We start from the raw sequence: 144,179 nt of genomic DNA, 5'->3' as shown, positions 1-144,179 counted from the left end.
ATTCATTTCAGGGCCTCAAACACAGCGAGGATTGACCACATTATATATCTGGAGTGTTTTTTTTACATTAGTGACCAGCGATATTGGGGCACCCAATTGCTTCATTTAAAGCAGGGGTCTCAAACATGCGGCCCGCGGGCCAAATGTGGCCCGCAGGACACTAGTTTGAGGCCCCTGCCTTGATATGAAAGTTTAATGTTAGTGCGGCCCGCGCAAGTTTGATATGGATGCTGTATGGTATCATGTACCCAGAAAAATTATTATGTTTGATTAATGTTCATGTTAAAGGTTAAATAACTGTTAATAGCTATCCTCCCTATCCGTGTGGAAGTGGTAAGTTTTTGGCTATTTAAGTTGAAAGGATATAACTTGAAGGCTACCGTTTAGGTCGCTAGCTCTCTAGTTTGCGAGTTAGCATGTGTCTCAAGACCCTGCAGTTGCGCAATATGTTGTAAATAAAAAGAGTATAAATGTGACTATAGTCGTGTTTTGTCATGTCTACAGGGCTCTAATAATGCTTTGTTCATTTTAATCTGAAAAAATTATTTGTCTACCCACCAACTATATGTGGTTTCTTACGTTTTTATTATTTGCCGTTTTATTATTATTATTATTATATTTATTTATTACTGATTGATTGATTTTCTTTATTCTTGATTTGTTTATTTATTTTTCATCTAATTTTGTGTAGAAAAATAAAAATTAAGATATTTGAGAACAGTGCAATGTTTTATCAGAGCTTTTATTGTAGAAAATCAGAACCAAAGCTTTTTTTTTTTTAATTTTTTTGTTTTTAATAAATGCGTTTTTTTTTTTTTTTTGGAAAACCTGATGCTGCCCAGTCTCACCCAGACCCTAGCTCCAGTGGCCCCCAAGTAAATTGAGTTTGAGACCCCTGATTTAAAGGTTATTTAATGTTCCCAAAAAAGTAGGCACATTTGGATGAAAGTGGTACCACCGCACTCGACTACAACACTTAAAGCACACCCACATACCCTGGAATGAGGTGTGTCTCACCTTAAATTGGGAGTGTGCATCGGCTGCAGAAGAAGAAGCTTCAGGTGTTGGTGGAAAAGGACCAGGCCATTAGTATCTAAAGTGTTGGAAAAAGAAACATTAAATATGGCAAATGTGTCAAATTAAAATATACATACATATAGCCCCTTTTTGAACAAAAAATATTTTTGAGAAGTTGTAATATTGTGAGGAAAAAATATTTTTTTAATTAGAATTAAGCTGTAATATTAAGAGGGAAAAAAAGTATTTTTTTAGAAAAAAAAGAAATATTTTCAGAATTAAGAAAAAATATTTTAGAATAAAAACATATGAAAAAAAACATTTTTTTCAGAGTAATGTTGAATGCTAAAACTAAAATAACATGACAAAAAATATTTTTTTTTGAATTATGATATGGGCGCCAGTGGCTCAGGAGGTCGAGCAGGTCGTTCAGAAAGCAGAAGGTTGGCGGTTTGATCCTCGCTCCCTCCATCTTGTCCCCTGGGCAAGACACTCACCCACCTGCCGGAAAGGCCGTAGGCATGAATTGGTAGCCATGTTTCCGTCAGAATACCGCAGGGCAGCTGTCGCCACGCATGTAGAGTACCACCACCAGGTTATTACTGAGGAGTGAGAAAATAATGGGTATTATTGAATGAAATAATAAGGATTTTTTTTTTTACAATAAAAATGAAAAATATGATAATTCAGTTTTAATGTTAGAAGAAAAACCTTCACTGAGGTAAATGAAACAAATACTGATTTCAGGGTGACATAGGTAAAAAAAAAGAGCTAAGAAAATAATACTAAGATGATACAAACGAATTATTTCCTTGCTTTCTCCGGTTTTAAGATGGTTATGTCTTATTAAATTCTATCTTTTCTCACAGGTTTGGTTTCCAAAAAAATGAAACAGTGTCATAAAACATTTTCATCTTGGGTGTTCCCCTTCATTTCCACTTCACATATTTCTGAGGGAAAAACCCCACGAGTGTCAACATGACTTTTCTATAATTAAGCAGATATCAATGAAAAGGCAACAAGAGTGACAGTTTTGTGCATTAAAAACGCTTCTTGTCAGTTTTTCGGAGACGAGCCGGAGCTGCCACCCACGGTCTCACACAAGATTAATTATGATAATGTATTTCTTTAGCTCCTTTTGTCAGCGTAATGAATGGTTGCTTTTCTGGGGGCAAAAACACACAAAACACAGAGCGCGACACAGACACACACTTTTCTTTAAGTCTTTGTTTGTGTCCTTGTAACGGAGGTATTGTCAGAGGAGCTGAGCAGGTGGTGACGCCAACCCAGACCTGGGCTCTTTAAAAAGGCTCAACAGAACCTCATGTGTGTGTGTGTGTGTGTAAACATGTCTGATTAGGACCGCTGCAGTGATTAAAATGCTTTAAAGATGATATCCTTCCACAACTCCATCATCTCTGGTTACATTTCTTACCATTAGCGAGTTGAGAACAGACCTCCGCCAAGGCCAAGCAATCCAAAATGAGCACATAAACTCAGGAAGGAACATATTGAAAAATGATTGGTATTGCAGTACCTTCACATAAAAAAATGTACATTACTGGCTTCTTCCAATATTTTTCATCATCTTCTGTTGTCCTGTAAAAACAGACACACAAGTGATGATGACATTACATCTTAATTTGATCAAAAACAAAATGTTGCAAACTTATTAGATGAAGTAAATTGGAATTCACGAGAGGGAAGAAGGTGAATTTTACAAGAAGAAAATGTTTTCTTTTTATGTGAATAAAGTCCTAATTTTTTACCAAGAATAAAGTTGTCATTGTACAACAAAGTCAACATATCTTCCTTACACCAGAATCATCATTTGATAGGAATTTGTTTTTTTTTGTTTATTTGGAATTTGTATTTGGAATAATGTCATACTATGAAATTCTACATGAATAAAGTCATAACATTAAAAATTCAATTCAATTAAAAACTCTACATTTCACAAGAATGACGCTGAAAAATCACCCAAATTAACTAATTCCAAGAAAAAATATATAATTTTCTTAGAAAAAAAGATATCATTTTATGAGAATACAATTAGAATTTTTCATTATTTCTTGTAAATTATGTTATGATATAATGAGAAAATATTACAAGAATGTTCTGATTGTGATAAATAAATTTAAAAAAATTCTACGATATTACATTTTTTTTATTTCACAAGAATTAAGTCATTTAATTACCAAAAAAATATTATTTTACTAGAATAAAAGATATCATTTTATGAGAATACAATTTGAATTTTTCATTATTTCTTGTAAATGATGTTATGATTATAATGAGAAAATATGACAAGAATGTCCCGATTGTGATAAATAAAAAACAAAACAAAATTCTACGATATTAAAAAAAATTGAAATTTCACAAAAATCAAGTCATTTAATTACCAAAAAAATATTATTTTACTAGAATAAAAGATATCATTTTATGAGAATACAATTTTAATTTTTCATTTTTTCTTGTAAATTATGTTATGATTATAAGGAGAAAATATTACAAGAATGTCCTGATTGTGATCAATAATAAAAAAACAAAATTCTATGATATTAAAACATTTTGAAATTTCACAAGAATTAAGTCATTTAATTACCAAAAAAAAGATTATTTTACTAGAATAAAAGATATCATTTTATGAGAATAACATTTGAATTTTTCATTGTTTCTTGTAAATTATGTTATGATTATAATGAGAAAATATGACAAGAATGTCCTGATTGTGATAAATAAAAAACAAAACAAAATTCTACGATATTAAAAAAAATTGAAATTTCACAAGAATTAAGTCATTTAATTACCAAAAAAATTATTTTACAAGAATAAAAGATACCATTTTATGAGAATACAATTGGAATTTTTCATTTTTTCTTGTAAATTATGTTATATTATAATGAGAAAAATATTACAAGAATGTCCTGATTGTGATAAATAAATTTAAAAAAATTCTACGATATTAAAAATTTTTGAAATTTCACAAAAATTAAGTCATTTAATTACCAAAAAAATATTATTTTACTAGAATAAAAGATAAAATTTTATGAGAATACAATTTGAATTTTTCATTTTTTCTTGTAAATTATATTATGATTATAATGAGAAAATATTACAAGAATGTCCTGATTGTGATAATAAATTAAAAAAAAATTATACGATATTAAAAAAATTCGAAATTTCACAAAAATTAAGTCATTTAATTACCAAAAAAAGATTATTTTACTAGAATAAAAGATATCATTTTATGAGAATATAATTGGAATAATGTCATGATATAATGAGAAAATATTACAAGAACATCAGAATTTTGAGGAAAAAACGTTGTAAGTAAAAAAATTACCATTTTGCAAAATGAAGTTGTAATATTCACAAAATAAAGTTAAATTAAAAAAAAAAGAAGAAATTTGTGTGTCTGTGTTGTGAAATAAGTTGCAATAGAGTTGAAAAGTGAGAAATCAGGTCAATGGTGCGTTTCTTCCTGTCACTTTATCAGGAAAGACATTTAAGATGTGATCCCAATCAACCACTCGTCCAATGTTTAGCTAATTAGCTTGGGGGGGGGTGCACTGTGACAGGCAGGGCTGTCTGGCTTTGTTTGTGTGTGTGTGTGTGTGTGTGTGTCATGCCATACATGCCATCTTTGTCTCCACACACACTCACACTAGTAACAGCTAGTAACATAAGCGAGTATTGCAAGTACAAAGCCAGTAAAAAAAGGCGACATGTATTGAGATGTTGACGTTGGAGACATAGCGGGCATGGTCGGGCTGGTGTTGCTATGTGTTGCTTTGGTGGCGTGTCATCTTGAAAGGTAGGGTGTGGAAGAGAGGGGAAAAAAAGTGGGAGGGAGGAAAAGAACACAGAAGACAAATTGAGGAAGTGTTGTGCTAATATGTCAGGGTCAGCAGCACACACAGGTTTTTCTGACTGACTGCCACTTGGGTGGCCCGGCTCCTTCGCTCTCTCTCTCTCTCTCTCCTTGCTCACCCACGGTCAGGCCTCAAGCCATGAAGCCACCCAGCTACTCCACCAACCCCCATCGGCACCACCTCCACCCTCCTGCTCTGTGTCTGCATTTGTCACCACCTTACATCCTGTTCTTATCTGCCCAAATGCTTTTCCACGCTTCAGTTTCATTCTCCTCACCATTGCATGAACATCTACAGTGAGACCTCGAAAGTCCATCGCAAAACACATTTTCCAACAGGAAGTAGCGGAAATACTGTAGAAATAACACAAAATGCTTCCGTAAAACAGAAGTAGTGAATTGGCTATTATTTCCAAGATACAGAATTGGGCCAACATTTATGCAAAATATGGCAAAAACGGTAATTTATCAGTAAGGTACTGTGTGTCTACAACAGGGGTCTCAAACACGCGGCCCTAGTTTGAGGCCCCCGCCTTGATATGAAAGTTTAATGTTAGTGCGGCCCGTGCAAGTTTGATATGGATGCTGTATGGTATCATGTACCCAGAAAAAATTATTACGTTTGATTAATGTTCATGTTAAAGGTTAAATAACTGTTAATAGTTATCCTCCCTATCCGTGTGGAAGTGGTAAGTTTTTGGCTATTTAAGTTGAAAGGAAATAACTTGAAGGCTACCGCTTAGGTTGCTAGCTCTCTAGTTTGCGAGTTAGCATGTGTCTCAAGACCCTGCAGTTGCGCAATATGTTGTAAATAAAAAAAGTATAAATGTGATTATAGTCGTGTTTTGTCCTGTCTACAGGGCTCTAAGGCCAAGCCTTGCCCAGACCCTAGCTCCAGTGGCCCCCCAGGTAAATTGAGTTTGAGACCCCTGGTCTATCTGAAAGCCTGTCTGCACATTTGAATACATTCAATTGAATATATCTACAGTTTTGACGTCAAATGTCCAAATTGGATGAAGTACTTGCATGTAGAGACATTTCATGAACGCAATCAGAAATTGACTTTTATATCAGAGTGGTTTTGGAAAAAACATGACAGATAATTATAAGCAGCTGGTAGCAAACCTCCTGCAAGACTTCTTTCCACTGAACTGTGGAGAAGTAAGTGATGAGCACAGCTATGAAGAAAAGATATCAGGGAAAGGGACCAGCTGTCTTCAGGCGAGAGGTGGGGTACACTCTGGACTGGTCACCAGCCAATCACAGGGCACATATAGACAAACAACCATTCACACTCACATTCATACCTATGGACAATTTGGAGTCGCTAATTAACCTAGCATGTTTTTTTGGAATGTGGGAGGAAACCAGAGTACCCGGAGAAAACCCACGCATGCACGGGGAGAACGTGCAAACACACAGAGATGACCGAGGGTGGAATTGAACCCTGGTCTCCTAGCTGTGAGGTCTGTGCGCTAACCACTGGACTGCCGTGCCGCCCCATTGCTAGGTTTCAGAAGTTTAAAAACAAAGTAAAACATCCCTATTACAAATTCTCCAAAATGTAACCGTTTTATATACTTGCTTCCTTCACGGTTCACATCTCACCTCAGGAATCGGACAAGAGGAAGGTCATACGCTTCCTTTGTGTCGTAATAAAAAGTTTTGGACAGATTCATGGCAACGTTTGTCTTTAAAACAAAAACAGAATGGCTGATCTGTCAAGAGTCAGGCTTACAAATCTCGCCCCTTAAAATCTTCTGTATCTTGGGATGTCCCACAAGGCTTTGAAGGACAAAAAAAAAACAACAGCAAAACAGCTGCATTTTATTTTGGAGGGTCATGTGAGACACGAGAGGGTGTCAACATCCCTATTCAACAATCAACTGTCAACAGTCGTTTGGAACTTTGAGGCGGCCGCACCACATCGAAAACAAGCTGATGTGAACATTCCTGGTGAAATGTCACCACACTGATGCCAGATGATTGCCAGGGCGCCGCCACGTGACACAGAACGTGCACTGACACTTTTTGGAATTACAAATCCTGTCAAAGCACCTCTGTAAATTTGCATATATGTTATTAATTCACATGTGCTGGAGCCTATCCCAGCTGTCTTCGAGCGAGAGGCGGGGTACACCCTGGACTGGTCGCCAGCCAATCACAGGGCACATATAGACAAACAACCATTCACACTCACATTCATACCTATGGACAATTTGGAGTCGCCAATTAACCTAGCATGTTTTTGGAATGTGGGAGGAAACCGGAGTACCTGGAGAAAACCCACACATGCATGGGGAGAACATGCAAACTCCACACAGAGATGGCCGAGATTGAACCCTGGTCTCCTAGCTGTGAGGTCTGTGCGCTAACCACTCGACCACGGTGCCGCGAAAAAGTCATCAATTCCAAAAAAATGTAATTGTGATCAATCAAGTTTATCCAGATTAGAGATGCCTGTCTAAGACCTGCAGTGGAAACGTGCACACGTACACATGCACACAACCAGTGAAGGGAAACAGTTCTGATTAGTTTACGTGATGGCGGCTTAACAATGGCCACACACACACGCAGGTAAATACACACATTAATGTGCGAACACACACGCGAGCAAACACGCGAATGAACTACTGGGCGGTCTCAGCCATGGTGGCGTTGTCTTGAGGGGACTCCGGGGGTCTTTGTATAAATACACAAAGCTTTAGACAAACACTGGCAGCTGCCACATCTCATCTTGGGCTGGGAAAGGAAGGTCGGAGTGGGAGATGGAGGATGGAGGATGGATGAAAAATGTTGACAGAGACACAGAAAAGGAGTGCATCATGTAGTGCACCTTTAAATATACACACTACTTTACGGGTTCGATGTGAATGTATACTATTTAGTGTATTTTGTACACTATTTAGCATTGAAGGTGACATATACACTGTATAAAACATGGAATTAGGTGTGTGACACTCGTTCATTCATTCATTCGTTTTCTACCGCTTTTTCCTCACGAGGGTCGCGGGGGTGCTGGAGCCTATCCCAGCTGTTTTCGGCCGAGAGGCGGGGTACACCCTGGACTGGTGTCTAGCCAATCACAGGGCACATATAGACAAACAACCATTCACACTCACATTCATACCTATGGACAATTTGGAGTGGCCAATTAACCTAGCATGTTTTTGGAATGTGGGAGGAAACCGGAGTACCCGGAGAAAACCCACGCATGCACGGGGAGAGTGTGACACTTGTGCTCATTATTATTACTATGTAATTACATGTATTACTATTATATCCTGGTTAACATTTATATACTGTATACAGTGACATAAAATCCACACTGAAGACCCCCCAAAACATGCTCAGTAACGCCCCCTATAGACTAATGAAACAATAACATACATCACCAATCATTAACATAAAATTGGGTATACGTTCATCATGACAGAATGTACAATACCAAGTACCTTCATCAACATGTACACAGCTGTAAATAGTGTATATATGTTTTACCTTGTTTTTGTACTTTGCTCGTGTCCTTTTTGTATTCCGCTGGCTGCTATTCATCTGGAATTTCCACCTGAAGGACTAATAAAGGAATATGTTATCTTTAAATTGTAAAATCATCTTATCAGCATCTAAAATATTACCTTAACCAATTATGAACACATACACAGTAATGTCCCCAAACACACCATATTTACCACACGTCATGGCTACATACTGTAAGTAAGGTTCATTTCTTTTTACACTTACCGGTGCATGATTGTACCTTTTCCTGATTGTCATGGGAAAAGGTGTGGGAGTTGACCGCTGTACAGTCGTCCCTTGTCACACTGCGGCCCTAATTTCATGGCTTCACTCTTATCAAAAATCAATTTAAAATCAAACCATGTTGTTTCCTAGTTGAATATGGTCCAGAACAAAAATAGCTATATGCTCTAAAATACAAATACAGTACAAGGTATGAAGAGTAATGCTATTTAAAACATGTTTGACGAGACAAGCACCAGTCTTGATTGTCTGAACAGGCTTGAATTTTCTCATAACAGTCACAATAACAACAACATAATAATCATAAACAATAACATGGGCTACTGTTCTCATGGCCGTGACCCATACCAAGCTAAAACTCAACATCACTTCCTGTCTTCCACACATACAGAACATTTACTGCAACACACAAGCAGGGGTTTCACTTATTTATTTCTGGATTTCTCTGATTTTATCAAAGATATTGTGTACACAGTGACTATAGGGCTGTTATTTTTTGGTCTATAGGGCTCTAATGTTAAATACTGTATTTAGACCAGGGGTCTCAAACTCAATTTACCTGGGGGCCAGCAGAGCTAGGTTCTGGGTGAAGCCGGGCCGCATCAGGTTTTCAAAAAAAACCTAAAACGCACTTATTAAAAACTGGAAAAAAAAAAACAATAAAAAAACTATCTTCAATGCTTTTGCTTCTGCTATACCCTACACTTTTTCAGTACTTTGGTTCCGGTTTTCCACACCAAAATATCTGATAAAACATTCCATTGTTCCCAAATATTTTAATTTGTATTTTTCTATACACAAAATAAGAAAAAGACAAAAACAAATTAAGACTAAAGATAATAAATGAATCAATCAGTAATAAATAAGTAAAATAATAATAAAACAGCAAATAAGAAAAACATACGAAACCACATACAGTTGGTAGAAAAATACTTTTTTCAGATTCAAATGTACAGTATTAACAGTTATTTAACCTTTAACATGAACATTCATGAAACTTAATAATTTGACCCAATTAGCAAGTTAGCATCGTACTCAGTTCCATCTGGGAGCAGCGTGGTAACTTTAACAACATGTTTGATGAGATGCTTTATCTTGACGTGTATTTTCCCTTTTATTCCAAATCATTTCCTGCATTTATTTGTACCCAGCGTCATAAGCCTTTAGCTTCATTGCTAATCCAAAGCAAAACAGGGCGGGGTAACAGGGTAGGGTAACAGTATGGGCGGGGCAAAATCATGTTAATGTGTCCGGTGTGCACACAGCTTTAAGCTGTCATTTCAACATTAAACTTTGGTATCAAGGTGGGGGCCTCAAACTAGCGTCTCGCGGGCCACATTTGGCCCGCGGGTTGCGAGTTTGAGACCCCTGATTTAGATGGTTGTAAATGTTTTTCTGTGCTCTCTATGAATCTATTACAGTTATAAAGGAATCCTACTTTGTGGGAATACACTTATATAGTTGAACAAGCTGCAGTTTAGTGCTGAAAGAGGTTGACAGTGGCAAAAAAAAAACAAAACGAAATTAAAACTGCAAGCAGTGATGAGCGGGCTCGAGCACCCCGACGCGCTCGGGGGTACGCGCGGGTCGGGGGTACGCGCGGGTCGGGGTCGCGCGCGCGACCGGACGGGCGCGCGGACGCGCCGTACGAAAAACCGCGGCGAGCGGATAAGCGATAAGGGAGTCACGGCACTTGCAATTTTCCGCCAGGAGGGGGCGACAGCGGCGGCGAGGCGGGTGCGCGGTCACGTCCCGTCCGACGCCGCGAACCGCCATAAAAAAATTCACGACGATCGGACCACGCGGTAGGTCCTTGCGGCGGATATACGTTTCCGCCTGTGGGTGGCGCTATAGAGTGGTTGGCCCACACGGTAACGGACCAGAGGGTACCCCGAACCAACAGAAGAAATTAGGGGCCGATCCGACCGTGCGTAAGGAAGTTACGGCAGATATACATTTCCACCAGTTGGTGGCGCTATAGCGTATGTACACACACAGTCATAGACCAGAGGGTACCCCAGACCACCAGAAAAAATTTGGGCCTGATCCGACCATGTGGAAGGAAGTTACGGCTATATACATTTCCACCAGTTGGTGGCGCTATACAGTCTATGTACACACACAGTCATAGACCAGAGGGTACCCCAAACCACCAGAAAAAATTTGGGCTTGATCCGACCATGTGGAAGGAAGTTACGGCTATATACATTTCCACCAGTTGGTGGCGCTATACTGTCTATGTACACACACAGACATAGACCAGAGGGTACCCCAGACCACCAGAAAATTTTGTGGCCTGATCCGACCATGTGGAAGGAAGTTACGGCTATATACATTTCCACCAGTTGGTGGCGCTATAGAGTCTATGTACACACACAGTCATAGACCAGAGGGTACCCCAAACCACCAGAAAAAATTTGGGCTTGATCCGACCATGTGGAAGTAAGTTACGGCTATATACATTTCCACCAGTTGGTGGCGCTATACTGTCTATGTACACACACAGACATAGACCAGAGGGTACCCCAGACCACCAGAAAATTTTGTGGCCTGATCCGACCATGTGGAAGGAAGTTACGGCTATATACATTTCCACCAGTTGGTGGCGCTATACAGTCTATGTACACACACAGTCATAGACCAGAGGGTACCCCAAACCACCAGAAAAAATTTGGGCTTGATCCGACCATGTGGAAGGAAGTTACGGCTATATACATTTCCACCAGTTGGTGGCGCTATACAGTGTATGTACACACACAGTCATAGACCAGAGGGTACCCCAAACCACCAGAAAAAATTTGGGCTTGATCCGACCATGTGGAAGGAAGTTACGGCTATATACATTTCCACCAGTTGGTGGCGCTATACAGTGTATGTACGAACACAGTCATAGACCAGAGGGTACCCCAAACCACCAGAAAAAATTTGGGCTTGATCCGACCATGTGGAAGGAAGTTACGGCTATATACATTTCCACCAGTTGGTGGCGCTATACAGTGTATGTACACACACAGTCATAGACCAGAGGGTACCCCAAACCACCAGAAAAAATTTGGGCTTGATCCGACCATGTGGAAGGAAGTTACGGCTATATACATTTCCACCAGTTGGTGGCGCTATAGAGTCTATGTACACACAGTATAACAAACCAGAGATTGACCCAACACACCAAAAAAAATTTCAAGACAATCTGACCATGAATCAGGAAGTTACGGCAGATATACATTTCCACCAGTTGGTGGCGCTATAGAGTCTATGTACACACAGTATAACAAACCAGAGATTGACCCAACACACCAAAAAAAATTTCAAGACAATCTGACCATGAATCAGGAAGTTACGGCAGATATACATTTCCACCAGTTGGTGGCGCTGTGTTTTGAACATGGCTTCTGGAGCGTTAGGTGCGTCCTGTCATGATAGACGTCTCCACCGAAAATCATAGTGATACGTGTAACGGGTGGCGAGGGATAATGAATTGAAACTTCTAGGTGGCGCTAGTGTGTCAATTTAGATTGGTGTCACATGGGAGCACCACCAGGGCGCTCAGGCCTGGATTAAGGCCTGACGTGTAAGATTTCAGCAGCATGTGACCTTCTGCGGGCAAAATATGAGCCTTCGATGGTCAATGGCGAAGGATGACCATTCGCCGTGGCCACGCCCCCACATGTGCTTTCCACACATCACAGTCCATCGACTGACATCATCAGTCTGTCAGTCAAACTGTGTATTGACTTTGATGTACATTGCTTCAAGGCAAGGCCAGACACCAGGCAGGGCCAGATATGAAATGGTCAAAGTTTGGTGGCGTGCCACGCCCACATCCTAAGGAGCAGCCCAAAATCCTTCGCAATTTAACGTGGGCCATCCGTCTAGTGTTCGTTGATGCTACAACGGACTCATTCGGTCAAACCCCCTAGGAGGAGTTCGTCGAGATACGACCCCTACATCCTCCCCCAAATGGCCGCCGCCACCTAAAATGGCCGACTTCCTGTTGGTTTTTGAACATGGGTTCTTGAGACTTTTTTGTGCGTCCTGTCACGAGTGATGTCTCCTCCGAAAATCATGCCGATACGTGCAACGGGAGGCGAGGGATAATTATTTTAAAACTTCTAGGTGGCGCTAGTGAGTCAATTTGGCTTGGTTTCATATGGGGGCCACACCAGGCCGCTCAGGCCTGGATTCTGACCCCCCCTATGAGCTTTCAAGCCCATGCGACCTTTTGCGGGCGAATGATGACCTTTTCTATGTAAATGGCGAGGCCTGAGCATTCGCCGCCAGGCCACGCCCACCACGTTCGCTTTTCCTGCATCATGGTCCATCAACAGGCTTCACCAGGCTGTCAGGCAGTGACCTTGTGACCCTGATGTTCATCTGATGAATCTCCTGGCAGAAAAGGCCTCATGTAGATGACACGCCTTTAGCCTGTCGCCAATAGGTGGCGCTGCGACGAAATCAGGAAGTGACCTACGGGGACCTTCGGGGCGGGGCCATGATCACATGTACCAAGTATGATGAAGATCTGACCACGTGGAGCCAAGTTATTCACGTCTACAGTTACGCTCAGCGTGCAAGGCCCGGACATATGAAAATGGGCAAAATTTGGGGGCGTGCCACGCCCACATCGTATGGAATATCCCAAAATCCTTCGCAATTTAACGTCGGCCATCCGTCTAGTGTCCGTTGATGCAACAACGGACTCATTTGGTCAAACCCCCTAGGAGGAGTTCGTCGAGATACGACCCCAACTTCTGGCACGAAAAAGGCCGCCGCCATCCAAAATGGCCGACTTCCTGTTCGTTTTCCAATATGGGTTCTTGAGACTTTTTGGTCCGTCCTGTCACGATAGACGTCTCCACCAAGTTTCGTGACGATAGGTGAAACTGGTGGCGGGGGCCAATTTTTTTTAAATTTCAAGGTGGCGCTAGAGAGCCAATTTTCGAACATGATATTTGAAACCCATAAAATATCAAATTTTTCGCCAGACCTGATGCGCTCGCCAAATTTGGTGAGTTTTCGGGCATGTTAAGGCCCTCAAAATGGCGCTCATTTTGGGAGAAGAAGAATAATTAAAACTGCAAGCAGTGATGAGCGGGCTCGAGCACCCCGACGCGCTCGGGGGTACGCGCGGGTCGGGGGTACGCGCGGGTCGGGGTCGCGCGCGCGACCGGACGGGCGCGCGGACGCGCCGTACGAAAAACCGCGGCGAGCGGATAAGCGGTAAGGGAGTCACGGCACTTGCAATTTTCCGCCAGGAGGGGGCGACAGCGGCGGCGAGGCGGGTGCGCGGTCACGTCCCGTCCGACACCGCGAACCGCCATAAAAAAATTCACGACGATCGGACCACGCGGTAGGTCCTTGCGGCGGATATACGTTTCCGCCTGTGGGTGGCGCTATAGAGTGGTTGGCCCACACGGTAACGGACCGGAGGGTACCCCGAACCAACAGAAAAAATTAGGGGCCGATCCGACCGTGCGTAAGGAAGTTACGGCAGATATACATTTCCACCAGTTGGTGGCGCTATAGCGTATGTACACACACAGTCATAGACCAGAGGCTACCCCAGACCACCAGAAAAAATTTGGGCCTGATCCGACCATGTGGAAGGAAGTTACGGCTATATACATTTCCACCAGTTGGTGGCGCTATACAGTCGATGTACACACACAGTCATAGACCAGAGGGTACCCCAGACCACCAGAAAAAATTTGGGCCTGATCCGACCATGTGGAAGGAAGTTACGGCTATATATATTTCCACCAGTTGGTGGCGCTATACAGTCTATGTACACACACAGTCATAGACCAGAGGGTACCCCAAACCACCAGAAAAAATTTGGGCTTGATCCGACCATGTGGATGGAAGTTACGGCTATATACATTTCCACCAGTTGGTGGCGCTATACAGTGTATGTACACACACAGTCATAGACCAGAGGGTACCCCAGACCACCAGAAAAAATTTGGGCCTGATCCGACCATGTGGAAGGAAGTTACGGCTATATACATTTCCACCAGTTGGTGGCGCTATACAGTCTATGTACACACACAGTCATAGACCAGAGGGTACCCCAAACCACCAGAAAAAATTTGGGCTTGATCCGACCATGTGGAAGGAAGTTACGGCTATATACATTTCCACCAGTTGGTGGCGCTATACTGTCTATGAACACACACAGACATAGACCAGAGGGTACCCCAGACCACCAGAAAAATTTGTGGCCCGATCCGACCATGTGGAAGGAAGTTACGGCTATATACATTTCCACCAGTTGGTGGCGCTATAGAGTCTATGTACACACAGTATAACAAACCAGAGATTGACCCAACACACCAAAAAAATTTCAAGACAATCTGACCATGAATCAGGAAGTTACGGCAGATATACATTTCCACCAGTTGGTGGCGCTGTGTTTTGAACATGGCTTCTGGAGCGTTAAGTGCGTCCTGTCTTGATAGACGTCTCCACCGAAAATCATAGTGATACGTGTAACGGGTGGCGAGGGATAATGAATTGAAACTTCTAGGTGGCGCTAGTGTGTCAATTTAGATTGGTGTCACATGGGAGCACCACCAGGGCGCTCAGGCCTGGATTAAGGCCTCACGTTTAAGATTTCAGCAGCCTGTGACCTTCTGCAGGCAAATGATGACCTTTTGATGGTCAATGGCGAAGGCTGACCATTCGCCGTGGCCACGCCCCCCACATGTGCTTTACACACATCACAGTCCATCGACTGACATCATCAGTCTGTCAGTCAAACTGTGTATTGACTTTGATGTACATTGCTTCAAGGCAAGGCCAGACACCAGGCAGGGCCAGATATGAAATGGTCAAAGTTTGGTGGCGTGCCACGCCCACATCCTATGGAGCAGGCCAAAATCCTTCGCAATTTAACGTGGGCCATCCGTCTAGTGTCCGTTGATGCTACAACGGACTCATTCGGTCAAACCCCCTAGGAGGAGTTCGTCGAGATACGACCCATACATCCGCCCCCAAATGGCCGCCGCCACCTAAAATGGCCGACTTCCTGTTGGTTTTAGAACATGGGTTATTGAGACTTTTTTGTGCGTCCTGTCACGAGTGATGTCTCCTCCGAAAATCATGCCGATACGTGCAACGGGAGGCGAGGGATAATTATTTTAAAACTTCTAGGTGGCGCTAGTGAGTCAATTTGGCTTGGTTTCATATGGGGGCCACACCAGGCCGCTCAGGCCTGGATTCTGCCCCCCCCTATGAGTTTTCAAGCCCATGCGACCTTTTGCGGGCGAATGATGAGCTTTTCTATGTAAATGGCGAGGCCTGAGCATTCGCCGCCAGGCCACGCCCACCACGTGCGCTTTTCCTGCATCATGGTCCATCAACAGGCTTCACCAGGCTGTCAGGCAGTGACCTTGTGACCCCGATGTTCATCTGATGAATCTCCTGGCAGAAAAGGCCTCATGTAGATGACACGCCTTTAGCCTGTCGCCAATAGGTGGCGCTGCGACGAAATCAGGAAGTGACCTACGGGGACCTTCGGGGCGGGGCCATGATCACATGTACCAAGTATGATGAAGATCTGACCACGTGGAGCCAAGTTATTCACGTCTACAGTTACGCTCAGCGTGCAAGGCCCGGACATATGAAAATGGGCAAAATTTGGGGGCGTGCCACGCCCACATCGTGTGGAATATCCCAAAATCCTTCGCAATTTAACGTCGGCCATCCGTCTAGTGTCCGTTGATGCAACAACGGACTCATTCGGTCAAACCCCCTAGGAGGAGTTCGTCGAGATACGACCCCAACTTCTGGCACGAAAAAGGCCGCCGCCATCCAAAATGGCCGACTTCCTGTTCGTTTTCCAATATGGGTTCTTGAGACTTTTTGGTCCGTCCTGTCACGATAGACGTCTCCACCAAGTTTCGTGACGATAGGTGAAACTGGTGTCGGGGGCTAATTTTTTTTAAAATTCAAGGTGGCGCTAGAGAGCCAATTTTGGAACATTATATTTGAAACCCATAAAATATAAAATTTTTCGCCAGACCTGATGCGCTCGCCAAATTTGGTGAGTTTTCGGGCATGTTAAGGCCCTCAAAAAGGCCGACGGTTGGCAGAATAATAATAATTAAAACTGCAAGCAGTGATGAGCGGGCTCGAGCACCCCGACGCGCTCGGGGGTACGCGCGGGTCGGGGGTACGCGCGGGTCGGGGTCGCGCGCGCGACCGGACGGGCGCGCGGACGCGCCGTACGAAAAACCGCGGCGAGCGGATAAGCGGTAAGGGAGTCACGGCACTTGCAATTTTCCGCCAGGAGGGGGCGACAGCGGCGGCGAGGCGGGTGCGCGGTCACGTCCCGTCCGACGCCGCGAACCGCCATAAAAAAATTTACGACGATCGGACCGCGCGGTAGGTCCTTGCGGCGGATATACGTTTCCGCCTGTGGGTGGCGCTATAGAGTGGTTGGCCCACACGGTAACGGACCGGAGGGTACCCCGAACCAACAGAAAAAATTAGGGGCCGATCCGACCGTGCGTAAGGAAGTTACGGCAGATATACATTTCCACCAGTTGGTGGCGCTATAGCATATGTACACACACAGTCATAGACCAGAGGGTACCCCAGACCACCAGAAAAAATTTGGGCCTGATCCGACCATGTGGAAGGAAGTTACGGCTATATACATTTCCACCAGTTGGTGGCGCTATACAGTCTATGTACACACACAGTCATAGACCAGAGGGTACCCCAAACCACCAGAAAAAATTTGGGCTTGATCCGACCATGTGGATGGAAGTTACGGCTATATACATTTCCACCAGTTGGTGGCGCTATACAGTGTATGTACACACACAGTCATAGACCAGAGGGTACCCCAGACCACCAGAAAAAATTTGGGCCTGATCCGACCATGTGGAAAGGAAGTTACGGCTATATACATTTCCACCAGTTGGTGGCGCTATAGAGTCTATGTACACACACAGTCATAGACCAGAGGGTACCCCAAACCACCAGAAAAAATTTGGGCTTGATCCGACCATGTGGAAGGAAGTTACGGCTATATACATTTCCACCAGTTGGTGGCGCTATAGAGTCTATGTACACACACAGTCATAGACCAGAGGGTACCCCAAACCACCAGAAAAAATTTGGGCTTGATCCGACCATGTGGAAGGAAGTTACGGCTATATACATTTCCACCAGTTGGTGGCGCTATACTGTCTATGTACACACACAGACATAGACCAGAGGGTACCCCAGACCACCAGAAAATTTTGTGGGCTGATCCGACCATGTGGAAGGAAGTTACGGCTATATACACTTCCACCAGTTGGTGGCGCTATAGAGTCTATGTACACACACAGTCATAGACCAGAGGGTACCCCAAACCACCAGAAAAAATTTGGGCTTGATCCGACCATGTGGAAGGAAGTTACGGCTATATACATTTCCGCCAGTTGGTGGCGCTATAGAGTCTATGTACACACACAGTCATAGACCAGAGGGTACCCCAAACCACCAGAAAAAATTTGGGCTTGATCCGACCATGTGGAAGGAAGTTATGGCTATATAAATTTCCACCAGTTGGTGGCGCTATAGAGTCTATGTACACCCAGTATAACAAACCAGAGATTGACCCAACACACCAAAAAAAATTTCAAGACAATCTGACCATGAATCAGGAAGTTACGGCAGATATACATTTCCACCAGTTGGTGGCGCTGTGTTTTGAACATGGCTTCTGGAGCGTTAAGTGCGTCCTGTCATGATAGACGTCTCCACCGAAAATCATAGTGATACGTGTAACGGGTGGCGAGGGATAATGAATTGAAACTTCTAGGTGGCGCTAGTGTGTCAATTTAGATTGGTGTCACATGGGAGCACCACCAGGGTGCTCAGGCCTGGATTAAGGCCTCACGTTTAAGATTTCAGCAGCCTGTGACCTTCTGCAGGCAAATGATGACCTTTTGATGGTCAATGGCGAAGGCTGACCATTCGCCGTGGCCACGCCCCCCACATGTGCTTTACACACATCATAGTCCATCAACTGACTTCAGCAGTCTGTCAGTCAAACTGTGTATTGACTTTGATGTACATTGCTTCAAGGCAAGGCCAGACACCAGGCAGGGCCAGATATGAAATGGTCAAAGTTTGGTGGCGTGCCACGCCCACATCCTATGGAGCGGCCCAAAATCCTTCGCAATTTAACGTGGGCCATCCGTCTAGTGTCTGTTGATGCAACAACGGACTCATTCAGTCAAACCCCCTAGGAGGAGTTCGTCGAGATACGACCCCTACATCCTCCCCCAAATGGCCGCCGCCACCTAAAATGGCCGACTTCCTGTTGGTTTTTGAACATGGGTTCTTGAGACTTTTTTGTGCGTCCTGTCACGAGTGATGTCTCCTCCGAAAATCATGCCGATACGTGCAACGGGAGGCGAGGGATAATTATTTTAAAACTTCTAGGTGGCGCTAGTGAGTCAATTTGGCTTGGTTTCATATGGGGGCCACACCAGGCCGCTCAGGCCTGGATTCTGACCCCCCCTATGAGTTTTCAAGCCCATGCGACCTTTTGCGGGCGAATGATGACCTTTTCTATGTAAATGGCGAGGCCTGAGCATTCGCCGCCAGGCCACGCCCACCACGTTCGCTTTTCCTGCATCATGGTCCATCAACAGGCTTCACCAGGCTGTCAGGCAGTGACCTTGTGACCCCGATGTTCATCTGATGAATCTCCTGGCAGAAAAGGCCTCATGTAGATGACACGCCTTTAGCCTGTCGCCAATAGGTGGCGCTGCGACGAAATCAGGAAGTGACCTACGGGGACCTTCGGGGCGGGGCCATGATCACATGTACCAAGTATGATGAAGATCTGACCACGTGGAGCCAAGTTATTCACGTCTACAGTTACGCTCAGCGTGCAAGGCCCGGACATATGAAAATGGGCAAAATTTGGGGGCGTGCCACGCCCACATCGTATGGAATATCCCAAAATCCTTCGCAATTTAACGTCGGCCATCCGTCTAGTGTCCGTTGATGCAACAACGGACTCATTTGGTCAAACCCCCTAGGAGGAGTTCGTCGAGATACGACCCCAACTTCTGGCACGAAAAAGGCCGCCGCCATCCAAAATGGCCGACTTCCTGTTCGTTTTCCAATATGGGTTCTTGAGACTTTTTGGTCCGTCCTGTCACGATAGACGTCTCCACCAAGTTTCGTGACGATAGGTGAAACTGGTGGCGGGGGCCAATTTTTTCAAAAATTAAAGGTGGCGCTAGAGAGTCAATTTTGGAACATTGTTTTCGGGACCCCCACCAGATCGAAATTTTCGCCAGACCTGACGCGCTTGCAAAATTTGGTGAGTTTTCGGGCATGTTAAGGCCCTCAAAATGGCCGTCCTTTCGTCAGAATAATAATAAAAAAAAAAATAATAATAAAAAACGGAACGATTACAATAGGGCTTTCGCACTGGTCAGTGCTCGAGCCCTAATTAAAACTGCAAGCAGTGATGAGCGGGCTCGAGCACCCCGACGCGCTCGGGGGTACGCGCGGGTCGGGGGTACGCGCGGGTCGGGGTCGCGCGCGCGACCGGACGGGCGCGCGGACGCGCCGTACGAAAAACCGCGGCGAGCGGATAAGCGGTAAGGGAGTCACGGCACTTGCAATTTTCCGCCAGGAGGGGGCGACAGCGGCGGCGAGGCGGGTGCGCGGTCACGTCCCGTCCGACACCGCGAACCGCCATAAAAAAATTCACGACGATCGGACCACGCGGTAGGTCCTTGCGGCGGATATACGTTTCCGCCTGTGGGTGGCGCTATAGAGTGGTTGGCCCACACGGTAACGGACCGGAGGGTACCCCGAACCAACAGAAAAAATTAGGGGCCGATCCGACCGTGCGTAAGGAAGTTATGGCAGATATACATTTCCACCAGTTGGTGGCGCTATAGCGTATGTACACACACAGTCATAGACCAGAGGGTACCCCAGACCACCAGAAAAAATTTGGGCCTGATCCGACCATGTGGAAGGAAGTTACGGCTATATACATTTCCACCAGTTGGTGGCGCTATACAGTCGATGTACACACACAGTCATAGACCAGAGGGTACCCCAGACCACCAGAAAAAATTTGGGCCTGATCCGACCATGTGGAAGGAAGTTACGGCTATATACATTTCCACCAGTTGGTGGCGCTATACAGTCTATGTACACACACAGTCATAGACCAGAGGGTACCCCAAACCACCAGAAAAAATTTGGGCTTGATCCGACCATGTGGAAGGAAGTTACGGCTATATACATTTCCACCAGTTGGTGGCGCTATAGAGTCTATGTACACACAGTATAACAGACCAGAGATTGACCCAACACACCAAAAAAAATTTCAAGACAATCTGACCATGAATCAGGAAGTTACGGCAGATATACATTTCCACCAGTTGGTGGCGCTGTGTTTAGAACATGGCTTCTGGAGCATTAGGTGCGTCCTGTCATGATAGACGTCTCCACCGAAAATCATAGTGATACGTGTAACCGGTGGCGAGGGATAATGAATTGAAACTTCTAGGTGGCGCTAGTGTGTCAATTTAGATTGGTGTCACATGGGAGCACCACCAGGGCGCTCAGGCCTGGATTAAGGCCTCACGTTTAAGATTTCAGCAGCCTGTGACCTTCTGCAGGCAAATGATGACCTTTTGATGGTCAATGGCGAAGGCTGACCATTCGCCGTGGCCACGCCCCCCACATGTGCTTTACACACATCATAGTCCATCAACTGACATCATCAGTCTGTCAGTCAAAAAGTGTATTGACTTTGATGTACATTGCTTCAAGGCAAGGCCAGACACCAGGCAGGGCCAGATATGAAATGGTCAAAGTTTGGTGGCGTGCCACGCCCACATCCTATGGAGCGGCCCAAAATCCTTCGCAATTTAACGTGGGCCATCCGTCTAGTGTCCGTTGATGCAACAACGGACTCATTCGGTCAAACCCCCTAGGAGGAGTTCGTCAAGATACGACCCATACATCCGCCCCCAAATGGCCGCCGCCACCTAAAATGGCCGACTTCCTGTTGGTTTTAGAACATGGGTTATTGAGACTTTTTTGTGCGTCCTGTCACGAGTGATGTCTCCTCCGAAAATCATGCCGATACGTGCAACGGGAGGCGAGGGATAATTATTTTAAAACTTCTAGGTGGCGCTAGTGAGTCAATTTGGCTTGGTTTCATATGGGGGCCACACCAGGCCGCTCAGGCCTGGATTCTGACCCCCCCTATGAGTTTTCAAGCCCATGCGACCTTTTGCGGGCGAATGATGACCTTTTCTATGTAAATGGCGAGGCCTGAGCATTCGCCGCCAGGCCACGCCCACCACGTGCGCTTTTCCTGCATCATGGTCCATCAACAGGCTTCACCAGGCTGTCAGGCAGTGACCTTGTGACCCCGATGTTCATCTGATGAATCTCCTGGCAGAAAAGGCCTCATGTAGATGACACGCCTTTAGCCTGTCGCCAAAAGGTGGCGCTGCGACGAAATCAGGAAGTGACCTACGGGGACCTTCGGGGCGGGGCCATGATCACATGTACCAAGTATGATGAAGATCTGACCACGTGGAGCCAAGTTATTCACGTCTACAGTTACGCTCAGCGTGCAAGGCCCGGACATATGAAAATGGGCAAAATTTGGGGGCGTGCCACGCCCACATCGTATGGAATATCCCAAAATCCTTCGCAATTTAACGTCGGCCATCCGTCTAGTGTCCGTTGATGCAACAACGGACTCATTTGGTCAAACCCCCTAGGAGGAGTTCGTCGAGATACGACCCCAACTTCTGGCACGAAAAAGGCCGCCGCCATCCAAAATGGCCGACTTCCTGTTCGTTTTCCAATATGGGTTCTTGAGACTTTTTGGTCCGTCCTGTCACGATAGACGTCTCCACCAAGTTTCGTGACGATAGGTGAAACTGGTGGCGGGGGCCAATTTTTTCAAAAATTAAAGGTGGCGCTAGAGAGTCAATTTTGGAACATTGTTTTCGGGACCCCCACCAGATCGAAATTTTCGCCAGACCTGACGCGCTTGCAAAATTTGGTGAGTTTTCGGGCATGTTAAGGCCCTCAAAATGGCCGTCCTTTCGTCAGAATAAAAAACGGAACGATTACAATAGGGCTTTCGCACTGGTCAGTGCTCGAGCCCTAAAAATTAAAACTGCAAGCAGTGATGAGCGGGCTCGAGCACCCCGACGCGCTCGGGGGTACGCGCGGGTCGGGGGTACGCGCGGGTCGGGGTCGCGCGCGCGACCGGACGGGCGCGCGGACGCGCCGTACGAAAAACCGCGGCGAGCGGATAAGCGGTAAGGGAGTCACGGCACTTGCAATTTTCCGCCAGGAGGGGGCGACAGCGGCGGCGAGGCGGGTGCGCGGTCACGTCCCGTCCGACACCGCGAACCGCCATAAAAAAATTCACGACGATCGGACCACGCGGTAGGTCCTTGCGGCGGATATACGTTTCCGCCTGTGGGTGGCGCTATAGAGTGGTTGGCCCACACGGTAACGGACCGGAGGGTACCCCGAACCAACAGAAAAAATTAGGGGCCGATCCGACCGTGCGTAAGGAAGTTACGGCAGATATACATTTCCACCAGTTGGTGGCGCTATAGCGTATGTACACACACAGTCATAGACCAGAGGGTACCCCAGACCACCAGAAAAAATTTGGGCCTGATCCGACCATGTGGAAGGAAGTTACGGCTATATACATTTCCACCAGTTGGTGGCGCTATACAGTCGATGTACACACACAGTCATAGACCAGAGGGTACCCCAGACCACCAGAAAAAATTTTGGCCTGATCCGACCATGTGGAAGGAAGTTACGGCTATATACATTTCCACCAGTTGGTGGCGCTATACAGTCTATGTACACACACAGTCATAGACCAGAGGGTACCCCAAACCACCAGAAAAAATTTGGGCTTGATCCGACCATGTGGATGGAAGTTACGGCTATATACATTTCCACCAGTTGGTGGCGCTATACAGTGTATGTACACACACAGTCATAGACCAGAGGGTACCCCAGACCACCAGAAAAAATTTGGGCCTGATCCGACCATGTGCAAGGAAGTTACGGCTATATACATTTCCACCAGTTGGTGGCGCTATACAGTCTATGTACACACACAGTCATAGACCAGAGGGTACCCCAAACCACCAGTAAAAATTTGGGCTTGATCCGACCATGTGGAAGGAAGTTACGGCTATATACATTTCCACCAGTTGGTGGCGCTATACTGTCTATGTACACACACAGACATAGACCAGAGGGTACCCCAGACCAGCAGAAAATTTTGTGGCCTGATCCGACCATGTGGAAGGAAGTTACGGCTATATACATTTCCACCAGTTGGTGGCGCTAAAGAGTCTATGTACACACACAGTCATAGACCAGAGGGTACCCCAAACCACCAGAAAAAATTTGGGCTTGATCCGACCATGTGGAAGGAAGTTACGGCTATATACATTTCCACCAGTTGGTGGCGCTATAGAGTCTATGTACACACACAGTCATAGACCAGAGGGTACCCCAAACCACCAGAAAAAATTTGGGCTTGATCCGACCATGTGGAAGGAAGTTACGGCTATATACATTTCCACCAGTTGGTGGCGCTATAGAGTCTATGTACACACACAGTCATAGACCAGAGGGTACCCCAAACCACCAGAAAAAATTTGGGCTTGATCCGACCATGTGGAAGGAAGTTACGGCTATATACATTTCCACCACTTGGTGGCGCTATAGAGTCTATGTACACCCAGTATAACAAACCAGAGATTGACCCAACACACCAAAAAAAATTTCAAGACAATCTGACCATGAATCAGGAAGTTACGGCAGATATACATTTCCACCAGTTGGTGGCGCTGTGTTTTGAACATGGCTTCTGGAGCGTTAAGTGCGTCCTGTCATGATAGACGTCTCCACCGAAAATCATAGTGATACGTGTAACGGGTGGCGAGGGATAATGAATTGAAACTTCTAGGTGGCGCTAGTGTGTCAATTTAGATTGGTGTCACATGGGAGCACCACCAGGGCGCTCAGGCCTGGATTAAGGCCTCACGTTTAAGATTTCAGCAGCCTGTGACCTTCTGCAGGCAAATGATGACCTTTTGATGGTCAATGGCGAAGGCTGACCATTCGCCGTGGCCACGCCCCCCACATGTGCTTTACACACATCATAGTCCATCAACTGACTTCAGCAGTCTGTCAGTCAAACTGTGTATTGACTTTGATGTACATTGCTTCAAGGCAAGGCCAGACACCAGGCAGGGCCAGATATGAAATGGTCAAAGTTTGGTGGCGTGCCACGCCCACATCCTATGGAGCGGCCCAAAATCCTTCGCAATTTAACGTGGGCCATCCGTCTAGTGTCCGTTGATGCAACAACGGACTCATTCAGTCAAACCCCCTAGGAGGAGTTCGTCGAGATACGACCCCTACATCCTCCCCCAAATGGCCGCCGCCACCTAAAATGGCCGACTTCCTGTTGGTTTTTGAACATGGGTTCTTGAGACTTTTTTGTGCGTCCTGTCACGAGTGATGTCTCCTCCGAAAATCATGCCGATACGTGCAACGGGAGGCGAGGGATAATTATTTTAAAACTTCTAGGTGGCGCTAGTGAGTCAATTTGGCTTGGTTTCATATGGGGGCCACACCAGGCCGCTCAGGCCTGGATTCTGACCCCCCCTATGAGCTTTCAAGCCCATGCGACCTTTTGCGGGCGAATGATGACCTTTTCTATGTAAATGGCGAGGTCTGAGCATTCGCCGCCAGGCCACGCCCACCACGTTCGCTTTTCCTGCATCATGGTCCATCAACAGGCTTCACCAGGCTGTCAGGCAGTGACCTTGTGACCCTGATGTTCATCTGATGAATCTCCTGGCAGAAAAGGCCTCATGTAGATGACACGCCTTTAGCCTGTCGCCAATAGGTGGCGCTGCGACGAAATCAGGAAGTGACCTACGGGGACCTTCGGGGCGGGGCCATGATCACATGTACCAAGTATGATGAAGATCTGACCACGTGGAGCCAAGTTATTCACGTCTACAGTTACGCTCAGCGTGCAAGGCCCGGACATATGAAAATGGGCAAAATTTGGGGGCGTGCCACGCCCACATCGTATGGAATATCCCAAAATCCTTCGCAATTTAACGTCGGCCATCCGTCTAGTGTCCGTTGATGCAACAACGGACTCATTCGGTCAAACCCCCTAGGAGGAGTTCGTCGAGATACGACCCATACTTCCGCCCCCAAATGGCCGCCGCCACCTAAAATGGCCGACTTCCTGTTGGTTTTAGAACATGGGTTCTTGAGACTTTTTTGTGCGTCCTGTCACGAGTGATGTCTCCTCCGAAAATCATGCCGATACGTGCAACGGGAGGCGAGGGATAATTATTTTAAAACTTGTAGGTGGCGCTAGTGAGTCAATTTGGCTTAGTTTCATATGGGGGCCACACCAGGCCGCTCAGGCCTGGATTCTGACCCCCTCTATGAGCTTTCAAGCCCATGCGACCTTTTGCGGGCGAATGATGACCTTTTCTATGTAAATGGCGAGGTCTGAGCATTCGCCGCCAGGCCACGCCCACCACGTTCGCTTTTCCTGCATCATGGTCCATCAACAGGCTTCACCAGGCTGTCAGGCAGTGACCTTGTGACCCTGATGTTCATCTGATGAATCTCCTGGCAGAAAAGGCCTCATGTAGATGACACGCCTTTAGCCTGTCGCCAATAGGTGGCGCTGCGACGAAATCAGGAAGTGACCTACGGGGACCTTCGGGGCGGGGCCATGATCACATGTACCAAGTATGATGAAGATCTGACCACGTGGAGCCAAGTTATTCACGTCTACAGTTACGCTCAGCGTGCAAGGCCGGGGCAGATGAACAAGGGGAAAATTTGGGGGCGTGCCACGCCCACATCGTATGGAATATCCCAAAATCCTTCGCAATTTAACGTCGGCCATCCGTCTAGTGTCCGTTGATGCAACAACGGACTCATTTGGTCAAACCCCCTAGGAGGAGTTCGTCGAGATACGACCCCAACTTCTGGCCCAAAAACGGCCGCCGCCATCCAAAATGGCTGACTTCCTGTTCGTTTTCCAATATGGGTTCTTGAGACTTTTTGGTCCGTCCTGTCACGATAGACGTCTCCACCGAGTTTCGTGACGATAGGTGAAACTGGTGTCGGGGGCTAATTTTTTTTCAAATCCAAGGTGGCGCTAGAGAGTCAATTTTGGAACATTGTTTTCGGGACCCCCACCAGATCGAAATTTTCGCCAGACCTGACGCGCTTGCAAAATTTGGTGAGTTTTCGGGCATGTTGAGGCCCTCAAAATGGCCGTCCTTTCGTCGGAATAATAATAATAATAATAATAATAATAATAAACATTACGATTACAATAGGGCTTTCGCACTGGTCAGTGCTCGAGCCCTAATAAAAAACGGAACGATTACAATAGGGCTTTCGCACTGTCAGTGCTCGAGCCCTAATTAAAACTGCAAGCAGTGATGAGCGGGCTCGAGCACCCCGACGCGCTCGGGGGTATGCGCGGGTCGGGGGTACGCGCGGGTCGGGGTCGCGCGCGCGACCGGACGGGCGCGCGGACGCGCCGTACGAAAAACCGCGGCGAGCGGATAAGCGGTAAGGGAGTCACGGCACTTGCAATTTTCCGCCAGGAGGGGGCGACAGCGGCGGCGAGGCGGGTGCGCGGTCACGTCCCGTCCGACACCGCGAACCGCCATAAAAAAATTCACGACGATCGGACCACGCGGTAGGTCCTTGCGGCGGATATACATTTCCGCCTGTGGGTGGCGCTATAGAGTGGTTGGCCCACACGGTAACGGACCGGAGGGTACCCCGAACCAACAGAAAAAATTAGGGGCCGATCCGACCGTGCGTAAGGAAGTTACGGCAGATATACATTTCCACCAGTTGGTGGCGCTATAGCGTATGTACACACACAGTCATAGACCAGAGGGTACCCCAGACCACCAGAAAAAATTTGGGCCTGATCCGACCATGTGGAAGGAAGTTACGGCTATATACATTTCCACCAGTTGGTGGCGCTATACAGTCTATGTACACACACAGTCATAGACCAGAGGGTACCCCAAACCACCAGAAAAAATTTGGGCTTGATCCGACCATGTGGATGGAAGTTACGGCTATATACATTTCCACCAGTTGGTGGCGCTATACAGTGTATGTACACACACAGTCATAGACCAGAGGGTACCCCAGACCACCAGAAAAAATTTGGGCTTGATCCGACCATGTGGAAGGAAGTTACGGCTATATACATTTCCACCAGTTGGTGGCGCTATAGAGTCTATGTACACACACAGTCATAGACCAGAGGGTACCCCAAACCACCAGAAAAAATTTGGGCTTGATCCGACCATGTGGAAGGAAGTTACGGCTATATACATTTCCACCAGTTGGTGGCGCTATAGAGTCTATGTACACACAGTATAACAGACCAGAGATTGACCCAACACACCAAAAAATTTTTCAAGACAATCTGACCATGAATCAGGAAGTTACGGCAGATATACATGTCCACCAGTTGGTGGCGCTGTGTTTAGAACATGGCTTCTGGAGCATTAGGTGCGTCCTGTCATGATAGACGTCTGCACCGAAAATCATAGTGATACGTGTAACGGGTGGCGAGGGATAATGAATTGAAACTTCTAGGTGGCGCTAGTGTGTCAATTTAGATTGGTGTCACATGGGAGCACCACCAGGGCGCTCAGGCCTGGATTAAGGCCTCACGTTTAAGATTTCAGCAGCCTGTGACCTTCTGCAGGCAAATGATGACCTTTTGATGGTCAATGGCGAAGGCTGACCATTCGCCGTGGCCACGCCCCCCACATGTGCTTTACACACATCATAGTCCATCGACTGACATCATCAGTCTGTCAGTCAAACTGTGTATTGACTTTGATGTACTTTGCTTCAAGGCAAGGCCAGACACCAGGCAGGGCCAGATATGAAATGGTCAAAGTTTGGTGGCGTGCCACGCCCACATCCTATGGAGCGGCCCAAAATCCTTCGCAATTTAACGTGGGCCATCCGTCTAGTGTCCGTTGATGCAACAACGGACTCATTCGGTCAAACCCCCTAGGAGGAGTTCGTCAAGATACGACCCATACATCCGCCCCCAAATGGCCGCCGCCACCTAAAATGGCCGACTTCCTGTTGGTTTTAGAACATGGGTTATTGAGACTTTTTTGTGCGTCCTGTCACGAGTGATGTCTCCTCCAAAAATCATGCCGATACGTGCAACGGGAGGCGAGGGATAATTATTTTAAAACTTCTAGGTGGCGCTAGTGAGTCAATTTGGCTTGGTTTCATATGGGGGCCACACCAGGCCGCTCAGGCCTGGATTCTGACCCCCCCTATGAGTTTTCAAGCCCATGCGACCTTTTGCGGGCGAATGATGACCTTTTCTATGTAAATGGCGAGGCCTGAGCATTCGCCGCCAGGCCACGCCCACCACGTGCGCTTTTCCTGCATCATGGTCCATCAACAGGCTTCACCAGGCTGTCAGGCAGTGACCTTGTGACCCCGATGTTCATCTGATGAATCTCCTGGCAGAAAAGGCCTCATGTAGATGACACGCCTTTAGCCTGTCGCCAAAAGGTGGCGCTGCGACGAAATCAGGAAGTGACCTACGGGGACCTTCGGGGCGGGGCCATGATCACATGTACCAAGTATGATGAAGATCTGACCACGTGGAGCCAAGTTATTCACGTCTACAGTTACGCTCAGCGTGCAAGGCCCGGACATATGAAAATGGGCAAAATTTGGGGGCGTGCCACGCCCACATCGTATGGAATATCCCAAAATCCTTCGCAATTTAACGTCGGCCATCCGTCTAGTGTCCGTTGATGCAACAACGGACTCATTTGGTCAAACCCCCTAGGAGGAGTTCGTCGAGATACGACCCCAACTTCTGGCACGAAAAAGGCCGCCGCCATCCAAAATGGCCGACTTCCTGTTCGTTTTCCAATATGGGTTCTTGAGACTTTTTGGTCCGTCCTGTCACGATAGACGTCTCCACCAAGTTTCGTGACGATAGGTGAAACTGGTGGCGGGGGCCAATTTTTTCAAAAATTAAAGGTGGCGCTAGAGAGTCAATTTTGGAACATTGTTTTCGGGACCCCCACCAGATCGAAATTTTCGCCAGACCTGACGCGCTTGCAAAATTTGGTGAGTTTTCGGGCATGTTAAGGCCCTCAAAATGGCCGTCCTTTCGTCAGAATAAAAAACGGAACGATTACAATAGGGCTTTCGCACTGGTCAGTGCTCGAGCCCTAATAATAAGAAACGGAACGATTACAATAGGGCTTTCGCACTGGTCAGTGCTCGAGCCCTAATAATAATTAAAACTGCAAGCAGTGATGAGCGGGCTCGAGCACCCCGACGCGCTCGGGGGTACGCGCGGGTCGGGGGTACGCGCGGGTCGGGGTCGCGCGCGCGACCGGACGGGCGCGCGGACGCGCCGTACGAAAAACCGCGGCGAGCGGATAAGCGATAAGGGAGTCACGGCACTTGCAATTTTCCGCCAGGAGGGGGCGACGGCGAGGCGGGTGCGCGGTCACGTCCCGTCCGACGCCGCGAACCGCCATAAAAAAATTCACGACGATCGGACCGCGCGGTAGGTCCTTGCGGTGGATATACGTTTCCGCCTGTGGGTGGCGCTATAGAGTGTATGCGCCCACACGGTAACGGACCGGAGGGTACCCCGAACCAACAGAAAAAATTAGGGGCCGATCCGACCGTGCGTAAGGAAGTTACGGCAGATATACATTTCCACCAGTTGGTGGCGCTATACAGTCTATGTACACACACAGTCATAGACCAGAGGGTACCCCAAACCACCAGAAAAAATTTGGGCTTGATCCGACCATGTGGAAGGAAGTTACGGCTATATACATTTCCACCAGTTGGTGGCGCTATACTGTCTATGTACACACACAGACATAGACCAGAGGGTACCCCAGACCACCAGAAAAATTTGTGGCCTGATCCGACCATGTGGAAGGAAGTTACGGCTATATACATTTCCACCAGTTGGTGGCGCTATACAGTGTATGTACACACACAGTCATAGACCAGAGGGTACCCCAAACCACCAGAAAAAATTTGGGCTTGATCCGACCATGTGGAAGGAAGTTACGGCTATATACATTTCCACCAGTTGGTGGCGCTATACTGTCTATGTACACACACAGACATAGACCAGAGGGTACCCCAGACCACCAGAAAAATTTGTAGCCTGATCCGACCATGTGGAAGGAAGTTACGGCTATATACATTTCCACCAGTTGGTGGCGCTATACTGTCTATGTACACACACAGACATAGACCAGAGGGTACCCCAGACCACCAGAAAAATTTGTGGCCTGATCCGACAATGTGGAAGGAAGTTACGGCTATATACATTTCCACCAGTTGGTGGCGCTATAGAGTCTATGTACACACACAGACATAGACCAGAGGGTACCCCAAACCACCAGAAAAAATTTGGGCTTGATCCGACCATGTGGAAGGAAGTTACGGCTATATACATTTCCACCAGTTGGTGGCGCTATAGAGTCTATGTACACACAGTATAACAGACCAGAGATTGACCCAACACACCAAAAAAAATTTCAAGACAATCTGACCATGAATCAGGAAGTTACGGCAGATATACATTTCCACCAGTTGGTGGCGCTGTGTTTTGAACATGGCTTCTGGAGCGTTAGGTGCGTCCTGTCATGATAGACGTCTCCACCGAAAATCATAGTGATACGTGTAATGGGTGGCGAGGGATAATGAATTGAAACTTCTAGGTGGCGCTAGTGTGTCAATTTAGATTGGTGTCACATGGGAGCACCACCAGGGCGCTCAGGCCTGGATTAAGGCCTGACGTGTAAGATTTCAGCAGCATGTGACCTTCTGCAGGCAAAATATGAGCCTTCGATGGTCAATGGCGAAGGATGACCATTCGCCGTGGCCACGCCCCCCACATGTGCTTTACACACATCATAGTCCATCGACTGACATCATCAGTCTGTCAGTCAAACTGTGTATTGACTTTGATGTACATTGCTTCAAGGCAAGGCCAGACACCAGGCAGGGCCAGATATGAAATGGTCAAAGTTTGGTGGCGTGCCACGCCCACATCCTAAGGAGCAGCCCAAAATCCTTCGCAATTTAACGTGGGCCATCCGTCTAGTGTTCTTTGATGCTACAACGGACTCATTCGGTCAAACCCCCTAGGAGGAGTTCGTCGAGATACGACCCCTACATCTTCCCCCAAATGGCCGCCGCCACCTAAAATGGCCGACTTCCTGTTGGTTTTTGAACATGGGTTCTTGAGACTTTTTTGTGCGTCCTGTCACGAGTGATGTCTCCTCCGAAAATCATGCCCATACGTGCAACGGGAGGCGAGGGATAATTATTTTAAAACTTCTAGGTGGCGCTAGTGAGTCAATTTGGCTTGGTTTCATATGGGGGCCACACCAGGCCGCTCAGGCCTGGATTCTGACCCCCCCTATGAGTTTTCAAGCCCATGCGACCTTTTGCGGGCGAATGATGACCTTTTCTATGTAAATGGCGAGGCCTGAGCATTCGCCGCCAGGCCACGCCCACCACGTGCGCTTTTCCTGCATCATGGTCCATCAACAGGCTTCACCAGGCTGTCAGGCAGTGACCTTGTGACCCTGATGTTCATCTGATGAATCTCCTGGCAGAAAAGGCCTCATGTAGATGACACGCCTTTAGCCTGTCGCCAATAGGTGGCGCTGCGACGAAATCAGGAAGTGACCTACGGGGACCTTCGGGGCGGGGCCATGATCACATGTACCAAGTATGATGAAGATCTGACCACGTGGAGCCAAGTTATTCACGTCTACAGTTACGCTCAGCGTGCAAGGCCCGGACATATGAAAATGGGCAAAATTTGGGGGCGTGCCACGCCCACATCGTATGGAATATCCCAAAATCCTTCGCAATTTAACGTCGGCCATCCGTCTAGTGTCCGTTGATGCAACAACGGACTCATTTGGTCAAACCCCCTAGGAGGAGTTCGTCGAGATACGACCCCAACTTCTGGCACGAAAAAGGCCGCCGCCATCCAAAATGGCCGACTTCCTGTTCGTTTTCCAATATGGGTTCTTGAGACTTTTTGGTCCGTCCTGTCACGATAGACGTCTCCACCAAGTTTCGTGACGATAGGTGAAACTGGTGTCGGGGGCTAATTTTTTTTAAAATTCAAGGTGGCGCTAGAGAGCCAATTTTGGAACATTATATTTGAAACCCATAAAATATAAAATTTTTCGCCAGACCTGATGCGCTCGCCAAATTTGGTGAGTTTTCGGGCATGTTAAGGCCCTCAAAAAGGCCGACGGTTGGCAGAATAATAATAATTAAAACTGCAAGCAGTGATGAGCGGGCTCGAGCACCCCGACGCGCTCGGGGGTACGCGGGGGTCGGGGGTACGCGCGGGTCGGGGTCGCGCGCGCGACCGGACGGGCGCGCGGACGCGCCGCACGAAAAACCGCGGCGAGCGGATAAGCGGTAAGGGAGTCACGGCACTTGCAATTTTCCGCCAGGAGGGGGCGACAGCGGCGGCGAGGCGGGTGCGCGGTCACGTCCCGTCCGACGCCGCGAACCGCCATAAAAAAATTCACGACGATCGGACCGCGCGGTAGGTCCTTGCGGCGGATATACATTTCCGCCTGTGGGTGGCGCTATAGAGTGGTTGGCCCACACGGTAACGGACCGGAGGGTACCCCGAACCAACAGAAAAAATTAGGGGCCGATCCGACCGTGCGTAAGGAAGTTACGGCAGATATACCTTTCCACCAGTTGGTGGCGCTATAGCGTATGTACACACACTGTCATAGACCAGAGGGTACCCCAGACCACCAGAAAAAATTTGGGCCTGATCCGACCATGTGGAAGGAAGTTACGGCTATATACATTTCCACCAGTTGGTGGCGCTATACAGTCGATGTACACACACAGTCATAGACCAGAGGGTACCCCAGACCACCCGAAAAAATTTGGGCCTGATCCGACCATGTGGAAGGAAGTTACGGCTATATACATTTCCACCAGTTGGTGGCGCTATACAGTCTATGTACACACACAGTCATAGACCAGAGGGTACCCCAAACCACTAGAAAAAATTTGGGCTTGATCCGACCATGTGGAAGGAAGTTACGGCTATATACATTTCCACCAGTTGGTGGCGCTATAGAGTCTATGTACACACACAGTCATAGACCAGAGGGTACCCCAGACCACCAGAAAAATTTGTGGCCTGATCCGACCATGTGGAAGGAAGTTACGGCTATATACATTTCCACCAGTTGGTGGCGCTATACAGTGTATGTACACACACAGTCATAGACCAGAGGGTACCCCAAACCACCAGAAAAAAATTGGGCTTGATCCGACCATGTGGAAGGAAGTTACGGCTATATACATTTCCACCAGTTGGTGGCGCTATACAGTCTATGTACACACAGCATAACAGACCAGAGATTGACCCAACACACCAAAAAAAAATTTCAAGACAATCTGACCATGAATCAGGAAGTTACGGCAGATATACATTTCCACCAGTTGGTGGCGCTGTGTTTTGAACATGGCTTCTGGAGCGTTAGGTGCGTCCTGTCATGATAGACGTCTCCACCGAAAATCATAGTGATACGTGTAACGGGTGGCGAGGGATAATGAATTGAAACTTCTAGGTGGCGCTAGTGTGTCAATTTAGATTGGTGTCACATGGGAGCACCACCAGGGCGCTCAGGCCTGGATTAAGGCCTGACGTTTAAGATTTCAGCAGCATGTGACCTTCTGCGGGCAAAATATGAGCCTTCGATGGTCAATGGCGAAGGATGACCATTCGCCGTGGCCACGCCCCCACATGTGCTTTCCACACATCATAGTCCATCAACTGACTTCAGCAGTCTGTCAGTCAAACTGTGTATTGACTTTGATGTACATTGCTTCAAGGCAAGGCCAGACACCAGGCAGGGCCAGATATGAAAAAGGTAAAAGTTTGATGGCGTGCCACGCCCACATCCTAAGGAGCAGCCCAAAATCCTTCGCAATTTAACGTGGGCCATCCGTCTAGTGTTCGTTGATGCAACAACGGACTCATTCGGTCAAACCCCCTAGGAGGAGTTCGTCGAGATACGACCCCTACATCCTCCCCCAAATGGCCGCCGCCACCTAAAATGGCCGACTTCCTGTTGGTTTTTGAACATGGGTTCTTGAGACTTTTTTGTGCGTCCTGTCACGAGTGATGTCTCCTCCGAAAATCATGCCGATACGTGCAACGGGAGGCGAGGGATAATTATTTTAAAACTTCTAGGTGGCGCTAGTGAGTCAATTTGGCTTGGTTTCATATGGGGGCCACACCAGGCCGCTCAGGCCTGGATTCTGACCCCCCCTATGAGTTTTCAAGCCCATGCGACCTTTTGCGGGCGAATGATGACCTTTTCTATGTAAATGGCGAGGCCTGAGCATTCGCCGCCAGGCCACGCCCACCACGTGCGCTTTTCCTGCATCATGGTCCATCAACAGGCTTCACCAGGCTGTCAGGCAGTGACCTTGTGACCCTGATGTTCATCTGATGAATCTCCTGGCAGAAAAGGCCTCATGTAGATGACACGCCTTTAGCCTGTCGCCAATAGGTGGCGCTGCGACGAAATCAGGAAGTGACCTACGGGGACCTTCGGGGCGGGGCCATGATCACATGTACCAAGTATGATGAAGATCTGACCACGTGGAGCCAAGTTATTCACGTCTACAGTTACGCTCAGCGTGCAAGGCCGGGGCAGATGAACAAGGGCAAAATTTGGGGGCGTGCCACGCCCACATCGTATGGAATATCCCAAAATCCTTCGCAATTTAACGTCGGCCATCCGTCTAGTGTCCGTTGATGCAACAACGGACTCATTTGGTCAAACCCCCTAGGAGGAGTTCGTCGAGATACGACCCCAACTTCTGGCCCAAAAACGGCCGCCGCCATCCAAAATGGCTGACTTCCTGTTCGTTTTCCAATATGGGTTCTTGAGACTTTTTGGTCCGTCCTGTCACGATAGACGTCTCCACCAAGTTTCGTGACGATAGGTGAAACTGGTGGCGGGGGCCAATTTTTTCAAAAATTAAAGGTGGCGCTAGAGAGTCAATTTTGGAACATTGTTTTCGGGACCCCCACCAGATCGAAATTTTCGGCAGACCTGACGCGCTTGGAAAATTTGGTGAGTTTTCGGGCATGTTCAGGCCCTCAAAATGGCCGTCCTTTCGTCAGAATAATAATAATAATAATAATTAAAACTGCAAGCAGTGATGAGCGGGCTCGAGCACCCCGACGCGGTCGGGGGTACGCGCGGGTCGGGGGTATGCGCGGGTCGGGGGTACGCACGGGTCGGGGGTGCGCGCGCGACCGGATGGGCGCGCGGACGCGCCGTACAAAAAATCGCGGCGATGGGATAAGCGATAAGGGAGTCACGGCACTTGCAATTTTCCGCCAGGAGGGGGCGACACCGGCGGCGAGGCGGGTGCGCGGTCACGTCCCGTCCGACGCCCCGAACCGCCGTAAAAAAATTCACGACGATCAGACCGCGCGGTAGGTACTTGCGGTGGATATACGTTTCCACCAGTTGGTGGCGCTATACAGTCTATGTACACAGACAGTCATAGACCAGAGGGTACCCCGAACCACCAGAAAAAAATTCGAGCAGATCCGACCATGTGGGAGGAAGTTACGGCAGATATACATTTCCACCAGTTGGTGGCGCTATAGAGTGTATGTACACACACAGTCATAGACCAGAGGGTACCCCAAACCACCAGAAAAAATTTGGGCCCGATCCGACCATGTGGAAGGAAGTTACGGCTATATACATTTCCACCAGTTGGTGGCGCTATAGAGTCTATGTACACACAGCATAACAGACCAGAGATTGACCCAACACACTAAAAAAAATTTCAAGACAATCTGACCATGAATCAGGAAGTTACGGCAGATATACATTTCCACCAGTTGGTGGCGCTAGAGCGTATGTACACACACAGTCATAGACCAGAGGGTACCCCAGACCACCAGAAAAAATTTGGGGCCGATCCGACCATGTGGAAGGAAGTTACGGCTATATACATTTTCACCAGTTGGTGGCGCTATAGAGACTATGTACACACACAGTCATAGACCAGAGGGTACCCCAAACCACCAGAAAAAAGTTGGGGCCGATCCGACCATGTGGAAGGAAGTTACGGCTATATACATTTTCACCAGTTGGTGGCGCTATAGAGTCTATGTACACACACAGTCATAGACCAGAGGGTACCCCAAACCACCAGAAAAAATTTGGGCTTGATCCGACCATGTGGAAGGAAGTTACGGCTATATACATTTCCACCAGTTGGTGGCGCTATACTGTCTATGTACACACACAGACATAGACCAGAGGGCACCCCAGACCACAAGAAAAATTTGTGGCCTGATCCGACCATGTGGAAGGAAGTTACGGCTATATACATTTCCACCAGTTGGTGGCGCTATACAGTGTATGTACACACACAGTCATAGACCAGAGGGTACCCCAAACCACCAGAAAAAATTTGGGCTTGATCCGACCATGTGGAAGGAAGTTACGGCTATATACATTTCCACCAGTTGGTGGCGCTATACAGTGTATGTACACACACAGTCATAGACCAGAGGGTACCCCAAACCACCAGAAAAAATTTGGGCTTGATCCGACCATGTGGAAGGAAGTTACGGCTATATACATTTCCACCAGTTGGTGGCGCTATACAGTCTATGTACACACACAGAGATAGACCAGAGGGTACCCCAGACCACCAGAAAAATTTGTGGCCTGATCCGACCATGTGGAAGGAAGTTACGGCTATATACATTTCCACCAGTTGGTGGCGCTATAGAGTCTATGTACACACAGTATAACAGACCAGAGATTGACCCAACACACCAAAAAAAATTTCAAGACAATCTGACCATGAATCAGGAAGTTACGGCAGATATACATTTCCACCAGTTGGTGGCGCTGTGTTTTGAACATGGCTTCTGGAGCGTTAGGTGCGTCCTGTCATGATAGACGTCTCCACCGAAAATCATAGTGATACGTGTAACGGGTGGCGAGGGATAATGAATTGAAACTTCTAGGTGGCGCTAGTGTGTCAATTTAGATTGGTGTCACATGGGAGCACCACCAGGGCGCTCAGGCCTGGATTAAGGCCTCACGTTTAAGATTTCAGCAGCATGTGACCTTCTGCGGGCAAAATATGAGCCTTCGATGGTCAATGGCGAAGGATGACCATTCGCCGTGGCCACGCCCCCACATGTGCTTTCCACACATCACAGTCCATCAACTGACATCATCAGTCTGTCAGTCAAACTGTGTATTGACTTTGATGTACATTGCTTCAAGGCAAGGCCAGACACCAGGCAGGGCCAGATATGAAAAAGGTAAAAGTTTGATGGCGTGCCACGCCCACATCCTAAGGAGCAGCCCAAAATCCTTCGCAATTTAACGTGGGCCATCCGTCTAGTGTTCGTTGATGCTACAACGGACTCATTCGGTCAAACCCCCTAGGAGGAGTTCGTCGAGATACGACCCCTACATCCTCCCCCAAATGGCCGCCGCCACCTAAAATGGCCGACTTCCTGTTGGTTTTTGAACATGGGTTCTTGAGACTTTTTTGTGCGTCCTGTCACGAGTGATGTCTCCTCCGAAAATCATGCCGATACGTGCAACGGGAGGCGAGGGATAATTATTTTAAAACTTCTAGGTGGCGCTAGTGAGTCAATTTGGCTTGGTTTCATATGGGGGCCACACCAGGCCGCTCAGGCCTGGATTCTGACCCCCCCTATGAGCTTTCAAGCCCATGCGACCTTTTGCGGGCGAATGATGACCTTTTCTATGTAAATGGCGAGGCCTGAGCATTCGCCGCCAGGCCACGCCCACCACGTGCGCTTTTCCTGCATCATGGTCCATCAACAGGCTTCACCAGGCTGTCAGGCAGTGACCTTGTGACCCTGATGTTCATCTGATGAATCTCCTGGCAGAAAAGGCCTCATGTAGATGACACGCCTTTAGCCTGTCGCCAATAGGTGGCGCTGCGACGAAATCAGGAAGTGACCTACGGGGACCTTCGGGGCGGGGCCATGATCACATGTACCAAGTATGATGAAGATCTGACCACGTGGAGCCAAGTTATTCACGTCTACAGTTACGCTCAGCGTGCAAGGCCCGGACATATGAAAATGGGCAAAATTTGGGGGCGTGCCACGCCCACATCGTATGGAATATCCCAAAATCCTTCGCAATTTAACGTCGGCCATCCGTCTAGTGTCCGTTGATGCAACAACGGACTCATTTGGTCAAACCCCCTAGGAGGAGTTCGTCGAGATACGACCCCAACTTCTGGCACGAAAAAGGCCGCCGCCATCCAAAATGGCCGACTTCCTGTTCGTTTTCCAATATGGGTTCTTGAGACTTTTTGGTCCGTCCTGTCACGATAGACGTCTCCACCAAGTTTCGTGACGATAGGTGAAACTGGTGTCGGGGGCTAATTTTTTTTAAAATTCAAGGTGGCGCTAGAGAGCCAATTTTGGAACATTATATTTGAAACCCATAAAATATAAAATTTTTCGCCAGACCTGATGCGCTCGGCAAATTTGGTGAGTTTTCGGGCATGTTAAGGCCCTCAAAAAGGCCGACGGTTGGCAGAATAATAATAATAATAAGAAACGGAACGATTACAATAGGGCTTTCGCACTGGTCAGTGCTCGAGCCCTAATAATAAGAAACGGAACGATTACAATAGGGCTTTCGCACTGGTCAGTGCTCGAGCCCTAATAAACGGAACGATTACAATAGGGCTTTCGCACTGGTCAGTGCTCGAGCCCTAATAATGGCCTTTCTAAAACTGTTTAGTAAAAATGCATGGTATTTTCCGTCAACTAACGGACCCATCAAGTTATATTTCTCCTCTTGTAACTGGACAATAAAAAAATGGCGCATAAAAGTAGGTTGGTAGTAGATGCATGTGTACTCGAGATGTTGTGTTTTTATGCCGCTGATGACATCATCACAATTCTTATTCTTAAAGCAGCTCATTCACCAGAGTGATTTTACATGAGTGTTTTGAAAGTACACATCATGTAAAAACTTTTATCACTTTCTCGCCATCAAGGCTTTCCCTCTGACACATCAAATCGCATTTGCAAGCTAAATCTATATGACTCGTGCGAAGCCTCAAACACAAAAGGAAAAGCGAGGACATCGTAAATCACGCGCCAACACAAAGCTTCCACACAGACAACTCTGTCCGCGTCGTCTCCCCTCGTGACTAAAGAACTTCCAACCTGTAATTTAAGAAACGCTGTGCCGAAGGGGTGTCATAAATCTTGTCACAGCAAAGAGAACAGAAAGGGAAAGAAGATGGAAGAAAGGCGTCGGCCTGCGAGTATCCTTCCTCTTCTGAGTGTGTGAATGTGTGCTCGGGTGGGGCGTTGGTGTTAACTGATACAGGATCAGGCTGGGTGGTCCACAACTGACACATACACCATTTTTGTGTACAAATAAACGTAACCCCCCCACTCCATTGTGGTCACCACTCCCACTGCTTTTGCTCTACATCTCTGGCTTTCACAGCTGCACAGTGTGCAATTGTGAACACACACACACAGGAAGGGACCACATAGGAGTGGGTCCTCCTTCTCCATCAGTGGAACTCAATAATTGAGTATGGCATTTACATGTCGGTAGCAATCAGAACCCAGTGAAAGTCCATACTTACCTACAGTAATGACAACACAAAACAGGGGTGAGTTGAGTTTTTATTCCAACACAATTTACAAGGATTGCAAAAGTGTCTAAAAGGTGATGCCGCTTCTTCGCAGTTGAACCTAGATCTCCATCAGCTGATCTGTGCCAACAATCACCTCATTGGTCCTCTCAGCTGGAGACAAAGCAGAAAACAATCAAGTCAAACAGACAAATAGTTTGACTTTACATGATTAAAAAAGATTATTGGGGGTTATTTAGTGGGGTTGGATAGCAATGCCACAATACACAACACACACACACACACACACACACAAAGATCACTTTAAAGCAGCACTACTAATGATTTACTACCACCAGTAAATGCATCCTTTTTGTTACTTTCACCTCACTGGTCAGTCAAGATAATATGACAGTTGTGCTTTGCTAAGATAACTAGCCGAATATATTGGATTTTTATTGGACATTGGAGTTTGGAATAAAGTGGGAGCGTCATCACATAATCCCATAATCCCATAATTCCAAGTAAGTGACATAGTCCATGCGGTGGTGATGCCACCATTTTGAGATGTGTAAAACGTGGCTGGACTATTTCTTTTTGGACAAAAGTCATGTTTATGTGTTTCTTTCTTTTGGTGGTTAGGACCTACCACTGTTGTTGAATGTCTTACATCAGGGGTCTCAAACACACGGCCCGCGGGCCAAATGTGGCCCGCAGGACACTAGTTTGAGGCCCCCGCCTTGATATGAAAGTTTAATGTTAGTGCGGCCCACGCAAGTTTGATATGGATGCTGTATGGTATCATGTACCCAGAAAAAATTATTATGTTTGATTAATGTTCATGTTAAAGGTTAAATAACTGTTAATAGTTATCCTCCCTATCCATGTGGAAGTGGTAAGTTTTTGGCTATTTAAGTTTAAAGGAAATAACTTGAAGGCTACCGTTTAGGTCGCTAGCTCTCTAGTTTGTGAGTTAGCATGTGTCTCAAGACCCTGCAGTTGCGCAATATGTTGTAAATAAAAAGAGTATAAATGTGACTATAGTCGTGTTTTGTCATGTCTACAGGGCTCTAATAATGCTTTGTTCATTTTAATCTGAAAAAAATAATTTGTCTACCCACCAACTATATGTGGTTTCCTAAGTTTTTATTATTTGCCGTTTTATTATTATTATTATATTTATTTTAGTGATTGGTTTTCTTTATTCTTGATTTGTTTATTTATTTTTCATCTTATTTTGTGCAGAAAAATAAAAATTAAGATATTTGAGAACAGTGGAATGTTTTATCAGAGCTTTTATTGTAGAAAATCGGAACCAAAGCACTGAAAAAGTTTGTATATTTTTTTGTTTTTAATAAATGCGTTTTTTTTTTTTTTTTTAAAACCTGATGCGGCCCAGCCTTGCCCAGACCCTAGCTTCAGTGGCCCCCAGGTAAATTGAGTTTGAGACCCCTGTCTTACATTGTATTATATATAACTGTGTGAGCTAGCTTGTTGTTGACTTCCATAATAACTACCATTTTTCACCCTGTTGTAAACAGAAAAAATGCATTTTCTAATTTCAGGGTTACATTTTGTTTAAAATGAGTGTTTATTAATGAGTGTTAATAAGTGTTTATTCTCCCTATAGTGCTGTCAAGATGATTTTAAGGTGAAAAAACTACCCTTTTCCATATCATATTGACATACATGTAAAACAAAGCCTATTGTTTACTTTATGAAACTTTAAACTCATCTGCATCCCACCAGCAGATCCACAGTGGTAAGACTGAGCTCATGCTGCCTGCTACCTGAACCTCACAAAGGCAACACATGATGCTTGAAAGGACACCCCACGCTCCTCCAAGCCTGAACATCTGGAGCCATCCAAAGCAAACGGTGGAAGAGAATAATGTTCCATTTACGCCAAAGGGTTTTAGTGTGAAGGAATCTGTTCAAACGTGTTTTTCCTCGGCTGTGTGGATGGGAAGACAAATGGGGCGTGGGGCACAGAGCGAGAAACACTGTGGTTGCTCAATTATTATTGGAATGACTTGTCAGTGACAAAGTCATCTGACATCTTGACTTCATGTGTCTGCATATTAATATCCCTTCACGTCGCTCTTGGGATTACTGTCGTTCTATATTTGTGTTCTTCTAACTAGATCAGTGCATTTTTCAACTTGGATCTTTAGCTTATTGTTGCCTTTTGCACCTGAGGCTCACACACACACACACACACACACACACGGTGCAGGTGGATGCCATGAGAACACAAAGACAGACCGTCTTGACAGCTCACTGATGGACATCAGAGGCAACATAGAATTATACAAGAAACACACACACTGTAGCATGTGTATGTTTTCAAAGCACACAGCACAGAGGTACAGTGTGTATGCACTAATAGCAACACCTGACACCAGTGTGTGTGTGTGTGTGTGGTGGACTGTCAGGGTGGTCCTTCCCTCCCCTCGACTTTGTAGCAGCAGATAGTGTAATGTCTTTAGCAGTTTCCAGCTACAGGTTCCCATTAGAACACATGAGACACATTGATACTAGACATCGACTGATATGGGTCCCCCCGCCCCCGCGACTCCAAGGGCCGATACCGATTTTTAGCAGTCAAGGACGCAGATAACCGATATTTGGAGGAGGAAGCCGATCACAGATGGTCATTCATTAAAATAGCACATCTATTTTCCGAATAAGGCAATTTGTTTACATTGAGTGCAAGCATATAGAATTTCATGTGATGAGTTACGTGATGTAAAGCAGGGGTCTCAAACACGCGGCCCACGGGCCAACTGTGGCCCGCAGGACACTAGTTTGAGGCCCCCGCCTTGATATGAAAGTTTAATGTTAGTGCGGCCCGTGCAAGTTTGATATGGATGCTGTATGGTATCATGTACCCAGAAAAAATTATTACGTTTGATTAATGTTCATGTTAAAGGTTAAATAACTGTTAATAGTTATCCTCCCTATCCGTGTGGAAGTGGTAAGTTTTTGGCTGTTTACATTTAAAGGAAATAACTTGAAGGCTACCGTTTAGGTCGCTAGCTCTCTAGTTTGCGAGTTAGCATGTGTCTCAAGACCCTGCAGTTGCGCAATATGTTGTAAATACAAAAAGTATAAATGTGACTATAGTTGTGTTTTGTCATGTCTACAGGGCTCTAATAATGCTTTGTTCATTTTAATCTGAAAAAAATAATTTGTCTACCCACCAACTATATATGGTTTCTTAAGTTTTTATTATTTGCAGTTTTATTATTATTATATTATTTATTTATTACTGATTGATTGATTTTCTTTATTCTTGGCAGGGCTCGACAATAACGATGTACCGATGGCCCGGGGAAAGTTAAAACAAAATTGGGGCAAGTAAATCTAATCAGTGATATTCCCATCGGGCAAGTGCACTTTGGCATGCCATACTGCCAAGAGTTTTTTTTAAAGCGGTTCTTATTGGGTGTTGGTAAAACACGGACTGCGTAATTCCGGTGGTAATTTGCAAAGCAATCCGTGCAAATCTTGAAATGGACCAATCAGAATCGTTTATTTAGACCGCGGTCCGTAATCCACAGTCCGCGTTTTACCCACACCCGTTGTTCGCGATCAACCAATCAGCGATCGTTTGAAAACATCCATCATGGCGTCCCTGCCAACATCGTCTAATTCTGAAGGAAACAGCAAAAAGTGATGAACCAGTGCCTCCTAAACAAGTATTTTATTAGCGGCAGCAAATCAAATGATGGCACAGGTGAGTGAATCACATTGCTGTGACAATTTGAAGTGGTCACAATGAAACACCACCGATTAGATCCAATACCAAGTGCTGATTTTGCACAAGCTACAAAATCTAGCGCTTCCATTTCTCTGTGGATTTTTATCACCTTTGCTTCACAAATTATTGTTTGACCATTTAGCTTTTTTTTCTGGATTAAAAACACTTTACTAGTACACAAATGTGTCTATTCAATAATGTTTCATTGTGGTGCACAACTTATAAATATCACTGCTTACTACGACTACGATTTGTAAGGTATTATTTATTTTATTATTTTATTTATTTGAGATTCTCATGTGATGCCACTTTTCATTTTACATGGGGCAAGTTCGGGCAAGTAGTTCTCACCTTAAGGATTCCCTATGGGCAAGTCATTTTGGTTTTTAATGTAGAGCCCTGCTTGGTTTGTTTTATTTATTTTTAATCTTATTTTGTGTAGAAAAATAAAAAAGTGGGATATTTCAGAACAGTGGAATGTTTTATCAGAGCTTTTATTGTAGAAAATCGAAACCAAAGCAAAGTTTATTCATTTTTCTGTTTTTAATAAATGTGTGGTTTTTTTTTTGGAAAACCTGATGCGGCCCAGTCTCACCCAGACCCTAGCTCCAGTGGCCCCCAAGTAAATTGAGTTTGAGACCTCTGATGTAAAGGATATTCAAAAGGCGTCACCGATGTGCAGATATGCGGACTCTGATGGGCTATTTCAAGTTGGCTATGTTTTCTGTTCATTTTACATAAATAAAAATAATAGCAGTGTCATGTTTTGCAGCAACAGACCGTTTTACTTCACTGGAAGAGGAGGCAAGATGGCTCCTTTGATGCTGACTCTTGGTCTAGGGCAGGAGTTGTCATTATTCTAAATATGTATGCATTATGTCACCACATCCTTTCCATCACACCTAATATTCTGCTCCTATATACATGTAATATTCCCATCTCTCCTCTAAAAGTGCTGGTCCATCATTTCTTTCCACTTGCTACCCATCAACATGCAGTATTGTCTTACTCGCCACTTCCCATAACTATTGTCTCTCCTTGTCTCTTCTTACTTCCTACCAACCAAACTTGCACTTTCAGTCTGTCACATACCAGAGTGACCTGCCAGCTGCCCACCTTGCCTTCCCTCCAACTGTCCTTCCATCCACTTAACCATCTCTCCCTGTCTTCCTAATTGCTAACATTCCTTCCTGAAACTACCATCCCCCCTTCCTTCCCTCTAAAAGACACCTTTCCATGTTCTTTTCCTCCAATCTCTCCTACACTTCAGTTTCTGAGCCTTCTTTCTTTGCCAAGTTCCACTCATCAACCTTTTCTTCCCAATGACCTTCCATCCTGCTTTTCCTTCATTAACCTTCCCTACAACCTGAAGTCCTTCTTCCTTCCTTTCTGCTAATCTACTATACTATGCAACCTTGCTTCCCACCTTTTCTTTCCCATTGAGCTTCTACTACCTCCTATTCTTATGAATACGCCATGCTAAAAGGTTCTCTGTAAATCAAAAATACACTTTTTTTGTTTGCCTTCACAAATACAGGTGACCAACCCCAAAGTTGCTCTATTTAGCAGTCTTGGCTAAAAACAATAGTGTAAAATGACAAGGTTATACTCCTGCGCCCGTCTTGTTATAATAAAAACAAATATTTCTTAAACTTGAGAGAGACTTTCAGTCCATTAAAGAGACAAATGTTGGCGATTTTGTTTTCGTGTGACAGACTTTTGGCCTACACAGCTTACGCACCACAATTTTGCATGCAGGTTGCTAGCGTTGGATGATATCATGTTAGAAACAATCTGCTCGCCAGTAGTCACAACTTTGCCAAAACATACAACATCTGATTTGTTACACTTTGCAGATACACTAAAAAGACCCAATGGGTAACACACCGTTATAGTCTCAAATAAAGCTAGACATAAAAAGGTGTATTTTTTCAGCCAAAAGTATAGCTTTATAATATATCTATAACATATATAGATAAATATATAGATATCTATATCTAAATAAATCTTTTTATGAAAAATAATATGAACAAGCTCAAATGAAAGCATCAACCATTTGACTTCAATTTCATTTGTGGTGTAGCTGGCCTACCAAGATGGGTATAAAACAGAAACAACTAATTATGGAGTCATGAATATTAACCGCGGCAAGTGAGGCCTGCCGTTTTTGTGGGGCCTTTTGTGACCTCTTGGCTGAGTTGTTGACACGTTCTTGGGGTGATTTTGGTTGGCCCGCCACTCGTGTGAAGGTTCACCACTGTTCCACGTTTTCCACACAAGACCATTTAAGTATTTCTCCCTTAAAAGTTTCATTTAAAAACTGCATTTTGTGTAGAGTGGTTTTGAGCGTTTCATTTTTGACTGACAAGTGCTGTGAAAATGACAGTTAACGGTATGTATTGTGATATTCATAGTTAACAAAACACTGAAAAATGCTTAGCCTTTACACTCTGAAGCCTGAAAAATTGCAATTGCTCATTTGGAGATTTAATATATTCGGAATTAAAAAGGTAAAAAAAGTAGTGGAAGGGAGATCATATGGATGTGGGTGGGAATCCACGCCATTAAACTAATATATTCTTATATTCTACATGTGTTATTTATATCAAACAATTTAGATGGCGGCTAAAACTTGAGCAGAGGAGTTAACGTGCCGTTTCTTTAAGCGCTCTATTGTTGACTCAATTAGGCGGCTCGGAGGTCTGGTGGCCCGAGCGTCTGCGTCTCTAAACACGCATATGTGTTCTGGACGTGGCTGGAGGGTGCTGCTGTTGAATTCCGGGTGGTCCTGTTCTGGCCCTGCTCTCTAACCTCTCCATCAATGTGACACACACACAAAAACACAGTCACTGACACTCGTGCACGCACACACATACACACTCATACTAACATATAGCTTTGGCTGTAAGCGGATTAAAGAAATACAAAACATTCTTGATACGTACAAACTAATCTTGATTCACATTTAGCAGCAGAAATACGGTAATGCTGTTTCCCGATATAAAATGCATGACATGTATGTGTTGTAAACATCTTTTGGGCTCACCTCCGGGTTCGATCCGTTGTCCATTTCCCACCAGGCAGTATTTGAGGTCCGATCCCCGGCCGATGACAGCATTGCTGCAAATCACACTGCCCTGGATGTTGCACCTGTGAAACAATATTTAACAAGTTTATCCAATATTATAAACGTCTTAACTTTGGCATAATGGATTTTGGCTACATAGGGATGTTTGCCTTAGAGAGCTATAAAAAGCTTAATGTTCACATTTGTGCATATGAGTGTTGTTTGTTCAGTAGTGTTTATGCCTTTGCTTAATTGTCATCAATAACCATTCTATTGGTCCTGTTCTTGATTGGATTTGCAAAGAGAGGCACTTTTAATTTTTGTATCATTTGTTTCTTTAATTCGGAGAATAGATCTTTCAGGTATTCTCCATTTGTAAAACGGCTTCCCCTCCTTCCCATCACACGTGCAGTCCAGTGTTGCCAACTTGGTCATTTTGTCGCTAATGCTATCGATACTTTGCTATACATAATTTTACGGCGCAGTAACTTGCTTAAGGCTCAACTCAAAACTCTCAAACTGCTCATCCAATCAGCAGTCGAGATGCATTCACAGACTTGTGGCATATTCAGTTCGAAAATGCACATTCCCCCTATTTCTATGTTGAAAAATAATTCCGAGCTCAGCAAAGGGAGCCGCACCATGGAGGCTAAGAGCTGCATGTGGCCCCAGAACCACAAGTTGTTGACCCCTGGCCTAAGAGATGAAAATAGCATTCAGGCTTCAGCATGTTTGAGCAGGGGTCTATGAAAGTTTAATGTTAGTGTGGCCTGCGCAAGTTTGATATGGATGCTGTATGGTATCATGTACCCAGAAAAAATTATTACGTTTGATTAATGTTAAACGTAATAATTAATGTAATAATTTATCATGTTAAAGGTTAAATAACTGTTAATAGTTATCCTCCCTGTCCGTGTGGAAGTGGTAAGTTTTTGGCTATTTAAGTTTAAAGGAAATAACGGTTACCGTTTAGGTCGCTAGCTCTCTAGTTTGCGAGTTAGCATGTGTCTCAAGACCCTGCAGTTGCGCAATATGTTGTAAATAAAAAGAGTATAAATGTGACTATAGTCGTGTTTTGTCATGTCTACAGGGCTCTAATAATGCTTTGTTAATTTTAATCTGAAAAAAATAATTTGTCTACCCACCAACTATATGTGGTTTCTTAAGTTTTTATTATTTGCCATTTTATTATTATTATATTTTTTTATTACTGATTGATTGATTTTCTTTATTCTTGATTTGTTTGTTTATTTTTCATCTTATTTTGTGCAGAAAAATAAAAATTAAGATATTTGAGAACAGTGGAATGTTTTATCAGAGCTTTTATTGTAGAAAATCGGAACCAAAGCACTGAAAAAGTTTGTATATTTTTCTGTTTTTAATAAATGCGTTTTTTTTGGGGGGGGAAACCTGATGCGGCCCAGCCTTGCCCAGACCCTAGCTCCAGTGTCCCCCAGGTAAATTGAGTTTGAGACCCCTGTGTTTGAGTATGCCACAACAAGTCACAATCACCTTAATTATACCACACCCCTTGGGTGGGAGCTTCAGTGTCTGCTCGTGCATGAGCAAGTGTACAAGCCCTGGCTACCCTCTTTCAATTATGGGGGTGCGGGGGGGCATTTGGCACCTGTTACAAATCGCTCGGTGTGAGCATGCCCTAAATAAACAATCAATGTTTTACTACTGTAAAATTGTGTCAAACACATTAGTTTCCATCTTTGCTCTAACGCTGCCTGCAAGAGGTTTGATCCTGTTCATTCCTTAAAACGTGTGTACGTATGTGCCCAAATATACAACGTTACAAGCATACTGGGAGCAGCCCAGTGCAACCACAGTTTTCCGCCTCAACGCTACTACTGATGTGGTGCCATTGCTGGAGGTGAGAGTTAATGGCTGTTTCCACCGTTGACCTGCTCGGAAACCTTCAATATGAAATATTCCTACTGAGACTAATGACATAAAATTTGCATTTATATTAAAGAACAGCGTGCATGTTTGAGGACATTGTTGGCTTGGCGATTAAGTCCCAAGTGAAGTGGCACTGCCAACCCACGGTGCACGCTCGCGTTCAGCCAAACCATAGCCATAACATTTTTTGGAGAGGACACACAGACAGGCTTGTGTTGGCTGAACATGGAGGCTGTGTGTGAAATGTGTGGGATGGAGAATGTGTGCACGCGCTTCACTAGCTCGGGGAGACCAGTGGTGAACACATGTTCGTCTTGCCGGGGTAGTGACGCACACACACTTGGCCCCCGTGTAGCTCCCAAACAGACAGGTTTGTGTTGGCCCATTTTATTCAGGTGGCTAAGCCAGGAAAGCGTGCAAGATGGTGTGTGGGTGTGGGTGTGTTTAAATGACCGCCACGGAGGTAGGTAGGTGGTGGTGGTGGTAGCTGGTGATGGGAGATTACAAGAATCCCAGTTTTGTAACACTAGCGAGAGAAGGCGAGCGAGAGACCACCAAAGAAGTTTCAAAGCTGAAACACCACTAATTACTAACACCAGGGCTCCTCCTTGCCATGACCACCCCATCCTCTCTCTCCCTCAAACACACACACACATACTATCAACCCCCACCTCCTGCTCCAATCCCCCCCCCATAAAGTTGACCCCTACTTTGCCCCTTCCCAAACACACCGCGCTTTGTCAACAAGCTGTGGTCAGCTCCAAACAAAGAAACCAGAAATGCAAGGGGTTTCGGCGACATGGTCGGGGTTTGCTAATCCGCTCAAACTAGCTCTTTCTTTCCCTCTTTCTCCTTCCTTTTTATGTCTCCAACGAAAGAAAGGAAAGAATTGCAATTTTCTCTTCGGAGTCGAGCTTGCTTTGCCCACTTTCTTTCTTCCCCTCTCGCATCTCTTTCTCTCTCCTTTTCTTTCATGCCTTTGTGCGTGCGCCTACATGGCCACGATGAGGGTCCCCATGCTAGTTGGCTGGGGTCCTCGAGAGGTTTAAAGAAGAGCTGTCGAGAGATGGAGGGATAGAGGGGAGATGGCGTTGAGGCCACAGTTGAGAGAAAAGGGAGCGTAAGAAAAGAAGTGGACCCTTTGAATTAGACCAGGGGTCTCAAACTAGTTTGAGGCCCCCACCTTGATACCAAAGTTTAATGTTGAAATGACAGCTTAAAGCTGTGTGCACACCGGACACAATTAACATGATTTTGCCCCGCCCATACTGTTACCCTACCCTGTTACCCCGCCCTGTTTTGCTTTGGATTAGCAATGAAGCTAAAGGCTTATGACGCTGGGTACAAATAAATGCAGGAAATGATTTGGAATAAAAGGGAAAATACACGTCAAGATAAAGCATCTCATCAAACATGTTGTTAAAGTTACCACGCTGCTCCCAGATGGAACTGAGTACGATGCTAACTTGCTAATTGGGTCAAATTATTAAGTTTAATTCATGTTCATGTTAAACGTCAAATAACTGTTAATACTGTACATTTGAATCTGAAAAAAGTATTTTTCTACCAACTGTATGTGGTTTCGTATGTTTTTCTTATTTGCTGTTTTATTATTATTTTACTTATTTATTACTGATTGATTGATTTATTGTCTTTATTCTTAATTTGTTTATTTTATGTATTATTTTGTGTATTGAAAAAGAAAAATAAAAATTAAGATATTTGAGAACAGTGGAATGTTTTATCAGATATTTTGGTGTGGAAAACCGGAACCAAAGTACTGAAAAAGTGTAGGGTATAGCAGAAGCAAAAGCATTGAAGATAGTTTTTTTATTGATTTTTTTTCCAGTTTTTAATAAATGCATTTTGGGGCTTCACCCAGAACCTAGCTCCGGTGGCCCCCAGGTAAATTGAGTTTGAGACCCCTGAATTAGACCATTAAAGATTCGGACTCCAGGCCAAGATGAATCTTCTTCCACCACAGCTGATTAAGCTACATGTTAATTCTACAGTAACTTCTCATTGCAGCTGAGCAACGGCTGCACACGAGGAGTCGCTGATCAGCACGTCAAAGCACAAGTGAGTGACTTTGCGTCATGATGACATAAAATATGTGCAGCATCACAGATGAGCGCAGCATAATCTTATTCACTCATTACCTCTGCAAAGAAGGTATTGTTTTGCTTGCATATTTGTGATGAGGATTATGGAAAAACTACTGAACCGAAACTTTGAGGCACGGCAGGATATGGGCCAAAACATAATCATGTTTCTGATGATTTCAGGAATTTCAAAAAACAAAAATATATCTATGCAGAAAAATATTATATCACTAAGGCCAATGTGTTTTTCAGATGTGCTTGGCAGACTTTCAGTCCCTTACTTCCTAAAGAGCCCAGCATTTTACTGTGTGGAGTAACAAGGCTTCATAGTGTTCTGCAAATTCCATAACCAGTGGGAATCCTGGTGTGGGCAAGTAAATTAGCGGTCAAATGAGATATTGGGATGTTGTGTGCTTCACTTCAGCAGCTCTCTGTTTGTTTGGAGCTGGCCTCTGGCTGGTCGCACACCAATAGGCACATTGTAGGCCAAGTGCGCCTTGTTCGACCCCGCAAGAGCGTAGAAAACAAAACCTGTGACACCTCCCGTTTACAAAGCATCTGACTTAACACACATAACTTGCGCATAGTTGAATCCTCACCATTCAATTGTAAAATATTTAGCATTTTACATACGGAGAGATACTGCAAGAATGAAGTAGCATTACTCCAAGAAAAAAAGTCAGAACATGAGAAGAAGAAAGTAGTAATGTGACTTGAATAAAGTCTTAACTTGACAGATCTTCAACAAACAACTTATAACATTCTTGAAACTTTTTTCTGGTAACATTACAACACTAATCCCATATAATTCTGTCTTTATTCAACATATAGTAGCTCTGTTTTTGTTATTAATAATTTCTAAAAGGTCCCATCAAAACTTACAAAAAACAATGCTATTTTTCCCGTAGGAAATGATCTAAACCCAATTAATCAGTTCCCAAAATAAGGGGACCTATTATGCTTTTTCCACTTTTCTGACCCATAAATGTAGTTAGAATGTTGCATTCTCATGTTAAATGTTATGAGGTTTGAGCATTTGGAAGTGAGCCCTAAAAGACGTCTCGAGTTTCAGAAGGCGTGGTAAAACTGCCCCTTGTGATGTCACAGAGGAGGAGACTTCCTTATATGGGCATGGCTGTAAGCCAGTTTAACCCTCTGCCCTTCCCCAAGCTCTGCTCCTCCATTTACGAAACAAGCTCAGGCAGAAGTGATTGTATTTGGTGATTCCCAGCAAGAGTAAAATATTTTCATGTGTCAACGACATTTCACATAGGTTTTTGTGAACATGAACCTAAAATATCTGCCAAACTGTCGCTGAAGCCAGAAGCAGCACGCTCACTTCGGGAAAGTTGGATTAATTTCGGACACGCTGTGCCTTCGTGTGTGACCAATCACAGTGGAGTGGGCGTGCCCAGAGGCAGGCCATAGGTGGAATAAATTAAGCACAAATCCAAGGAAATGAGGCTGGAATAGGTACAGATTTTCTGTGTGGATTATTGTGTGTAGCTGCTTTTATTGAAGACTGTTTGGCGGTGATGGCCAAGAGTGGCGATGGAGAGGAGGAAGGGGGATAGAAGACTGGATCCCCACACACAACTTTTCCCCTTTTAAAAACCGAGATTTGACTGTAGTACTATATTTTTCTATTTTTAATCTGACCCCAATATTGCTTTGTAGTTGGGGGTTTGACACAACGAATCAAGTTACGACTCTAGATAAAGGTTTGTGGTGTTATTAGTTTCGTGGCAAAAAACGTTTTGAAATCCCCATTTAGCCAGGTAAGCATGTACCAACTGAATCTTTAACAAACACTGAGGTTACAATTAAAGCCTAAACCATAAGCATGCCTTGAAGGCAGAATTCTTTCTCAATGTGTATTTGTGTTTTCATTACAACACAGCATGTTCATGTACGTGTGTGTGTGTATTCTCACCCCTCCTCAATGGTAACCCCATACATGATGATGGAGTTGGTCACTTTAACCTTCTCTTTAATCGTGGTGGAGCTTCCTATAGTGGACCTCTTTATCGAAGTCTTATCCGCAATCTGACACAGGGCCCCGATCATGCTGTCGGATCCAATCTGAGTGATGATAGAGCACAGAAACATTACTCAGAAACACATACTTCCATGTAAACTTCTCATCAATGAGTAATATAAACGCTGAGATCATCTGACCATCTGAGGACAATTAGCAGAAACTCAACAGACCAGGGAACACAAGGTAAAACGTCCAAATGAGCAGACACAAACCTGACATCTTTCTGAAATGACAGCGGAAGGGTGGACCGCTGGCTCGTCAAACAAAAGTTTGGGAACCTAGCAAGCAGATACAAAAGTAAAAAGGAACAATTCAGAATGTGAAATTTGCATACGCTATTAAAGCTGCGGTGTGCTGCATGGGGGGTGGACTTCCGCCACTGTGTAGTACTATTGCTGTATCGTTGTGGCGGCAATGACACAACATGGCTACTACCTTCACGATTGCCTGATGTAGCATATGTTCATTCATACAAATGTATTACTTAACATTGTTTACATTTCAACAGAAAAACCCTCCTTTAAAAAGGTGCGGCAGCTTGTATTTTGCCATTGACGGCGCACCACAATGAATTCCATGTAGTGGTATCCTGCCATTGTAGTGCTTGAAACTCACCAGGCGGTTTGCCTCAATGTAGGCAGCAAGTGTGTTGACGCGGTAGCAAAGACCCTGATCCATGATGTGAACATAGCATCGAAGTTTTCCTCCGTGGTACGCCTCACTCATGTCGCCCCGATGGTCATTCCAACAGGAGCGCTCCTGAGCCAGCTGGAGGAGAGGATCGTCACGTGATGAGATGAGCAGCTCTGGGAAGAGGGAAGTGCCCGTTATTATTGACTACTGACTTGGGGTGGATGGATAAAACAACACATTAGTTTTTTTTAAATAAAAATGTAATTTACATTTAGTCAAACTCGCACTGGTGTGAACAAGGCTCTGTTGAGAAGATGCTACGACTTGCGGCAGAGTATAGTTAATCCTGCAACAATTGGTTTCCTGCCCAAGTAGACCATAGTAATACCTCGTTTTTTAGTTAATTGGTTCTAGATCGTCTGTGATGAGCAAAGGATTCCTTATTAGCATAGAAAACCTGCTTAAGACCTTCTTCATGCGTTTTTTTCAACATTATTAGTCCACTGGAGCACCCCTATAGTCACCTTTACACTTGGATTACCCAATATAGGAGACATAATAAGACACAATAAGACAGTTAAGACATAAATATGACTCGTGCTTGTGTGTGTTTATATAAATGGAACACATTTATATCAACACCTCAAGGAGTGGTGGCTCAGAGTTGAATTTCAGCTAGCAGTGGGTTATGGCCACAACTGTAGCCTCCGTTTTTATTTGGAATTATTGTGCTATTACTGTGTTATAATAACATATAATCAATAATATAATAAAAGCCTGTTGGTCTAGCCCGGTCTTTATTTGTCTCACTGAACATTAGAGTTAACATTCCTGGCACCGAGTGACTAGTGTAGAATACTACATCAATGTCTTTGAATGCATCTTTTGAATGCTTAATTTAATGCATGAAAATGGCTTAATTTAGTTAAAAAAAAAGTAACATTTGCTTAAATATGCCTCTGTTTCCTGAAGTGGCAAAGGATGACTGTACTCTACAAATGAAAACAATAAAAGCAAACTTTGGCATTCTTAACCGAACTACTGTGATACTCTATACAACCCACACTGATGGAAAGTGAATGGAGTGAGGTTCCCTGGATTTGTTAAGCTAACAATATGTTTGTATGTAGTTTAAAAAAAAGTAGACTGTTTACATGATTAAATATATTTACAGGACTAATCTGTTTGGGGGCTGTCTCTCTGTGGGCCCAGAAATTAGACATCATGTTTGTATTCCATATTCCATCTATGGAGCTGCATTAATGGGTTCCAGTGCTCTTTGGTTATGCTCACCATTGTTTGCTGAGCTGTCACTCTTCTTCTGGCTCTGCTCTTCAGTGTCATCTTTAGATTTGGGGCTGCACCTTGTTTTAGAAAACTGCTTGCGCACCAGATATGGCACTAACTCACCACGGACTGAAGAAATGGACCTACAGTGAGTGAGTAGGGGCAGAGTTTGTTAACTAACACCGAAAATATGACTTTATTTTTTGCAGTCATAATATCTCAAATCGTGGGACAGTGGGTGAGGGGGAGGGTGCATGAGAAGCAACAACATGTACACATTTATCATACTCAACATGCAATTTGACTGTTGAATATGCTTGTATGGTTCATAGGTCTCCGTTATATTATGTTGCATTTTGTTTGCACTGTAACAACCTTAATATCAACATCCCATTTTATCATGCTGCAGAGTTTGGCCTTGCATGGCACTGCAACAATGGCAAATGGTTGCAAATATATGGAGGTGGTAATCTTTTTGTGTTTTATTTTGTCTTCAATGCACTGTGCTGGTGTGTTCCGCTTCAACACCCTCCTGCACCCCCCTTCACCCTGTCCCTTACTTTCTTTTAAAGGGAGATTAGAATTTCCATCTGAATGACAGGAGAAAAACAACAGTTACTGTGTCCATTTCTTCTTCAGTGAACAGAGGAAGAACATGCAGGGACAAAAAGGGGAAAAATAGAAAAAAGTCAAGTAAAAAAATAAGATAAAATATTGATATGAATCTGTCTGTGTATATGTGTGAGTAAAATCTGGCAAACTCTTCCTTTATTTAAATGACTTGGCCGTGTTAAATTGGTGTTGGAAAGCTAGTGGATCGAGAAAAGCTGATTTTTTTTCCTTTTTTTTTTTAAGCTGGCGTAAAAAATATTTGGCTTTTGAAATACATTGCTCCTGTGTCTTTTGGCCGAGCCGTCAAAGGATGAATTCCATGACTGATGTTTGCTGTGACTACAAGCAGCTTACCAATTTCTGGTATATTTCCAGACATATTAGCTCCACACTACCATTCTTATTTTTGACAATTTTCCTGCTTAACATCAGCATTTAACACATTTACTCTGGAAATGACTGGAGAACTGCAGTTGGACAAATTAAGGAATTATTGAACACTATCCAAAAAAAAACAGGAATGTTGACACAAATTATTTATAAAAACTTTGATTTGACATTTTATATCTATGATTCAATTACTTTCATTTGCTTCATAACACACCGCATACATAGAAGAGATCCGTGTTGGGAAATTTGGCAGCATGGTCGATTGATGGTGCACGTTTAAGTGTTTCTTGCATCAAGCAATTATTCAGTATTTAAATACTAATGATCAACAAAGTCAAAATGTCCGCAGAGCAGACTATTGGGAGTGAGCGTCACCCACGTAATGCATGATTGAAAATCTGCCATCTGTGGCTCATTGCGAAATAAAATCCAGCAAAAGTGGAAAAATAGAGCAAAAACTATATAACTAAATAATAAAAGCACACCTATCTTTAGGCAGTTTTGCCCATTCTTCTTTGCAATAAGTCTCAAGCTCCATCAGGTTGGATGGGAGACGTCTGTGCACAGCCATTTTCAGATCTCTCCAGAGATGTTCGATCGGATTCAAGTCTGGACTCTGGCTGGGCCACTCCAGGACATTCACGGAGTGGTTCTGAAGCCAATCTTTTGAGATCTTGGCTGTGTGCTAATGTCTACTGTCTATATGGTCAAGGTACATGACCAGTCTACTGAGGTCAAGAGCGCTCTGGAGCAGGTTTTCATCCAGGATATCTCTATATATTGCTGCATTCATTTTTCCTTCTATCCTGACTAGTCTGCCAGTTCCTGCTGCTGAAAAACATCCCCACAGCATGATGCTGCCACCATCATGCTTCACTGTAGGGATGGTATTGGCCTGGTGATGAGCAGTGCCTGGTTTCCTCCAAACATGGCGCCTGGCATTCACACCAAAGAGTTCAATCTTTGTCTCATCAGACCAGAGAATTTTGTTTCTCATGGTCTGAGAGTCATTCAGGTGCTTTTTGGCAAATTCCAGACGGGCTGCCATGTTCCTTTTACTAAGGAGTGGCTTTCGTCTGGCCACTCTACCCTACAGGCCTGATTGGTGGATTGCTGCAGAGATGGTTGTCCTTCTGGAAGGCTCTCCTCTCTCCACAGAGGAACGCTGGAGCTCTGACAGAGTGACCATCGGGGCCTTGGTCACCTCCCTGACTAAGGCCCTTCTTCCCCGATCGCTCAGTTTAGAAGGCCGGCCAGCTCTAGGAAGAGTCCTGGTGGTTCCAAACGTCTTCCATTTACGAATAATGGAGGCCACTGTGCTCATTGGGACCTTCAAAGCAGCAGAAATGTTTCTGTATCCTTCCCCAGATTTGTGCCTCAAGACAATCCTGTCTCGCAGGTCTACAGACAGTTCTTTTGACTTCATGCTTGGTGTTTGTGCTCTGACATGCACAGTCAACTGTGGGACCCTATATAGACAGTTATTATATTTCCAAATCATGTCCAATCAACTGAATTTACTGCAGGTGGACTCCAATTAAGCTGTAGAAAGATCTCAAGGATGATCAGTGGAAAAAAGATGCACCTGAGCTCAATTTTGAGCTTCATGGCAAAGGCTGTGAATACTTATGTAAATGTGATTTTTTTGTTTTCTGTTTTTAATAAATTCAAAACATGTCAAAAAAAACTTTTTTCACATTGTCATAATGGAGTATTTTGTGTAGAATTTTGAGGTAAGAGATTAATTTAATTCAGTTTGGAATGAGGCTGTAACATGACAAAATGTAGAAAAAGTGAAGCGCTGTGAATACTTTCCGGATGCACTGTACACTACACAATCAAACTTGTGAATAGATCCAAACGTTTCTGCTGAGTGACACGTCTTTAATGCGTGTTTCCACAACGAATGCCAACTCGTTCATAGTTTCTGAGGCAGTCTAGCTGCCGGTGTGGAGCCTGGGCAGCTACGGTGACACTGCTCAACTTCAGAGGCTAAAGGCCTTACAGCCTACCTCAGTGACACGTTGTAAAACAAATTAACACCTTGGTGGAATACCCTGCTAACAGGGCCTTTCAAAGCCTCACACACTGTGTAACCCTCTTTAACATTTGTTACAGATTAAGCAGCCAAAATGTGTTCATGTCTGTTTGTTGGTGTGTGCTTGGTACAAATGTGGGTCATTGTAAATAGTTAAGGGGTAAATGCAAGGTCATGCTTGGAAATAAGTGTACAACTCACTTGTTGTCGGTAAGAAAGTCCACCACAGCTTTTTTCATGCAGTAAAGGTGAGCGTCCACTAGCCCTGTTTTGATGAGCATCCTTGGATGTCTGCAGGTTAGAGACAAGCAACATAAAAAAGGCATGGGCATTACTTTGTTGACTGAGTGAATTCTGTTGATTGTGTGGAATTTATTAACAGAGTCATTCGACTCACACTGCTTGCATTTAGGCTTCCACTCGTTGTCATAGCTCTATTATACAACCTTGTATTACTACAGGCTTTGTGGATTTTTTCTACTCATTGGGTTTATTTTCAGTATACAAAGTGGCAATTATTATTAGCAAACAGCAGGAGGAGCAATGGTAACACATAGATAATACAATATATTGAATGTTGGGCACTTGTGTGTGAACAACAAAGTGTATAGCAATTGAGTACGAATCAGCGCAGTAGCATATGCCTTTTTCAACAATGTTAATGTCCGTAGTATGCATCGTTCCTGTATTTTGGATTGCTGCTGAATTATAGAATTAAGAATAAAATATTGTCATATGCATATAAATTGCCAGAATTCCATCCAATTGCTTATACATAATTGTTACTATCGAAATTTGAGACCCCCACCTTGATACCAAAGTTTAATGTTGAAATGACAGCTTAAAGCTGTGTGCACACCGGACACAATTAACATGATTTTGCCCCGCCCATACTGTTACCCTACCCTGTTTTGCTTTGGATTAGCAATGAAGCTAAAGGCTTATGACGCTGGGTACAAATAAATGCAGGAAATGATTTGGAATAAAAGGGAAAATACACGTCAAGATAAAGCATCTCATCAAACATGTTGTTAAAGTTACCACGCTGCTCCCAGATGGAACTGAGTACGATGCTAACTTGCTAATTGGGTCAAATTATTAAGTTTCATTAATGTTAAATAACTGTTAATACTGTACATTTGAATCTGAAAAAAATAATTTCTCTACCAACTGTATGTGGTTTCTTACGTTTTTGAAAAATTTGCTGTTTTATTATTATTTTACTTATTTATTACTGATTGATTGATTTATTGTCTTTATTCTTATTTTGTGCATAGAAAAATAAAAATTAAGATATTTGAGAACAGTGGAATGTTTTATCAGATATTTTGGTGTGGAAAACCGGAACCAAAGTACTGAAAAAGTGTAGGGTATAACAGAAGCAAAAGCATTGAAGATAGTTTTTTTTATTGATTTTTTTTTCCCAGTTTTTAATAAATGCGTTTTGTTTTTGTTTTTTTTTGAAAACCTGATGCGGCCCGGCTTCACCCAGAACCTAGCTCCGGTGGCCCCCAGGTAAATTGAGTTTGAGACCCGTTTTACATGCTTGCTTCACATTTAGTAAAATTCCTCTAACTATATATTCGTTCTTCCTGCACACTGGGCAGGCTGAGATGATGCAAGCCAGACACAGCTATCAAGTCAAAGGAGTGGTCATATCTGTCTGTTGTCTTGCATCAGCTACCGTAGAGGTCGTGCCCTGTTACTACAAGGGGGGGCCGGAGAGTAGCTTTGTGTCAGTGGGGGCTTTGCACATGTACACAAACACACGTGACATTTATGAAGCGAGAGCCAAAGAAAACCAAGTCATCCTGCAAGCTTCAATAAACGCGTCCACCCACACCGTTTTATTCCATACCCATTTTTGCCTTCCACCGTCTGTTCAATTATGAGATCATTAAAAAAAAGCACAGGATAGGGACCCCCTCCTCCAAAACAGACAATGCCAAAGCCTTTACAATGTACAACAGATAGCACAAACCAACTGCTAACATTTTCCAAGACACTGTAGTTAATATATTTACATTCTTTTTGGTTGGAAGCTATTGATTTGAAAGGTCTGTGTCCTATTACCGCCAAACAATCATGCAACATTGACAAAATGAAAAGCAGACATGGCGGTTCACTGTTCACAGTGATGCTTTGACACGAAAACGTTGATGTTGATTTACAAACAGAACCAAAGAATGCCTGGCAAGTCTAAACTCTTTAAGATGACTGATCGCTATGTCCGCAAACTTGACTGGTAGTCTGAGATCTGAGCATTACTACTAATTACGCCGGAAGGCTGGAAAATATTTGTGCTGACGTTTTTTTTTTCCCAATAGTAGTCTCCAGATATCTCTGACAAACAGACTTAGTAGACAAGTTAGTAGACTTAGTAGATGTCACAAGCGTTTGCAGCATGGATGGGCAGAACCAATCAATTGAACATGAACAAATCTGTCTAATCATTAAGAAATTTAATTATTGCATGCTCAACTAAAATGGAGCGCATCTTACTCACTTGTCCTCATACAGTAGAGCACTGCTTTTCACAGGGTTGCATTCCATGTCGACCCGTTCATGAAATGTCTCTCCTTGACCCTTGGCTGACTCCTTCTCCTCTAAACCCCACTGGTAGGTTGACATTTTGTTCCAATTTGGAATCGACATTTGCAGTAAAAGTGACTGTGACTGGAATTATCACATTAAATTCACCTCTGGAACCCTGTCTCTTCCATTGCCATTGTTCACTAGCGACAGAAGCTAACAATCCAGGTTTAAGCCCTAAATAAATAAATAAATATGCTTCACACATGCACAAAATGCATAAAATGCACAGGTAGTCAGTGCTAATGAATAATAATGGTCAATAGAATAGCTGAATCGGGGTCTGCATGTTGCTTGGTCGCCCCGTCTGCGTCAAATTGAGTAGGGAACTGAAAACGTACCTACTGTAGTACTGTATGTTCTATTGCCGATTCTACTAATGATTACTAAAAAGACATAAAAAGATAGAAACAAACTTTTTTTTCTGATGAAAGACTGATGAAAGACTGGAGTCTAACCTTTCCTTGTTTATAAAGCCATATAACACAATATTCTGTGTCAAAATCATGTTGTCTTTGGGAAAATGGCTGGTGGTGAACAAGTTATGGTATGCTCATTTATACATTTTATATGCATTTCAAATAGTTTATCTCCATATCTAAATACAACTGTAAAATTTGAAAAAAAAAATTGTGTTATTCATTTTGGAAAGTGGCACAGCATCTCTCGAATTGGTTAATGTTTAGCTGATTCAGTTATTACACAAAAATAAGCACAGTTTTTTTTTAAAACAGAACTCACTGACAAAAGCCTTCCTCAATTTGACAAGTTGAACTCAGGAGGATTGCTCGGTCGCACATATTTTACAGCAAGATGCCATCAATCAAACGGCGTGTGTTCCTCTGTGTGACGGTATTTTTCAAAAGCATAAAACCACATGTGTGCACACAAATACAAAGACCTACTCTATGGGTGTCTTCAATGTATTTATTCATAAGACATTAGCCAGGTGTGTTGTGGGCTCGGAACTATGGACACTCTGTGACATCGCTGTTCAGACAGACAGGCAGTCAGGGTGTGTGTATGGGGGATACTAAGAACAGGTGTTCTTACGGGGAGGTATGATGACAAACACCATCGACAAAGAATGTGGTCCAAGAAGTCAAACACTGATCTTCAGTCCCGGTATAAAAATTCAGAATATAAGAAAAATATGTCACGCAGCCACATGTCTTGTGGTCGCTTGAGTGTGACAGGAGCTGCTGTCAGGAAAAAGCAGGTATTTTGTCCCTCGGCAGGAACATATGAGTCAAGCTTTGGATTAATGACAAACAACTGAAGTTCTCCTGCAATTCTCAGCAGGAGAGAGGAGCCACAGCTCACTCACTTGCTCTAAAACACACAGCATGATGTATAGTTTTGTTGTAAGTAGAACTGCATGGTGGATGATGATTCAGACACTGCGGAATGACCGTTAATACCCTCATTAGTTAGGTTTTCTGCACTGAGCCAACATGGCTATTCAGGATATTCAGTTATTCTTCCTGCGATGCCCCTAATGCTGAGATATTTTAATGGATTTCATTTTGAATCTCATATCTGAAGCAGCTTAAACCACACATGGCCCACTGCTGGTGTAACACGGATATTCTGGCATGCTGATGATCCGGAAACTGAGATAGATCTTTCCCTGTGTAACTTAATGAAATAAACATGTATAAAAGGTTGAGGGCCAAGTGAGGGAAATAAAAAATGGCAGGCCGGCTGACATGGTTGCCAACTCTAACATTTTAGCAATCAAGCCTCCTCATTCCTGAATCATCTAATTTCATTCATTCATTCAAACATATACATTTAAAACCACACAAATACAATTGGATATGTAAATGGCACCATTAGAAGGGGTGATAGAGCATCATTTTCTATGTACATATGAAGTGCATAAAGCATAGTTATTGCATTGACTCAATTCCGCCCTTCACTTTTTTATTGGAAGGTACAGCCTGTGAGCTGATTAGGTTTTTGTTTAGTGTCTTCTGCCCTCATTGGAAACAGATGCACACATACTTCCTGATCCAGAATTTTTAAAGGTCAGTGCACTGATGCACGGAGGCGCTCAACAACATGAACTGAATATATCAACTTGCCCTGTAATTGTTTATAATACAATTTGAGAAACACAACCAAAAAAAAATCGTTTTTGTCAGAAAAAACAGTTGCACTCATGAGAATGCAGGGCTCTACATTAAAAACCAAAATGACTTGCCCATGGGGAATCCTTAAGTTGAGAACTACTTGCCCGAACTTGCCCCATGTAAAATGAAAAGACTGCCATAATGATATCATATATCAATATATGCTGATAATTCATCAGATAATAGTACTGATGCATTGTATTTGGAAGAATGTCTGAAAAATTGTGGAGATGTATGTTAACATGGCATGCCATACTACCTTACACATCGTAGTCATAGTAAGCAGTGAGGGACAAAGCAGTGATATTTAAGTTGTGCACCACAATGAAACATTATTGAATAGACACATTTGTGTACTAGTGTTTTTAATCCAGAAAAAAATGCTCAATGGTCAAAGAATAATTTGTGAAGCAAAGGTGAGAAATATACATAGAGGAATGGAAGTGCTAGATTTTGTAGCTTGTGCTAAATCTAATCGGTGGTGTTTCATTGTGACCACTTCAAATTGTCACAGCAATGTGATTCACTCACCTGTGCCATCATTTGATTTGCTGCCGCTAATAAAATACTTGTTTAGGAGGCACTGGTTCATCACTTTTTGCTCTTTTCTTTCACAAGTTGTTGAAGAATTGGACGATGTTGGCAGGGACGCCATGATGTTTTCCTAGTCAAACCATCGCTGATTGGTTGATCGCCAACAAGAACGGGTGTGGGTAAAACGCGGACTGTGGATTGCGGACCGCGGTCTAAATAAACGATTCTGAATGGTCAATTTCAAGATTTGCAAGGATTGGTTTGCAAATTACCACCGGAATTACGCAGTCCGTGTTTTACCAACACCCAACAAGAACCGCTTTTAAAAAAAACTCTTGGCAGTATGGCATGCCAAAGTGCACTTGCCCGATGGGAATATCACTGATTGGATTTACTTGCCCCAATTTTGTTTAAACTTTCCCCGGGCCATCGGTACATCGTTATTTTCGAGCCCTGGAATGTAATAGGTAAACGCAGTCAATGCAGTAAGATAATGGAATTGAACGTTTTTACTCATATTTTATCAAAACAGATGTATCTAATATTTTACTACTATTTCTCTAATACAATAACTATTTTACTACTATTTCTCTAATACAATAACTATTATTGATAAAAGAAGCCAAGACAAATGAGTCTTGGAATGAATTAGGCCAAAGTAGAGTGAATTACTTGCCTCCAACCAGCAGAGGCGCTGTTGATTCAGTCTCAACTAGTTTGCTGTCTAAAGAAACGCAACCATGATGGCAGTTAATGTCATACATGGCATTTCATGTGGAATTACCGACTACCGATTGTGTAACAAATATGTGCACATTATCTCTTGCAAAAGTGAGCGATTGTTTATTAACATGCAAAAATCTTGATGATGAGTGAGCTCATTGATATGTATGCACACTTTTAAAAGAGCAGTGGCTTGATGGAAACAGACGTGTTAAACGGTTCGACTACATTCCAAATACCCATGCGTGGCTCGTCGTCATCCAGAACTCTGGAATTGATTTTGTGATCACCTTACACCAAAATACCTGTTTCATTTTCATATTTTCCCCTTACAATGGTTTGACATGTACTGTACTTGTATGTATGTTTGATAGGAGGCTTTAAGACTTGACATGTTTACCTAGAGGCTGTAAGAGTTTCCTTAACATTGCAAAATTTTTGATGGATGTGTGTGTGGTTCGGGAGCATTTCTGTGTAGATCATGTGAAATAAATGATCAGGCATGCACTATTTGTGTGCTTGCGTCTGTGTGTGAGTGAGAGGGCAGTGGCTAAAGATTTCTCAGTGCAAGAAAGCTTGCAAGCAGCTGCTCTGGCCCCCCCTCTCATTTGCCAGAATTTACAGTGGCTTTGGCTCCATGAAGTATTTACGAGCTCCCAAAACACCGCTCTCGCGCATACATGCATTTTAGGATGAGGAAATGAAAACCTACCTCATGTTCCCTTCCTGTAACAAATATCCCACACACTAGGTACAGAAACGTTACCCAAAACCCTGATTAGAAACAAAAACATCTGGTCTCCTATTGAAGAGGAATGCAGTAATGCAAAGTGTATGTGCTATATATTTACATTACCCAGCCATAAGGGACAGGTTCAGGTACTTACCCTGTTAATATCTTACTTACTTTTTCAAGATGGACTTCCTAATTGATAGACCGTCTTCCAGATCCACCTCATTGGCCATAAACAACAGCCTCTTCCCTGAATGGTCCACACCCACAAAATCCCGCTGCTCAGCTGTACAAAAACATATAATCATCAAGCTTTAAAAATACCGTATTTTACATGCCAAGTGAATTAAAACATTTAATTTAAAAGTCAATTCAACACCTACAGTATAGGGACAAAGCTAAGCCTGAGGATGATGTCAATTGAGTGTCTGCATCACTGAAGCATTTTGAAGTTACCTGTTTTCTTTTTGCCCTTCTGGCCTGGGACCGTCTCTGTGAATTCATGGGCTTTGCTCATTAGCATGGCCAGCGTTGCATCATGGGCTCTGAACAGATCAACCACCTCATGAAGAGCCACATCGGTTATCAGATCACAGCTCAACACCAGGATGTCCGTCTTAAGTGGAGGGATGACAAGAGAGGAAAATAAGTTTTCTATACTACTACTACTATATTGCCAGCAGACAGTTTCAACAAATTTAACAACATATGATTTCTACACCTAAAAAAATAATGCAGATTGCTTTGGGGCCTAGAGACAAAATATCAGTGAATCATGTTGAGTATCTTAGCTACTCAGTGATATGTAAACTAAAGTATGCTTAAACAGTGTATCAATATACCACTTGTGAGCTCCATTAAGATATCGCTTACAGTGCATTGGTGACCATCAGTCATTTGAACAGACCTCCACTGACATCACGTCTGAATGCGCACAAGTACGTGATGGAACTTGTGCATGTGTGCCCACACTTGAGTCTCCATTGGTAGTACCTATTTGTCTGTGCAGTGATGCGGGCTGTCAGCATGAGGGCTAATCCTAGCATTAGCACCCACCGCCTTATTGATGGAGATATCTCTACTATGTCTACAATGGAGGAAAGCCTTAGATTTGAAGTGGCCATGATGATGTTACTGCATCAATAAGTTATTCCTACTTATTAAGCTGCATAATTATATCAACATGAAGCTAAATTATTATTGTTAAAAAAACTAACTAAATTAATACTTGTTTTGGTCATAATGTGCACTACAGTGAGGGGGCAGTATCAGTGTGAGTGATGGAAGGGTATCGATGGGGTCAACAGTCATGTAGTTGACCTGGTGGCAACTTATAGCATGGCCTGGTCTGGACGTGGCGACAGGAAGCTGCCACAGCAAAGCTGCAGGCGTCTGCAGGAGATCTACTGACACGGCGACCCAAAGACCTTTCAACTCTCCTCTCCGTCTAAGACACAGGAAGGCTGGAATACATGCGCTAAGACAGAACACACACATGCACACTCACGCAGGCGACGGCAGAGTGGAGTCAGCTGGAGAGACGGAGACACTTTGGCCTTTCAACAGCCACAATTTCTGGACAGGTCAGGACCACACACATGCTGCCACACACAAACAGTCGCAGTGTCTTTTTTTGAAAATTGCTTTCTCAATAAAAGCTTTTCTTACAGGACTCCCATCAATACAATATATTCTGTATCCAACATCATATTGGAACGTCTATACGGATGTTCAAATGACGGTGAGGATTATCGATTACATCAGCAAACTCAGCATCACACATGCAGTCAGGACTTGTGTCATGTGACGACTTTACAGAGTGTCGGAAATCACAGAACTATTCAACACTACCCACAACTGCCATGTGCTACAGTGTCCTTGAGCATTTTAAAGGATCTGGTACTACAGCCACAGTACAAAGCAATGTCGTGTTGATTGCTCTCTTTTTGATTCAGGTTTCATTTAACGCGTCTATTTACTGCTTTTTGTACGTCCTCCCTGTGTTTTGTATACCTGTGTAAGTGACTTTAGTGTTCATTTATGTACACGTTCTGTCTTAACACTAAATTTAACATGCGTGTCATCGGAACGAAACTCATTCATAACCTGTGGACCACCTTTATTGTTCACATTCCGAGTGGGTTACACAACATGGTTCTGATATCTTTCACTATATTAGACCATGAAAATGCAGTAACGCTGCTGTTGTTGACGGAAGTAGCGTTGACAGAGGTGGGCTATATGAAATCAATACGCGTAGGGTCTTGAGACACATGCTAACTTGCAAACTAGAGAGCTAGCGACCTAAACGGTAGCCTTCAAGTTATTTCCTTTAAATTTAAATAGCCAAAAACTTACCACTTCCACACATAGGGAGGATAACTATTAACAGTTATTTAACCTTTAACATGAACATTAATCAAACGTAATAATTTTTTCTGGGTACATGATACCATACAGCATCCATATCAAACTTGCGCGGGCCGCACTAACATTAAACTTTCATATCAAGGCGGGAGCCTAAAACTAGTGTCCTGCGGGCCACATTTGGCCCGTGGGCCGCATGTTTGAGACCCCTGTTTTAAATCATCAGAATATTACATGCAATCATCAATCTACTTGCTAATGCATGATCATGTATATAAAACCACACAACCTTAGAGTTTTTTGTAGAGGGCTTCATTGTCAAAATACGGAGGTCTGCCTAGAGGGGGTTAATTTTTGAAGGTGCTGCAAGACAGCCATGAGTGATAGCTATGAAGGGCCGTCATCATGTGGGCAAACCACTCTTCGTATGCAAATTAGTTTTTGTTTGTGAAAAATACACATTTGTTTGTTCAAAATCATGAAAATGCAGTTTTAGAAATCCCTACAGGTTTGTTCAGGACATGTTTATCATTCAGACATTCAGGTGCCATTCTTGACCAAATGTCTCTCTCTCTCTTCACCTTTTGTCATGCGACTTGAAGGTCGACAAACATTTGTAGACCACAACCTGAGTCCGCCTGGATACACTCAGGTTTGCCAGGTGATTAAAACCAAGTGATAATAAAAATGTCCAAGAGGCTTTGAGCATACAAAGCTCTAAAAGTGCACAATAAGTACACCTTTCACTCTTTGGGCTTAACGTGAAAGACCATAGCAACATTCAGACACAGGCATCCACCTTTGTGAGAAATCACAAGTCAAAATAAAATAGACTGCTTGTAATCTCTCTTTTCAAGGACTACAACGTCTCCAATGCCCAAGAGTGCAGATGGATTCTTGTAAGTATTATGTTTGATAGGTTACACAAAATCCCACCATAGAAGGTTGTTAGTTTAAGGAGATGTGAGTATGTGTATCTATTCTGTATTCATGCACCGGACTGACAGTTTGAATGATTCGGCTGCTGGGATTTGGCAGGCCATGGTTATGCTCCCTCACTCATCACCCTCCAGTGTGAGAGCGTGTGTAACTCAATGCCTCTAATCTAGCTGGCTGCTCAAAGGATTACCGACTCCAATATCCTCAACGGGAACGTGAGGGAACTTGTCCCACTGGAGTGTGCATGTGTGCGGTTACACTATGGGTTAAGTAAAGGACTCCTGGGCGAGGGGAATAAAAAGAATCTCCATGATTCCATACAAATGCCAGAGGGGGGAGAACATTAAACTTGTCAAAACGCATCTTTTTCAAGTGTTACAATTTAGACATCTTTATACATAAGAGAAAACTCAAACAGTTGTTTGACAGTTAAGAATAGAGGAAGACAAGAAATTTGACAATCAGACAGAATTTGATCAATCTAACACTTGTATCCGTGCGATTGGTTCGTGTAGATACAAAATATTTTGAAGGAAAAGAAGAATGAGTTTCACTGCTGTGGAGTAACCAGCAGAGGGCATGATTAATTTAGACCCACTCAATTTACTGTTTAAACCGGTGGTTCTCAAACAATGTAAGACAGTGAGCCCCTACTTAGAGGCCTCCCCGACTGGGGCCTATGTTGTGACTTTTCTGCACTCCTTCTGCTCTCAACCAAGGAACAAATAACATTTACAGCTGAATACCCAGCATAGTGGCTTTAAAAATATGTGCTTTCTTTATTTTTCTCAAGCTGCTGCACATCCCTTAAGTCTTCGAGCCCACCTCACACGGTGCAAATCCCTAGCCTAAACAGAATGTAATGAAAATCGCATAATTTAACTGAAAAGGGACTGTTTGCAAATGTTCAAGAAAAAATGTACTTTTTGAGGATGAAACATGAACACATATTTATTTCCCTTTTTGGTGCATTGTAATGAGAGAACGTGTTTGCATGATCCAGCCAACATTGCACATATTGGGACCTCTTTTGATGCTTTAGCCCAAACAAAAGACACCAAGAGTGTTCCATTTACATAACTGACCTGTATATTAACCAAGCTACAGCGATATTTACCTAGAAAAAATTAAAAACGATATTTATCTGGCGGAGTAACACAAAGCCTTGTGTCACTCACAGACAACAGACGTACAAATGGATGCTACTGGCTCTCAATTTTGCTAGGAAGACTCAATAAGAGCATTTTTTTTAACCTGAGGACCGGAGCACACAGCCATCCCAATGAGACCTCACATGGTAAGCGTCGTGCTGTTTCTACGCTGCTGTTGTTGACGAAAGTAGCGTTGACAGAAGTGGGCAAATATATGAAATCAATACGCCTAAAAAGGAAGTTTTGGTAATGTTTTAAATCATCAGAATATTACATGCTATCATCAATCTACTTGCTCATGCACAATAATGTATATAAAACCATACAACCTTAGAGTTTTTTGTAGAGGGGTTCATTGTCAAAATACGGAGGTCTGCCTAGAGGGGGTTAATTTTTGAAGGTGCTGCAAGACAGCCATGAGTGATAGCTATGAAGGGCCGTCATCATTTGGGCAAACCACTCTTTGTATGAAAATTAGTTTGTGTTTGTGAAAAATACACATTTGTTTGTTCAATCTGCTCTTTTTTTTACCAGAAGGGATCACAGCGTATTGCATGACTGTTTTAAATATATTATTTGTTAATTAATTTGCCGATTGGCCAAATTTTTTTGTAATTTTTATTTGTTGAGCAGGTATCGTCTGGTTGGAAATGACACAAAAAAGTGCCTTCAGCTAAAACAAAGAGCTCTAAACTTTACACTACCTCATACTAACACATCATCTTTGCCACGGGAGGTACGTTTGAGGAGCCTACATAGCCCAAACACAAGTGGTGTACAGATGTGCTCCACTACAGGATGAGAATAAATAAGTGAGCTGGCAAAGTACTGCATCTAAACTCTGACCTCATCTGTTTAGAGAATTGGATGAAGGGATGGGTAACAGAATCAGCAAGTAGGATACAGAGGTGTGGAAAGTGACATTGAGAGGTCGGGTATACCATGTCAGCATATGCAGTATGCGTGTGCGTGTTTATTTCCATTGCCTGTGAACATTGTCATAGATGTTTATAGTTATTTGTATTTATGTACTCTGTCGTTATGTCTCATATGGCGAATTACTTCAAACATGATGTAATTCATGATGTGTATGCATCACACACACCTTGATCTTCTGCTGGATGTGTCGGAGAGCGTCGGCTGTGCCCATGTCGCCATCTTCCTGGATACAGACGACATCGAGTTTCATCTTTACCTCCAGCTTCAGTTTCGGGTCTGTGCTCATCATCTTCTGGACCTCCTTGGTGGTGATCACAATCACCTCTAAAGTCAAAGCACAACACAAACGCTAAATATCAATGTGAAGTATATGAAAATGTATTTTTTTGGGGAAGCATGACACACAAAAATGTATTCCATTGAACATAACAGGACTGCAAAAAAACAGTAGGGGAAAAAAACGCCATTTTGATTCACACTAACATGCTATCTAATTTCAGAATAATGCGAGCCAATCACAGGGCAAATATAGACAAACAACCATTCACACTCACATTCATACCTATGGACAATTTGGAGTCGCCAATTAACCTAGCATGTTTTTGGAATGTGGGAGGAAACGGGACCACCCGGCAAAAACCCATGCATGCATGGGGAGAACAGAGATGTCCAAGTGGAGAGTTTGAACCCACATCTTCCCGAACTCCTGCCTGTGTGGCCAACATGCTAACCACCCCTCCACCGTACGGCCTAGGTGTTAGATATATGTCTTACATTGAAGTTTTACCCATTTTAACAACAGTGCAACCTCTAAGGTCCGCAATGTAATCTACGTACAATCTGCACAAAAAGGCAGAAGCATGTACAATTACACGACCACTGCAATGAAGTTAAGATTGCTCATGTCAGATGGCCATTAGATTATGGCACATTTAAATCCCTAAATTAAGTTTCACTTCGAGAGATAATAACATGACCAGACCTCTTTAATGCGTCTTGGAATTGCTGCCTTATCTGTTTAAAATGGTTTGTGTAATACGTTTGCTCACTCGCTGTGTTAGCCCAGTAAAACTAAATTGCAGGCCTTTGGCTAACTGGCTGCACACAGTAAAAACTGCTGCCCACACATGGTGATTATATATAGAAACTTACTTTTATTTAGGGCAGTGAGGAGCAAACAGCTTTTTTACAATGACCAGCCGTGTTTACTGGCAGGAACAGTGTACTGCAACAAATCCCTTTATAAGCCCAGAGTTTCTGGATCGACTGCATGTCGCAACACAAAAGGCCAAAACGCTGGAGCGTAACTGGAATCAGGAAACAAACAAACAAACGCACATCCGCTCACACCTGACAATCACTGATGAAGTGCTGACAAGCTGGTGAAAATAAAATCAGACTTGCAGCTTCATTGTAAGCTTGGAGCCAAAAGAAATAATAAAAATAGGTAATATCCAAGAATCAAACAGGATGACGTAGACTAGATTTTACAATGTTGCGTTTTACTTTAATTGAGAGAAAGATATCTACATATATGGTCATCTTTACACTCATATAACCCAATATAGTCAACATAAGGTATTTAAGACAAAGATAGGACTTGTGCTTGTGTATGCTGCTATAAATGTGTTCCTCTGGGAGCAGAGTGAGTGGCGGACAGGAAGTGACACAGAGGGTTCAGAGGTGAGTTTCAGCTTGGTAGGTTATGGGGATTATTGTGCTTGTTGTTAGATAATACAAACCTGCGAGAGGGCTTTTATTTCGATGCAGACCTACCAACATGTACACATGTATAATACTCAACTCTGGAATATATTTGTTGCATTTTCCTGGTTTCAATTTCAAGTTCAGTCTTTAAAGTACAGATGAATGAAAATAAATATTATCAGATTCTCTAGTATTTCAAATCAGGGGGCGCTGAAAATCTTCTGTCCCTCAAGAGGGGCCATGACGGAATTGAGAAGTACTGGTTTACCACAAGAATACTACATTATAACAACATTTATAGGTCGGAAAAGTGGAAAAAGAAAAATAATATATTTTTGAAAAACCATAATATAGAGTGAAGCCGCAAAATTTGGACTGCTAAATGGTGAGGGATGACGGTAGTCACCATAGCAAAGAAGCAAGCGTAAAAGTTCTCACCTTCAAAGCCTACCCTCTCCAACAGGTTTAGGGGGTACCACATGAGGGGCTTGTTGCCAACCGGCAGCATCGCTTTGGGGGTGTTGTAGGTCAGATCAGTCATCCGAGAGCCCCCGCCGGCTGCCATCAACACTGCCTGCAGCTCCATTATATCTGCTGGCAATGGCTGAAATACATCAATTTTATTAACTCACTTTAACATGTTTTTAAAAAAAATCAACATTCAGAGCAAATAAGTTAAGTATCAGTTTTGCTGATAGCAAAATCATTGAATTATTTTGTTTTTAATTGGCAGATGATTATTATAATCAGAATAAAACACGTGACGGGACAAATTTTAAGCAAACAACTTATTTGTTAATACAAACAACAATATCAGTGTAACAATATTTTAAAATAAATTATAACCTTTTATAGCATAATACAAATTGCTCAATAGTTGCTATTACCCAACCCCTCACTATACCTAATGTCCACTTTGTTTTGGCATGGATGGAGACAGCTAAACCGTGGAAACATAACATGAAAGTCCCCCCCAATGGAGGAACCAAAAGTTACACTCTTGTCCTATAATAAATGAGTATAACAATTAGCCCACCACCATATGGTGATGATGGTATAATTCCCATGTGTTGTGTAACAAATGTCACCAGAAGCCCACGGGATGAATGATGAAATGTATGAAAGGAAGATGTAACCTTTAGCAGGCTAACGTGAGCGTGGAGACACCACATGGAAATTACACGACATTTAGACGACTAAATAAATCAACCACAAACACGTGTTTACCTTTTAGTGACTCCTAAATCCCCGATGAGCTGTCAGCAGACTGAAGAGATGGCGCACACATGTAAGTACAAGTGGCTGCTGTGAGGAGTTGTTAGCCCTTTGGCTAACAGTTAGCAAGGCAGCATGAAGTAACAGAGCTGCTGCCGCATCCGTGGAAATGTGTCTAAATGTCTAAAACTAACACGCTTTAGTAAGGTTAAATGCGACACACTGAGAGAAAAGATATGAAGATAAAACCAGACCACGAAACAGCACAACACGTCTTCTGCTGACAGGTTGGTTTCATTATAATATGTCCGACTGGGAAACTAGTCCGCTGACAAATTGTTCCGCTAAGAGCAGCAGCAGAAACGCGAGTAAAAAAAAAAACAAATGAAAACGCCACTACAAGAGTAGTCTATTATAATACAAATATCCTGAATATTAAAATGTAATCATAGAAATTACTTAAAATACTTTTTTCTTTCAATCAAATCTGTATGTTTGTAAATATAAATAGAGCCTGTGGTAACAAACTACAGAAAATAATATTATTATTATAAACTTTGCCTATTATAATGAAAAAATATAAATAAATAATAAACATGCCCGGCGACCCTCTGCAAATCCTCCCTTGACCCACCTTGTGTGACTTTGGACTTGAACGTCTGGGATCTGTTTCTTAAGGGGGGTACTTGTTGTTTGGACTGTTTTGGACTTAATGCACCTTTGGAAAGCTGCATTAATTTTGGACACGCTGTGCATCCACGTGGCGCCCTCATGTCCGGCTTCTAGGCTCCGTCGCACCAACGGCGCCTCTGACAAAGTGCGTCCGACAATGAGCGCTATCCCTCGGGCAGGCAAGGTTGCCACACGTCCGGCTTCTCCTGAGCTCCACCGCACTAGCGATGCTACGTTACCACTCTGAGTCTGGGTCTCCAGCCAGGAGATCATGAGCTGCCAGTAGCTCCTAAACTTAGCTCCTTATTCATTTATTATCAAATCCTATACCCACTATATTAGAAGGTGGGGTTCGTACGTAATTAGGAACCACTTTGGGCATGTGACCAATCACAGTGGAGTGGGCGTGCCTGCAGGTGGGCCTTGAGTGGAACAAATTAAAACAGACCATTTTGGCAGGAAACCCAAGGAAAGCCGGAATAGGTACAGATTCTGTAAGATCTAAAAGGTTTTCTGTGTAGGTTATTGTGTGTAGCTGCTCTATAGGAGTCCACAACTCGATACAAAGGGTTGAACAATGATCATAGTAGGTCCCTTTTAAGATTTCAACTGTTAAAACAAAATATATTCATTATTAATAAAGCATCTTATTGTCAAGATGTTGATGTATAGATAGCGTAGCACATTTTATATTGACGTACACTGAATTGCTTTTAGCGTTTTTAATGCACAAAATGAATCAAAATGGCCTTTTTTGGTACACAGGCTTTGGTAGAAAACATCTGGACACGTCTGGCTTAGGTTTTGTGAAAAGTAACAATAAAAAAGGCTGCCTTTAAACAGTCTATGTGAGGTGCATGAAAAACATGATTGATATCCTGATGGAGATTTCTCATCATGGAGAAATAAAGACCTGACATTTTTGCATGCTGTCAACATGCAGCTAATTTGTCAATCGGAGACACCGGTCCAAGCAAACGCACTGAGAAGCAGAGGGAGAGACAAGCGTGCACGTCTGGACACATAATGACTTGTAATGGAGCCTTAAGATTTCCTTCGGCTCTCCTCCTCTCCTGCTTGGCCCTGCTGCAGCATCTTGTAAATCATTCTCAATTCAGTGAAACAAGCCAGTTGGATTAGCTCACTTCAGATCATAAACATTTTCAGTCCAGACCACCCAGGGAGTGTGCAGAGCTGCGGCAAGAGTGTTCGGCTGCACAAACACGACCAAATGTGGTCTTGCACATTGCATGTTTGCAAACTCATATATTGCATTATGTACATGTGTTCGTGTATGTGTTTGCCAGTGCGGCGTGGGTCCTCACCGCTGCCGTGGAGACCAAAAAAAAAAGGCCCAGTGTCAGAGAATAACACACGCGCACATAAAACCAGATAATAAAGATGTCTTATGCTTGTTGGCAAACAGCACTACACACGTTTATTTAGTGCAAAAAGACATTCCTTTTTAGAGATCTGACCATTTAAACTGCCTTTAATTACTGTTAAATGTATTATCCACACAACCGCAGTATTGCACAACCGTCTTTGTGTTTTTCCACAATAAAAATCATTTTGTTGCACAAGAGGGAAAGCAGATTTGATCAACACCACTTCTTATAAACCAGCAAAAGGTGCACTGTGTTTCCATGATTTAACAGTTCTCATTACAACACAAGGCCTGTATCATAACCTGGAAGTATGGGTGGATTTTGAAAAGGGGGAATGTTTGGCCGGCTCCCCATACACATTTAACCTGTGAGCACTTTTATTTCTCTAGAGCAATTGAGTTGCAGCTCCTAAGCGATACTGACATGCTATTACCTTAAATCATGATTGTTGTATATTGAAACGATCCAACAAGGCCGGATTACCCACACTGTTCTGTAGGTGGGTCAGCGTGGGCAATTCAAGCGCTCCTTTTTCGTGACATCCTGCAAACTACCACTGAGCTCACTTATCAACCAACATGGCGTCGATAGTGTGGGACAATGAGGCAAAAAGCCCAATTGAGCTTCAACACATCAAACCTTATGAGCAACCTGAAACACCAGCATCACAACTGCCCTTTGTGGAATTTCACCCATCATCCACAATCCTTATGTGACACATGAGCACATATTCTACATAGAGAAAAACAGGTAGCACGAGGGAGCTAATAATCCTCTATTAAGTCTTTAATCTTCATTTATTCATTCATTCTTTATCGCTTATCCTCACGAGGGTCGTGGGGGGTGCTGGAGCCTGTCCCAGCTGTCTTTGGGCGAGAGGCGGGGTACACCCTGAACTGGTCGCCAGCCAATCAGGGCACATATAGACAAACAACCATTCACACTCACAGTCATACCTGTGGATAATTTGGAGTCGCCAATTAACCTAGCATGTCTTTAGAATGGGGGAAGAAACCGGGGTACCCGGGGAAAACCCACACATGCACGGGGAAAACATGTCTTTAATCTTGAAGATTTAAATTATATTTGTGTTCTGATTAAATGTGAGTGGCAATTCCCCCTAAAGTTTGGTGTTATTGTTGGTGTTTTTGTATTTCGGATACTGTTTTATCATGATAAACCTTCCCCTTCAATCGGGTATTATATTCATATGTAGACTTAAACCATGCCATCGTGAGTGGACCAAAAAAGATGAAGCTCAAATTCAATCAATTCATACATACATACAATAATGATCAATAATTTATCAGCATTGTGCACTCTGTTTGCGCTCATTCTGTGCATCTCAATTATTGTATACTGTACATCAAGAGCGAACGCTAGTATAAAAAAGCATTTAATTGACTGCAAAGCAGTATACCTTAATGCTGCATTACAATGCATTACATGATTGCCCAGTTTGCCATTGCATCCATTCCTCAAACTTTCCTACTTTCCTGTAGAATAATGTGCAACAGTAATTTCATATTGTCTACAGATCATAACCAGCATGAATCTAAACATAACTTCACACGCCACCATGTATGATGAACTTTCTAGAACATTCCAGGAGTTTATTGTTCAATTGTCTGACAGATTTGAAGACCGTTTGCAGCTTCATGACTCTAAGTTGTGTGCCCCGTTTGACCTTGGCAAACATATGACAATTGTGTGTGTTGTCTAACTAAGTATTGTTTTCAACATTACATTCTAAAGTTGTTGTTGATTTATGTCATCTTTTGCCCCTCCCGCCTTCGTGCCCTAATGATGGGTTGCATTCAAGTACATGAAAATGACCATGCGTCCTTTTCCAACAATAATATTCAAGGAACCATAAAAAATGCATGAGCTTGGGGCATAGCTTTAAATGTCCCTGTGTATCTACTTAATGTATGTACATTGGCTCACACCCATGACCTCATACTTAAAACACACAAACCTGTGTTTCTATGACACAGGGTGGAAAGTACCGTATATAGCTTCTTTTTATGAAATGCTATAATTTGTAATGAAGGCTGATTATCCTTTTCAAGAAGAATACACTAAAGCAGGGGTCTCAAACATGCGGCCCGCGGGCCAAATGTGGCCCGCAGGACACTAGTTTGAGGCCCCCGCCTTGATATGAAAGTTTAATGTTAGTGCGGCCCGCGCAAGTTTGATATGGATGCTGTATGGTATCATGTACCCAGAAAAAATTATTACGTTTGATTAATGTTCATGTTAAAGGTTAAACAACTGTTAATAGTTATCCTCCCTATCTGTGTGGAAGTGGTAAGTTTTTGGCTATTTAAGTTGAAAGGAAATAACTTGAAGGCTACCGTTTAGGTCGCTAGCTCTCTAGTTTGCGAGTTAGCATGTGTCTCAAGACCCTGCAGTTGCGCAATATGTTGTAAATAAAAAGAGTATAAATGTGACTATAGTCGTGTTTTGTCATGTCTACAGGGCTCTAATAATGCTTTGTTCATTTTAATCTGAAAAAAATAATTTGTCTACCCACCAACTATATGTGGTTTCTTAAGTTTTCATTATTTGCCGTTTTATTGTTATTATTATATTTATTTATTACTGATTGATTGATTTTCTTTATTCTTGATTTGTTTATTTATTTTTCATCTTATTTTGTGCAGAAAAATAAAAATTAAGATATTTGAGAACAGTGGAATGTTTTATCAGAGCTTTTATTGTAGAAAATCGGAACCAAAGCGCTGACAAAGTTTGTTTATTTTTCTGTTTTTAATAAATGTGTTTTTTTTTGGGGGGGGGGGACAGATGCGGCCCAGCCTTGCCCAGACCCTAGCTCCAGTGGCCCCCAAGTAAATTGAGTTTGAGACCCCTGCTTTAGTCAGTTGAAGGAAATTTTTCCCATGAGCTTCAATCCTTATGTGTCACTTGAATGCATGTCTTTTGGGACACACCTAGTTTGACTATAAAACCCTCTAAAAAAACAGCAATAATATTCAATTTAATTCACATTAACCAAGCTACAGCGTTATTGTAAACGCTAACATCGACAACTAGAGTATGTAACAACAGCCCTTTTGTATCATTTTTTTTCTAATTATTATTCCACTGTTATTCCAGGTAGCGTCGTGGTACATGCTTCTGCCGTCCATGCTAGAGGGCCAGGGTTGCGACATGAAGGGTGTTTATGCTTTGTTTGGGTTGACTTTATATGCTTGGTTCTGGGTTTATTTTGGTGTTGGCGTTTGTTTGGTGAAAAGTTCAGAGAAGGTCAAAATACTTCAACAAAGAGAGAAACAAATTACAATCACCCAAACCCAAAGGGGAAAGTACAAAATACCAAATGTACACAAAGTACGTTACGACTAATCCAGTAGGGGAATTTGATACATTCCCTTTCCTTTTTGTCGTCTGACGGGAAGAACACAGAACTGTGAAACACTTTAACAATTCAGAAACCAAATGGACATTTTAGTCAAAGAAATGACCATTTCTAGAAACACGGTTAATACACAAGGTTTGGTGACCATACTGTATATTACATTTGACCGCTGGTGGCTGCATTGGGGACTGTATGGAACCCCGGGCTCAATCTGAATCTGTTGCGGCGCTGGTCCTGATCCAACCGGCTTGCCACAAAATGCCACTCACATTGACTCTGGTAGACGCAGCGAAGGGCTTGACCAGAGAGGGCTCCGGCTGTCTGAAAAAAAAAAGTTAGAACCGAAACTGACTCCTTCCTTTGTGCTGTACGGCTACCGGAGACTGAGCTGCACTGCATGGAGCGAGTGTGAGCCTACAGCATCCATATCAAACTTGCGCGGGCCGCACTAACATTAAACTTTCACATCAAGGCAGGGGCCTCAAATGTGGCCCGTCCTGCGGGCCACATTTGGCCCACGGGCCGCATGTTTGAGACCCCTGCTATAAGGTATATTGGACTTACACAAGAAGGTCAGAGGCAAGATCGTGGGCAGAAAACTCTGATGTCATCCCGATACTGTAAAGGTATCTGCATGTTCTGAACTCCTGTTTCTATGCCAGTGACCTACCGAGTAGATTAATGTTGCTTAGAGGATTTGTAATTCTTCAGACAATCTAGTTTATTAAACAACCAAAATCTTATTGAGCAATCGTGTCAGGTTTAAACCCCAACACTTGTAAAAAACACTGCCTGTACAAAAGAAGACACAGAGAGATGAGTTTCTTTTTACTTGCAAGGAGAGTGATCAGGAACCGTTCAGTAACAATTCGCCACCTCACTCTGAAGCAGTTCCTGCCCTCTTGCCTTTTTATTGAAGGAAGGCCCTGGTTACAATCAGTTTTCTGAGGGAAGGGGGGTTTAATTATTCCAGTTGAAACCAGTTTCTTTGTACAACATGTTATCCATAATGTGTGGACACCTCATCCTTGACATGTGATTCTCTGGTGATACATATACACACACACATACACCTTGAGGTCATATCTACTTCTGACCCGTGCCTATGTCCCACGAGGGTGTTAAAACTATCTGCTGGGGAATGTTCTGTCATGTTCTGTTTTCCCTTAATCATGATGTACACCACAAGTGCAGGCGTCACAGCGTTAATCTTACATTGTTATGTGAGTGATATGAAGCACATGTACAGCGTTAATCTTACTTTGTTATGTGAGTGATACGAAATGTTTGTAGGTCATAAAGAAAAATAGGTCATAAGAATATAGTAAAAATAGGTCATAAGAATATAGTAAAAATAGAATAACTTTATGTACAATTATTCCAACATTTCCCTCCTGTTTATTCATTTTGCAATATATTCTCCCATCCTCCGTTGACCTCTTCTTTTTAGATTTTCAGTCCTGGCAAGTCCGAAAAATGCCATGATGTTTCATCATTTATCTCTTCAGTTTCGGTGTCTTCATTGTCGCTGTCTTCTTGGGGCTCCCCTTTTGGAGTAAGGAGCTCATATATTTCTGACACCTCTTGCTTAATTGGTTGGATAGCAGTGGTGATTAGCCTGGTGCACAAAAACTCTAATGCAGGGAATGCAACAACATCCACATAAGGTGAGAATAGCTGCAAATACAGCGATTAACATTAAAACTGACATTATCAGTTGTTTATATTTGCCAAATACGTCTCCAAAACCATCCCACATTGACGTGTCAACTCCAGAATGGTCTTTCATCTTGCTGTTAAGGGACCTTAGACCTTCTAAGGCCTTGGTGAGACTCCCGTCCGCTGCCGTGTTGTTCGGAATGAACGTACCGCACTGATCACCAAAAATGGCACATACTCCGCCCTTCTCCGCCAGGAGCATGTCAACAGCAATTCTGTTTTGGAAAGCCATGAGGGAGGTAGCTGACAGTTGTTCATGGATGGCGGAGAACCCTCTTTCAGTGTTGTTTCCTAATTTCTGCACGTTATAGTGGATGTAGTTGATTCTGTCTACATTTTTGTTAATTGTGCACCACCAGCAAATCGATGATTCAAAACCTGCTGCTATCTGGTTGACTAATTTGTATTTATCAGGGACTCCTCTTGGAACTCCAATACTGTCTATGTAGGTGGGATCATTTTTATCCCACCCTGACACTGATCTCTTTGATTCTGGGTTTGAATGTTATGTCTACCATCTCTATTGATTGACACTCAGTATCATTCAATCTTCCTAATTTGATTCCAACACCTGTTCCGTTTATGCATGAGAAGTTTCCTATAGCTACCTTTTAGAAAATACTGTTTTTGTTTTTCAGTGGAAGTAAGAGGATAGACCTTATCCCATTGTGAACAATTTTTTTTTTTTTTTTTTTCTTATGCAATGGTTTTATTCATTACTTCGATCAAACAATCTATTCCCATAGTTGAAGGCACTACTTGTAACAGTGGTCTGGCTCCTATACATACTACACAATCTCCTTGATTTGACATTTTTGCTGCCTGTTCCACTAGCAGCAGCCAGTTATTGCTTTGTCGTGAAATGCCCGTAGTGGCATGAAACCAATCATCTGTATTTCGAATTACGGCTATTTTAACTCCAGCGTGATGTGTGTAGTTATTTGTGATTGGCAGTTCAACAGGGGTCATGGTTTGATTTTTGCAAATAATTATAGGAAAGTAGGGATCTACCCCAGAAGAGTAGGCCCATAAAAGGAAACCCCAACACGGGGTATTTAAAGTAGTGCCCAATGGTCGGTCATATGGGTTGAGTTTAGCTGAGCTAAAAGCAAATGTCATACTTAATATGGCCCCATGTTTCTTTAACATAATTTTATTATGGAAATGCCTGGCTTCTAATGTGGTACCAGGTGCCCAGTAATCACCTTCCTGGGTGGTAATCAATGTGTCCCAACTTAAATCTAACACGTGTCCAGTAACATACCACCAATAACTAGCATATGTCTCCCCTGACACCTGACGTCTGTTTGTAAATCCTTTCAATGATGATATGGGTATTTGGAGTTCGGTAGTCGAATTTGGGGCTATGGTCATACTACATCTGGAGTTGTTGTATGCCCACCTAATTATCCAAGGTGTTTTAAGGGTCCCCACCCTTCTTTTCTGCATGTTAAGATTTTTTTTATTTTTATTTTTTCCATAGTGGCAGTGACATCACTATTATTGCTCCGATCAGTCCTCCTACTGCTGCTAATTAATTATTTTTATTTTTTATTTTTTTATTTTTATGCGTCTGAGTGATCATCTTACCAGCAGGCTTGCAACCCCTCCTAATAACGCAACAGAGTTGTGGACAATCTTCACCGGTTTGAGACGACTGCAAACTAGAATTACAGCCCCCTTTGTAGCCGGACTTCCTCTGAAGGTTGTTGAGGAGCTACAAATCTACAGCAGATACCACCATGCTATTATCATGACGCAAACAGGTATAGTTAGGGTAAATACTAAGATGGAGATGGATAATTTAGTCATAGTTTATCACTGTAAATTTTTTCTGGAATACCATAGCGTGGAATTATGCCTTTGCATAGAGCTTTAGCTACTGTTAGTGCATCTGGATGTTTTGTAGGAAACAGTTCTATCCATTTTGAAAATGAGTCTATTATCACTAAACAGAATCTTTTCCCTTCACTGTTGTTGAGTTCAATGAAGTCCATGTGTATTTCTTGAAATAAGTATTGTGGTTCTTTGAAATTGGCCACGCCGAGGTCGCAAGCTGCCCTGGGCATTGTGTTTTGCACACGTTAAACACGCTCTACAAAAATTTTCTTTTTTGAATAAGAATTCAATCCCTACGTAGTAAAGTGGGTGTTAATAGCACACTATTGTGCCACAGCACATATCCCTCCTGTTGAGACATGTGTAAAACCATGGCTCAAAATAGCGTCCCACTTATGCAATTTTTTGGCAAGATTGTTTTATTATCTGTCGACATATTAACATTTTTGTCCAGGGTTGCTTTATTCCTTAGCCAGTGGTCAATTTCTTGCTTTGGACTCTGTGTTGCATGTCTGCCAGGATCTCAAAGTGTACTTGTCATTTTTTTCTGTGTTAAGATGGTTCAGTTCCTTTAGTGTCGCTTGTTTTACCATTTTATCAGCGAACATATTTCCTAAAGATATTGGATCCGAATTATTAGTATGTGCCGTGCATTTACATACAGCAATTTGTTTTGGCAATTGCACTGCTTCTAGTAAAGTTGTTAATAATCCTGCATGAGTTACTGGTTTTCCCGTTAATGTTATCATACCTCTGTTTTGCCAATATTGTGCAAAGATATGTACTGTTCAATAATCATATTGGCTATCAGTATAAATTGTCACCTTTTGACCTTTCATTAATTTGCATGCTTCTGTAAGCGCTATGACTGCATAGCCTGTTATTGTTTTTCCCAAATATATATATATATATTTTTTTCTTTGAGGAACCATCTACAAAAATCACCCCTTTTTGTTAGTGTCTGATCTAATAAGTCTGGTCTACACTTTGCAGTTTGTGTTGTTAGCTCATAACAATCACGTGGTTGGCCTTCCTCAGGGAATGGTAGAAGGGTAGCTGGGTTGAGCGTGGTGCATCGCTCAAGTGTTAAATGTGGTTTAGCTTCATTTAAGATTGCTTGTTTTCTGTCTGTTAGAATGGTTCGCCCTTGTCCTGTCAACTGATGGCCTAAATACTTCACTGATTGTTTACAAAATTGTAGTTTGCCTTTACTCACTTTATGGCCCTCTTTCGCTAAATGGTGCAATAAGGCTATTGTGTCTTCTTCACATGACTTCCTACAGGAGGGATGTCATCTACATATAATAATTTCTGGCTTCCATTTGGGGGTTCAAACGTGGACATACTGGCCATCATTGCTTGTGAATAAATTGTCGGGCTTTCACAATATTCTTGTGGTATATATATATATATATATATATATATTATTTATTTATTTATTTATTTATTCCTCTTTTCTGCAAACGTAAATGCGAACCTGAACTTTTCTTTCTCTATTAGAATGGAGAAGAATGCCTGATGTCTACTACGGTGAACCATGTGACATCAGTTGGTAAAGATTTTAACAATGTGTGTGGGTCAGGCATACAAGGTGCTCTTGCCACCACAGCTTGATTTACAACTTGTCCTGTATCATTCTCCATCCCACAGAGAGTGGCACTTTCCTCACTGGGAAAATAGGGATATTACATGGTGGGTTATCGCATTCTACTAAGACTTTAGCTTTTAACAAATCTTCTATTGCTGGTTTTTATTCCTTCTTATGTATTTAGTTTTATTTGGTGTACCTGTACTTATACTATTGGTTCATCATTTGGTTCTGGTTGTATTTGTTAAGACAAGCCTAGTCGTGCTGAATATAGCTTTTGGTTCCTTTTGTAATGGCCTTTGACACAATCACGGGTGAAGTGACCTTCTTCACCGCAATTCCAACATCCAACCTTGTTGGGATAGTTTTGTATATTCTGTCTACCTGTTCCTCTACCTCTTCCTCCAAATCTTCTCCGAGTTGGCATAACCCTTCTTTCGTTACCTTCCTTTTATGTATAAAATGTGTCTGAGTCTTTCTCCTTCATTACTTTTTCTTCATCTTTCTGATACTCATGAAGTAAAATTTCCCTTACTATCTTATAACTCTTCTTTTTTACAACCTTCACTTTCTGCTCCATCTGTTCTTTTTCTTTCTGCTGTCTCCTTCTCCTGCTTTTTCTTTTCTTCTCTTTCCTGCCTTGCCCTTCTTTCACCTTCCTCTCGCTGTCCTGCTATTTTCATCCAGACTTGTGTCTGCTCATAGCCTTCTTTTTTCATTTTCTTCTCGTTTTGCTTACATTTCTTTTTTATGTTTTGTTGTAACTCCCTAATACATGCCGTAGATAATTTTCCGTTGAATTTGTGCTGTTTTATCCAATAATATAGGGGTTCTACTGCTAGACTATCCTCTTTTTCAACTACCTTCCAGTCCTTGCACGGAAGTTCTTCAAGGACTTTTTGTTTTTCTTTACTTTGTCCCTTCCCCCTTTTGAACTAAATTTGGACCCAGTGGTTCTTAACACCTGTCGTGTTCTAACACTGGGGTTATTTTCAACAAGATGGTGATCAACAACCTTTTGTGGTAAAATTCTCTTCAACCTTTTCAGGTGGAATTTTCTTGCCTACAAGCATCCACAAAGGCTCACCATTTGCTTCTTGTTGGTTTGGTATAAAACACAGTTACCTAGTGGTAATTGTATTTTCATTCATACATTCACATTCACACTTTGCGCGCGTTATTTTCCAGCCCAGAGGACTCCGCATATCCTATGTAGAGTTTAACTAGTCTGTTTCAACTAGGGGCGTCTACTCCACCTACGGAATTTAACTGTCGGACCTGATAGAGCCTAGAATTGTCAGGGTTTGTTATTTTACTTTTTTTTCCACATTCACACTTCGCGCGTTTTTATTTTTCCAGCCCAGAGGACTCCGGCATCCTGTAGAGTTTAACTAGTCTGTTTCAACTAGGGGAGTCTACCCTCCACGGAATTTAACTGTCTGACCTGATAGAGTCTAGTATTGTCAGGGTTTGTACTTCGCGTTTTTATTTTTTCTCTTCTTCTTCTATTTTACTCTTCTTCTTCTTCTAACCTGCAGGGTTTGTCTTCTATTTTACTTTTCTTACATTCATTCCTTTTAAACAAAATTTGTACTCACAGTCTCTGCGTCTCTGGATTTCCTTCAACCTTCCGATCCCAGCCCGCAAGAGAGGGACCAGTCCCGGAAAGGGTCTTGATGCTGTGGCCACAGTCTTGCCTGGATCTCGCTTGCCCGCTGGGATCGTCAGGTGTCTTGGAATCCGGCTCGAAGGACCAATAAAATGTCAGGTTTAAACCCCAACACTTGTAAAAAACACTGCCTGTACAAAAGAAGACACAGAGAGATGAGTTTCTTTTTACTTGCAAGGAGAGTGATCAGGAACCGTTCAGTAACAATTCGCCACCTCACTCTGAAGCAGTTCCTGCCCTCTTGCCTTTTTATTGAAGGAAGGCCCTGGTTACAATCAGTTTTCTGAGGGAAGGGGGGTTTAATTATTCCAGTTGAAACCAGTTTCTTTGTACAACATGTTATCCATAATGTGTGGACACCTCATCCTTGACATGTGATTCTCTGGTGATACATATACACACACACATACACCTTGAGGTCATATCTACTTCTGACCCGTGCCTATGTCCCACGAGGGTGTTAAAACTATCTGCTGGGGAATGTTCTGTCATGTTCTGTTTTCCCTTAATCATGATGTACACCACAAGTGCAGGCGTCACAGCGTTAATCTTACATTGTTATGTGAGTGATATGAAGCACATGTACAGCGTTAATCTTACTTTGTTATGTGAGTGATACGAAATGTTTGTAGGTCATAAAGAAAAATAGGTCATAAGAATATAGTAAAAATAGGTCATAAGAATATAGTAAAAATAGAATAACTTTATGTACAATTATTCCAACAAATCGAACAATTAATCAGGTAATACAACATTTACCCATGACCAATGAAAGATTGGTTAGAAACCCAGAAGCCATATAGGCCAAAAATATTGAATTATGTTTTTGTTCAGACTCTACTAAATACTGCTTTGTATTGGGGTATTCTGAGAAATAATTACTTCTATTAAAATGCAGCTTTGTAGTCGAGTTGACTCGCCATCAAACATCTTCAAACGTACCCACAAACCTTCCGTGTGGGTGAAATCACAAAGTGCAAGATGAAAAGAGGTCTTTACTCCTTGTTACAGGAAATGAAGGACTCAGCTATAATTTAGAAATAAAGGAATTGTCTACATCAAAAGCTCATGACAGGGATAGATGTGTTTTTGCCACCTATAATTTTGCTGAAATTACACCAAACAGGCTTGAATAATTAGTAATGTCCCTGCTCTTTGTTAAAACGTATTTGCATTTTCAACAGGAGGACCTTGTTTAGAAAAAAGTCAGCTTAAGCTGAGCATGATGGGCTGCAACAATCAGTGAAAGAGCACCATCTACTGGAGGGTGGGGGTAGTAACTATGACGTTATTGAAACATAACCATAACCGAAGTGAAACATAACCAATCAGCTAAAACAGGGGTCTCAAACTCAATTTACTTGGGGGCCACTGAAGCTAGGGTCTGGGCGGGACTGGGCTGCATCGGGTTTTCCAAAAAAAAAAAAACGCATTTATTAAAAACAGAAAAATGAATAAACTTTGCTTTGGTTTCGATTTTCTACAATAAAAGCTCTGATAAAACATTCGACTGTTCTCAAATATCTTAATTTTTATTTTTCTAAACAAAATAAGATGAAAAATAAATAAACAAATCAAGAATAAAGAAAATCAATCAATCAGTAATAAATAAATAAATAAATATAACAATAATAATAATAAAACGGAAAATAATAAAAACTTAAGAAACCACATATAGTTGGTGGGGAGACAAATTATTTTTTTCAGATTAAAATGAACAAAGCATTATTAGAGCCCTGTAGACATGACAAAACACGACTATAGTCACATTTATACTCTTTTTATTTACAACATATTGCGCAACTGCAGGGTCTTGAGACACATGCTAACTCGCAAACTAGAGAGCTAGCGACCTAAACGGTAGCCTTCAAGTTATTTCCTTTAAATGTAAACAGCCAAAAACTTACCACTTCCACACGGATAGGGAGGATAACTATTAACAGTTATTTAACCTTTAACATGAACATTAATCAAAGGTAATAATTTTTTCTGGGTACATGATACCATACAGCATCCATATCAAACTTGCGCGGGCCGCACTAACATTAAACTTTCATATCAATGCGGGGGCCTCAAACTAGTGTCCTGCGGGCCACATTTGGCCCACGGGCCGCATGTTTGAGACCGCTGCTGTAATGTGTCAAACAGGATAATAACCACAGCTGATACTGATTATTATGATTTTTGCAACAACACACAGCCAAATGTGGCCCGCGGGCCACATGTTTGAGACTCCTGAGCTAAAAGATCCACTTCAATTGGACACAAATGTCAACACATGAAGGTGGCTGGGGGACATGTTTTTGTCCACATGTCCACATGTACCACGCCTCCGTTATGTATGTCGTTCTGCAAGTAGTGCAATAAACCTGAACTAAAAAGTCATTTTAATGTCAAGCTGATAAAAACCCTTAAGTTGGGAAAAAAATTACTTTTGGAGTTTTGTGGAAATATACCCTTGTTTGTGTGTCCACGGCCTTACTGTTATTGAATGAACCCACACAATGGACCATCCCAACATGTACACATGCACACGCAGCAAGCCGCCACGTCCTCCTATAGAGCTGAGCCAAAGCGATGCGACTGCTACTTCATTGTCAAGCCGCTTGACCCACCCCCCCACCCCCCTTCCAAATGTCTACCGCAATCCCTGCTTGCTGGCCCCCACTCTTTTCTCCTGGTTGCCATGGGGACGGCTAACAAAGCCATCACTTTTACCAATTTCCTCAGAGACAGGTGCTGGCACAATGACTGCTTCCTCGCTTGCTGAAAGGGGAAGGGGCAAGAGGGGTGCATGGGAACTTCAGGCTGACACTCTGAGGGCCGTCCAAGTGTCCTCCTCCCCGGGTCCTGCCGAGAAAAAAAGGCTAATTTGTTGTCCCTGTTTTCCCAGGGAGGGGGGATGTAGGAGGAAAGAGGAAGGGGGTGAAAGAGACACAGAGGGTCTGAGGGTGGGAGCACGGCGATGTGGAAGAGGGGTGTCAAAACAGACCGCCTAATATCGGTCTCGCTCCCTGCTTGTTGCTGCCAAATAGAAGCAAAGTCGTCTTTTTTTCTCAGCGCGCCTTCATCTCCTCTGGCTTTCGCCTGCAACATTTCTTTGGTCACAGGGGATAATAGCAGCCATGGCATCGTGACTGAGATGTTTCAATTTAGCCTTCAAGGAGCGGTGCCCCCCCATCCAAAACCCCTGCCACCCTTGTTGTGAGGTCCATGTGTCTATATTTTCATAGTAAATGACTTCTTTGTCAAATAATGGTAAACAGTTGGATTCAATTCAGGCCGGTAGCAAGTAAAGGCTTCCAGCAAAACGCTGTTTGACACATTAAAGCAGGGGTCTCAAACACGCGGCCCGCGGGCCAAATGTGGCCCGCAGGACACTAGTTTGAGACCCCCGCCTTGATATGAAAGTTTAATATTAGTGCGGCCCGCGCAAGTTTGATATGGATGCTGTATGGTATCATGTACCCAGAAAAAATTATTACCTTTGATTAATGTTCATGTTAAAGGTTAAATAACTGTTAATAGTGATCCTCCCTATCCGTGTGGAAGTGGTAAGTTTTTGGCTATTTAAGTTTAAAGGAAATAACTTGAAGGCTACCGTTTAGGTCGCTAGCTCGCTAGTTTGCGAGTTAGCATGTGTCTCAAGACCCTGCAGTTGTGCAATATGTTGTAAATAAAAAGAGTATAAATGTGACTATAGTCGTGTTTTGTCATGTCTACAGGGCTCTAATAATGCTTTGTTCATTTTAATCTGAAAAAAATAATTTGTCTACCCACCAACTATATGTGGTTTCTTAAGTTTTTATTATTTGCCGTTTTATTATTATTACTATATTTATTTATTACTGATTGATTGATTTTCTTTATTCTTGATTTGTTTATTTTTCATCTTATTTTGTGCAGAAAAATAAAAATTAAGATATTTGAGAACAGTGGAATGTTTTATCAGAGCTTTTATTGTAGAAAATCGGAACCAAAGCACTGAAAAAATTTGTATATTTTTCTGTTTTTAATAAATGCGTTTTTTTTTTTTTTTTGGAAAACCTGATGCGGCCCAGCCTTGCCCAGACCCTAGCTCCAGTGGCCCCCAGGTAAATTGAGTTTGAGACCCCTGCATTAAAGTATTTGTATGATTGCTTCATATGCAGATGTTTTCATCAAGCCATTGTTTTGAGGGTGTCTTTCAGAGCTGTCTTTTCACTCAAAGGAGTCGTGTGTTGGCACAGCCACAAAGCTATTTATTAGCCCTGCGAGAAGGGAGGTCATGGGCTTTCCATTTGTGTGTACACGAGTGTCTTTGTGCATATGAGTGTGTGCGTGTAAAGCTACTGTTGGAATGGTTCTTGCTGAAGTTTTTATTGGCGGAACAAAACTTTCCAAGACAATATGCGTCTAGTGTTTGCCCTGTGGAGCTTAGTTAACATGCTCCCTTCTTTCCTTCTTACAGTACATTCCACTCCGTCTATGTATCTGAGCATTTTACAACCTGTCTGTCTGCATGTCATCTAACCACCTACCTACCTTGTCTGTCGACCTACCTACACTCTAAAACAGGGGTCTCAAACTCAATTTACCTGGGGTCCACCGGAGCTAGGTTCTGGGTGAAGCCGGGCCGCATCAGGTTTTCAAAAAAACAAAAAAACAAAACGCATTTATTAAAAACTGGAAAAAATCAATAAAAAAACTATCTTCAATGCTTTTGCTTCTGCTATACCCTACACTTTTTCAGTACTTTGGTTCCGGTTTTCCACACCAAAATATCTGATAAAACATTCCACTGTTCTCAAATATCTTAATTTGTATTTTTCTATACACAAAATAAGATAAAAAAAAACAAATTAAGCATAAAGACAATAAATCAATCAATCAGTAATAAATAAGTAAAATAATAATAAAACAGCAAATAAGAAAAACATAAGAAACCACATACAGTTGGTAGAGAAATTATTTTTTTCAGATTCAAATGTAAAGTATTAACAGTTATTTAACCTTTAACATGAACATTAATGAAACTTAATAATTTGACCCAATTAGCAAGTTAGCATCGTACTCAGTTCCATCTGGGAGCAGCGTGGTAACTTTAACAACATGTTTGATGAGATGCTTTATCTTGACGTGTATTTTCCCTTTTATTCCAAATCATTTCCTGCATTTATTTGTACTCAGCGTCATAAGCCTTTAGCTTCATTGCTAATCCAAAGCAAAACAGGGGTGGGGTAACAGGGTAGGGTAACAGTATGGGCGGGGCAAAATCATGTTAATTGTGTCCGGTGTGCACACAGCTTTAAGCTGTCATTTCAACATTAAACTTTGGTATCAAACTAGCGTCTCGCAGGCTGCATTTGACCCGTGGGCCGCGAGTTTGTCTCTCCCGCCCTCAGTCTGCTACTTTCCTAGCTTCCTTTCTGTCTGTCCATCCTCCATCTACCTAAATACCAAACTATCCAAATGTCTGTATGTTTTACCCTCCCTCTCAGTTTGCCGACATATTGTACCTTTCCATTTGTCTATCCATCCCTTCCTCCATGCGTCTACATGCCTATACCTACCCCATCTGTCTTTCCATTCGTCCTACATTATACTTTCCTTATGCCCACCTTCCTGTCTGTCTATTTATCTGACAAATGAGCTATTGAGTTTAGCTCATGGTTGCAGTTACTCACATCCTGCAGGATGTTTCTCTTCTGTCTGGGAAACCCTCCTGAGTCATGCTGACATCTATACTTAGCAACCATTTCATACTTTCACTGCGACATAAGGGGCAATTTTACTAATCCCGGCATTCCAAACAAGGAAAGAACTAAGGACGGTAAAACTGAAACTGATATAATTTCTCATTTTTAAAAAGTATCACTTAACTGATCTCGGATAACTTAATATTAGTGGTTGATGATAACCCTTTCCCTGATTTCACTCATGTTGCGTCCTGAAGCTGCATAGCATTGAACATAGTCATGTGTCATAACATCACCATGATGTCACTTCCCTTAACAAGCCCCTTTTAGCCGGATGGGGATTTCTGGCTTACGTCTTATTACATAATTAGATGTCTATTTTTGATTGCAGACTGGTTGAGCAATATACTGTACTCTTTGACTAATTTGGCAACGTTGTTGTTCCAGTTTTTTCCACTAGATGGCAGCACGACTCTAGCATAGATGAAACCAAATACTGTGCAGTATTCCAGCTTTGAATTACGCAGTTCTTCAGTTTTACTTGTGTCTAAAATATATATGCATAAATAAAAATGTATATAAATGCAATGACATGTCAGGAAGTAGTCACACGACGTATTGTCCTTTCTGTGCTGTGTGAAGCAATGAAGCCCTCAAGTTCCCATCCATCCATCCATCCATCCATTTTCTATACCACTTGACTGGTCGCCAGCCAATCACAGGGCACATATAGACAAACAACCATTCACACTCACATTCATACCTATGGACAATTTGGAGTCGCCAATTAACCTAGCATGTTTTTGGAATGTGGGAGGAAACCAGGGTACCTGGAGAAAACCCACGCATGCACGGGAAGAACATGCAAATTCTACACAGGAGGAAATCAAACCTGGGTCTCCTAGCTAGTGAGTGTAATTGATGTAAGGCGGTTTTATTGGGCAACAAAGTCAGCAACAGGTGGTGACACAAATGCAAGTGATGACCCTGAATTGTAATCTGAGCAATTATGTTCATTGAGTTACTTAAAATGTCAGTTTCATTTGTTTATTGTTCGTATTGTTTGTTTATTGAATCATACAAATTGTTGTTGCAACGGCAACAGACTCATCAGTTAGTTTTTACACAGAAACACCACTTATTCATTTCACGTAGGCAGCAGTGGAAGTAGAATAAAAAGAAATACGTATAATTATTTGTGTGTGCGTTCATGGTATTATGTCATTACTCTTACTGACGTAGGCTGTGTGAAGTTAAAATAGAAGCACAGCAGCTTGTCAACTATGTTACAGATGAAACCTCCGCACATATTTTGGAAAATGAACCTTGGCTCAAATTTCTGCTTTACTTCAGGCTGGGTTTTTGCAGTTAAATTCCAGATGCATTTACAGTTTTAATCCACAGACGTATGATGTAATCACTGATGCGCCAGAGGCTGCATCCAAACCCTTTTTATTGTGGATTTGTGTCTCTTCTTTAATCTATTCATATCCAGTGTCAGTGCTCTATTTACGCAGTGTTCTATTCTGGTAACATACACAGTGGGCAAGGGCTCACACACTGACAAATACACAAACACACTGGGTTTACCTCTGTGATCAGCATATAACAGAAAGAGGGATAAGAGGACAATATTGATGCTATTATAGAGAATTATGGCATCAGGCCAACAACAGAACTACCATATTTTACAGATATAAGTCACACTCAGGGGTCTCAAACTCAATTTACTTGGGGGCCACTGGAGCTAGGGTCTGGGTGAGACTGGGCCGCATCAGGTTTTCAAAAAAAACAAAAAAAAAAAAAAACGCATTTATTAAAAACACATTTTTTTTTAAAACTTCGCTTTGGTTCCAATTTTCCACAATAAAAGCTCTGATAAAACATTCCACTGTTCTCAAATATCTTAATTTTTATTTTTCTACACAAAATAATATTTTTTTTCAGATTAAAATGAACAAAGTATTATTAGAGCCCTGTAGACATGACAAAACACGACTATAGTCACATTTATACTCTTTTTATTTACAACATATTGCGCAACTGCAGGGTCTTGAGACACATGCTAACTCGCAAACTAGAGAGCTAGCGACCTAAACGGTAGCCTTCAAGTTCTTTCCTTTCAACTTAAATAGCCAAAAACTTACCACTTCCACACGGATAGGGAGGATAACTATTAACAGTTATTTAACCTTTAACATGAACATTAATCAAATGTAATAATTTTTTCTGGGTACATGATACCATACAGCATCCATATCAAACGTGCGCGGGCCGCACTAACATTACTTTCATATCAAGGCGGGGGCCTCAAACTAGTGTCCTGCGGGCCACATTTGGCCCTGGTTTGGCTAGTCCTGTGACTTATACGCCAGAGTGACTTATATATGTTTGATTTCCACACTGACAGCCACGAGATGGCGCTCTAGGCTTGTGTGCTAGTATGTGCTGACTCCTTTACCACTGCTGCTGCTGTTTATACAGAACAGTGACAATAAAGCAGTGTGACAGAGATTCGGACTATTTTCCCTTCAAGTATTTTGAGTCAAGATATGCTATGAAGTTCAGATTGCTATGTATTACAACCCAAAATAGCCTGAAAAAGTCCAAAAGACTAAAGGTTTACTTACTAATACTTTTGCAATATGTGTACAACTGGACATTGGTGTACAGTTTGACACCAACCGGTGACTGTATCAACAGGAAGCAGGAGATGCTGCTGCATGCAGTGAGACATAACAAAACAAAGTTAACAGGAAATCAGTGACTTGTAGCAGCAAGTCTGAGCGAAATTCACAACATTGTGGTTTTTATATTTTTCTGATGTATTTCCAACAAGATTGTGTCCTTTGATCTTGGGTATTTCCAATTAACGCTTCATATTTTACTATCGATATATGTGGTATCCAGTTAGTGAATGGGAGTTTTTTTTCTTTGTCACATCACAGGTCGCTTTTTTGTTGAAATACACAAGATATCTTTCTGGCTATTATACTGCAGGGTAGTCTTGTATCAAAGTAATGCTGAAAACAGGAATTATTATTATTGCACACTCAGCATCTGGTGCAATAATGTGATGTTGCGACTACAAAGGAGTGTCAAATCTGCATGCTGTGTTGAATATATTTATATTTTAGATTTGCAGTGGATTACAAGAGGCTGCAATACCCTCATGCTTATCTTAGCCTACATCCTCTTCATCCTCTTCTACACTTTCCTCTCTAAACTGTGATTATATAACACAGTGCACTGTAATTTTGTCGGAGGCTTGTGTACAATAGCATTAAGGAGCTTTTACAGTTGCCCATTGGGGGATGGTTCAGCCTGCCCGCGTGTTGGAACTGTTCTGTCCAAAATTACTGTACTGTCTTTACAATTCACCATCTGAAAAAAATGTCTGTTAATGACAGAAAATAATTGAGAAGCACTGACATAAGCTAAGCTACCTGAACAAAAGATCCACATATCAAGCAAGTCAATGCGATATCTAATAATATATAATTAATAACTAATTTATTTTATTTTCAGAAAATGGCAAGGACAGATAAACAACAATCTGAAGGCCGGAAATGGCCCGCAAGCCGTACTTTGGACACCCCTGCTGTATACTAATTTAAAACAGCACCCTTGGTTGGGAGAACCTCCAGGATTTATTTGCCATTGTGAGAACTCAGATCTACAAAAGTTGTTTACCAGTTTTCAACCACACAAGAATGCGATGGTTCTTCCCACCAAATGAGTGTCTTTTTCCTTTTTACTTCATGTCCGCTCATAAAACCTCATCCTGCTGTTGAAGTCCCTCTCATACAGTATTTTGGGAACTACAAAGCCAGGAAGGTATTGCGGATTACCATGACCTGGGTGACTACAAATATAGTACACAGACACTCTCAAAGGTTACTCTTGATGGAGTTTTTATATATAGTAGATCGACATACGGCCAGCCACATGTTGTAGAGCAGGGGTCTCAAACACGCGGCCCGCGGGCCAAATGTGGCCCGCAGGACACTAGTTTGAGGCCCCCGCCTTGATATGAAAGTTTAATGTTAGTGCGGCCCGCGCAAGTTTGATATGGATGCTGTATGGTATCATGTACCCAGAAAAAATTATTACGTTTGATTAATGTTCATGTTAAAGGTTAAACAACTGTTAATAGTTATCCTCCCTATCCGTGTGGAAGTGGTAAGTTTTTGGCTATTTAAGTTTAAAGGAAATAACTTGAAGGCTACCGTTTAGGTCGCTAGCTCTCTAGTTTGCGAGTTAGCATGTGTCTCAAGACCCTGCATTTGCGAAATATGTTGTAAATAAAAAGAGTATAAATGTGACTATAGTCGTGTTTTGTCATGTCTACAGGGCTCTAATAATGCTTTGTTCATTTTAATCTGAAAAAAATAATTTGTCTACCCAGCAACTATATGTGGTTTCTTAAGTTTTTATTATTTGCCATTTTATTATTATTACTATATTTATTTATTACTGATTGATTGATTTTCTTAATTCTTGATTTGTTTATTTATTTTTCATCTTATTTTGTGTAGAAAAATAAAAAGTAAGATATTTGAGAACAGTGGAATGTTTTATCAGAGCTTTTCTTGTAGAAAATTGGAACCAAAGCGAAGTTTAAAATTTTTTTTTTTTTCTTTTTTTTTTTGAAAACCTGATGCGGCCCAGTCTCACCCAGACCCTAGATCCAGTGGCCCCCAAGTAAATTGAGTTTGAGACCCCTGTTGTAGAGTAAAAGACACCACCACATGTTAGCTATACCTGACCACAGTGACACCACACAGGAGGTAGCTTGACTTCCTCTGCGTCATTCACAGCAACTAGCCAAACCCACGCAGAAGATCAAAATTCAAGTGTGTCGTCATGTTCCATTATAGGAATATTTTTGTGTTATGAAATTATTACAAAGTAGGCTTGAAAGATGCTGGTTTGACAGTAGCAAATGAAGGTGAATTCCCAGAGTCACAGCGTCGATTATGATAGTTATATATCGACTGACAACCGGTTAAAAACCACAAAGATAGTGAACGATATGTTTCTTGCTTCGGTACCGTGCAGTCTCTTTAAAGTAATAACGCAGGAAGATGAGATAATAATAATAACACACACACACACTATGTAGCAATCACCTCAAAGCCTGAAGCAGCCTTTGCAAACCGCCCACAGCGACTCTCAGAAGTCTCTTTGTGTCTTTCCTTCCCACTCATTTTCCTTTTCCTTTACCCTGCACAGCCATCCCTCTGGTTCCCTTCCTCCATCTTTAGTTACGGCTCATCCTTCTATAAAACCACATCCTGTAAATAAATGACGTGCTTCCGGCAGCCACAAATAAGACTAAACATGCAGTCTTTTAAATGGGGTGGTATTATTCAGCTGGTAAAAGAAGCCATGTTACATTTATAGAGGGAAAGTGTGTTTGGGTTGAGTCGTTAAGGCGATGTAGTTCCTTAAGAAGTTCCTTAAGAATACCACCTTAATACCCTTGCAACTATAAATTGGTAGAGGTACCTAGGCTAATCATACATAAATATAGAGGTAATATAATATAGAGGGCTAATAAATTGACAATAAAAGCACAAACACTGCACATTTCAGAAAGTAACAGATGCAATGATACAGCACTCTACAAGAAGCAATGAAGTCTGTAAAATTAAATAATAAAAAAAATTAAAAATTGTTAACTATAATGATGAAAATGGTAATATTAATGATGATTATAATGATGGAAATAATGATAAAGATTATAACAATAATGATAATAATGATAATAACAATAATAATATTACAATGATAATAACAGGGGAAAACAAGACAGTGGCATGAACATGATTATATCTTGCAAAAAGGGGTAGGCATTTATAAGCTTTTGCTTCACCCTACTCCTTTTGGGCAGATGTAAATAATGGAGAGTTGTATTTTAATTGGTGTGGGAAATGCACTGTGGTGTTTCGTGTATTTGCCCAAAGAAATATAATTTTTAAAAAAAAGTAATCAATGGAAGAATGATTAATGGCGAGCCAAATCATGAACTAGAATGCCCTGTCTGCTGGAATCTACTCTTTACTTTTTATGCAAAACACATCAATGGTGGGACAAAATCAATCACGAATCAGGTTAAGAAAAAGAAATTCACCTGGAAAACATTTTGGTAATAATACTTGTTGTGCTCATTACTTGTTGTCAGTCAGATGGAATTGCCCAAAAGTGTGATTGACTGTGATGATAATGCTTTTATTTTGAGCAGCGTATGACTCTTTCTACCCAACCGGGCAGACATTATGTATGCTTGATTACGTGCAGTACCTCCATAATCACAGAGAACCTCTTTGTTTTCCCCATAAAACCATTTACATAACACTAAAGAATGAGCCTAAATCTCCACTCCTCTTTCGTCATATTGCCCTACTTTTGCATTGTTTGCATTGTTTTGCACAGAGATACCTCGGTTTTTGGTATTATGTTCCAATGGATCAGTCAAAAATCGAACTGTACAAAAAAAAGTGTAAATTCAGTTCTACACACAAAAAATAAACACAAAACATATTTTATAACAGACAATCATAGTTTTACATGCAGAAAACATTGCAAAATACAAAGTCATTAATTTTCATCCAATCACAGGGCACATATAGACAAACAACCATTCACACTCACATTCATACCTATGGACAATTTTTATCCATTGTTTTTTGGAAAACCCACGCATGCACGGGGAGAACATGCAAACTCCACACAGAGATGGCCGAGGGTGGAATTGAACCATGGTCTCTGAGCTGCGAGGTCTGCGCGCTAACCACATAAACGACAAATGAAATAGATAAATACATATTTTCAATAGTGTTTCTTGCAACTTTGTTTGTTATGCATATTATGATTGCATTTTATTTGAGCTTTTTTCCATTTCTGTTTTGACTGAGCACACTGCAGTAGTACTTAAATGGACATAGGGACTCAAATCTAACAATCTCAATCAGGCTCATTTGTCTTAATATGAAGTATTCCATAAGCCATACAAGATGTACCACACATATGCAAAGTTCTCCTGTGTCTGGAAATTCATTCTAATACTAGCTAATACTAGCTATTTCCCTTCCTGTGTTTCCTTATTATGATGAATTATTCACTCACTCAAAACCAAAAGTAGAGTAGCTTTGAAATGTGATGCATCTAATTAGTCTGATCAAAGACCAGGATACAAGCTCACATTTTAATGATACTGATGAATCCTTCTAGGTGCCGTATTAAGTGAAATAAGACATGAAGGAGCTGAGGCGCACACATCTGGCAACTTGCCTTCAGCAACCCAGGCCATGCTAGTGCATGTTAAACAAGGGGGACATACATGAGGCATGTCTGCATTTAAAAAAAAAAAAAAAAAAAAAACAGCCGTCACCCTCAACAGAGTGGCAAGGAGCGCGAGAGAGAAAAGAGCAGAGATTAGCCACGTGAAAAGAAGCTTGCCCCTCCCCTTCCACGCACACGCAGGCCTGACCTTTGAAGGAAAGCGACAGATGGGTCTTCTTCTGTGTCCAGGTCTATGGTGACAGCTGCCCAGGATACGGGAAGGTGAAATGGGGAGGGTGTGTGCGGGTTGGGGTTAGTTGGTGGTGCAAAGAGACAATCAAGAGGTCAGACATTCCCTATTGGAAAGAATAAAAGAATGCGTGGATGTATAGAAAAGGACACACGCGCCCAATCGGACTTTCACGTCATCGTATACATATTCATAAAAATTTTCTGTTGTTCTGCTGTTTTAATTTTGTTGGTACATCTGCCTCCCTCCGTGATCCTTCATCTGTTGTCCGTCTATTCAGTTTTTCTTATCCCAAATGAAGTCCATCAGATCCAAGAGCGGATGTGTCACAGCACATAAAGTCCCCATGAATCATTGCAACACAAAGATAAAAGTTCCTCTTGATGTACAGTTCCATCCTGTCTTGTAGCCCCCCGTTATGTGAGGGGGATTCCTCCTCTCCATTTTGGACATGTCAGAGCATGTTTCCAAGGAAAAAAAGAGGAATAAAGACAGATGAGGAATGTTGGTGATGTGAATTTCCCACATCCCCGGTCATTGTTTTCTTATTCTACAACATACTTTAGTGTTTTGTACATCTCTACCCCTAACTCAATTTTAACCGTAAATGTTAGCCCTATCCAGGACCAATGATTACGCTAAAACCAAACGTTCATTAATGGTGTAGAAATCCTCCCCCTGAGGACTCTAAGTGGGTTTTGAATAGAGGATAAGGGAATCTTAAAGAACCATATTATAGAATGAGAACTAGATTATTTATTCCTGACAACAATACCTAATACAGACGTCCGGGCTTATCTGCAGTCCCTGTATACCTACAAGTAAGCGGGTCTTATGACAGCGCAGCTGCAAAAAAGCACCCTTCCTTTCCCTGCCCGGTCTTTTATACACTCAGGGCTGGAGTCCTGAGGCTGGAGTCCTGGACCAATCAGCTTTCACCACTGCCCTTGGTTGAACCGGTTTCATGGTGTTTCTACTTTCGTTTCTTTCCTTTGCAGGGGCACCAAGGCATCTTTCCTTTGCAGGGGCATCAGGGCGTCTGGAATATTCTGCTTTTCCTTTGTTGCAAAGCAAGCTGTCATATGCGTACTCGATGTTTCCACCTTAACTGTCAGATGTCACATTAGTCCTCTTTTTTGTGTGTGGGTGCGTGTATCCTTTATATAAAGTATCCTTTGTATTTGTGAGGCTATGTGTTTGCTTTTATCTTTAGCTAGCAAAATTGAGCAAATACCTTCAATGGACAGCTCCATTTCTAAAACAAACCAGACACAAACCAGACATCTTCCATCTCGTTTTAGTCTGAATAGCCCATTTTGCAGGAAATGAACGATTCCCAATCCCTCTGGGCCATCTTTTAATGCACAGTAACTAGCAATTTGATTGCTGTCATTGCTCAATTAAATGAACATATGGAGTCTACCACTTCCCTGTATACCTTCTGTGTAACACATTTCACTGATCTCAGGCAGTCAAGCTGTAAATATTGATCGGCCTTGATCCAGTGAGAACTCCTCTAGGCTTGTCCCGACCTACCACTCAATATCAGTTCCAGTGTAGTGATAGCGGTGCGTACAAAGAGGAGTCTCATTTGTACGTGCTTTGAAGAATCTCTTCACATCAAGAGTGGAAAAATCCCCATGGAGGACTTTAGTGTATATTTTAAAAAGGTGTTAAACAGTAAATGCTGGGGTTCATATAAACACAGGGACTGCAACTGAAAAATGCACACATTTAAATATTAGTCAATGCCAACTACACCTGAACACATTTAAATGAAACTTTGATGGCTGTGCCTTCCAGCACATGCCTTGTGCTGGAAGACACGGCCATCCCAGTGAGAGTTGACATTGTAAGTGTTGTCATTGTGGAATGGAATGGAATGGCCTTTATTGTCATTATACAAGATGTACAACGAGATTGGAGAGCTTCTCCTTTCAGTGCAGTAGTCAAGTTTAAAAAAAGTATATAAAAGTAGAGTAAAAAAAGACAATTTAGCAAGATATATACAAGATATATACAAGATATGTACAAGATATCCAAAATATACACATAGTATTGCACAGGAGCATATGCAGGAGCAGACATATTGTATCTATGCTGCTGTTGTTGATGGAAGTAGCATAAGCTCCCGGTCTAGTATGTGAAATCAATACGCTTAGGAAACAGGTTTCTCTAAAATACGTCAAGGTACTGTAAGGATTACTTGTTATCATCGGTGTACTTGTTAATGCATGATCACAGCATGTATATGAAATGATAAGATGGCTTTGTAACAATGATGTGCATTGTTAGCTAGCTCATAGTAAGTTGTTTTTTTTTGTTGGAAATGGAAATAAAAGTGTGTTCATGTTTCACATAAGGATTGTGGAAGATGGGGAAAATTCCAAAAAAAAGCAGCTCCCCTTTAACTGGCAAGTGACGCCTTTGGCAGTTCTTTGGATGATTTTGTGACCCCTTGGATGAGTCACCGCTGCACTTTTGGGGTAATTTTGGTGCACCAGCCACTCCCGTGTTTGTAACCTCTTCCAGAATGACAGAGCTCAATTAATCTCAGTGATGTTTTAACAGTGGGCGGCACGGCGGTCAAGTGGTTAGCGTGCAGACCTCACAGCTAGGAGACCAGGGTTCAATTCCACCCTCGCCCATCTCTGTGTGGAGTTTGCATGTTCTTTGGGTACTCCGATTTCCTCCCACATTCCAAAAACATGCTAGGTTAATTGGCAACTCCAAATTGAATGTGAGTGTGAATGGTTGTTTGTCTATATGTGCCCTGTGATTGGCTGGCCACCAGTCCAGGGTGTACCCCGCCTCTCGCCCCAAAGACAGCTGGGATAGGCTCCAGCGACCCTCGTGAGGAAAAGCGGTAGAAAATGAATGAATGAATGTTTTAACAGGTGCACAATCACTTTTTCACACAGGATCATGGAGGTTTGGATTTAACGTTTCACTTAAAAACCGCCCTTTGTGTTCAGTTGTGTTGTCATTGAGTAATATTTACATTAGTTCGATGATCTTGAAACATTAAAGTGTGACAGGTATGCAAAAATATAAGAAATAAAGAAAGAGGAAAACACTTTTTCACACTATTGTAGTATGTTCACCCGTTGACATTCACCATACATACTGTATATACAAACACAGCTCTTCATCTTTCTGTGGGGACAATTGGGGTCAGTGTCTGTGCAGAGAGTCACACTTTTATTGGACCAATTAGCACAAGATGGCCGACCAACAGGTGGATATTTGCTGAGCTGACTAAAACACAGTCTCTAATGTGCATGTCATCAAAATGTCAGTGGTTTGTCCTTGTTTCAGCCCTCTACATAATGCCATGCATTCTTCTTGTGTGGTCCTGCACACAAACACACATCCAAAAACCATCACCTTCTTTTGTGTCATTAGTGAGCCATCAAATTAATCAATCTTTTTAGTTGCTTTGTCTTCATTCTTAATTATATTGTGTTTAGTCCTATGAACTAAACTATGAACTTTGTACAAAGGCACCCAATCTCTGCAGTAACAGCTGGTTTGGTTGCACATCAACACATTCCTGTGCCCCCCCTCCCCCCTTTCCGATCTTGTCTTCCTCTCTGGGACAGGCATGCTATTAGGACAGGTGTGGGTCTACTGCCTCCCCACTCGAACAGCCGGGACTGGGATTTCAATAATCTTATTCTGTGGAGCTGAATAGGAACCAGTATAGGGGCCCCTTTCTATGTTGCGCCTCCGGGTTGACAGATGAGCAGCCGTGTCTTTGTGCCGAGTCGAGGGGCCCTGAATCACTTAGCTGAGGACAGGAGGTGGGGTTAAGGGGTATTGTGTGGTGGTGTAATCACCAAAGCCTGATTCTTAATGAAATTAGCGGTTAGGCTGAAATCGTGGCAGTCGTTGATGCTTAAGGTCAAGTGTGGAGTCGGTTCCTGCTGCATTGCATTGACATTTAGACTTTTAGTCATTCTTTTTATTTATTTTGATATTTTCACACTTACTATGCAACTACATAAAAGTGTGTCTGTATCAGTGAGGGGGTTGAGGGGTTGACGCCACCTGCTGAGGTTTCCACACTGGGCCAAAGCTGATCCTTTATTCTATTATAAACAGGCCTCTAAACGGATTTCCAAACACTGACTGCTGGGGGTCATAAGAATATCAATGCATGGCTCGTGCGACGGCTGCTGTTGCTGCAGCACAACCCCCAATGCAAACATTAGGCATCACATCCAAAGTTTTTATCGCCTCATTTAAATAGTAAACACTCAGTTGGGCTGTTGATGTTAAGCATAATGCTAGAAACATGTTCATATTTAAATGTTACAAGAAAAGTTTTTTCACAAGGTTAAATTAGCAGAAACAGCTACATCATTACATAACACCTATAATACAATAAGTTACTGTGAAACAAACCACTGAAACTGTTTATGATTTTATGGTCTGGACAATAAAAGCTAATTTCCTGATGCACTGCATAGTTGTGGTTATATAAAATAACACAATTTCATTAAACAAATAATAAATTAGGGATATGCACAAGAGCCAAGCGCCAAATATTGAACATTGCAAATGTGTGAGCTTTTCTTGCATACTGTCAGAGTAGAGTGAAGGCCATTAAGGCAAAGAAGAAAAGAGAAAGTCATCTTCCTTTTGTGTTACACCACGTTGTCATTTTAGATCATGATCTTTATTCTAAACAGCATGGCCTAACACAGATATTTTAATAAAACTTGAGTGATGACTAGTTGCCAAATAATAATTCACTGAATGGAGGCTAACAGGTACCACTAACTAAAAGACGACTATAGTCACATTTATATTCTTTTTATTTACAACATATTGCGCAACTGCAGGGTCTTGAGACACATGCTAACTCGCAAACTAGAGAGCTAGCGACCTAAACGGTAGCTTTCAAGTTATTTCCTTTAAACTTAAATAGCCAAAAACTTACCACTTCCACACGGATAGGGAGGATAACTATTAACAGTTATTTAACCTTTAACATGAACATTAATCAAACGTAATAATTTTTTCTGGGTACATGATACCATACAGCATCCATATCAAACCTGCGCGGGCTGCACTAACATTAAACTTTCATATCAAGGCGGGGGCCTCAAACTAGTGTCCTGTGGGCTACATTTGGCCCGCGGGCCGCGTGTTTGAGACCCCTGGTTTAGGCGTTTCAGCTCTTTAACATCAGCCACCCTCTTTTTAAAAGGGACCAAAAGTAATTGGGCAATTCGACAAAAGGCTATTTCATAGGCAGGTTTGGGAAAATCATTCATTATATCAATATAAATTAAGCAGATATAAGGCCTGGAATTGATCCGAGGTGTGGTGTTTGCATTCAGAAGACAACATGCGGGCAAAGGAGCTCTCAATGCAGGTGAACCAAGCCATCCTTAGGTTGTGAGAACAGAAAAAACCCACCCACAAAAAATCTACAGTTTGGTACATACTGAGAAAGAAAGCAGGCGCTGGTCAACTCAAAAGACCCGGACGTCCACGGAAGACAATTGTGGTAGATGATGGCAGAATCATTTCCATGGTGAAGAGAAAACCCTTCACAACAGCCAGTGACGTGAACACCACTCTCCAGGAGGTAGGAATATCAATACCCAAGTCTACCATAAAGTAAAGTAAATACAGAGGGTTCACTGCAACTCATAAGTCTGAAGAATAGAAAGGGTAGATTGGACATTGCTGAGAAAGATCTAAAAAAGCCAGAATGTTTCTGGAAGAACATTCCTTGGACAGATGAAACCAAGATCAATCTCTACCAAAATGATGGCAAGAAAGAAGTATGGCGAAAGCTTGGAACAGTTTATGATCCAAAGCACACTACATCCATGGTAAAACACAGGGGAGGCAGTGTGATGGCTTGGGCCTGCATGGTCACTGGTGTTTATTCATAATGTGACACAGGACAGAAGAAGCCGGATGAATTCTGCGGTGTTTCGAGATATTCTATCTGCTCAGATCCAGTCAAATTCAGTCAAATTGATTGGGTGGGGTTCATAATACAGACGCACAATGACCCAAAACATACAGCAAAAGCAACCCAGGAGTTTATTAAAGCAAAGAAGTGGAATATTCTTGAATGGTCAAGTGAGTCATCTGATCTCAACCTAATGGAGCATACATTTCATTTGTTAAAGACTGAACTTAGGACAGAAAGGCCCACAAACAAACAGCAAATGAAAGCTGCTGCAGTATGGTCCTGTCAGAGCATTCAAATGGAGGAAACCCCAGCAAAGGTTTCAAACAAGTATTAGAAATGAACCTTTAGTTTTCAGTTATTAATTTGTCCAATTACTTTTGAGCCCCTGAAATGAAGGGAAAAAGCTGCTTTAATTCCTGGCATTTTTATGCAATCTTTTTCTTCAACCCGCTGAATTAAAGCTGAAAGTCTGCACTTGAACTACATCTGAACTGTGTCATTTCAAATACATGGTGGTAGTGTACAGTTCCAAAATTAGAAAAACTTTGTGTCCGTCCAAATATATATGGATCTAACTGTATCGCCCTTGCCTCAAACCAACTCATTTTCCCCTTCTCAACCAAACTACATCAGGGAACTTTACAAAAACTCAAGTTTTATTGACTCACAGGTGCCTGTTTTTGGTGAGTGACTGGAATGAATCCATTCACTTCACTGTGTGATGCCTATTAGAACTCCAGTCACTCAAAGGAATCAAGTTTCCCATCACAAGAGAAAGTGATACCAATTTATTTTTAGAAACAGTAACATGATCTGTGAAAGAACCCATTATGTTTTAGTGCTAGATTAGATTAGAGATTAGATTAGATAGAACTTCATTGAACCCTTGGGTATGCCTTCAGGGAAATTAAGCTTCCAATAACAGCAAGAATGTAAGCAGTACACAGGACAATAGTGCCAATAGCAGCAATAATAAAATATGCATAAAAAAACAACTATGAAAATACTAATTCATTCATTCATTTTCTACCGCTTTTCCTCACGAGGGTCGCGGGGGTGCTGGAGTCTATCCCAGCTGTCTTCGGGCGTAAGGCGGGGTACACCCTGGACTGGTCATCAGCCAATCACAGGGCACATATAGACAAACAACCATTCACACTCACATTCATACCTATGGACGATTTGGAGTCGCTAATTAGCCTAGCATGTTTTTGGAATGTGGGAGGAAACCTACACAATAATACCTACCAAGGGTATTAACCCACACCAAGCTAAAACTCTAACTTCAAACAAGTCATTTGTCTTATTTTATTACTATACTGGGTAATGCAAGTGTAAAAGTGACTATAGGGGTGCTATTTCATGTCTGGGGGGCTCTAGTAATGTAAAAAAAATAGGTAAACAAGTTTTCATTCATTCATTTTCTACGTAAGGCGGGGTACACCCTGGACTGGTCGCCAGCCAATCACAGGGCACATATAGACAAACAACCATTCACACTCACATTCATACCTATGGACAATTTGGAGTCGCCAATTAACCTAGCATGTTTTTTGGAATGTGGGAAGAAAAGCAGCATGAAAATACAAATTAAAAAATATATTCATAATAATCAAAGACAAATTCTTGAATATTGGTGTTGTCTTCATTCAGCAGCTAACTTGTAATGAGCGCTTCACACTAATGCCGCACTTCATTCAACAGGAGATTGAAGAAGCAAGAAAACGGGCCGCTGCAGCAAAATAGAGACTGCGGAGTATAGTACCGCAGTATCCAGAGGCAAAGGCACAGCAACACTCATCCATTTCAATGAACAATTCATAAATCTTAGTGACAAAATTCTGGCACGCACAACTGGGAACCTATGAATTTGTTGCTCATCCAAATTCGGAATGTTTGACCTTGTCTTGGGAATTCTATTATATTAATATATGCAAGCTATTTCCCTTGTTTCTGAAAGGACGACGCATGTTTGAATGACTTGATACTAGAATGGACAAGATGACAGAGCACAGATGTGTGGCATAACCTTGTTGCGCCGGCGGGTCTGACGTCACTGCAAGCCCTCTCCTTTGTGTCTTGTCTCCACGTCTCACCTTCTGCTTGGTATTCTGTACTCGAAGGCTCTCTTCCCATTTTGAGTCAGCTATAGTAGCAAGGCAGAGTGAAGTAGGGAGAAAAGAATGCAGGTAAAATAACAAGCAAGGCAGAAAAATACTAAAAATGGACCTCTGGGAGCTACCTGCTTGGATGAGTGATTAGATTTGATATTTTTCCCCATCTGCCTCCGTCTTCTTCCCACTCGTATTCCCAGATGAGCTTCTTCTTTGCCTTACTATCATACTCTCCTCCTCCATCATTCATGCAGTTCTCTGCACTCTCTGCTTCTTGACAAGCGTGCAAACAGGCAGCAGGCTCACCGAGAAAAAAAAAATTCATTTTAAATGAGATTTCATCAACCTCTGTGAAGCGATGGCATGTTCCTCTGATGCAACTCCAAGGCAGTAAATTAATGTAAGAATGCAAGGCCTGAAATCAGTGCTCTCTCTACTGCAGACAGACAAGCTGTGTATTTACAAGAAGTGCTGTAATATAGGCCATCGCTAATAACATTTTTGCTGCTACAAAAGAAATAATACAAATTACAAGCATGTCCACTACTGATTTGGTGGTTTAGGTGAACATTACAATTCAGTAATAATAAGCAAAATAAATAATTTGAAATAATACACAATGTATTAGAATTTGAAATCCTCTGTCAAACATCATTGTTTACACCAGGGGTCTCAAACTCAATTTACTTGGGGGCCACTGGAGCTCGGGTCTGGGTGAGACTGGGCCGCATCAGTTTAAAAAAAAAAAAAAAAACCCAAAAAACACATTTATTAAAAACAATTAAAAAAAAAAAAAAATCTTTGCTTTGGTTCCGGGCGGCACGGCGGTCTAGTGGTTAGCGAGCAGACTTCACAGCTAGGAGACCAGGGTTCAATTCCACCCTCGGGCATCTCTGTGTGGAGTTTGCATGTTCTCCCCGTGCATGCGTGGGTTTTCGCCGGGTACTCCGGTTTCCTCCCACATTCCAAAAACACGCTAGGTTAATTGGCGACTCCAAATTGTCCATAGGTATGAATGTAAGTGTGAATGGTTGTTTGTCTATATGTGCCCTGTGATTGGCTGGCCACCAGTCCAGAGTGTACCCCGCCTCTCGCCCGAAGACAGCTGGGATAGGCTCCAGCACCCCTGCGACCCTCGTGAGAAAAAGCGGTAGAAAATGAATGAATGAATGCTTTGGTTCCAATTTTCTACAATAAAAGCTCTGATAAAACATTCCACTTTTCTCAAATATCTTACTTTTTATTTTTCTACACAAAATAAGATGAAAAATAAATAAACAAATCAAGAATAAAGAAAATCAATCAGTAATAAATAAATAAATATTATAATAATAATAATAAAACAGCAAATAATAAAAACTTAAGAAACCACATATAGTTGGTGGGTAGACAAATTATTTTTTTCAGATTAAAATGAACAAAGCATTATTAGAGCCCTGTAGACATGACAAAACACAACTATAGTCACATTTATACTACTAATTATTTTCAACATATTGTGCAACTGCAGGGTCTTGAGACACATGCTAACTCGCAAACTAGAGAGCTAGTGACCTAAACGGTAGCCTTCAAGTTATTTCCTTTAAACTTAAATAGCCAAAAACTTACCACTTCCACACGGATAGGGAGGATAACTATTAACAGTTATTTAACCTTTAACATGAACATTATTCAAACATAATAATTTTTTCTGGGTACATGATACCATACAGCATCCATATCAAACTTGCGCGGGCCGCACTAACATTAAACTTTCATATCAAGGCGGGGGCCTCAAACTCATGTCCTGCGGGCCACATTTGGCCCGCGGGCCGTGTGTTTGAGACCCCTGGTTTACACCATCATTTCTGAGTGAAGAGCACCCAGGTTGGGAAAGAATAAATGTATTGACATTCATGATTCATTCATTCTAATTTCATCCCGCATTGATCTTCTGTGACTACTGGGTACATGACGTTCTTCTTCTTGAGCATATATTGATTACATGTCTGCTAATCCAAATAGACCATCGATCCAAGCAGGCTGTTTGGCTGATTTGATGTGCATTTAATAAAGATTTTGGACAAGAGGAAAATGATGACGAATTCTGCAAACAAGAAGAATTGCAGATTATATATAAACATATCACATTCAGATGTGGAGTGATACATGGTGGGATGGGCTGACATCCTCAATAGATATAAGGTGTTGCTGTGCCATGTCACGGCAGTGATGTCATTTCATCAATTTAGTTAGCGCTGACAATAGTGTCTATAGTAGAGTACTATAAGCACTGCTAACACTGGGCTAACACAGACGTTCATTTTTGTTTCTTACGCAAAGCATGCACAGAAATAGAAAACTAGAAAAACAGATCTGTATCATTTTCTACCATCTTTCATTGACACAACAATCGCAGCAGCTGTCGCAGCTGGATATCCACTTTCCATTCTCATACCCCGCTCAGGATATCACTCCTCTTATGTGTGCGTGGAGCTGAGCCAGATAAAAGACAGGCTGCTTCCCTAACGCAGTGGCTGAAAACCCACTAGTTGAGAATCACTCACACACTCACAACATTTCCACTTCAAAACCTCCAGCCAGCATCACACGTTTGCTTGTGGTAGAGTGAGGAGTTCACACCGGCCTATGTATAAATACATCGTTAGCCCTGCGTGAGGCCAGAGAGGTGTCAATACAAACACATCACATACAAAACACAGTAAAAACACACACCTTCTGTTGTGGTAATAAAACAGTATGGGGTCCAATGCAGCAGGAATCTTGTCTACAGGGTCAAAAAAAAACCCCATTTCATATGTCTATATGTCTATATACACTCCAACATAAGATAAGATAATAATCAGAGTACATAATCAGTTAGACAGTACAAAATACACAATATAGAAAAATAAACAATATCAACAACTCAAATATTAACAAAATCAACAGTTTTACAAAGAGTTATATACAGTATGCAGATAATATGACACGAGAGGAACCATATGACCAGCCTATACACTATGAGATCTTGCTAGTGAGTTAATATGAGGCATTATAGAAATACTTCACATAGAACTTAATATAGAACTCAACATGACTCGCAGAAGTAATTGTCATAAGTCTAAATGAGCCTTGGAAAGCGGACTTTCACGATGAATTTATACAATGCATACTTTGTTTTTCTATATTTTGTTGTTTCACATAGTTCTGTCTGTGTGTCCGTGTATGCCTTGTGTATTACATCGTTTTCACCCAATGATCCGTTCCCGTCTGGATGCAACTATTTACTAACCCGGCACAGTGTAGATGCCATAGTTTCTGGAAAACACATCAAATTGGGGGAGAAGAGTGAAGAGAGAAGCAGCTGAGAAAGCATTAGGAGTACTTAACAATAGAACTAAATGGGCCACATATATTGCAATCAGATTGATATTGTTTATTCAAAATGAGCTAAGTGAAGGAGGAAGATGAACAAAAAGTGCAGTGGGTGACTCACATCAGTGTGTGATTAGGGAGTTGAAGCATTACCATGGTAACATATCCTAACATATCCTGTCATGTGCTAATGGCTCACATCTCTGTGTGTATGTGTTTATGTGTTAGTGGGTGGAAGGTGATAGTGAAGCAAAAGTGGCAATGGAAACAAAAAAATAATTACACGTTAGGACAGCAGAAGGGGGGGGAAAGAACATAGCAGGTACATAGGTACATAGGTACAAATTATGCGTGTCATGTGTTAACCCGAATGTAAGACTGTATGGTTTTTTTACGTTAGAAAACAGTCTGAACAAGATAGTTCGTCTTATATTCAGGTCAGTCAGAGCTTTTCTTTCTGTCACTTACACACACCACTGACCTGGACAGATGCATCTGTGACACAGAGACGCACAATACAATAGAAACCATGTATCAGCGACAACAACATAACATTAAGGGGCAGAGGAGGATGTGCTATGTGCTAATAGGCATCTTCCTTAAGTACGTCTAATCTAATTTCCTTTATGCTGCATTTATGCATAACGTACTGAATGAGCTCTGTTTATAATTTCACTGATTTAATTAGTCTGGAGTTCCATATATTACACTTTACTTTGTTCATATGTGAATGTTTCCGCCACATACCAGAACAGAATTGAATTGAATTATAATTATTATTATAATTATATTATTATTATATAACAATTATATTATGTTATATAATAATAATTATAATAATTATTATAATATAATTATATAATAATAATAATAATAATAATAATAATAATAATAATAATAATAATAATAATAATAATAGTATTATTACTGATTTAGTCAGGAGTTCCATACATTACACCTTACTTTGTTCATATGTGAATGTTTCCGCCACATACCACAACAGAATTGAATTATTATTATTATTATTATTATATAATTATAATTATATTATAATTATAATAATAATATAATTATTATTACCATTATTAATAATAATAATCACTACTAGTAATAATATTAATTAAAAATAATAATAATTATTATTATTAATTATTATTATTAATGTTAATATTATAATAATGGAAGGTGAGTAATATACCTGAAGAGGTAAACATGAGAGAATCATTGGAAATCTTATCTTTTTTTCCAATTTCAACCCTCATAACTTCAATGGAATAATAATAATAAAATAATATTATATAAATATAATAATAATAAAATATAATAATAATAATAGTTATTATTATTATTATTATTATATAATATTATGTTGTTATTATTATTCCATTGAAGTTATGAGGGTTGAAATTGAATAATATAAAATATAATAATAATAATAGTTATTATTATTATTATTATATAATATTATGTTATTATTATTATTCCATTCCCTCAAGTTATGAGGGTTGAAATTGGATGCTCTCATGTTTACCTCCTCAGGTATATTACTCACCTTCCAGTGAGCAAGTACAGTCACATGGACGTGTTGATGCTCCTTATCTTGCTTCTCAGCTAGAGTGATCCTGTCAGCAAGCATACCTTACGCCTGCAGGTATAAAACATTTATACCGTCAGCACGTGTGATCTCGGCATTGCCACGGTGGTGCACACATCACAGCTGTTTCGACTTCTATGAATCGTTACACACACAATGAGTGGGCGGCGTTATTTGGGGTAATAAACTACAGTTATCATTAACAACGGCTCTTTGAGGAAGTAGCTGACACCACACATCTCACTAGTATAACCATGAGACTCTCAAAAAAAGTGTTGGGAGTGTTGACATTTTTCAGTGCTCAGCACAGACTGATACCAATAACTCCCTTTATCTCAACTCAAGGTTATTCTGCAACTCTTTTACAGAAATCCCTATCGCCATGGTTGTTACGACGAAGGCTGTGGAAAAACAACAGCCATGTACTTCTCCGCTTTTCACTTCATCAACGTGGTAACCATGGCGCTCACAGAGGTCCCTCAGTAGCTGTGTTATGTAATCTATTGTTTGTGCAAGACTCTTGTCCGGTTCCATGAAAACCTCAGCAACAAGCATTGACTGACTGAAAAATACATAGTTCATTTGCACAGCTGTGATGGATTAGTCAGTTATTCAACTGCATGTGCTTGGAAATAATTCATAATTTACACCTTTTTTTTAGGTTTTTTTTGTTTGGTTTTTTTTTAGCATCTGCAGAGATTTCACGTATGCTAGCCACATTCTGGCTAGTTGCATGGTCACCAAATGCTTGCTGTTATAAGCAACATGCTAACTACAGGATTACTGAGACTCAATTTGCACACTTCCGTACTTACCCTTAGCATTTCCAGTGCATTCCGAACGCACTCATTGTCCAGCACACCTCTTAAGGTGGCTACTTGCTAGCTAGCCAAATGTCACATTGTCACATGTTTGCTCCATGCTCACCAAATCTTCGCTGCATTTTTGCCATACGATCGGTACTTATTAGCCACCTTCAAGCCAAAAGTCAGTTCTGTGACTGTATTGCCCTCCACCACCTTGGAGGGGTTGTATGCCTTGAAAATCCTGTGGTACAGAATGAGGAAGACAATCCACGATGACTTGACATATATTCACCCTCAGGATTTATTCTTCCTCTCAAAATAACAACACTTCAGATATCATAAGATGATTACATCAACAATTACCAATTTGCTTCCAGACACATTTCACATTTTTCACTTAGCCTGCTTCATGCTATTAACTGTACATTAAAGCTGGCTAGCATTAGCCATTTCGCTTATGTTCAAATGCTCTACAACACATTTTGTAACAAACATTTGGCAGTCGGCTGTTTGCTCTAGCAACTTTCTAAACTCTTTACAGTCGTTAAAATGTAAATTATCTCTACTTTGTACTAACCTGTGGTACAGAATATGGAAGACAATCCACGATGACTTGACGGATATTCACCCTCAGGATTTATTCTTCCTCTGTCGTTTTGTCACCTACTCTATACCACCCTCGCTGCTAGCACCCCCTAGTGGACCTTGTGGTATTACAGCCAAACGGCAACAATGGAGATTTGGTTATTTTAGAAACATTCATTCATTCATTTTCTACCGCTTTTTCCTCACGAGGGTCGCGGGGGGTGCTGGAGCCTATCCCAGCTGTCCTCAGGGTGTCCAGGTACACCCTGGACTGATCGCCAGCCAATCACAGGGCACATATAGACAAACAACCATACACACTCACATTCATACCTATGGACAAATGGACGAGTCGCCAATTAACCTAGCATGTTTTTGGAATGTGGGAGGAAACCGGAGTACCCGGAGAAAACCCACACGTGCACAGGGAGAACATGCAAACTGGTCTCCTAGCTGTGAGGTCTGCGCACTAACCACTAGACCGCCATGCCGCCCATCTTAGAAACAAACATATAAAAAAATAGTAGGGTGTCTTTTTTCTTTTACAACTGAATTTTATATGTATGACATGAACTATTACTACTCTTAAATGCTCTAACCATATTTATGTATTTTAAACAGTTTTTTTAAAACCATGTTACCTTATATACCTTTTATGTACCTTACAACTGCTTCTTACTAGTCACATGCTAGTCAAATATTAGATTAAGCATGCTATTCACGCTATCTTTGCTACATGCTAACCAAATATTTGTTGAATGTTTGATGTACACTAGTCATTTACCAGCAACATGTTAATTAGTACACCCTAATGTTAGCCATATTAGTCAGATATTTACCAACATGCTAGCCGGGCTTGCTAGCCACTTAATACTCACATAATAACCAAAAGTGTTGTGTTGTCTTAATAGAACAGACTAAACATATTCACTATAGCTACATGCTAGTTACAAGCTAGCAAAAAGTGAGTCACAAGTGAGTCAAAAAATGTATCTAGTTTAGTGAGTCATGATTGTATTTGTTTTTTAATTTGAAAACGGTTCTATACAATACCAAAAGGTCCACTTTGTGTTTCCATTTTACTAATATAAACAAGGTCCCATATCATACGGTAGCAGAAGTTGTAGCATTAAAACCTGTTCAGAATCTTTTTTTCCTCTAGCAGTCAAAACAAATTAAGTAAGTAATGCTTGTTGATATTGAAAGAGACGGAATGAAAACAGAGCAATAAAATGAGACAAGCCACGCATTATCAACAGCCGTCATAATAATAAATACCCGACTTATCTTAGTGCATAATATCACTAAGTTATATATATATCACGTGAGAAGTTTCCCTCACGCGTAAACAAACATACCTCCTCACATTTGAATGACTCTGCCTTTCAAAAGCAGACTATCAATGCACACGGTTTGTTGTTGCGATAAAAGCGCCATCTGTGTGCACTTTATGGAGACAAATAAAAAGATGATATAAAAATGAGAGGAACGTACACGGGTGCCTCTTTCCTCAAGTTGTGTGACACCTGCCGCCCATTAAATTAAACACAGAATTCCCCTCTCTCAATGAGACATTCCAGAGAAATGCTTTATAAAATAGTTCTATAAATAGATGCGTCCCGCTTCTTCCTCCTTTACTTAGCAGTTTGTTTGATATGCTCTTCTGGGATGGGTCTACTCCACCCATCTTTTGACTTCAATCTCACAGGGCACATCCTTTCATTATGGTTGAACACACCCTGAAATCCGACATCAAATCTAAACGATGAGATTGTGGGGAGAGTGACAGATCACATGGTCTGAGAAGCCAACAAAGACTCTTACTGGAAAAACAGAATGCTGGTTGTGGTTTTCCCCAACAGCCATTCTTGATTAGATTAGAATCGTAATTTGAAGGTGCTTTCCACAGATGCACGCCATCATTGTTGAGCCTTGACATGATTATGGTGTAATAGGCCACGTTTTTTTTTCTACAAAAGTATACCCCAACTCACATTTCTGCTACCGTTTTAATGACGGTTCATCTTCTGAAGACACAGTACTATAGAAATTCAACCCACTTCACACCTAAAATCCACCACTATTGGCTAATGTGAGTACACGGGAATACATGAGCTATGGATTTTTCAAAATCCCAGGTAAATGATAAATGTTTCTCCAGTGAAAAAGGGTTCTTCTTGATTGACTTGCAAGCTACTGGCTGAGAAGTGGAATGTTGTCCCACAGCAGTGTTTACCAGGCATGTTGTGGCTGTGCATGGTTCTTCCATATTACTGAGGATCCTAAACGCACCTGTCAACCTTCCAGTTTTTCCAGGGAATCTTCTTTCTACCGCCCTTCCGCTTTAATATTTTCCCATATTTTAACTTTCACCAGGAAAAGAAGTCTTGGTGGTTATTTTCAAGTGATGTCAAGTTCATTTATATAGTCCTTCATCACAAAAGAGTCTCAAAGGGCTTTACAGACTGGCAACAATCAATGACATTCCCTGATCGGAACCCAATCTGGGCACGGAAAAACTCCCAACGTGGGTCAGTTAGCTTTAATGGCCACATATCGTTGGCGTAACAGCGAGAGCTAATCTTATGTTTGCGAATTATGTCGCAGAGTGGCAGCCTGTAAATATTTAACAGAAGAGGGCAGAGCATTGATCCTTGTGGAACTCTGCAAGTGACACCACAGTACTGCGGTACAGTGGTAAAGTATTTACATTTTGCATTGGAGTAATGTCTGTTATACTCATCCGTGCATGTTGGTGCAAATCGGTGAAGGTAAATAAACTGTAGAGAAATCTAGTAAAGATTCTACGTTATGTTTATAATGCAGGAAGACAATTTGAGTGATAAGTGTTTATGTGTGTGTGTGTGTGTGTGTGTGTGTGCATGTGTGTGCGCAAAAGATCCCTACTCTGGGAATTCCCCTCTTCCAGAGTATAAGCAGGCTTTTTTGGGTACTTAATTTTTTTTTTTATTTACTGTAATCATAAATGTCAACCAAACATAATGTTCTTCTACAGATATTTTACCGTTTCATTTCAGAGGTAATAGTAAAGAAGCCTTATTGTGCACATTCAAGTAGACACAACAGTTTTCATTGATATGTGAAGGGGGGATGGGTGCCTTGCCCCACAACAAGCTCTCACTCTGACCCACACACTTTAAACTTACATTTAGTGTGACCATTTTCCCCATCCTGGAAGACCAAATTATGACTTTGTGATCAGTAAGCAGTTGCACCAAAGTGTTAATTATGTCTGTCATGCATAGCATAGAATTCCTGCTAAAAAGTTACCAAATCATTTAACTATGCTATTACATGGGAATTCCTAAAAACTATATATTGTACATGAAAACAAACCATCTTGTGACTGGAGCACATGATTACGATTTCACCCTGTGATCACATGGGGCTTTACGCGGCGATGGCGTGGATGATCATCATATATTTTATCATATGAGTGGAAGAATTGTCCACTCTGAATGATCTCATTCAGGGAAGATGAGTTAGCCAGAAAATCACACTTGCAGTCATGTGAGTCTTGTCTGTGACTGCAGTTGGGTCACAGCGAGGACGACGGCTGTCCCTGCAAATTGACTGGCACTCTGAAGAGGTATTGTGTAATATACTTAGTATACTTGACTTAGTAATATTTGGTTGTTTCTTTTGGATTTTTCCTTAAAAACTAAATATTTTCTGGAAAATAACTCCATTATTAACTTCTAAAGGGTTAATAATGAAACATGCTCATGGTAGCACCACTCCCCCAGTTTGAAACCACTGGATTACAAGTTTTTTTTTACCAAGCCAGTTCTCTTATCATAAGTAGTGTTTACTAAAATCATAACTATGCTTCATAAAATAACCAAAATAATCTATTACCTGGAATGCTATTTACCTGAATAGTGCAATTTTAAAATATGAGCTAAAGTTGCCTGAAACTATTTTGTTAGTCAAAACTTATTTTTTGCAACCTTGATTTCAGATGTTTAATCTTGCTTAGATTTCAGTTATTTCAGCGTAGGAATTTTTGTTTAGACCTTAGCGTACTAAAAATGTAACACTCCACAAATATTCGGCAAACTGCAGAATTAAGCTAATTGCTTTGTCCCCATGGCGGGTTATTTAGCAGTCATGTTTTTTTTTTAAATGCACAAAGAGCGAGTAAGGAATGCACTGAGTACTTTGATTGAGCACTTAAGTCGATAGACGTCTTTTCAAAAAGTAACGTCGACTGCCAAATACGTCTATTGATGTCTTTTGCTTTTTTTATGGGATCAAAATAAAAAATAAAACCAAAATCTTATGAATCTCGTGTGTGAATTTTAGACTTGTAGACAATGTTTATCCCAGTCGGGAGGAACAGTTCTATTTTTCTCTAATCTGCAGCAACATCTTGGATATAAAGAAATCTGTGAATATAAATATAGTTATTTTGTCATCAAAATCTTTTCTGGGTATTAATACATCTATTTTCATTATTATGAGATGTGTACAGTCTACAATTTTTATAGAGGGTAACTGACAGATAGAGAATGTATAATAATCCGGAGCAAAATGAAAGAAAGGTTATCAATGAATTTGCATTTGCTTGAGGGAAATACGCACTTCATCCCCTACCAACCAGTCGGCATTCTGACCCCCACAGATTGGTTTTGAAGCACCCAAAAAGTCCAGTCCCTTTAGAAAAGTACTGTGTCACCATGGTGGTCGGTGACACAAGACCAAAGAGCTGTCAAAGGACCTCAGGAACAAGATTATTGACCTGGACCGGACTTGAATGGACTCAAAGACCATCAGCTTGGTGAGAAAGTTGAGACGACTATTGGTGGAATGTTGGAATACCTACTATCACCACTGTACGTGTAAATGTTACAATAGCTAACTTACTATGACGAAGTAGTTCTGAACTAGTCATGTTCTGTAATTACAAGTAGTGTGTTTCCACAAAGCTCACAAAACTACCAAAACATTGCACTTTTACTTTGAAATCAGCGAATAATTGCTTCTTTTCCACAGAGCAGTTATGGCTAAATCATAGTCACAATGACGAAATTAGCCATGATGACTACGTGGAAAAGTCCTCTGGCCCATATCCTAAGTGAATGAAGGTGGAATGCTCAAAAGTCAATGGTGATACTCGGAAACATGGCATTACAAAAAAACTGTTTTCATTGGTTGTCTGGACAACATACACACCTTTAACAGGATCTGCATGACAACACGTACGAGAATCTCATTATGTTAAAAAGCGGCAATCACCTTTTTGTACGACATTCTGCAGATATACATCCAAATGCATATCAACAACTCCATACACGATGCTCACTGGTTTTGTAGGCAGTTTAACCAGCAACTTCCTCCTAAATCTGCAGCTCTTTAGTTCAGTTACGTCACATTAATCCAAGGCTTCCCTGCATTGCGATCTTCTGCATGGCCATCTGTTGTCAAGCTGTGCATTATTTTGTCTTGTCAGCAGAGTCTCTCAGTAGCAAAGACATTAATGGATTAACAGGCTCTCAGTCAAGGTGGTTTCCCTCATTTCAAGGGTGTGGACAAGCTCTTGCTAAAATCATACGTATATACAAGCATGGAACCAGAATTAGTAGTATTGTTTATATGAAGGTGGTGGTTGTTACTGTTTTCACACTTTCACACCATGTGATTGCATGTGCAGTTAAATTGAGGAAATAATCTCTGAAAATATTTCAAAAGGACGTCTTGAATCATGTGGTTTATAACTGATGAAGCAATTCCATGTTTTTTTTTTTTTTTAATTTATCTTGCTCATTTTGCTGGGACTGTTGTGTGGGCATTGCGACTTCCTCTGCAACTGACAAAAAGATACAAGCGTCTACAATCTGTGTTTGTGTGTGTGTGTGCAAGCCACAGGATGTGCGATAATCTTTGGTGATCTTTCTACAAAGTACAACACACCCGCTGTAGCCCCCCATGACTCCGGGACCCTATAAATAGATTGTCTGTTTCCACGTGCAGACGCTTTTTGTGTGTGTGTGTATGTGTGTGGGCGCTCAAGAGAAGGACATCTGCACTTCTGACTTGGCCTGGAAGCCATCTGGGTGTTGTCATTAGAAGCACAATGTAGCACATATCAAAAGTCTGAAAGATGACAGCTCACTGATTGCAGTTTGTTCTTGACAAACCTATTTAATATGCTTCTGTTTTTTTCTAACTTAGTAATGAATAGGCTGCAATGACTAAATTGTTGCTATTGTCCTACCGAAAGTTCATAAACTGGTGTAAGGGCTTTTTGATGTGCCATTGTGGTTTCTCTTTGACAGCATTTTCAGGAGTGAAAACACAAACCGGGACCGTTTAATGTCACTTTTCTATTTCTGCACTCCATACAACACAAGATGCACAAGATGCTTTGAGCACTAAATAGGCGAACTACAACATTTATTCCTTTGGGAAACTATGGCTCTCGCTCTTAATTCTTTTCACATTTGTTGACATTGTCACGTAAAATGCTACAGAAATCACCGAATATAAAATATAAAACATTACAAATATATTTAATCTGTGTATTCATTTTCTAATTGCGGATGCCAACTGTTTCCAGGTGAGACGCCATGGCTAATTCTGTACCTAAAGCGCAGACAAGAAAGAAACATGTGCCGTCTACAGTGTAAAGCAGGGGTCTCAAACTCAATTTACCTGCGGGCCACTGGAGCTAGGGTCTGGGCAAGGCCGCATCAGGTTTCCCCCCCAAAAAAATGCATTTATTAAAAACAGAAAAATATACAAACTTTTTCAGTGCTTTTTCTGATTTTCTACAAGAAACGCTCTGATAAAACATTCCACTGTTCTCAAATATCTTAATTTTTATTTTTCTGCACAAAATAAAGATGGAAGATAAATAAACAAATCAAGAATAAAGAAAATCAATCAGTAATAAATAAATATAATAATAATAAAACGGCAAATAATAAAAACCACATATAGTTGGTGGGTAGACAAATTTTTTTCATATTAAAATGAACAAAGCATTATTAGAGCCCTGTAGACATGACAAAACACGACTATAGTCACATTTATACTACTAATTATTTTCAACATATTGCGCAACTGCAGGGTCTTGAGACACATGCTAACTCGCAAACTAGAGAGCTAGCGACCTAAACGGTAGCCTTCAAGTTCTTTTCTTTAAACTTAAATAGCCAAAAACTTACCACTTCCACACGGATAGGGAGGATAACTATTAACAGTTATTTAACCTTTACCATGAACATTAATCAAACGTAATAATTTTTTCTGGGTACATGATACCATACAGCATCCATATCAAACTTGCGCGGGCCGCACTAACATTAAACTTTCATATCAAGGCGGGGGCCTCAAACTAGTGTCCTGCGGGCCACATTTAATAAACTGAAATCCTGTGTGAGAAAGATCCGTCAACAAAGATAATCTATTTGTGGAACATGAGTTTTGGACTGTCACGGGGAAGAGAAAAAGGTCTGATGACACAAATGCCTCAGAAACAGAGGAAACCACTTTTAGCCAAGGCAGGCATCAAAAGAAGCCGGTCACACATGTGCACGCATTGGCTTGTGGAATTTGCAGGAGAAAGCACAATGGCCTTTCATGCACCCACACACCCACACACCCACAAACACACACACACACATCGGCTCTGGGAAGAAGAGAGAAAGCTCCCAAGGAAACAGAAGTTACTAATTAGCTAAAATTGTCCCACTGAACTTAGATGTCTGGATGGCTGCATTCTTTCACCCATCGTCGTCTTCCTGCATCCAGATGTTTGACTTCCTGGCCTTCTTTTTGGTCTGTTTCATGCACGGTTGTCTCAGTTGGAGACAATGTGGCTCTTCATTAGGAAGATGAATAGCAAGGAAAGACGAAGAATATGGCAGGATGAGTTTTTCTTTCCAAATGGGACACTGCATGTGGAATACAGTGGTGTCTTGACAAAATCTGAGCTAATTTTTCCCATCAGAAATAATAAACAAATCCAATTAATCCTGGACTGGTCGCCAGCCAACCACAGGGCACATATAGACAAACAACCATTCACACTCACATTCATACCTATGGACAATTTGGAGTCACCAATTAACCTAGCATGTTTTTGGAATGTGGGAGGAAACCGGTGTACCCCGAGAAAACCCACGCATGCACGGGGAGAACATGCAAACTCCACACAGAGATGGCCGAGGGTGGGATTGAACTCATGTCTCCTAGCTGTGAGGTCTGTGCGCTAACTACTCGTCCACCGTGCCGCCCATAAAAGACAAATGAAATAGATAAATACATATTTTCAATAGTGTTTCTTGCAACTTTGTTTGTTATGATTGCATTTTATTTGAGCTTCTTTCGATTTTTGTTTTGACTGAGCACACCTCGGCAGTACTTAAATGGACAGAGGGACTCAAATCTAACAGAATCTCAATCAGGCTCATTTGGCTTAATATGAAGTATGAAGTATGCGCTAACCAGCCCTTAATCGGTTCCAAGCACACAAAAATATTGACAAATTTTTTTTGTAGAAGACAACTATAATTTTACATTCAGAAAACTGTGAAATAATTATAAATGACAAATGGATGGAACGGCGGCACGGCGGTCGAGTGGGTAGTGGGCAGACCTCACAGCTAGGAGACCAGGGTTCAATTCCACCTTCGGCCATCTCTGTGTGGAGTTTGCATGTTCTCCCCGTGCATGCGTGGGTTTTCTCCGGGTACTCCGGTTTCCTCCCACATTCCAAAAACATGCTAGGTTAATTGGCCACTCCAAATTGTCCATAGGTATGAATGTGAGTGTGAATGGTTGTTTGTCTATATGTGCCCTGTGATTGGCTGGCCACCAGTCCAGGGTGTACCCCGCCTCTCGCCCAAAGACAGCTGGGATAGGCTCCAGCACCCCCGCGACCCTCGTAAGGAAAAGCGGTAGAAAATGAATGAATGAAATGGATGGAACTTATTGTTGATGTAGACTTCCAGGACATCCTGGCGAGATTCAATAGTGTTTCCTTCCGTCTCTATCAAAGTGCTGGCACTTGTGACTTTCATTGGCCCCATGGCGAGTTATTTAGCAGTTGCAATCAATACACAATGCATGGACAACGCATAGGGTGGTTTCTTTGGGCACTGAATTTTGCGGAATAAACAGTACAAACTGACTAGTTTGTGATGTGCAATGCTGTACAAAAACTGAGGAAACTGAGGGAAAAATTTGGCTACATTTTTTTGACTGTACTGTGAAACAGGAAGTCTTCACCGGAAGTCTGAATAAACAGCAAAGGTTTGGGTGGGGGATAAACTTAGCTGTAGCAAAGAGCACATGTGAGTGGGGTTGAAATGTTTCTTTGTTCTGCTAATGGAACACAGAAGGAGATTGGTAAAAGGAAACACACGTTTCCTGAAGGGCGGGGGTCTGACGTACGTAAGTGTTGTGTGATGCGCTCAGTGCAGCCGCAACAGTGTGACATCAGCACAGAGCTGCAGCCAACACAAACACACACTCTGACACTGACATGCTGCAGCTGGACACGGAGCTGGCTCAGGGATCACAGAAGGAAGGACGCCCTTTCCTCTGAGTCACCCCATTTCTCCAATGCCACCCACTTTTATCCTGAAGAATTTTTAAGATTCCGGCAGGCTGCTTTCTCCTCTATATGTGTCAGTTTTTATTATTACCTTACCTTATTATTACCTTACCTTACTACCTCAACCTTTCAACCATGCATCATCATTTTGAAGGAGACAGTTAACTGTTAGGACACAAGTACTGTGCCTTATTTCTGAAATAGAAAAATACTTTAGAGTAGAAAAAGACGCATTCAAATATGTTGCTGTAGTTCATTCATTCATTCATTTTCTACCGCATGGTTTGTACTTTTTGGTTTTTTGTATAGTAGTGATAACAAATCCATTCTTGCCTCCAGGTGTGCACAAACTACAGTTAAGGGACAACTGCCCTTTGTGGAATTTCGCCCATCATCCACAATCCTTATGTGACACATGAGCACACATTCTACATAGAGAAAAACAGGTAGCACGAGGGAGCTCACAATCCTCTATAAAGTCTTTAATTTTCATTCATTCATTCATTTTCTACCGCTTATCCTCACGAGGGTCGTGTGGGTGCTGGAGCCTATGCCAGCTGTCTTCATGCGAGAGGCGGGGTACACCCTGAACTGGTCAGCCAATCACAGGGCACATATAGACAAACAACCATTCACACTCACATTCATACCTATGGACAATTTGGAGTGGCCAATTAACCTAGCATGTTTTTGGAATGTGGGAGGAAACCAGAGTACCCGGATAAAACCCACACATGCACGGGGAGAACATGTAAACTCCACACAAAGATGGCTGAGGGTGGAATTGAACTCAGGTCTCCTAGCTATGAGGCCTGCGTGCTAACCACTCGTACACCGTGCAGCCTTGGTGCTGTAGTAATCACTAGGTGTCAGTATTATTACTTTAATGTTTAGTAAGGGGCGGCACGGCAGTCGAGTGGTTAAGCATGCAGACCTCACAGCTAGGAGACCAGGGTTCAATTCCACCCTCGGTTTGCATGTTCTCCCCGTGCATGCGTGGGTTTTCTCCGGGTACTCCGATTTCCTCCCACATTCCAAAAACATGCTAGGTTAATTGGCCACTCCAAATTGTCCATAGGTATGAATGTGAGTGTGAATGGTTGTTTGCCTGTGATTGGCGGGTGACCAGTCCAGGGTGTAACCCTCCCCTCAGCTGGGATAGGCTCCAGCACCCCCGTGACCCTCGTGAGGAAAAAGCGGTAGAAAATGAATGAATGAATGTTTAGTGAGACACACAATCACCGGACTTGATCACCTGTTGTGTTATCGCTCAACAGGCACAATAATTCCTTCGCTACTGCTATGGCGGTAGGCTACGGCAAGATGAAACTCAGCTCTGAACCCCTGATGCCACTTCCTGTCGGCCACTCACTCTGCTCCCCCTCGGGAACACATTTATAGCAACACAAACAAGCACAAATCTTATTTATAGTATATCTTAACTGGCTTATTATTAACTAAGCCCAGTTCTGAATGGAATTGTTGGAAATACGGTATGGAGGAACTGACTCATTTATGGGGTTGATCCAGACCATCACCATCTGGATCCAGGAATTTCTTTTAAAAGGATTCTGCACAGAAATTGGTCAGAGCATTTGGGAAAAACATTACAAGTTTCCAACAGGTTCCACAAAAAATATCAAAGACTGATCTCGGTAATTCTCGATACTATGATCCAGACATGACAAAATTGGGGACCTTTGGAATTTTCACCATTGGAAAACAACATATTATGCAACAAACCATTATGTATAGCCAAGACACTATGGAATCTGGAGTTGGCCAACAGATTTGTAATATCTTCAAAAGAAAACCCCCATTACGGAAAATGCTATTTTTTGCTGTCAATTAGCAATATATCAAAAACAAGCATATCGTTCATATCGATATAGACTGTATTTGATGCGAAGGTCTCATATTTCAAGATGGCACCACCCGAGTATCTTCTGGGGTGTTTAATAGTGCTTTATTTATTACTTATTACTTTCTTTCTCCATTGTTTACTCAGAAGCAGCTGTGAGCACGGAGCACCCCTTAGCTACACCGAGCGATCGGAGATCCCCACGGAGATACGGAGGAGAGGCTGCATAGCAGGAGTAAAAAGCAGAAAAGACAATGTAAAGATGGAAGCGCTAACGGCACTAACCCTGCTACAGAGTTAACACCGTGAGTGCAGCATGATTGCACTGAAGGTTGAACATTATATTGAAATTTTTCTATATTTATTTAAAGATCATATACTATTTTATTGCAGCGGCTATTGTTCTGTAAGATTGTTTACATTTTAATAAAATTTTGTACGCATATTTGGCTTTGACTTTTGTCTAAACTCACTTTGTGGAAAAAACACTGGGGTATACATCATATATATATCGTAAATATATCAGGATATGAGTATATGTGTATATGTATATTATAATGTTAAATGTTAAACTATATTTAGAAGGTCCTAAAATAGGTTTTCTATGTCGAGCAGCAATTAATTGCAATAAACAAGGGATTACAGTATATTTCTCAGAAACCCATCATAATTAGTAATATCAATACAAAGTCAAAAAAACTTTGTGATATTTCATGTTGTTTATTTTGGTTAAAGGCTAAAGGCTAAAAACACATCATAGCTTGTATTATACATAGCAACCTTTTGTCACAAAGAGTAGCAAAGGGGTTATTATATCATGATGTCTCTTTGACCATCACAACAGTATAGGATTCATCCACTACATTAGCAAATGAAGAACAAATGTGTCTGCAACGCAATGTTGCAAACTCCAGCTGTGACGCCAACGTGTCAAGATGTCAAATGCTCAAAGCACAGCAGCTTTGTGACCTCGTTGGCCCAGTTTCCATCATGACGTTGCGAGGGAAGTTAGACAACATCTCTATCAACGTGTGCTTGAGTTCAAGTGACAAGTGAGTCCTCAAAGACAACATGAAAGCAGACACAAGATGGCTGCCTCTGTCCCGTTTGTCTGGTTGAGTTCACTTTGTCACATTTTTGCTCACATTTGACACGTTGCCGTCCAATAAAAAGCATGTACAGCAACATATCAGAAGTGGAATGCTTTAAAGGTTGTATAATTTGGAGTTCAACCGATTCTCTTAAGCTATAGTGGTAGCAGTATGATATTATCTTACCCAGTTGCTGTGCTTTAGCGCTGGGCGCTACAGATGCAGATTTAATGTTAGCATGACTTCTTCCTACAGATGCATTCAATGTGGCTGGGTTTTCTCAGTTTCACATTTAAAATATTATTTAAAACATCACATGGACAGGTAATACCAGTTTTATGATGATTCTTTTAATCCCCGTCGTATATTTGGATAAATGTTTTGAAATTAGAATACATTGTGGAGTGGAGAAACATCATAAAATGGATTGTTTCCCTTTCCTCTAAAAAACATTGATAGTAGTGGAAACTTAGTTACGAGCCCGTCAGTATGTGTAGCGCATAATAATGCTGTTTAAATATACAAAACATGGAGAGTACTTTAAATTCAGTGTTTTTTTTTTAAATACAATACAAACATATATTTTAAAAAATCCAGTAAGAATATTTTAGCATGAAAAACATCACATGGCATTTTTGTAGTATTACCACATATGTATCATTGCACTAAATGATTAAACCTTTTAAAAAGCTTAACACTATTTGAAAAATATAAGTCCTTTCTCGATTGAAAGTCTTAACCACAAAATCAAACCAAGTTTCTTTTCAATAAACTTTATTTTGTCCTATTCCCCCCATACAATACATACAAAAAGTGAGTGGAATTGAACATTTCTTTGTGTCAAGACCGAACATTTACACAATAAATAAAAAAAAACCATGAATAAATAAAAATAAATTAACAGGACTTTATGTGCCAAGAAAATAAAGACTTTTTCCTAAGTTGGCAGATGGCTTTCACAATGGTTTTGAAAACACGACACTTGTACACGACACTTGCATTCCAGATCACAGTTTTGAGGATACAACTCTGGGTCGAGAAAAGCAATGTAAACCGCTAAAAGGATTGCAGTACATAAAGTACAATGTTTTCTTTTTCCACGGTAGATTATTACATTGATAGTTTATTTTAAAAGCTTATACCAGGTAGTGACAGTGTAGTGCTGTTGGACATGCTTTTGAACTTTGTTTCAAGTGCAAAAGTACGTCCAACTGTTAAAAACCCATCAGCTGGACATTCACAAAAAAAGGGTTGTTATTGCACTATACAGACATCCCTCCAAAAAGGCACTTTACACCCTCTCCCTCCCCTTTTTTCTAAACCAACTGTATCGTTTAGTGGCACATGAGCACACACATTCACCTTATGTGTGATTTTAAAACTTTAAAAGCAAAAAAAAAGATTTTGGTATTTTGTTAAAAACAAATAAAAGAGGTGATGGTAAAAAAAAAAACGAAGAGGGGTTGCTTTCATTTACAAAAATAGAGAAAAAAAAAAAACCAGGCCGTGCATTATTGTGTTGCTCCCATAGGCCCTTAAGTACTCAGTGTACCATGTCAGTGAATGCACCAAACAAAAAGGTGATAATGAGGCACAAGAAGCAATTGCTCTCTGATCTCACCATCAAAATATGGCCAGGAATGTCAACTGTGCATGTGAGGTAAAGATCATAATGTGATCCTATTGCTGGCTCATATCTGTTGGTTTAAAAAAAAAAAAAAAAAAAAAGAAGAATGAACGGGTGCACCGATGACCAGAGGTCAGGAGGGTCGAGGAGTCCGTCTGTTCAATCAAACTTTCTCTAAAATGTTCTGTGCTCTAAAGTCACCCAACCTGTTCAACCCGACTGGTGACCTTGCAGCCACAACGGAACACTGCTAGATTAAATGTCAGCTGCAATTTAAAGTGTTTTTGTTACACTAGAGACACCACACCTGGCACTAATAGAATCTACGAGAAGAAGCCGAAAGCAGCAGGCTTGATTGGCACCATAAAACCAAGAAACAGTGAGTTGTTGGTAGGTGGCATGTGTGGGTTTTGTTTTTAGGCATCTACATGTGAGGGGATCCGGATCCATCATCATGTCCTTAAAGAGCACCTTTGAGGCAAATGCTGGACAGGCACAAAGCCTTGAGGCTAAATGCGTCATCTGGCAACTTCCTGCCCGCTTGATCAAATCAACGGGATCATCAGCTGCATCAGCACCGGTCCAGATGGCAATATTGCTCCGGGAAGTGAAACTGAAGTGGGCTCGTTTTTTTTTGGCACTGCAAAGAGTCAACCAATGAAACAAAAGACGGTCAAGCCAGTCATTGAGCCTCTGGGACATCAGTTAGCCATTCAATGAGCCTCTAAGGCGAGGGTGGGGGGGGACACTCAGGCAGCTCGGAAGAAGGTGAGGATGGGGCGGGATGGGGGAATGCACCGGGCGTCATGGCACTCAGGCGTCGGCGTGGTGTTGCAAAAGATGGACCACGTATCGGAGGCGGTGTCGCAGCTCCGAGGTGCAGCCGGTCTCGCTCAGCATGCTGAGGAGGTACGTGTAGGAGACGCGCTCGCGGCTGATGTAAGTCAGCAGGTAGGAGTCAGAAGACTTGCACAGGATGATCTTGGTGTGGTCTGTGTAGAAGTTCACCTGGAAGGAAGCAGAGCGCGGGGTTGAGGATACGATTATCCAAATGATGGATCAGCAATAAATGTGTCAAATTAATCATGTAAACAGTTTGGTGCAATAAATGCATCCTACCAGAAAACATCATTTTGTTCGATAATTCACTAAAATTGACACCCGTAAGGAAAGCTAATGATAAAAAAAAACTATGATTATATATGTACCATATATGCTCCAATTAACACCTCTATTCAATTAACAGTCTCAGTCACCAACTGCGTTGTCTTCAAAATCAAATAAGTGCCGAGGTCTGATTAGCACCAGGTCAAAAAAAACACTGTCAATAGTATTTGAAATATCATGAATGGTCCTCGTTCAGCATCATCTACCCTTGCATGCATTAAAGATGTCTGCCGTTTGTGTTAAAGGCATGCATGTTACACTTGCAGCCATGTCTACAAACGTATTTGAAGAGAAATAAGAACATGTGGTTCTAACCTGCAGAGTGCCATTGTTGAAGAGCATTACAAGCGCGTGGTCAGTCTTCACCCATTGCAGCAGCAGAGGAGGAGGACCTGGAACTTCATCCTTACAGTGGAGGTCTCCACCCTGCCAATGCACAAAACAGGTCAGTAAGTACTAAACAATGGAGCCAGCTAAATTAAAAAAAAAAAAAAAAAGACATTTGATGGTACCTCCATGAGATTTTGTTCCATGTAGTTGGCCATGAGCTCTACTATTTGTTTCTGGCTGCGAAGCTGCTCCGGTAGAGAGCTGGCAGGGAAACTAAAGTGCTTCTTGTTGGTCAAGCAGTAGTGGACAGTCCTGTGTAAGCAAATAAAACATTACTATAAAGCAGTGGTCTCAAACACGCGGCCCGCGGGCCAAATGTGGCCCACAGGACACTAGTTTGGAGGCCCCCGCCTTGATATGCAAGTTTAATGTTAGTGCGGCCCGCACAAGTTTGATATGGATGCTGTATGGTATCATGTACCCAGAAAAAAATATTATGTTTGATTAATGTTCATGGTAAAGGTTAAATAACTGTTAATAGTTATCCTCCCTATTCGTGTGGAAGTGGTAAGTTTTTGGCTATTTAAGTTTAAAGGAAATAACTTGAAGGCTACCGTTTAGGTCGCTAGCTCTCTAGTTTGCGAGTTAGCATGTGTCTCAAGACCCTGCAGTTGCGCAATATGTTGAAAATAATTAGTAGTATAAATGTGACTATAGTCGTGTTTTGTCATGTCTACAGGGCTCTAATAATGCTTTGTTCATTTTAATCTGAAAAAAGTAATTTGTCTACCCACCAACTATATGTGGTTTCTTAAGTTTATTATTTGCAGTTTTACCATTATTATTATATTTATTTATGACTGATTGATTTTCTTTATTTTTCATATTTTGTGTAGAAAAATAAAAAGTAAGATATTTGAGAACAGTGGAATGTTTTATCAGAGCTTTTCTTGTAGAAAATTGGAACCAAAGCGAAGTTTTTAAAATTTTTTTGTTTTTAATAAATACGTTTTTTTTTTTTTTTTTTAACCTGATGCGGCCCAGTCTCACCCAGACCCGAGCTCCAGTGGCACCCAAGTAAATTGAGTTTGAGACCCCTACTATAAAGTTTTGTGTTTGCTTGACTACTGAGAAAAAAACACCCAAGAGGTTGTTTGCTAATTTGCATCATCAACTATGACTTACTTGCGTTGGTCACAGAGGCTGAGGTGTGTTCCTTCGTTGAAGAGCACGCCAATGCTTTGGTCTGACAGCTGGTAGCCAAAGCCATATTTGTTGGAATAGTCCACCCATTTAGTCACCCACAGGAAGGACTGTGGCCTGGACAGGCATGGTGGATTTTTGGCAGCTGCACAAATAACAGCGGTAAATAAGAAGGAAACAACAATACTGTGCGGACAACAGAACAGGAAGTCAAATGGAAGCTTATATTCCCCGATAGAATTTTCCACATAGAGGCTACAAGAGCTTAAGACTCTTTAAGCCACATGACTCAGATAGTCAAGGTTTTAGAAAGGGCTTAGACCAGCAAATAATTTGGCCCAATAAACTGCTCCCAAAGTAAAAGTGTATTCATGTGATAAACATAAACGCATACCTGCAGGCATAGTAGCCAAGCAGCCATTAAGGACTTTCATGGCACATTCAGACACGGCAGCAGGAGTGAGGACATCTTCACACGCTGGAAAAGGGAAGGAAATTAATCATGAATAAACAAAATTGATACAAAAAAAAAAAAAAAAAAAAACAGTGAGCACTAGAGCTTACGTTCAGAGCTGCTAGCCATTGTTCCCTTGAAGGAGCGCGAGATAGACTTCCTGGATTCTTCCTCAGCAGGCGTCTGCTCCAGAGGCACTGAGCTGACCAGCTGACTGTTGGGTGAGGGTACCTGGAGATGAACAAAAAACATATTACCAAACAATCAGTCTTAACATGAATTACAGTTTAGACTTTGTCAAGTTGATTTTTTGAATTCAAAACATCAAGGTTTGCGTCACCATTGATGCGATGACATCACCGTGAAACCATTGCGACAAGCTCTGCATTGGCGCGTCTTAAAAGGGGACCTATAATGCTCATTTTCTGAACAGAAACCCACACAGAAAGCTTTCTAGATCTTCCAGAATCCGCACCTACTCCGGCTGTATTTTTGTTGGATTTCCAAAACTGTCGGAATTTATTCCACCCATGGCTCTTTGGTTTGTCAAGGGCCAAAACAACAATGTGTGCCAACACCGATGATGAACTAGAGAGGCTGAGGGCCATTGGTCCATAGAGAATCATGTATAACAGGACAGGAGTAGATTGAAAAAATTTTTAAAAAAAGCCAGCGCATACTTTATAAATAGATGATATATAATATGTACCTCATTTGGTCCCACTGTTTTGTAGCTGATCTGTCGGCTAATCGAGCACTTGACGATGCCAGAAACCAGCTTGGAAATGTCCTTGTCTTCCTTGTCCTCACACAGAGTCTTTTCCACTGCAACAGCAAAAAACGATGAGTCACACATGACTCCTCACTTCAGAAGAGCACCATCATCTCCCATGAGACAGAAGCAGACTTGCAAGTTGACAAGTGCTGTACAATTACGGTACTTTAAAAAGAAAAGACACTTGAGTGGTTACCCTTTGCTTTCTTCTTGCCAAAGAGGCTCTTGGCCATTTTGGTGAAGAATTTCTTGGCGGGGCTGGGAGGATGGAGCTCAGGGACAGTCAAACAGCTGCTGGGGGGAAGTTTATCTGGAGTGAAACCCTACAGGGACAAGAGAGAAGATGGTAAGAATGAGGTGAAAATGACTTGACGGTGAAAGATCTGGTAAAGTGCGGCTCACTTTGGTGAAGAATTCATGGTTGAGTATTTGATCCAAGGTGAGTCTGTCACTTGGGTTTTTCTGCAGGATGCTCGAGATGAGTTTCTGCGCGGTGGGCGAGAGCGCGGAAGGCAGGTTGTACCGCACTTCCTTTATACACTTGTAGGTCTCTTTGAGGTCAAGAGTTTCAAAAGGGGGGTTGCCGCACATCAACGTGTACCTGAAAAGGAGTAACGGGGAGAAACGAAGGCAATGGCGTCACGACGACTGATGACACACAATGTCCTCATTTAGCAACTGGCTGAGGACGTTGGCCATTCATGTTCTGGCTTGCTGAAGACTACAACAGATGTCTTGAGACTCTGACTCAAAAGCAAACAAAGCCTCAAAGGACAACATAGACTTGCCATTTTACACATGACTGATAAATCACTTACATAACACAACCAAGGGCCCAAACGTCGGACTCCGTGCCATGGCCCTGCCTGTTGAGCACCTCAGGGGCCAAGTAGTTGGGCGTCCCGCATATGGTTCTACAATGGACAGACAGGGGGATTCTATTTAACATTGGTAATGGTAATTGTTTTATTTCATTTGAACATGCATCAGATTACAATTGAGTGCATCCCATAATTCCCATAATCAGTTCACAGTTCCACATGTCCAAAAGGAGTAGGAAGAAGCAAAGCTTATTAAATCCTACACCTCCATCCGGTACTTTGACAATCAGTAATTGTTACATTTGTTCACTTCCTGCTTTCAACAATACAATTTAACGTTTTTTTTTACCCGTCCATCTGGTACTTTGACAATCAGTAACTGTTACATTTGTTCACTTCCTGCTTTCCATAATACAGTTTAAGTTTTTTTTTTTTAAATAATGCACCTCGTACCGAAGTACAAGGTGATATGACCATACAATGACATAATGGGTGCCATAGTAAGTGTCAATATGGTCATATATAATATAGCACATCATGACTGGTTCAAGACTCTTCATCCTCTTTGACCCATGTAAAACTTCCACATACATCACCAACTGCTCTGGTATTCCACAGGAACGTGTCAAACAGATACAGAAACTAGGCTGTAAGCGCAACATTCAACTGCCACTTGGAAACCGGTTTAGTTGGCTGTGCGTTGGACCAGATCCAGTTTGAAGGTGGTGCATATGTTACACAAGCAAAGAAAAATGCCAAGTGTGCCAATAGCCGGGCTTTGGTAAAGCAAATACTTTGAAGTCTATAGAAACAGATTGTTCAATGTATGCTGGTTGACTCTTAAGCGCTCTCTCTCACACACACACACACACAATCTACAGCTTCCTGGCAGTGGCCTGTTTATATAACACCCATAATTAAGCACATATACATTTTTGTGTTTTGACTTTTAGGATTGTTTATGCGAGGTGGAATTTTAGACAAACAGCCTAGTCCAGAACTACATTGTACTGTGATTCCTCCCAGGTTTTGCATTACAACCCATCACTTTTCTCAAAGAAATAGACCCCACAATAATCCCCAATGTCAAACTCACTCAAATAAATACATTTGGTATGCTCAGTACAGAGTGTACGACAGATCATTGTAAGCTTGCAAAGTGATGCAATATCTGCATCCAATAACACTGCTTATCTTTTGGCTTTGATATGATAGTCGTTCAATGTCTTGCTTGCAAGACAAAACAATGGCTTTTTGCTATGTCATGAATGAAGAAAATCTATGTGAGAGCACTCTTACGTGGTTATGATGTTACATCACATACACCAAAACCAATATTTGAACAGACTGTTATTTTGACATAGAAAAGACCTGCTTTGCATTTAATGGTTGGGCATGTACACCAGGGACCCAAATGTGCGTCCTTTCAGGGAATTCAAAACACCCGTTTCCCATAACATATCCCATAATCTCAACATACTTTTTCCTCTGCTCGACTGTCTCCAGCTTGGCAGCAAGGCCAAAGTCCCCCAGTCGCAGTTCCATGTTTTCATTCACAAAGAAGTTGCCTGAAAGAAACAAAAGCATTCCACCCCCCCCGGTTCCCATCTCAGTCAGCATTCCACGGCCAAAGTCGCAGCAGATACTTTGGATGCTTTCATGCACATTCACAGCATTCTCATCATAGTCCATCTCTCTACCTACCTAGTTTGAGATCTCTGTGCAGGATACCACGGCTGTGGAGGTACTTGAGACCTGATATGATCTGTCGGAGGTAATACCGTACTTCGGGTTCAGTTAGCGTGTGTCTCGCTTTCCAAATATGTGCGAGGGACTGGTAGAAATAAACAAGATAACTTTTAACCATTAGACTCGATATACACAAGACCGATTTCTGCAGCTGCAATGTTGCTCACCTTGCGACTACACAGCTCAAGGAATATATAGATATTGTCCTGGTCTTCAAAATGATGGGAGAACTTGACCACATGCTTGTGCGACAGGGTTTTGTGCAGCTCAATTTCGTTGGTGATCTGCAATGAAAGAAAATATGTAATACGTAATATGTGGAAAATATGTGTACGACACCACAGGGCACCTATACCTTTTCCCTCTGGTGCGGCTTGGACACCCTGCTCTGTGGAATCACCTTCACCGCGAACATTTTGTTTGTCGTTAGGTCCGTCATCTCATAGCATCGAGCAAAACCACCCTTGAGGAAAAAAAACAGATTGGATTCATTCAATAAACATGATTGGGTTTAAATGGGGGGGGGGGGGGTAAATGTATGCTTTAGCACCAGTTGTTCCTCCTTAAATCATCACTCATATCATGCAAACGCTCAATTCCTAGCATTGTGGCGTCTGATGCACCAAATGACGCTTTGAGGGATGATGCAGGCCAAGCTGCTGCATTCATTAACCATGAAATAGACGGAGACGTTGTTGGGGGGCTCTGCGGCATCGAGCACAGACACAGACATGACTTGGCCCCTCGCCCGACGCCGCAACATGTTGATGCAGTAGCTTCCTCTAGTTTTTTTTCCTTTTTCGTGACATTTAATAACCTTTATGGGTGCGCCTTTGTATGCTTTATCTAAAATATGAAAAAATAAAAGTGCAAACACAACCAAGGGCACACCTTGTGCGTGATTCATTGCGTGTGACATCACATTAGTACAAGTGAGGAGACACACCTGGAACACAGCACAGTGTGATTCTCACTCTCTCTCTCTCCCCCCCACACACACACACACGATTTAAATATCGTACCTTTCCCAAAAGCTTCCCTTTACTGTAAGACCGTCCCGTCCTGGAGTCAGTCACCACCTGTGCCAGCTCCGGTTTGCCTTGTTCCGATTTATTCCTGCCGGTTTTCGACGCCGGAGCTGAAGCTTGCTGCTGCTGGGTTCCACGCTCGGAAGCGGGTTTAAATAATTCCGCATTCATGGTGTGGCACGAAAGACGCTGTGCCGCCGTGAAACAGCCCAGATCCATTCAAACGCGTGTTATATTCCTTTAAGGGTTTTTTATTTGGGTTCGGAAATTGATGCGTCAGGTGAGAGTGCGTCCTCCTCGGTCTGATGATTCCATTTGGCTTGTCCGGGCAAGGGCGCTTCTAAGCTTATATGCACGCGGTTTGTGACGTCACGCAGAATGGGCGGGTCGCGGCGAGGAAGATGAAGTCCAGACGATTTGCTCATAGCACAGTCACGCCAATCACTATCGATCTGTGATGGAAGAAAAATGTGAATGAACAATGCTGTAGGGACATACCTTTCATAATTAACACTATTATACTGCCATCTTTTTAGTAAGACTAACTGTCATAAATGTCGTTCCCTTCGCCATCCAGGCCCTATGTTAAAAAACCTTACAAAAGAGAATTATTCGGTTTTGTACCTTTTATTGGAACATTGCTGCCATCTGGTGGCCAAAATGAGCACTGACTCAATAGCGCCGCCTGTGTCCAGCTTGTAGACGTTGAGCGTCTCAGAGCAACCATCTCCAAAGCTTTTTCAGTACAATACAATGAACGGAATATACTGTATTGGGTCATTCAAATGTAGACAAAACACCATAAATGAAAGTGTCACACAAATGCATTTATAATAACTGCATGCATGGACAACCTGAAATGTGGTTTAACAATAATTTGACTCTTTTTGTTTTTGTTTTTTTTTTAAGAAAACTAAGTCAACAAAGAAAATTTAACAGAAAATCACACATTGCAGTATGTTGTTTGAAAACATGTTACTTGAAACCACTCAAGATGAATCACATGAATTAAACATGTCAATGGTTTTTAAATATTACAACTACTAAATGACAAACAATCTGTTTTGAACATGTTTAATATGATAATTACTTCCTCTTGGCTATATCATAATATACTAAAAGGGGTGGGAGGACGCCCTCTACTGGTTGTTGATATAGTAAAGCATCGCAGTGTGTGCTGACACTTCATGGATGGAAAGCATAACATATTGGTAGGAATGCATTGCACATATGAATGTATGGAATGGACAGATGAATTCAAACATTACATTCAGTCATTTCAAGTTGAATTTAGACCTCTTATGGAAGTGCGGCGATTGTAGCTCAAAAATCCATCATGCCTTCTTCTCCTCTTATTTTCTTCTCTTGAGATTCTGACCAGGCTTTGTTGATGGTTCTCTTCATCTCGTCGTCGCCCTCGGAGTAGATCTTCTTCAACATGTTCATCAGGCCCTCGCTGGGGTCTGCGTTCTCATCCATATTGGGTTTACTGATGAGGGGGCAAAACGTGAAGTAATTGGTGCCCCAAACATGATCGTACGGGAGCAGATAGTGACTTACTCTTTCTCCTTAGACTGTTTTTCCACCTTTGTGAGGCAATCCCATTTTGTTGTCGTCTGCTTCTTACACATGATCAGAACCATGTCGGTTTTGATCTGTGGGAACACAGATTTTCAAACACACATTTCAAAACTCTTCTATGTAACATAAATATGCCTCTTTTCGAGTCTTTATTTTACAGACTAAAATGAAAGCATGTTTTGCTCTACTCAATGAGCAATCAATCTCTCTTCTCACCTTGGTGCAGCTGTTCTTTTCATCGATGGGACATAACAGATTGAGAATAGTCATCTGGTGATTTTTCCCGTCGAGATCCTTCACAAGCACAGAAAATGACCTGCAGCAGAGCAAGCTTGTTCTTATTTTTTTGTTCCAGCATGATATTTTTGTTGTGCCGTCAGACATTATATACATACCTTTCTGTAAAATTCACCTCTACGTTCTCTGATGGAATCTTATGCACATTTTTTAATGTGAGGTAAATTTTCACAAACTTCTCAGACTGGTCCCATGCTGCATTGGAGGCAAAGAGGATATCACACACTGGTAGATAAACATGACAGGTAATGCATTTACAATACACAGAAGGTGTCTCCTACCGTAGTTGGTGATCTTGACTGTATAAGTCGCTTTCGAGGGCGCAGCTGGGTCAGCGTCTCTCCGGGCTTGTTGCTCTTTCTGTTGACGCTTGACAGCGATCTCTTTCTCAAGCTTCTTCTGCTCTTGCTTGAGGAGTTCCTGCACCCTTGTCCTCTCGGCCTTCTCCAGAAGAGACTTCAGCTCCTGCAAGTCTGCCTCCAACTGGTTGATCTGATTTGAGGGAAACAATTAGTCATTATTTACTAACTCACCAGCGTAAAATGATATCACACATAAATCCCCAAATACAATGCAAGGTGTCTCCAAATTACACACATTATTTATGGTTTCTAATTCATTCTAAATACATGTAGTATTGTGAAATGACATTAGGTAAGGACTCAGTGAAGTGATTGATCGGCCTGAAAGTGGCAGGAAAAATCAAGCAGTCTAGTGGTCTTATTAATGAGATGGATTTTTAAAAAATTGCATTTAGCGTTTTATGACCTTTGTGTGTAAGATGTACAGTGTGAGTGACTTCGAACTTGATTTAGGTGTAACATCTGACTTACGTCAGGATCACAACTTGTACATAACCCGACGACTACCTGTAGAAATATACTGTGACCAAACGTTTGAGCAAAATTAAAGAAATATGTTCATGAGTTTCTGGATTATATCATTGCCTAAATAAAAGACAGTTGGAAGAGAGAAGAATTTTTTTAAATTCATTTCACGGTACATGTTAGAACGTTAGCTAAATTGTGCTAGCAAACGCTACTTACAGACTAGTACAAGAGAGCCACAATCAAGTACGCCAAACAATGAGCACCAACATTCCAAATTGGCAAATATTAAAAAAAAATCAACCGTTTTGTACTGTTTCAATAAGCTAACAGAAGAAGCACAATGGGACTGGCACAAGCACATGTGAATGAGCATTGACATGAACGTAGGTCGCACTTAATGTACTAAAACAGGGATACAATGACGCAGATAACACCAGCTAGTACAATGCATTGTACTTCATTGTAGGGAACTAGTTTGGCTAGCATGGGAAGCACTAGTTTCATTTGAATATGCCGTGATGAGCTTCACCACATATAAATGGTTCTCTGGTACAAACATTACATAGATAAGTTGTATTACGTACCTGCTCGGTTACATCCATTTAGAACTTGTATTTTAAGTTTTATTTTTCAGCGATTATGTTTGCTAATCTGCTCTAGCACGGACATGAAGCGCCGCTTTCTCCTTCGTGACAGTTACCGGCGTGTCTCAAGCATGTGGTGGCTCTAACGCCACCTATCGGACATTAGCGGTACTACAACAACTTTTTCCATTCATTGTGTGTGGCTGTAAATAAAAGCTTTTCTCTTGAGAAAAAAAAGACACACCGAATAATGTAAATGTGTACAGTATTTATTGAATCATCTTTGTTCATATTGGATGATCACATTAACTGTCATTTCTCATGAGGTTATTGAGAAGAAAAAATATACACTGCCCCAAAACATTTAGAAGACAACATTTTGTTGGAAGGGCTGAAAGGCTCTCCTGCACAATTAACGGTTTCTTGAAATGTCCCCCCAAAAAGTCTGTGCCAATGACAACATTGCTTCGACTTAGTCCTCCTAAGTCACCACCTTGCTCTCTGAATCCCAGACAATTGGCTGTAGTCCGCCAGGTGACGAAAGACAATCCGGCTGAGTCTCCACCTGCGTTTCACTCCTCTCGGTCGGGATGTCATCACACACCTGTTGCGGATTCTCACAGGACATGAGTCTCGGGGTAATGTTGAAATTTCTTTATCCGCTAACTCCTGGAAGAATTGTGGAGGAAAAAAAACATTTGGACACATGCAAAATGTTGTAAAATGCTACTGTCATTTGAATTTGTGTAGTACTTTTATATTTTTGGCCATGTAGTATCTTATAATCTATTATTGCCCATTTGTTTCAACATATGTAGCAATTATTGTGTGTACTATTAAAGTAAATACGACATGTTAAAAATGTCCTGCTCTCCAAAATAATCATATATACTTTGTCACACTGTACAGCTATAGTTATGTACATGAGTGTACATAGAGCAATCATGTATTTAAAAGACAGTCCTACGCCCATGTTGAAAATGTTGCATTTTACCTGAAGTTCCTTTGGTAAGATGGTGTTCTTCCTCAGTGAATTGATGCGTAACCTCTCATCAGCATAATCAAAAGCCATCTGTCTTCTTTTGACATCCCTCAGCATCTTCCAGTCGACGTAGTAACCCCTTACTTGCTCCACAACGCCCCAACAGATCCTCAGTGCCTGCATACAGTGTTCAAGCGGTTGTTGTGATGAATAATAATGAACTTAAACCTGGTATCACATACTTGAACACTTAACTTATTGACGTTGAGTAATGTGGTGGTTGTAGTACACATTACAAGTGTATGTATGTGTATGTCTCATAACGCTTACACTATAGCTTTCGGGGTATTACTACTTCTGGAACGCATACAAAAGGTACCCTATTTAAGGTACCCATTTAAACTTTGCCTAAACCAAGAGTAAATGAAGTCTTTCCAACAAACACTCCGCCAGATAGTTCGACTGAAATGACAAGACCACTATCAACAGCTAACTACTAGCATAGCATGCTATTAGCGTCCTCAAATAATGTCCGCATTATTTTCGACTCCGTCGAGTAAAACCGAGAAAACACTCATAAGACGAACCCGACATGTTCCTGTAAATACAATACAATACCTGCTTCGGAGCACAGACACTAGAATAAAGGGCATTGAAGCCCATTCGGTGTATAAGGTGAGCTGCCATGTTGAATTGATTTGCATTACTCTTCTTTGAAACTGAACTTCAATGGTTAAATATAATGTCGCCCCCTATCGACCAGGAGGGTGAAATAAAAAATTCCTTTGCGACAGTCTGAATGACGGTTTTATTTGGTGATATCAGTTATGGATTTTAAGATTAAAAATTAATAAAATTAACATTAAGAAGCTTCTATAATATTGTACAACCATAAAGGAATATCAAGTTAAAAAGTTGACTGAAACATTTGCACTGCATTTGCGTAACGCGATTGACAAAATTGTATATGTACTTATCACAACCAGCAGAGAGCAGTGTGTATCTAGCAAAATAAACACCGGGCATTGCAGTCACTGATAAATCGAACAGTGGAATGTTCTACTATGACCTTCCAACCTCAAAACGTCTTCATGGAGTGGTGTGTCTCTTTCTAGATACCTTTTATAATTCTCTCTATGTCTTTAGTCACCTCATATTTCTTGAAAAATACATTGAAGCTTGATGAGCATCTCTAATCCAAACCAAATGCGAGTCTGCAAACATCTCAGGTGGTGCCATCACATTTAAGCAGGATTTTATATGCTTTTCTTCATTAGAAACCTCCTCGTCCGCAGCCGCTCGCCTACTTGTGTCCGCCCATGCATGTTAGCTCAAAATCAATTCCTCATTCTGTGTCTGGAACTCATAATGGATTAGTGAAACTGCTAATCAATTGTAGATAATACTTTCATTTGTACTGAGTGTCCGTGAAGTGATGAAAAGGTGGGGGCGGTGGTGTTCAGGGTAGCATGATAGGTTGACTGGAAATGAAAAGATGCAGGCAATGCTTGTCTTTGAAAGAAATGGTCCATTAGGTCTTCATGCTTGTTTGTGAAAAGAGTGTCTAGCAACTGAAGACTGACAAGAGGCTTTAATGAAGGAGCAAGGAAATGAGCGCTTTCACCTCACATCTGCACCAGCTTCATTTAAAATGTCATTTATGACACATTGCTTGATTTTAAGACTCGCTGTACTTTTCTTTTATTTCCACTATCTCTCCTCTTCCTTGCCTTGCATCCCTCTTTCCCTCTGCTGTGTTTGTGTGCTAGCAGCCTTTCATTTCAGCCAGCCCCCGAGTTGTCGACTGATTGAAGATAATTACAGCTATTTGACTGCGGCTTTCACAGCTTGGCCTTTCTGAGGGCAACATGACAAGCTGAAGCTCAGGCTGGTGTATTCACCTCGAGGAAAACTGCAATTTTTATTTAGAATTTTGCCTATCATTCACAATCCTTATGGGAAACATGACCATACATGTCTGTCCCTTTCCGGTCAGGGCCCTAAAGAGAGAAAACAAGTTAGCATGTGGGAGCTAACAATGCACGTAACTGGACTCACCTATTTAGACTAGACCAGGGGTCTCAAACACGCATCCCGCGGGCCAAATGTGGCCCCCGCCTTGATATGAAAGTTTAATGTTAGTGCGGCCCGTGCAAGTTTGATATGGATGCTGTATGGTATCATGTACCCAGAAATAATTATTATGTTTGATTAATGTTCATGTTAAAGGTTAAATAACTGTTAATAGTTATCCTCCCTATCCGTGTGGAAGTGGTAAGTTTTTGGCTATTTAAGTTTAAAGGAAATACCTTGAAGGCTACCGTTTAGGTCGCTAGTTCTCTAGTTTGCGAGTTAGCATGTGTCTCAAGACCCTGCAGTTGCGCAATATGTTGTAAATAAAAAGAGTATAAATGTGACTATAGTCGTGTTTTGTCATGTCTATAGGGCTCTAATAATGCTTTGTTCATTTTAATCTGAAAAAAATAATTTGTCTACCCACCAACTATATGTGGTTTCTTATGTTTTTATTATTTGCTGTTTTATTTTTATTCCTTTTTTTATTTATTACTGATTGATTGATTTTCTTTATTCTTGATCTGTTTATTTATTTTTCATCTTATTTTGTGGAGAAAAATAAAAATTAAGATATTTGAGAACAGTGGAATGTTTTATCAGAGCTTTTATTGTAGAAAATCGGAACCAAAGTTTGTATATTTTTCTGTTTTTAATAAATGCGTTTTGGTTTTTTTTGAAAACCTGATGCGGCCCAGCCTTGCGCAGACCCTAGCTCCAGTGGAGTTTGAGACCCCTGGACTAGACCAAGCTACAGCAATATTGTTATTGCAGCAGCTAACATGAGTCTTATCATCACTCAACAACACGCCTCAAGCCACTACCGGGTGGTAACACCACCTCCTGGAGCTGCTGCTGTCTGTCTCTTCTGTGTTTCTGCATTTAAGTGTTTTTACAAGTGTCACACAGGAGTTTGAACCTGACAGTGTTCTAGAAGGTTGTGGAAAGAAGCCAAAAAGTTGGTCAACTTTGAGGCTCCACACGATACCAACTAAATACCGGAATGGACTGAAGCAGTGAATACTGGCTCTCAACTTAGACCCATTAACATCGCTATAAAACTCAATAATATGTTGGTTTGTTCTCAGATATGTTGTTGTGAAAGATACAGCCATTCCATCAGTCGGTATCCCAATGAGAATGGACATTGTTATTGGTTTTGTTTGGCATAAGCTGAAATAAGCTGTGAAGATAAATGTTTAAAAGATGAGTAGGTCTTGGACATTTTTTTTGTTATAGTAGCTCTTCTTTCTTTCTCTTTTGGCTTTTTTCTTCACTGGTCGCCACAGCAACTCAGTCTCCTCCATCCAACCCTGTCTTCTACATTTGTCTCTCTCACAACAAACTACCCTCATGTCCTCCTTTGCTACATCCAGAAACCTCCTCTTTGGTCTTCCTCTATGCCGCCTACCTGGCAACATCTTTCTACCAATATATTCATCTCTCTTCCCGATAACTGACTTTATCTTCAAGGCCTCTAACATGTAATGGGCCTCTGATGTACCTGATCCTATCCATCCTGGTCACTCCCTGGGCCGCATCAGGTTTTCAAAAAAAAACAAAAAAAAACGCATTTATTAAAAACAGAAAACTGAATAAACTTTGCTTTGGTTCCGATTTTCTACAAGAAAAGCTCTGATAAAACATTCCACTGTTCTCAAATATCTTACTTTTTATTTTTCTACACAAAATAAGATGAAAAATAAATAAACAAATCAAGAATAAAGAAAATCAATCAATCAGTAATAAATAAATAAATATAATAATAATAATAAAACGGCAAAAACTTAAGAAACCACATATAGTTGGTGGGTAGACAAATTATTTTTTCAGATTAAAATGCACAAAGCATTATTAGAGCCCTGTAGACATGACAAAACACGACTATAGTCACATTTATACTACTAATTATTTTCAACATATTGCGCAACTGCAGGGCCTTGAGACACATGCTAACTCGCAAACTAGAGAGCTAGTGACCTAAACGGTAGCCTTCAAGTTATTTCCTTTAAACTTAAATAGCCAAAAACTTACCACTTTCACACGGATAGGGAGGATAACTATTAACAGTTATTTAACCTTTAACATGAACATTAATCAAACGTAATAATTTTTTCTGGGTACATGATACCATACAGCATCCATATCAAACTTGCGCGGGCCGCACTAACATTAAACTTTCATATCAAGGCGGGGGCCTCAAACTAGTGTCCTGCGGGCCACATTTGGCCCGCGGGCCGCGTGTTTGAGACCCCTGCTCTAGACCAAACAAGATGGCTGGTCTCACCACAGTTTTGTGTACTTTTCCTTTCATTTTAGCTGAAACTCTTCTATCACACATCATACCTGACACTTTTCTTCTGGATTATCGAGATCGGCAGCATAAAACCCTAATTCTAACATCCCGAATTTTGACATAACTGCTTTTAACATGATGAAGATAATGCAATAATGATATCGTTAACGATACACATGTCGGCATAAAAGATAAACCGATTATTCATGGAAATTGCTTCTCGGGTCACAAATTTTATGTTGACAAAAGCGGTCAACGATGTACGTTGACATCACCTTCAGGTTGACTTTGACATCAATAAGGTCAAATTAATCAGGTTCCATTATGTTCTCTGAGGGCAGCCACGTTTGAAGAGCCCTGATTTAAGATGATTTTGTGTGTAAAAATGAATCTCCATGCTGGTTTTGGAGTCTAATCCACTTTTAAATGGATGTAATTGTCGTCAATCTGTTGTGTACTTGCCTCTCAGCACAGTTCTCCTGTACATCCAGAGCTAGAATGAGTAAGACTCTTTATGATGGCGGTTCTGCCCATCTTTCTTTTTGCCCACTGGCTGCTTGTCACTACTTTGCCTCCTTTTATTTGTCTCCTTGTTGTCTTC

At 41.9% G+C, this 144,179-nt stretch overlaps 4 protein-coding genes across 5 annotated transcripts; all 4 read right to left on the bottom strand.

The window, feature by feature from the left end:
• Positions 1-40,538: 40,538 nt before the first annotated feature.
• eif2b3 (eukaryotic translation initiation factor 2B, subunit 3 gamma) lies at positions 40,539-111,835 on the bottom strand. Of its 2 annotated transcripts, none has more exons than XM_078791621.1 (12): positions 111,814-111,835; positions 72,604-72,769; positions 70,625-70,782; positions 65,519-65,678; positions 65,237-65,348; positions 58,547-58,636; positions 55,312-55,448; positions 54,001-54,191; positions 53,598-53,663; positions 53,278-53,426; positions 47,314-47,417; positions 40,539-40,678 (listed from the first exon to the last, which is right to left on the bottom strand). In XM_078791621.1, exons 2-12 carry the CDS (start codon positions 72,749-72,751, stop codon positions 40,626-40,628), a joined length of 1,368 nt encoding a protein of 455 aa, XP_078647747.1. In that variant the 5' UTR covers positions 72,752-72,769; positions 111,814-111,835; the 3' UTR covers positions 40,539-40,625. The 2 variants fall into 2 exon arrangements, with proteins under 2 accessions (XP_078647747.1, XP_057922421.2); XM_058066438.2 differs by lacking the exon at positions 111,814-111,835 and adding an exon at positions 73,393-73,699.
• A 15,656-nt stretch (positions 111,836-127,491) lies between these two features.
• plk3 (polo-like kinase 3 (Drosophila)) lies at positions 127,492-135,381 on the bottom strand. The gene is made up of 15 exons (XM_058066436.2): positions 134,930-135,381; positions 134,263-134,370; positions 134,075-134,191; positions 133,863-133,992; positions 133,639-133,726; positions 132,156-132,251; positions 131,740-131,938; positions 131,534-131,660; positions 131,272-131,387; positions 130,673-130,793; positions 130,503-130,586; positions 130,091-130,253; positions 129,088-129,217; positions 128,891-129,001; positions 127,492-128,416 (listed from the first exon to the last, which is right to left on the bottom strand). The coding sequence occupies exons 1-15, from the start codon at positions 135,152-135,154 to the stop codon at positions 128,222-128,224; spliced, it is 2,010 nt and encodes a 669-aa protein (XP_057922419.2). The 5' UTR covers positions 135,155-135,381; the 3' UTR covers positions 127,492-128,221.
• Positions 135,382-135,543: 162 nt separating this feature from the next.
• On the bottom strand, positions 135,544-138,372 carry cacybp (calcyclin binding protein). Its single transcript, XM_058066439.2, has 6 exons — positions 138,228-138,372; positions 137,095-137,305; positions 136,912-137,008; positions 136,733-136,832; positions 136,496-136,590; positions 135,544-136,424 (listed from the first exon to the last, which is right to left on the bottom strand). Exons 1-6 carry the CDS (start codon positions 138,243-138,245, stop codon positions 136,259-136,261), a joined length of 687 nt encoding a protein of 228 aa, XP_057922422.2. The 5' UTR covers positions 138,246-138,372; the 3' UTR covers positions 135,544-136,258.
• Positions 138,373-138,494: 122 nt separating this feature from the next.
• Positions 138,495-139,973, bottom strand: mrps14 (mitochondrial ribosomal protein S14). Its single transcript, XM_058066440.2, has 3 exons — positions 139,828-139,973; positions 139,222-139,386; positions 138,495-138,896 (listed from the first exon to the last, which is right to left on the bottom strand). The coding sequence occupies exons 1-3, from the start codon at positions 139,894-139,896 to the stop codon at positions 138,714-138,716; spliced, it is 417 nt and encodes a 138-aa protein (XP_057922423.2). The 5' UTR covers positions 139,897-139,973; the 3' UTR covers positions 138,495-138,713.
• Between the last annotated feature and the right edge of the window lie 4,206 nt (positions 139,974-144,179).

The sequence above is a fragment of the Doryrhamphus excisus genome, linkage group LG6 (genome assembly GCF_037039965.1).
Source record: "Doryrhamphus excisus strain RoL-2023G ecotype Guam linkage group LG6, RoL_Dexc_Guam_v1.1, whole genome shotgun sequence".
Taxonomy (NCBI): Eukaryota; Metazoa; Chordata; class Actinopteri; order Syngnathiformes; family Syngnathidae; genus Doryrhamphus; species Doryrhamphus excisus.
The sequence above is the reverse complement of the archived record's forward strand: the minus strand, read 5'-3'. Positions and strand labels throughout refer to the sequence as shown.

Coding starts and splice junctions, on each gene's coding strand:
- eif2b3 (XM_078791621.1), bottom strand. CDS start 72,751: ATGGAGCTGCAGGCAGTGTTGATGGCAGCCGGCGGGGGCTCTCGGATG. Junction 70,783..72,603: donor GGAGAGGGTAGGCTTTGAAG/GTGAGAACTTTT, acceptor CTTTGACTTTAG/AGGTGATTGTGATCACCACC. Junction 53,427..53,597: donor TCATTTCAGAAAGATGTCAG/GTTTGTGTCTGC, acceptor ATCATCACTCAG/ATTGGATCCGACAGCATGAT.
- mrps14 (XM_058066440.2), bottom strand. CDS start 139,896: ATGGCAGCTCACCTTATACACCGAATGGGCTTCAATGCCCTTTATTCT. Junction 139,387..139,827: donor GTGTCTGTGCTCCGAAGCAG/GTATTGTATTGT, acceptor CACTGTATGCAG/GCACTGAGGATCTGTTGGGG. Junction 138,897..139,221: donor TCTTACCAAAGGAACTTCAG/GTAAAATGCAAC, acceptor CAATTCTTCCAG/GAGTTAGCGGATAAAGAAAT.
- plk3 (XM_058066436.2), bottom strand. CDS start 135,154: ATGGATCTGGGCTGTTTCACGGCGGCACAGCGTCTTTCGTGCCACACC. Junction 131,388..131,533: donor TGGCAAGAAGAAAGCAAAGG/GTAACCACTCAA, acceptor TTGCTGTTGCAG/TGGAAAAGACTCTGTGTGAG. Junction 130,254..130,502: donor CTTGGCTACTATGCCTGCAG/GTATGCGTTTAT, acceptor TTATTTGTGCAG/CTGCCAAAAATCCACCATGC.
- cacybp (XM_058066439.2), bottom strand. Junction 136,591..136,732: donor AAAAGAACAGCTGCACCAAG/GTGAGAAGAGAG, acceptor GTGTTCCCACAG/ATCAAAACCGACATGGTTCT. Junction 136,425..136,495: donor AAACAGTCTAAGGAGAAAGA/GTAAGTCACTAT, acceptor CCCCCTCATCAG/TAAACCCAATATGGATGAGA.